General features: G+C 37.1%; 1 protein-coding gene across 1 annotated transcript; it reads left to right on the top strand.

Annotated features, from left to right (window-relative positions):
* Positions 1 to 33,468: 33,468 nt before the first annotated feature.
* Positions 33,469 to 136,963, top strand: LOC132548912 (potassium channel subfamily K member 12-like). The gene is made up of 2 exons (XM_060212813.1): positions 33,469 to 33,829; positions 136,086 to 136,963. The coding sequence occupies exons 1-2, from the start codon at positions 33,469 to 33,471 to the stop codon at positions 136,961 to 136,963; spliced, it is 1,239 nt and encodes a 412-aa protein (XP_060068796.1).
* The last annotated feature ends 7,216 nt before the right edge of the window (positions 136,964 to 144,179 follow it).

Below are 144,179 nucleotides of genomic sequence, written 5' to 3'. Positions count from 1 at the left end.
ACTTTATAAAAGTTTTTTATTTATATATTATCTATTAGTATAAAACAACATTTCCAGTCAATAAAATATGAAAAAATATCTATAACGGAGTGGTTCTGGCTCTTTAACATGTGCGCAAGTGTTGTATGGAAGCATTAGTTTTCGGTATTATTATTCTTTAATCTCCATGTGACAGCCACAACAACTCCAGTTACCTCAGCCAGGGTCATCTCGGTTACTACTAAGTGACGTCACCAGGACCTCTGGGCAGTAAAATCAGCCAACTCACTGAAACACCAGGACAGGTCTTGAGGTGGACATTACAAGCCAGGATCATCTCGGTTACTACTAAGTGACGTCACCAGGACCTCTGGACAGTAAGGTCAGCCAACTCACTGAAACACCAGGACGGGTTTTGAGGAGGACATTGCAAGCAGTGCGAATAGAGAGTCTGCGATGTTGAGTACAGTGCAGATTTGGAGACCGCGACCATTTGAAGCACAGCAGTGTGTGTGTAGGTCGACATGAGTGACATACTCTTTTGAGTTTGGCACATGTAGTGCCAGGTTGCTACTGAGGTGGTAACTCAGCATTGGTGGAACTGCGTGTTCTTAGACGTTTTCCTCTGTGGAAACCAATGAACGTGTGTTCGTCTGTGGATTGGAACTTTGTGTATGTTTGCGAGAGACTGACATAGTTAGTTCGAGTACAGCGGACACTGTAATCATCATAGTGTATTACATTATTTGTGTGAAACTCGGTGAATGAGTGTGTATGTTTTGTTTGTGTTGCAAATAAATTGTAGATTGGATATATGCATTGTTTTCATTTTTCCGATAACTACTCGAAACTCGTCCTACGTTACACTGCTGACACATGCTGACACATGCTAATGACACATGCTACTTAAAGCTTACAATAATTCCTTTCCCAACACCTTGTCCAGTAGACCAAAGAAGTGCTTACTTGTAGAACCTATTTTACAAAGATATTCGTAGCGTATACCATGTTGGTACGAGGACCACTCAATTATATCATTGATGTCGTAAATCAATTGTATAATTTATAGTGTTGAATTTGTCTTAATGATTCTTTGATTGTCGCGAAAAATCTGTATAGGACTCAGTCCTCCTTGACATGGTATCTCAACTACTGGTTAACAAGAATTAAAAAATGCAAATTTCGCAAAAAAACGGAATTTATTTCGTGCTTTACATAAATTCGGTTGTCACTGACCTTATTAGATTTTTCAACGCCCATCATTCATGGTTTCGGTGTCGTTGGGGTCGAATTGAGTACATCCATGTGTCATTCACATGCATCCGTGCATTCGTGCGTCCGTCTGTTCGTCCTTGGTTTTTCCGGGTTACAACTTCAAAACCACTCCACTCAACTCATCAAAACTTCCTGTATATATTAGATTAGTCAACACACAGGATGTACATGAAAGTATAAACTCTTACTATAAAGTTGATATATAAGATATAGGTATATAAAATATTGGAGTTGGGGGTTAAGGGGATGCAAGGAAATTTAATTGATGATTGGCAAAAGAAGATGTTACATTTTGCACTAGTGCATTCACTGTATTAGATCTTCAGGTGACAGTAGTGGTACATATATGAGTGACGTCACAAATTGTTATAACGGTATATATATATTGTAATGCTAGTGTAATTAGCTCACTGACCTATTTAGTACGCAGTGCATGTCCCACTCAGTGACGATTTAGACGGTATCGTGTGTGTTAGGGCGTGATGAGAGCACGTGGACAGGTGAACAGTTGTCTCTCTCTCTCTAGCTGTGTCTAGTGGCCGGGAAGAACGTAATCGTACACAGGTACTCCAGCTTATGTTGTTTTCCATATAATTGATAGTAAGGAGTTGTGTACCATGGGGAACCTATGTTTTAGTTTCCTTTATATTTAGTATTACGAGTATTAAATACCTCAATTGACGCTACCACGTCTTACATTGTTTATTCTGTTAACACTTCACTCGGCATTACATTGGTGGCAGCGGTGGCTTATATCAATCTATACCCATAAGTTCGTTGTATTTTGTGATATATCACGCTGTGTTATGGATGATGCAAACGTAACACGACGGAAAAAACTACACTCGTACCCAGATAGTGACCGACAGTTGAAATCTCCAGCGGGGCAGCGTATGGGACATGCACTGGCCCAGGAACGACGTACCGTTTTGAACATGCCGTCATCAGAATCAATGACTGGTGTCCAAAGCCGTATAAGCGAGGAGATCTGTAAACTCCGGGAAGAGCTAGCCATGGAAACACAAAGGGCACACGAGGATTTACGCCGGCACAATCCGGATATGCACAGCTGGATAACAGATCAACTTACGGATCAGGAAGAAAGTAGAGTGGTTGAGGAAGGTGAAGACGTCAATCACGAATCCGCCGACGATTGTATCAAGTCAACAGATTTTTCACAACCTACACCACGGCAGAAGATCAAACGAGAGAAGGTATCTCAAGATCGGTACAGATCCGCGCCGGATTACGGACTATGGCGGGATGGACAACTGAAGAGGACGGGTAAAGATAATGGAACCATTCCCAAGATCAGATCGCCGAAAGGTCATATGAACCAACCCACCGGATTTCGAACAAGCTGTCGGAGATAAGCAGAGTGGAAGGATGAAATCCATACCATATTCGAGGGGTGAAAACTATGGAGGGAACAAACGTGAGCTGGATCAGGAGGATCTTCGAAATGCGCTGCGGATTAAATCCGAGCCGGATTTTAAGGATCAAAACACAGAAATATATTCCAACAGGTGTAGAGGGAGAACCACTTTCCCTGGAGAGGACACATTTCGGATCAGACGCCACGATACGGAGAGTTTGAACAGATCAGACCCACAGCTGGAACGGTCAAGGGGGGCTGAGACCGGATCGGATCATAACAGCGGAGCCGGATCGGATCACAATGATGATCCCGGATCGGATCACGGGATCAAATCCAGACATAGTCATAGAAGACCAAAAGTGACGCCCGAAACCTACAACGGATCGACTCCGTTACCGGATTACCTGAAATATTTTGAGATGTGTTCCCGTATCAACGAATGGAACAATCTACAGAAGGCGGAATATTTGTGCGTCAGTCTCCGTGGACAAGCTCAACAGACAATTGGAATCTTGTCTGCAGAAGAGATGCAAAACTATGAGAAAGTCGTCGCGGCACTGAACAGGAGATTTCATCCGCAGAAAAGGAGTGAGTTGTACAGAGCTCAGCTCAAGGCGAGAAGACAAACAGAGGGAGAATCGGTAATGGAGCTGAGCCAGTCCATAAAGAGATTGGCGTTAGAGGCTTATCCGGGAATAGATCACAACATTCTCGACGTCCTAGCAAGAGACCATTTCATTGACGCGCTAACAGATCCTAGCATTCGCCTCTACGTTTTACAAGCCGATTGCAAGAGTCTAGAAGATGTCACGCAAAGAGCAATACAGTTTGATTCTATAAAAAAGGCAGAAACACAGCGAAATTCTTCTAAGGCTGATAGAGTGATTCGACCTGCAAATCTGGATGTTGAAACGAGATCCGGGACGCAAAGAGATCACGTAGATCGGCGTTTAGAGGAAGAAATTCAAGAGCTTCGGACTCAGTTCCAGGAACTAAAGACGTTATTAAAGGAGCGACGTGAGGACAAGGCTAAATTTGCCGGGAGGAGATGCTTTAATTGTAATAAAAGAGGGCATATCAGCAGAGATTGCAAGGAGGAAAGAAGGGAACGTAAACAGAAGAAAGAATCGGAAAACTTCTAGGTGTGATCGGGAAGGGTCAACCAATCGCACCTTATTTAGGACCCAATTCGTGGGAAGAGTATTATGACGGGTGTTTTGTTCCATGCACGGTTCACGGTTTGGGAGTGGATTTCTTAGTGGACACGGGAGCTAGTGTGTCTATCTTATCTACAAAGATTTACGAGCAGATCCGTCATAAGATCCCCAATCCGGGAAGTGTTCCGTGGAATACGAAGGGAGTCACAGGGCATAAACTCAGAACGGAAGGAATCGTTAATCTAGAAATCATCATGGGCGGAAACAGCTATGCGCACCCATTCTTAGTTGCGGAGATCAATTACGACGGATTGTTGGGATTTGATTTCCTCAAATCTCATAGATGCACTGTTGATGTTCATTCCTCCGTTTTGCGTCTACCACCTGAATCTAATGCGTGTGGAGAGGGTCCCAACTACCCGGAGACAAGGGTAGATTTGGAAACCCGAAAGGTCAAAGTCAGGGTCGTCGAAGATGTTCTAGTTCAACCAGGTCATGAGATGATACTACCTGTTCAGCCTGAGGAGTCGTCGAGGCAATCAATGATTGTTGAACCGATAAGCACTTTCGTCCAGAAACATAATCTTATGGTTTGTAAGGTTATCATTGACGGAACGTCGGAACGAAGTCCGCTAAGAGTTATGAATCTTGGCTCTGAGTCCAAACTGATTCGAAAAGGAACTGTTGCGGCCGAAGCAGAACCTATCGTAGATGTTTGGAACGCCGAGACCGCGAAGCTGAAACGCGAACCGGATTTGGTAGCATCAGTAGCTAGTACTTCGGCTGATATTCCGATATCCCCGCACTTAGGACCAATGATAAAAGGTTGCAGAAATAAGCTGTCCGTAGACCAGTTAACAGAGGTTAAGAAGCTCTTGAGTGAGTACGATGACGTGTTCTCGAAATCTAACACAGATATAGGTAAAACCGGAGTTGTCAAACATCGTATTGAAACGGGTAACCAGAATCCAATAAAGCAATCGCTGAGACGAGCGCCGATGCACTTACAAGCAGAAGCTGACCGGCAAGTAGAGTCGATGCTACAAAATAAAATCATAGAACCATCAGACGGTCCATGGGCCTCCCCAATTGTACTAGTGCAAAAGAAAGACGGAACGATGAGGTTCTGCGTCGATTACCGCAAGCTAAACGCCGCTACTATTAAAGACGCATACCCACTGCCGAGAATTGATCAAACTCTGGACAGCCTCTCAGGAGCTAAATGGTTTTCGACTCTCGACCTTACAAGCGGATATTGGCAAGTGCAGATGGAGGACGCAGATAAAAGTAAAACCGCTTTCGTAACCAGAAAGGGCCTTTTTCATTTTAATGTGATGCCGTTCGGTTTGTCCAATAGCGGTAACACCTTTGAGAGACTAATGGAAAGAGTACTCGCAGGTTTACACTGGGAAATATGCCTAGTATACTTGGATGATGTTATCATTTTCGGTAAAACATTTGAGGATCACATCCACCGGCTCCGGCAGGTATTCGATCGACTCCGAGGAGCAAATCTTAAATTGAAACAAAAAAAATGCAACCTGCTGTCGAGTTCCGTCAAGTATTTGGGTCACGTGGTGTCCGAAGCCGGCGTTAGCACTGATCCCGAAAAGACAAAAGCGATATCGGAATGGCCTACGCCAGCAACGGTCAAAGAACTGCGCAGTTTCCTCGGGTTCTGTTCGTACTATCGGCGGTTTGTCAAGGGGTTTTCGACTATGGCCCGACCTCTGTTCGAACTGACAGAGAAAAATCGACCGTTCATATGGAGGGATGAACACGATGAGGTTTTTTTGAAATTGAAACAAAAACTGACAGATTCAGAGGTCCTTGGTTATCCAGATCCAGATCGCACATTTATATTGGATACCGACGCTAGTAATACCGGAATTGGAGCAGTTCTGTCGCAAGTTCAGATTCAAGATGGCACTCCCGTCGAACGCCCGTTAGCGTACGCCAGTAGAACGCTCACTAAAACTGAACGGAGATATTGCGTGACGAGAAGAGAGATGCTTGCGGTGGTTTTTTTCATAAAGCATTTTCGCCATTATCTTTATGGACGGAAGTTCAAGCTTCGCGTTGACCATGCCGCTCTTAGATGGCTGCTATCGACCCGTGAACCTGAGGGCCAAATAGCCCGTTGGATCGAGACATTGGACACATATCAGTTTTCAATAGAACATAGACCCGGAAAGAGGCACGCTAATGCAGATGCATTGTCAAGACGTCCGTGTAAGCAGTGCGGGCTTGAAGAAAGCAACTACAATGAAGTTTTGGGGAGCGATATGACGTCAGAGCCAGATTGTAGAGCAGTGTTGAATAACATCGTAGACGGCGATATCAGGAAAGCTCAATCAGAAGATCGTGAGCTAAGTTTTCTCCTGGAGCACAAAACGAACGATAGGAAACCATCGCCTGAAGATTTCCCAGCGGCGTCCGCGGACCTAAAAAGCTATATCGCCCAATGGGAGCAATTACGCGTAATAGATGGGGTACTTTGCAGGAGATGGGAGAATGAATCCGGTTCCGGTTATAAGGATCTTTATTTGGTCCCCTATACACTCCGGCAAACGATTCTTCAGGAACTGCACGACGCGAAAACCGCTGGACATCTGGGTTATAAGAAGACCGTCCGTAAAGTGAGGGATCGATTCTTCTGGAGGGGTCTCGCCTCCGACGTCGCAAAGTGGATCGCATCATGCCCTGTTTGCGCTTCCAAGAAAAACCCTATTCCCAAGAGGAAATCTCCTATGAATATCTACCTTAGCGGAGGGCCGATGGAAAGAGTCGCTGCAGATATTCTGGGCCCATTGCCGTTAACAGCAACCGGAAGTAGATACATCCTGGTAGTAACGGATTGTTTCACGAAGTGGGTTGAAGCGTTCCCCATCCAAAATCAGGAAGCAAATACGGTAGCCAGTGTTTTGGTAGAAAAGTTCTTTTGTCGTTTTGGTCTTCCGCTTGAGTTTCATTCTGACCAGGGCAGGAACTTCGACTCAAAAGTCATGAAGGAGGTTTGCAGTGTTTTGGGTATCGCAAAGACGAGGACGACGCCTTTCCATCCTGAGTCAGATGGTCTCGTGGAGAGGTTTAATAGGACTCTGGTGCAGATGCTGAGTGCGTATATTGAGAACCACAATCAAGATACTTGGGACGAATATTTACCCTATGTGTTGATGGCGTACAGGTCGAGCGTTCAGGAAAGTTCTGGTTTTACACCAAATTTTCTCACCTTGGGAAGGGAAATTTACCTGCCTGTCGACGTAATGTTTCCACCTCCCTCTAAGGCTCAGACAACGACCGAATTCGCTAGGAGAATCCAATCAAGGTACAACGAAGCGTACGGATTTGCAAGGGATTATCTTCGTAGATCAGCTTCCGTCCAGAAGAGACACTATGATAAAAACACAATAAATAAACCATTCCAACCCGGGGATCGTGTTTATCTTTTCACTCCGAATAAGAAAAAAGGCATATGCCCAAAGTTTCAGAAATTTTGGAAACCCCATGTTGTCTTGAATCGTTTGTCTGAAGTCACTTATCGTGTGAGGGCAGATCCAGGTCCTGGAAAGCCCAAAGTTGTCCATTTCAATCGGCTTAAGCCTTTCCCTCTCGAAGCCTGTCGGCACGCATCCAGCCGAAATTCAGATCGTCTCCATGATTGGAATAGGGTCCCGGTGACCGACGCGAACAATCCTGACCACGTCGATGTCAATGATAGTGTTAACGTTTCCGCGAAAACATCTGAATCTCTGTTGGATGCGGGCAGGAAAAGCCGTCCTCGTCAAAGACCGGCACATCTGAAGGATTACTACGTTTACTGTTACTGTCCCTTTTGCTTGCAGGATGGGTAGGTCTCGATCAAGGTCCCCTGTGAAGCTAGCGAAGAGGAGGAACTCGGATGGCGTGGTAAGGTGCAGAGAATGTGGTGAAGATTTCTCCACGATGTCCAACCTCAGACGACACGAGCGGACCAAACACCAGAAGGAGGGGTCTAGGAAAGCGTGTCCACTCTGTGACAATACCTTTTCTCGTGCCGACGATCTCCTGCGGCATATCAGCAGGGAGCATGGGAAAAGTTCCTCGCCTCCTAGGGACAAATCGTCGAGGGAAAGCGAACGGCAACGGGAGATGGTTCCTGTCCCGGATAGACTGTCTATTCGTCCAGGGTCTAAGGAACGAATTGGTCGCGATGAAAATGAAAAGGCGGAGTATTCGAGCAGCTCGGACGAGGAGCAGCCGACGAATCCTATAATACCAGATACACCTGTGGGTCCGATCATCCCCATTGATGTGTCGCACTATCGCATCTCCTTGACGAGGGAGTATACAACCTATAGGAGGGACGGAAGGACGGTCAAGTCAAAGACTGTGGATACCTGGCAGTTCAATCCGGAAATAAGACTATGAGAACTTTTCATTTTGTTAAATATTTTTTTTTCTAAGAGAAATTCGAGACGAATTTTTTTAAGAGAGGGGAATAGTGTAATGCTAGTGTAATTAGCTCACTGACCTATTTAGTACGCAGTGCATGTCCCACTCAGTGACGATTTAGACGGTATCGTGTGTGTTAGGGCGTGATGAGAGCACGTGGACAGGTGAACAGTTGTCTCTCTCTCTCTAGCTGTGTCTAGTGGCCGGGAAGAACGTAATCGTACACAGGTACTCCAGCTTATGTTGTTTTCCATATAAATGATAGTAAGGAGTTGTGTACCATGGGGAACCTATGTTTTAGTTTCCTTTATATTTAGTATTACGAGTATTAAATACCTCAATTGACGCTACCACGTCTTACATTGTTTATTCTGTTAACACTTCACTCGGCATTACAATATATATCATATTTACGCCAACGGCTTGATGCGATGGATAATGCCACGCTTTGCTGCCCCTTGTAAACTATCCCGATATCCTTGTGCTAGGAGTCAGTGGGCTTTTTCATTGGGAATCATCGAGATGTTCTTTGTACCTGATAACCGTTTAGTTTCGTTTCTGTTCATGGATACAACCTGTAACCTTTCTCCACTTTCTGTATAATTCTTTTATTTGACATCCAAACCTGACTGATTTGTCGAGATCTATTGTCCGCAGTGCTCTCGGCGTCGGCCCTTGGGAATGATAGTGACTTGTGTTGGTGGTTTCAGATTGTCTATACGATGAAAGTAAGATATTCTGTTTATTTGTGTTAATTTACAACGCTTAGCAAAATCACATTTTCTCTTACATACCGATACCTAAAGCGGTGTAATTAAACTGCCCACTTGTAGACTTTGTTAAAGACTTAAATGCCAGGCAATCACGTCTTCTCCTTGATGGCGCATCGATATGTGTCTATGTAAGATCGGACAGGCAGTCATTTGAGTCGGAATTAGAGCCAACTAGGAAATTCTACCATCGAAAATCAATAGGTTTATACCTTCTTCATGCAATCATCAACTGTTCTGTAGCTCCTACAAATCAACATGTCACAATCCACTTTATACACGTGGAGAACAGATACTTGGAATACTTTTATTTACTATACTGTATATACTTTATACACGTACCGTATCTACTTTATACACGTACTGTATATACTTTATATACGTACTGTATATACTGTATACATGTACTGTATCTACTTTATATACGTACTGTATCTACTTTATACACGTACGGTATCTACTTTATACACGTACACGTAATGTATATACTTTATACACGTACTGTATGTACTTTATACACGTACTGTATATACTTGATACACGTACTGTATATACTTTATACACGTACTGTATCTACTTTATATACGTACTGTATATACTTGATACACGTACTGTATCTACTTGATATACGTACTGTATATACTTTATATACGTACTGTATATACTTTATACACGTACTGTATATACTACTTTATACACGTACTGTATATACTTTATATACTTATACACGTACTGTATATACTTTATACATGTACTGTATCTACTTTATATACGTACTGTATATACTTTATACACGTACTGTATATACTGTATACACGTAATGCATATACTTTATACACGTACTCTATCTACTGTATACACGTACTGTATCTACTTGATATACGTACTGTATATACTTTATATACGTACTGTATATACTTTATACACGTACTGTATCTTCTTTATACACGTACTGTATACACGTACTGTATCTACTTTATACACGTACTGTATATACTTGATATACGTACTGTATCTACTTTATACACGTACTGTATATACTTTATACACGTACTGTATATACTTTATATACGTACTGTATACTTTATATACGTACTGTATATACTTTATACACGTACTGTATATACTTTATACACGTACTGTATATACTTTATACACGTACTGTATATACTTTATACACGTACTGTTTCTACTTTATATACGTACTGTATATACTTTATACACGTACTGTATATACTTTATACACGTACTGTATATACTTTATATACGTACTGTATATACTTTATACACGTACTGTATATACTTTATACACGTAATGTATCTACGTACTGTATATACTTGATATACGTGCTGTATCTACTTTATACACGTACTGTATCTACTTTATACACGTACGGTATCTACTTTATACACGTACTGTATATACTTGATACACGTACTGTATATACATTATACACGTACTGTATCTACTTTATATACGTACTGTATATACTTGATACAAGTACTGTATATACTTTATACACGTACTGTAACTACTTTATACACGTACTGTATATACTTTATACACGTACTGTATATACTTTATACACGTACTGTAACTACTTTATACACGTACTGTATCTACTTTATATAAGTACTGTATATACTTTATATACGTGCTGTATATACTTTATACATGTACTGTATATACTTGATACACGTACTGTATCTACTTTATATACGTACTGTATATACTTTACACGTTTATATACGTACTGTATATACTTTATACACGTACTGTATATGCTTTATATACGTACTGTATCTACTTTATACACTGTATATACTTTATATATACTACTTATACACGTACTGTATCTACTTCATACACGTAATATATATATACTTTATACACATACTGTATCTACTTGTATCTACTTCATACACGTACTGTATATACTTAATACACGTACTGTATCTACTTTATACACGTACTGTATCTACTTTATATACGTACTATATCTACTTTATACACGTACTGTATCTACTTTATACACGTACTGTATCTACTTTATATACGTACTGTATATACTTTATACTGTATATACTTTATACTACTGTATATACTTTATACATGTACTGTATATACTTTATACACATATTGTATGTACTTTATATACGTACTGTATATACTTTATACACGTACTGTATGTACTTTATACACCTGGTGTATTTACTTTATACACGTACTGTATATACTTTATACACGTACTGTATATACGTACTGTATATACTTATATACACGTACTGTATATACTTATATATACGTATATATATACTTTTTATACACGTACTGTATATACTTGATATACGTACGGTATATACTTTATATACGTACTGTATATACTTTATACACGTACTGTATATACTTTATACACGTACTGTATATATTTTATATATGTAATGTATATACTTTATACATGTACTGTATCTACTTTATACACGTACTGTATCTACGTACTGTACATCCTTTATACAGGTACTGTATATACGTACTGTATATACTGTTTACACGTAATGTATCTACTTTATATACGTTCTTTATATACTTTATACACGTACTGTATCTACTTTATACACGTACTGTATATACTTTATACACCTACTGTATATACTTTATACACGTACTGTATATACTTTATACACGTACTGTATCTACTTTATACACGTACTGTATATACTTGATACACGTACTGTATATACTTTATACACGTACTGTATCTACTTTATACACGTACTGTATCTACTTGATATAGGTACTGTATATACTTTATATACGTACAGTATATACTTTATACACGTACTGTATATACTTTATACACATATTGTATGTACTTTATATACGTACTGTATATACTTTCTATACGTACTGTATATACTTTATACACGTATTGTATATACTTTATACACCTACTGTATCTACTTAATACACGTACTGTATATACTGTATACACGTAATGTATATACTTTATATACGTACTGTATGTACTTCATACACGTACTGTATATACTTTATACACGTACTGTATGTACTTTATACACCTGGTGTATATACTTTATACACGTACTGTATATACTTTATATACGTACTGTATATACTTTATACACGTAATGTATCTACGTACTGTATATACTTTATATACGTGCTGTATCTACTTTATACACGTACTGTATCTACTTTATATACGTACTGTATATACTTTATACACGTACTGTATCTATTTTATACACGTACTGTAACTACTTTATACACGTACTGTATATACTTTATACACGTACTGTATATACTTTATACACGTACTGTATATACTTTATATACGTACTGTATATACTTTATACACGTACTGTATATACTTTATATACGTACTGTATATACTTTATACATGTACTGTATATACTTTATACACGTACTGTATCTACTTTATATACGTACTGTATATACTTTATACACGTACTGTATATACTTTATATACGTACTGTATATACTTTATACACGTACTGTATCTTCTTTATACACGTAATGTATCTACTTTATACAGGTACTGTATATACTTTATACACGTACTGTATATACTTTATACACGTAATGTATATACTTTATACACGTACTGTATATACTTTATACACGTACTGTATATACTTTATACACGTACTGTATATACTTTATACACGTACTGTATCTACGTACTTTATATACTTTATACACGTACTGTATATACTTTATATACGTACGGTATCTTCTTTATACACGTACTGTATCTACTTTATACACGTACTGTATGTACTTTATACACCTGGTGTATATACTTTATACACCTACTGTATATACTTTATACACCTACTGTATATACTTTATACACGTACTGGATCTACTTTATACACGTAATGTATATACTTTATACACGTACTGTATCTACTTTATACACGTACTGTATATACTTTATACACGTACTGTATATACTTTATATACGTACTGTATATACTTTATACACGTACTGTATCTACTTTATACACGTACTGTATCTACTTTATACACGTACTGTATATACTTTATACCCGTACTGTATATACTTTATACACGTACTGTATCTTCTTTATACACGTACTTTATATACTTTATATACGTACTGTATATACTTTATACACGTACTGTATATACTTTATACACGTAATGTATCTACTTTATACACGTACTGTATATACTTATACACGTACTGTATATACTTTATATACGTACTGTATATACTTTATACATTTACTGTATATACTTTATACACGTACTGTATATACTTTATACACGTACTGTATCTACTTTATATACGTACTGTATATACTTTATACACGTAATGTATCTACGTACTGTATATACTTTATACACGTACTGTATATACTTTATATACGTACTGTATATACTTTATATACGTACTGTATATACTTTATACACGTACTGTATATACTTTATACACGTACTGTATATACTTTATATACGTACTGTATATACTTTATACACGTACTGTATATACTTTATACACGTACTGTATATACTTTATATACGTACTGTATATACTTTATACACGTACTGTATCTACTTTATATACGTACTGTATATACTTTATATACGTACTGTATATACTTTATACACGTACTGTATCTACTTTATACACGTACTGTATATACTTTATACACCTACTGTATATACTTTATATACATTTACTGTATCTACTTTATACACGTACTGTTATACATGTACTGTATATACTTTATACACGTACTGTATATACTTTATGTACGTACTGTATGCACTTCATACACGTACTGTATATACTTTATACACGTACTGTATGTACTTTATACACCTGGTGTATTTACTTTATACACGTACTGTATATACTTTATACATGTACTGTAGATACTTTATACTGTATCTACTTGATACACGTACTCTATCTACTTTATACACGTACTGTATATACTGTATACACGTAATGTATATACTTTATATACGTACTGGATCTACTTGATACTTTATACACGTACTGGATCTACTTTATACATGTACTGTATATACTTTATACACGTACTGTATATACTTTATACACGTACTGTATCTATTTTATACACGTACTGTAACTACTTTATACACGTACTGTATATACTTTATACACGTACTGTATATACTTTATACACGTACTGTATACACTGCATACACGTTCTGTATCTACTTTATTTACGTACTGTATCTACTTTATATACGTACTGTATATACTTTATATACGTACTGTATTTACTTTATACACGTACTGTATCTACTTTATACACGTACTGTATATACTTTACATACGTACTCTATCTACTTTATACACGTACTGTATCTACTTTATACACGTACTGTATATACTTGATACACGTACTGTATATACTTTATACACGTACTGTATCTACTTTATATACGTACTGTATATACTTTATACACGTACTGTATCTACTTTATACACGTACTGTATATACTTTATACACGTACTGTATCTACTTTATACACGTACTGTATATACTTTATACACCTACTGTATATACTTTATACACGTACTGGATCTACTTTATACACGTACTGTATATACTTTATACACCTACTGTATATACTTTATACACGTACTGTATCTACTTTATACACGTACTGTATATACTTTATACACGTACTGTATCTTTATACACGTTTATATACGTACTGTATATACTTTATACACGTACTGTATATACTTTATATACGTACTGTATATACTTTATACACGTACTGTATATACTTTATACACGTACTGTATATACTTTATACACGTACTGTATATACTTTATATACGTATACTATACTGTATATACTTTATACACGTACTGTATATACTTTATACGTACTGTATCTATATACGTACTGTATATACTTTATACACGTACTGTATATACTTTATATACGTACTGTATATACTTTATACACGTACTGTATATACTTTATACACGTACTTTATACACGTACTGTATATACTTTATATACGTACGGTATCTTCTTTATACACGTACTGTATCTACTTTATATACGTACTGTATCTACTTTATATACGTACTGTATATACTTTATACACGTACTGTATATGCTTTATATACGTACTGTATCTACTTTATACCCGTACTGTATATACTTTATATACATGTACTGTATATACTTTATATACGTACTGTATATACTTTATATACGTACTGTATAGTACTTCATATACTACTGTATATACCTTATATACGTACTGTATATACTTTATATACGTACTGTATATACTTTATACATTCACTGTATCTACTTTATACACGTGCTGTATCTACTTTATATGCGTACTGTATATACTTTATACACGTACTGTATATACTTTATACACACTGTATATACATATACTGCTGTATAGTCATCATATACTTGTACATCATATACGTACTGTATATATCATACTATACTGTATATATCTTTATATACGTACTGTATATACTTTATATACGTACTGTATATACTTTATATACATATACGTACTGTATATACTTTATATACTACTGTATATACTTTATACACGTACTGTATATACTTTATATATCGTATACTGTATATACTTTATATACGTACTGTATATACTTTATACACGTACTGTATATACTTTATATACGTACTGTATATACTTTATATACTGCTGTATATACTTTATATACTGTACTGTATATACTTATATATACTACTGTATAGTACTTTATATACGTACTGTATATACATATACTACTGTATGTATATACTTTATATACTACTGTATATACTTTATATACGTACTGTATAGTACTTTATACACGTACTGTATATACTTTATATACTGTATGTATACTGTATATACATATACTGTATATACTTTATATACTGCTGTATATACTTTATATACTGTATACTAGTATCATATACTTGTATATACGTATACTGTATATACTTTATATATATATAATGCTGTATAGTCATCTTATACTACTGTATAGTCATCATGTACTGCTTAAAAATTATAATATGCCACTGTATAGTCATCATATACTACTGTATAGTCATCATATACTGCTGTATAGTCATCATATGCCACGGTATAGTCATCATATACTGCTGTATAGTCATCATATACTGCTGTATAGTCATCATATACTGCTGTATAGTCATCATATACTGCTGTATAGTCATCATATACTGTATATAGTCATCATATACTGTGCTGTATAGTATCATATACTGCTGTATAGTCATATACTGCTGTATAGTCATCATATACTGCTGTATAGTCATCAGATGCCACTGTATAGTCATCATATACTGCTGTATAGTCATCAGATGCCACAGTATAATCATCATATACTGCTGTATAGTCATCATATACTGCTGTATAGTCATCATATACTAGTCATCATATACTGCTGTATAGTCATCATATACTGCTCTATATACTGCTGTATAGTCATCATATACTGCTGTATAGTCATCAGATGCCACTGTATAATCATCATATACTGCTATATAGTCATCATATACTGCTGTATAGTCATCATATACTGCTGTATAATCATTTACTACTGTATAGTCATCATATACTGCTGTATAGTCATCATATACTGCTGTATAGTCATCATATACTGCTGTATAGTCATCATATACTGCTGTATAGCCGCTGTATAGTCATCATATACTATTGTATAGTCATCATATACCACTGTATAGTCATCATATACTGCTATATAGTCATCATATACTGCTGTATAGTCATCATATACTGCTGTATAGTCATCATATACTGCTGTATAGTCATCATATACTGCTGTATAGTCATCATATACTGCTGTATAGTCATCATATACTGCTGTATAGTCATCATATACTGCTGTATAGTCATCATATACTGCTGTATAGTCATCATATACTGCTGTATAGTCATCATATACTGCTGTATAGTCATCATATACTGCTGTATAGTCATCATATACTGCTGTATAGTCATCATATTCTGCTGTATAGCAATCATATACTGGCGTTTAATTATCATACACTGCCGTATAGTCATCATATACTGCTGTATTGTCATCATATACTGTTGTATAATTATAGTATCCTGCCTTAGTCATCAAATACTGCTGTATAGTCATCATATACTGCTATATAGCCATCATATACTGCTGTATCATCATCATATACTGCAGTATAGTCATCATATACTGCTGTATAGTCATCATATACTGCTGTATAGTCATCATATACTGCTGTATAGTCATCATATACTGCTGTATAGTCATCATATACTGCTGTATAGTCATCATATACTGCTGTATAGCCATCATATACTGGTGTATAGTCATCAAATACTGCTGTATAGTCATCATATACTGTTGTATAATTATAGCATACCGCTGTATAGTCATCATATACTGCTATATAGTCATCATATACTGCTGTATAGTCATCATATACTGCAGTATAGTCATCATATACTGCTGTATAGTCATCATATACTGCTGTATAGTCATCATATATTGCTGTATAGTCATCATATACTGCTGTATAGTCATCATATACTGCTGTATAGTCATCATATACTGCTGTATAGTCATCATATACTGCTGTATAGTCATCATATACTGCTGTATAGTCATCATATACTGCTGTATAGTCATCATATACTGCTGTATAGTCATCATATGCCACTGTATAGTCATCATATACTGCTGTATAGTCATCATATACTGCTGTATAGTCATCATATACTGCTGTATAGTCATATACTGCTGTATAGTCATCATATACTGCTGTATAGTCATATACTGCTGTATAGTCATCAAATACTGCTGTATAGTCATCATATACTGCTGTATAGTCATCACTTACCACTGTATACTCATCGTATACTGCTGTATAGTCATATACTGCTGTATACTAATCATATACTGCTGTATAGTCATCATATTCTGCTATATATAGTCATATATACTGCTGTATATATCATATACTGCTGTATATATATACTGCTATACATGTACTAGTCATCATATACTGTATATCATATATACTGTGTATAGTCATCATATACTGCTGTATATCATATACTATGTATATATGCACATACATATACATCATATACTGCTATATAATATACTTTATATACGTACTGTATATACTTTATACACGTACTGTATATACTTTATACACGTACTGTATATACTTTATACACGTACTGTATGTACTTTATACACCTGGTGTATTTACTTTATACACGTACTGTATATACTTCATACACGTACTGTAGATACTTTATACCCGTACTGTATATAGTTTATATATGTACTGTATAAACTTTATATACTTACTGCATATACTTAATATATGTACTGTATATACTTTATACACGTACTGTATATACTTTATACACGTAATGTATATACTTTATACACGTGCTGTATCTACTTTATACACGTACTGTATATACTTGATACACGTACTGTATCTACTTTATATACGTACTGTATATACTTTATACACATACTGTATATACTTTATACACGTATATATACTTTATATACGTACTGTATATACTTTATATATACGTACTGTATATACTTTATATACGTACTGTATATACTTTATACACGTGCTGTATCTATTTTATACACGTACTGTATCTACTTTATACACGTACCGTATATACTTTATACATGTACTGTATCTACTTTATATACGTACGGTATATACTTTATACACGTACTGTATATACTGTATATACTTTATATACTTACTGTATCTACTTTATATACGTACTGTATCTACTTTTTACACGTATTGTATCTACGTACTGTATATACTTTATATACGTACTGTATCTACTTTATATACGTACTGTATATACTTTATACACGTACTGTATATACTTTATACACGTACTGTATATACTTTATATAGATACTGTATCTACTTTATACACGTACTGTATATACTTTATACACCTACTGTATATACTTTATACACGTACTGGATCTACTTTATACACGTAATGTATATACTTTATACGTACTGTATATACTTTATACACGTACTGTATATACTTTATATACGTACTGTATATACTTTATACACGTACTGTATATACTGTATATACTTTATATACGTACTGTATTTACTTCATACACGTACTGTATATACTTGATATACGTGCTGTATCTACTTTATACACGTACTGTATCTACTTTATACACGTACGGTATCTACTTTATACACGTACACGTAATGTATATACTTTATACACGTACTGTATGTACTTCATACACGTACTGTATATACTTTATACACGTATTGTATATACTTTAAACACGTACTGTATCTACGTAATGCATATACTGTATATACTGTATACACGTAATGTACTGTATATACTTTATATACGTACTGTATATACTGTATACATGTACTGTATCTACTTTATATACGTACTGTATCTACTTTATATACGTACTGTATATACTTTATACACGTACTGTATATATTTTATATACGTACTGTATATACTGTATACATGTAATGTATCTACTTTATATACGTACTGTATATACTTTATACACCTACTGTATATACTTTATACACGTACCGTATCTACTTTATACACGTACTTTATATACTTTATATACGTCTGTATCTATTTATACACGTACTACATCTACTTTATACACGTACTGTATATACTTTATATACGTACTGTATCTACTTTATACACGTACTGTATCTACTTGATATACGTACTGTATCTACTTTATATACGTACTGTATCTACTTTATACACGTACTGTATCTACTGGATATACGTACTGTATCTCCTTGATACACGTACTGTATCTACTTGATACACGTACTGTATATACTTTATATACGTACTGTATCTACTTTATACACGTACTGTATATACTATATACACGTACTGTACTGTATCTACTTTATATACGTACTGTATATACTTTATACACATACTGTATATACCTTATATACGTACTGTATATACTGTATACACGTAATGTATCATGAATTGAATTGAATTGAATTGAATTTCTTTATTTCCTCCAACGCATGAAGATCAATTCAAAACATAAACGATAATATAAATATACATGGACATAATTTAATATGTTGTGATCTGGTCCAGAAGGAAAGTATATCTTCCTCTGACATTTAACTGTTCATTGTTTTAGTCTATGAGGTTAGAAATTTTGCAATTTTGTTAAATATTACTGAATTACACTACAGGCGGTGTAGCCAATGCACTAGCGCTGGTTTCATTTTATAGAAAGTCCGCGCGGATTCCACCATTAGCATCTTCCAGTGTTCGGGACTAACTTCCAACATATCATCATCTCCCCCAAGAAGGAAGTTTATAAGCCTATCATCATCATTCAATATCCAGACACTCTGTACAACCGGAAGTAAATTTACAATACTTGTTTGTAGTCTATCTCTTTCATCAAAATATATACGACAGTCGATTACTAGATGTTTCACAATATCATCCACATTTTGCTTGCACGAGTCACAGATACATTTTGTGATAGGTAGTGCTCCAAGTTTCACAAGAAATCCAAATTCTCTGCACATATCATCTAATTCAAAACACAGCAACCAGAGTTTGTGCGGGGCGATTCTTGGATGTATGGTTTGGAAGCGAGTAAGATCTGTTCGCCTTAACATACGCTGTTTCCATTCAAGTTCAGACGTCTCAGATACTGTTTTGTTCACAATATATTTCCAAGCAATTTTAGTAGGAAAGCAGCCGTATTTGATAAAACTATTCAGATATTCTTCAAGTCCGTATCTATAAACCGTAGTAATCAGTGTTCGAAAGATATCCGTGCATTCGAATAATCCAAAAATAAGCAATATTCCAATGTTAAAATTAAACAACTGTTTGTGTATTTTGGTGAAATCTGTCAAACACAGTCTTCCAAAAAACAATAATCGGTACTTATCTATGTAATGTTTTAGCCTACAAATACCAAGGGTTTCAATGGTACTTTCTGACGGGGAACTTTTGTCAAATCCTTGAAGGATTCGACAGCACTTCCGCTGGGTTACCTCAAGTTTGTCCAAACTTCTCTCTCGTACTTCTCCCCAAGTCTCACACGCATACATGCCAGCGGGTAAGATGACACGTTTCCAGACAAGAGAAGACGCTATCGGATTAATTTCTCCAAACCGAAGACCCATATCTCGAAGAGAATGAAATGATCTTTGTAGTTTGTGACAAACCCTGTCCAGGCATTTATTTACAGGATTAGTATTAGATATGACAGTTCCTGCGTATATCACACTCTCCTTTGTTTCTATTGTATTTCCTCCCATAGAAAAGTCATATTTTGCAGACTGGTTTCGGTTATTGAATACGATGATAGCACTCTTGGACGCGTTATATTTCAATTGCCATTTAAAGGCATACATTCTTGAAATTTCGATTAAGTTTTGTAAGCCGTTCTTACTAGAGGATATCAGACAGGTGTCATCAGCAAGTAAGATACCAGGTATATGTCTATCCACAATGTTTATGCCACAGTTTGTTCCACATATAGCCTTCATCAATCCGTCAATATACAGTTTAAACATAAAAGCGCTGAGAACTTTTCCCTGACCGACACCGCGCGTCACGTGTACGAAGTCGCTTAGTTCTCCCTTTAGTCTAACACATACTTTTGTTTGCATGTAAGAGCTGAAGATAATTTTCCACATCCGGCCGCGTATACCAAGTTCATATATTTTCAAAAAGAGACCATTCAGCCATACCCTGTCAAACGCCTTCTCGTTATCTAAAAAAGCGATGTAGAGCGATGATTTCCTTTCGGTATAAAAGGATACTATTTCTTTTAACGTGAAGATTGCTGGGATCGCCCCCATGTTTTTTCTAAATCCAAACTGTAGAGAATGTGGAAAATCAACTTTGTTGTGTATAATCCATTTCTCTATCCTTTCCAGAAGTACTTTTTCAAATAACTTACCGATGGAAGATGTCAGAGTTATTCCGCGGTAACTTGTTGGGTCTGACGGATTTTTATTCCCACCTTTGAAAATTGGTATTACTATTCCCTCCTTAAACCTTTGTGGAACACATTCCATTGACAATACAATATTGAATATAACGCACAGTGATTTGACAAGGGTTCTTCCGCCATATTTAATATGTTCATTGCAGATTCTATCGAGCCCTGGAGACTTACCAGTTTTCAGTTTTCTTATTTGAAATTGTAGTTCATCTTCTGATATTTCCCCTTCAAGCACATTATCTACACTGTACGAAGAATTGGAACGTAAAAGCTCTTGAATGGTGTCATCAACCTCAGCTTTAAATTGTACGTCAAACAACTCCTCTGTATCCACTGACAATAAATCACCGTAATACTGAGCCCAAAGGTTACACTTTGTCCGATCGTCCGTCGCCACCGTGTCTTTGTAGACGAGAGGTTTATCAATAGGCGTCTTGCCACGTTGTTTCCTAACAGTTTTATAAAACTCCTGAATATCTATTTCAGCCGAATTTATTAGTTCGTCCTGTTTTTTCTTGTTCCATTTCTTTGTCGCATAGCGTTTTTGTTTTCTAAATTCTCGTTTTCTGTCCTTATATATTTGGTACATCACATTTGATTCCGTCCTTGTATATACTTTATGCACATATTGTATATACTTTCTATACGTACTGTATATACAGTATATATATACTGTATCTTCTTTATATAAGTACTCTATATACTTTATATACGTATTGTATCTACTTGATATACGCACTCCATATACTTTATGCACGTACTGTATATACTTTATACACGTACCGTATCTACTTTATACACGTACTTTATATACTGTATACACGTACTGTATATACTTTATACACGTACTGTATCTACTTTATAAACATACTGTATATACCTTATATACGTACTGTATATACTTTATATATGTACTGTATATACTTTATACATGTATTATATATACTTTATATACGTACTGTATCTACGTACTGTATATCCTTTATACAGGTACTGTGTATACGTACTGTATATACTGTATACACGTAATGTATCTACTTTATATACGTACTGTATCTACTTTATACACGTACTGTATATACTTTATACACGTGCTGTATCTACTTTATATGCGTACTGTATATACTTTATACACGTATTGTATATACTTTAAACACGTACTGTATCTACGTAATGCATATACTTGATACACGTACTGTATATACTTTATACACGTACTGTATATACTATGTACATGTACTGTATCTACTTTATATACGTACTGTATATACTATATATATACGTACGGTATCTACTTTATACACGTACTGTATATACTTTATATACGTACTGTATCTACTTGATAAACGTTCTGTATCTACGTTCTGTATATACTTTATACACGTACGGTATATACGTACTGTATATACTTGATACACGTACTGTATATACTTTAAACACGTACTGTTTATACTTTATATACGTACTGTATATACTGTATACATGTAATGTATCTACTTTATATACGTACTGTATATACTTTATATACGTACCGTATCTACTTTATACACGTACTGTATATACTTTATATACGTACTCTATCTACTTTATACACGTACTATATCTACTTGATACACGTACTGTATATACTTGATATACGTACTGTATCTACTTTATATACGTACTGTATCTACTTTATACACGTACTGTATATACTTTATATACGTACTGTATCTACTTTATACACGTATCTACTTTATATACGTACTGTATATACTTTATCCATGTATTGTATATACTTTATACACGTACTGTATATACTGTATACACGTAATGCATATACTTTATACACGTACTCTATCTACTTTATACACGTACTGTATATACTGTATACACGTATATACTATACACGTACTTATATACGTACTGTATATACTTTATACACATACTGTATATACTTTATACACGTTATATACATGTACTGTACTGTATATACTTTATATACGTACTGTATATACTTTATATACGTACTGTATATACTTTATACACGTACTGTATATACTTTATACACGTACTGTATCTACTTTATACACGTACTGTATCTACTTTATATACGTACTGTATATACTTGATATACGTACTGTATCTACTTTATACACGTACTGTATATACTTTATACACGTACTGTATCTACTTGATCAACGTTCTGTATCTACGTTCTGTATATACTTTATACACGTACGGTATATACGTACTGTGTATACTGTATACACGTAATGTATCTACTTGATATACGTACTGTATCTACTTTATACACGTACTGTATACACTGCATACACGTTCTGTATCTACTTTATTTACGTACTGTATATACTTTATATACGTTCTTTATATACTTTATATACGTACGGTATCTACTTTATACACGTACGGTATATACTTTATATACGTACTGTATCTACTTTATACACGTACTGTATATACTTTATACACCTACTGTATATACTTTATACACGTACTGGATCTACTTTATACACGTACTGTATATAATTTATACACATACTGTATGTACTTTATATACGTACTGTATATACTTTGTATACGTACTGTATATACTGTATGCATGTGCTGTATCTACTTTATATGCGTACTGTATATACTATGTACATGTACTGTATCTACTTTATATACGTACTGTATATATTTTATACACGTACTGTATATACTTTATCTACGTACTGTATATACTTTATACACGTACTGTATATACTTTATACACGTACTGTATCTACTTTATACACGTACTGTATATAATTTATAAACATACTGTATCTACTTTATATACGTACTGTATATACTGTACGTACTGTATATACTTTATACACCTACTGTATATACTTTATACACGCACTGGATCTACTTTATACACGTAATGTATATACTTTATACAAATACTGTATATACTTTATACACGTACTGTATATACTTTATACACCTGGTGTATTTACTTTATACACGTACTGTATATACTTTATACACGTACTGTATATACGTACTGTATATACTTTATACACGTACTGTATATACTTTATATACGTACTGTATATAACACGATACACAGTGATACACGATATATTTTATACACGATATTATACACAGTAATACATGATATACTTTATACACAGTGATACATGATATACTTTATACACGTACTGTATATACTTTATACAGTGATACACGATATACTTTATACACGTACTACACAGTATACACGATATACTTTATACACGAGAATACACGATATACTTTATACACGATACACAGTGATACACGATAGACTTTATACATGATACTATACACGGTGATACACGATATACTTTATACACGATACTATATATGGTGATACACGATATAGTTTATACACGATACATAGTGATGCACGATATACTTTATACACGATATTATACACAGTCATACATGATATACTTTATACACGATACACAGTGATATACGACATAATTTATACACGATACACAGTGATAATCGTTATACCTTATACACGATACACAGTGATACACGATATACTTTATACTTATACACGACGATATACATACACTTTATACTTTATACACGATATACAGTGATACACGATATACTTTATACATGATAATATACACAGTGATACACGATATACTTTATACACGATACTATACAAAGTGATACACGATATACTTTATACACGATATACTTTATACACGATACACAGTGATACACGATATACTTTATACACGATACTATACACAGTGATACACGATATACTTTATACACGATATCATACAAAGTGATACACGATATACTTTATACACGATACTATACACAGTGATACACGATATACTTTATACACGATACTATACACGGTGATACACGATATACTTTATACACGATACTATACACGGTGATACACGATATACTTTATACACGATACACAGTGATACACGATATACTTTATACACGATACACAGTGATAATCGTTATACCTTATACACGATACACAGTGATACACGATATACTTTATACACGATACGATACACAATGATACACGATATATTTGATACACGATACACAGTGATATACGATATAATTTATACACGATACACAATGATGCACGATATATACTTTATACACGATACTATACACAGTGATACACGATATACTTTATACACGATACTATACACAGTGATACACGATATACTTTATACACGATACACAGTGATACACGATATACTTTATACACGATATTATACACAGTGATACACGATATACTTTATACACGATACTATACACGGTGATACACGATATACTTTATACACGATACACACTTGATACACGATATACTTTATACACGATACACAGTAATACACGATATACTTTATACATGTAACACAGTGATACACGATATACTTTATACACGATACTATACACATTGATACAAGATATACTTTATACACGATACTATACACATGATACACGATATACTACACGATATACACTTTGATACACGATATACTTGATACACGATATACACTTTATACACGATATACTTTATACACGATATATACACAGTATACACATACTATACACTGATATACTTTATACACGATACTATACACTTGATACACGATATACTTTATACACGATACACACAGTGATATATACTTTATACACGATACTTTGATACACGATATACTTTATAGACGATACAAAGTGATACACGTTATATTTTATACACGATATTATATACAGTGATACATGATATACTTTATACACGATACACAGTGATACACGATATACTTTATATACTTTATATATGATACTATACACAGTGATACACGTTATACTTTATACACGATACTATACACAGTGATACACGATATACTTTATACACGATACACAGTGATACACGATATACTTTATACATGATACTATACACGGTGATACACGATATACTTTATACACAGTGATACACGATATACTTCCAACACGATACTATACAGTGATACACGATATACTTTATACACGATACACAGTGATACACGATATACTTTATACACGATACACAGTGATACATGATAAACTTTATACACGATACACAGTGATACACGATATACTTTATACAGAGTGATACACGATATACTTCCAATACGATACTATGCAGTGATACACGATATACTTTATACACATTGATACAAGATATACTTCATACACAGTGATACACGATATACTTTCAACATGATACTATAAAGTGATACACAATATACTTTATACTCGATACACAGTGATACACGATATACTTTATACACGATAACCAGTGATACACGATATACTTTATACACGATACACAGTGATACACGATATACTTTATACACGATACACAGTGATACACGATATACTTTACACACGATACACAGTGATAATCGTTATACTTTATACACGATACACAGTGATACACGATATACTTTATACACAGTGATACACGATATACTTCCAACACGATACTATACAGTGATACACGATATACTTTATACACGATACACAGTGATACACGATATACTTTATACACGATATCATACACAGCGATACACTATCTACTTTAAACACGATACTATACACAATTACACGGTGATACACGATATACTTTATACACGATACTATACATGGTGATACACGATATACTTTATACACGATACATAGTGATGCACGATATACTTTATACATGATATTATACACAGTCATACACGATATACTTTATACACGATACTATGCAGTAATACACGATATACTTTATACACGATACACAGTGATACACGATATACTTTATACACGATACACAATGATACACGATATACTTTATACACGTTACACTGTGATACACGCTGTACTTTATACACGATACTATACACATTGATACAAGATATACTTTATACACGATACTATACAGAGTGATACACGATATACTTTATACACAGTGATACACGATATATTTCCAACACGATACTATACAGTGATACACGATATACATTATACACGATACACAGTGATACACGATATATTTTATACACGATACACAGTACACGATATACTTTATACACGATATATACTTTATACAGTACTGATACACGTGATACACGATATACTTATATACGATACGTATATACTTTATACACGATACACATACACGATATACTTTATACACGATACTATACACAGTGATACACGATATACTTCATACACGATACTATACACAGTGATACACGATATACTTTATACACGATATTATACACAGTGTGATACACGATATACTTTCATACACGATACTATACACAGTGATACACGATATACTTTATACATGATACATGGTGATACACGATATACTTTATACACGATACTATACATGGTGATACACGATATACTTTATACACGATACACAGTGATAATCGTTATACTTTATACACGATACACAGTGATACACGATATACTTTATACACGATACGATACACAATGATACACGATATACTTTATACACGATACACAGTGATACACGATATACTTTATACACGATACACAGTGATACACGATATACTTTATACACGATACACAGTGATAATCGTTATACGTTACACACGATACACAGTGATACACGATATACTTTATACACGATACACAGTGATACACGATATACTTTATACACGATACACAGTGATACACGATATACTTTATACACGATACACAGTGATACACGATATACTTTATACACGATACACAGTGATACACGCTATACTTTATACACGATACTATACACATTGATACAAGATATACTTTATACACAGTGATACACGATATACTTTATACACGATATCATACACAGCGATACACTATCTACTTTAAACACGATACTATACACAATTATACACGATATACTTTATACACGATATCATACACAGTGATACACGATATACTTTATACACGATACGATACACTATGATACACGATATACTTTATACACGATACACAGTGATACACGATATACTTTCAACACGATACACAGTGATACACGATATACTTTATACACGATACGATACACAATGATACACGATATACTTTATACACGATACACAGTGATATACGATATAATTTATACACGATACACAATGATGATCCTTATACTTTATACATACAGTGATATACTTTATACACGTGATACACGATATACTTTATACACGATATCATACACAATGATACACGATATACTTTATACACGATACACAGTGATACACGATATATTTTATACACGATATTATACACAGTGATATACGATATACTTCCAACACGATACTATACAGTGATACACGATATACTTTATACACGATGATATACTACACAGTGATATACACAATGTGATACACGATATACTTTATACACGACTATACACAGTGATATATATACTTTATACACTTTATACAGTGATACACGATATACTTTCAACACGATACTATACAGTGATACACGATATACTTTATACACGATACTATACACAGTGATACACGATATACTTTCAACACGATACTACATAGTGATACACGATATACTTTATACACGATACACAGTGATACACGATATACTTTATACACGATACTATACACGGTGATATACGATATAATTTATACACGATACACAGTGATAATCATTATACTTTATACACGATACACAGTGATATACGACATAATTTATACACGATACACAGTGATAATCGTTATACCTTATACACGATACACAGTGATACACGATATAATTTATACACGATACGCAATGATGATCCTTATACTTTATACACCATACACAATGATACACGATATACTTTATACACGATACTATACACAGTATACACGTACTGTATATACTTTATACACGTACTGTATCTACTTTATATACGTACTGTATATACTTTATACACATACTGTATATACTTTATACACGTACTGTATCTACTTTATATACGTACTGTATATACTTTATACACATACTGTATATACTTTATACACGTACTGTAACTACTTTATACACGTAGTGTATATACTTTATACACGTACTGTATATACTTTATACACGTACTGTATCTACTTGATATACGTACTGTATATACTTTATACACGTAATGTATCTACGTACTGTATATACTTTATATACATGCTGTATCTATTTTATACACGTACTGTATCTACTTTATACACGTACCGTATATACTTTATACACGTACTGTATATACTTTATACACATACTGTATATACTTTATATATGTACTCTATATACTTTATACATGTACTGTCTACTGTATACACGTACTGTATCTACTTTATATACGTACTGTATATACTTTATACACGTAATGTATCTAAGTACTGTATATACTTTATATACGTGCTGTATATACTGTATACACGTATTGTATCTACTTAATATACGTACTGTATATACTTTATATACGTACTGTATATACTTTATACACGTACTGTATCTACTTGATACACGTACTGTATCTACTTTATATACGTAATGTATATACTTTATACACGTACTGTATCTACGTACTGTATATACTTTATACACGTACTGTATATACTTTATATACGTACTGTATATACTTTATATACGTGCTGTATATACTTTATACACGTACTGTATCTACGTACTGTATCTTCTTTATACACGTACTGTATATAGTGTATATACGTACTGTATATACTTTATACACGTACTGTATATACTTTATACACGTAATGTATCTACGTACTGTATATACTTTATATACGTGCTGTATCTACTTTATATACGTACTGTATATACTGTATACACGTGCTGTATCTACTTAATATACGTACTGTATATACTTTATATACGTACTGTATATACTTTATACACGCACTGTATCTACTTGATACACGTACTGTATCTACTTTATATACGTACTGTATATACTTTATACACGTACTGTATCTACGTACTGTATATACTTTATACACGTACTGTATATACTTTATATACGTACTGTATATACTTTATACACGTACTGTATCTTCTTTATACACGTACTGTATATAGTGTATATACGTACTGTATATACTTTATACACGTACTATATCTACTTTATACACGCACTGTATATACTTTATATACGTACTGTATATACTTTATACACGTAGACAATATGTACTTGGAATGTTTTATTTACTTTTGATACGTAAGCTTTACTTTAAATTGGTATAAAACTTATGATATCAGGAAAAGCGATGATATATTTGTCAAACTCAAATATATCCCAACTCTTGCTTTCCTGGAACTGAAACAAGTTCTCAATTTTACTCTAGATATAGCGAGTATATGTCCACGATCATCGCCATTTTGAGTAGCGTTTGTCTTGTCCGAGACATTCACAAGAGAACATTTAGCATGTAAAGTTGGTTCAAATATGTCAATGGCCCTAACGTCGACCTCAATATTGAACCAACTTTTCAATATCCATGTTCATATGAATGAAATTCAATCCATATATTAAATCAAAAAGTTGAATGTCACTGCATGCGTTCATACAGGCATGGATGCTGGTACCTGTATAGAGGGCACGTGTCAAATCTAATTAGTTTCATTTCAAATTAGAATGAAATTGACGGCATTTTTATGTTACCAAAACCCATCATCTCTGTGATAAGGAATACTGGTGTAAAGGATGTTGACTGTACATTCACAACTATGCCATCATACAGGAAAATTAAATAGGAATCAGATAAACCAAGTGACTATTGATGATACTTTATATAGGCCTGGAAATCTTAGATTCCATGGCCACCACTCGATGTCCTTGCACATCAGAACATCTCTCTATGAATAGTTAAACTATAGTGGGGCCTGCGCAGCAAGTCAAACACGGACTTCACAAAACCAATCGATATAATATAGCAGTTTTCCCGTTATATGTTTAATAACGAATATAATTTTCATTTTGTACACAATGTATATTTTAAAGTAGATTTACATACATATGTGTACTTAATCCCTGCGGCAACGAGTTGTGAGGATGTAATTAACCGGCGTACCGTTACAACAGTACCGCCTGTTTGATATAGACAGTCTAACAGATGTACGGTACTTTACAGAACTCTCCAAAAATCGATTCCCGATCGATCGCTACCTTGATGTTCGCTCGTGCCCTAATGTATTTTGGTTAATATCAGAGAATCGTTGCCCATTTTCAATACCAGAATATACACAGCACCCTAGAAACACATCCGTGTAAACGTGCACTCGGTTAACAGTGTCGATGACAATACCCTATGCCCAATCAATTACCAGGCCGAGCCGCGTCCCTCTATGTAGTAGCCCAAACTCATTCCTTGCAATGTCAAGATGCAATCTGTTGATACTTTAGGTCGTATGACGTTGTTCATATCTACCTGAACACATGGGAAGCTGGTCACTCGCGCGTGCTGTAGCTATTGTTCCTATAGGTAGATATATGTAGATAGTGGCTGCGGTGAAAGTTATACCTGATAGAGCTGTCAACGATACATTGTTCTGCTCGCTGGTGCTTCTATCTGCTGTAGTAAAGCAGGAAGGACAGTTGCTCACAGTAAGACGAAGTGTGAAGGTAAGCCATGTGCGGAATATAGGATACGCAGACCTGCACACACACTGACGGATATTTCACAGGGATGTAACGCTTTCTCTTGATAGTTTCTGAATTTAGTGAATATGTGTTATCAAGTGGCCTCTAGGCATCAAAAGGAGAACTAAATCGTCTCTTGTCGTAATGTCTATTGATTTCCCCTCCTTCACGTGCTCCCATGAAAAGCTTTTGGAGGGAACCTATATTTACGCAAACTGGGAAACTATCAAGAAAGTCAGTATTGGACGACACGGGGAGCGCTCTGGGTTATATCCGAATTATAGTGAATTAATTTCGAAGAAATGAACATATCTCAAGGATTACTATTAAATTTAACGCCGCCATCTCGACAAATTTGACTATAAAAATAATCACATGTCAGTAATTCAAAATGATAAAAGATGCAAATATGTCGTAATAGAATACTCCATAACACAGTGATTCTTTCATAACCGAGTATCTTGGGGGGGAAGAGGAGAGAGAAGAAAATTGGAGTTTTCCCATTTTAATTTCTTTATCCTTTTTTTTCTGGAAGTATAAAATGAGGCATCATTCGTTTTATTGTCAATATTCTTAAAATATGGTTTTAGATGTGTAACAACATAAGTGCTCTGGAGGGGCTGAATGGTGCTCCTTTCTGGAAGCATGGCGCGATCTGGTCACCGGGGGTGTTGCTATGTTCTTCACCTCCGGGAGGATAACGCCAGATTTATTCTGCTGTTCATTGTTTTGGGGATCTATATGATCACTGGAGCTGTAGTGTTTATGATTCTAGAGCAGGATAACGAAGTGCTGGAGAAACAAGTATACCTGGATAGGTTAGACACGTTTCTCAGAGCTTACCCGTCCATCAACAGGACAGATTTCGACGCCATTCTACAGATTCATGCGGAAGCAGATTCCGCAGGGTTTGCTGGTACCAAACGACCACGATGGGATTTCCCGGGCTCATTTTATTTCGTTGGAACAGTCGTATCTACAATAGGTAAGTTTTGAAATCAATGACTACTTTATTCATTGTTTGTTTTTGTATACAATAACGAAGGTTAGGGTTTGGTGAATTCTTACCACTTTGAAAACAGTATTTATCATAGATGAACAAACTCAATTTTGATTCCTTCACCGGATTATATTCTGTGTAAAATGATTCCGGCATCTCGACAGCTATTGAAATAATCCAATATAGAAAGGGCCAATATTTGATACAGCTTTCATTAACACCGTATGGCAATATCAATATTCTATATGAGTGATATTCAAACTATTCGGCGGTCAGTCAGAAACATCACTTCTTATAGTCGAAGGTATTGATTTTGGTGATAATTAACGGCTGGGGTGGTGGTGCTGTTAGACACGACACTGATGCCACTGAATCAGTCCTAAGCTGAAATTGTCGATATCATTCTAAGGTACCCCATCCCCTTCAACCAATGTCATTGGTTACGGCGCTACAGGTCACCTGACGCTGTGTTAATCTCTTTGTTGTAAACTTTTATTAAAATATTTGAAGGCCACAATCGTCCGATATTCAAAAAATTAGATTTTACTTGGTTTTGAATTATAGTATAACGTGTGGTTTGAGGTATTGGTCAGTATATATTGTCTTGCCGGACTAATAAATAGCTGTTGGTATCACTTTCATTGCACTAAATAGCTATTTAAAAACACTCTTTCTATACTGCGTTAGGCGCGTTAGTCAAAATACACAATATACTCAGCTGTGGCGTCTTTGGGAGTCACTTTTATTTTGTTAATTGAATTGCTTTCCAACGTATGCACGGTTCAACCACTGTGACTAGATGGAAGTGCTATGGATCTGGTGTAATCCCCTGTAGCGGATATGACACTCGTGCGAATCAGTGTTCCGTGTACTTGTTCTGCTCCACTGATATCGATTAGTACCACTGTTACAGATTCATCAGATACTCTTTGTTTGTCAGCCACAGAAATTTGCACGTCATGCTGAAAAAAAGCACCGCGGGGCGAATACACAACGATTACCTATATGAACTGTTAGTATCGCTCGTCACTGTTGTATAGGCTACTTGCTGTCATGGTAGCAGACACAAGAGTCACACGAAATCTTTTAACCTTAGATACTAAAACTGTTTTCCCAACTTGTGATGATATCAAGGCGTAGAACTGCTATTTCTGCAGTGGGTGGAGAAACACATCAAAGCTATTTCATGTTAAATGAAATTAGGAGCCGGAAAGTTATCTCGAAGTCGTTTTTAGTGATGACACTTTTATAATTTTGTAGTTATTTCCTGTTTTCTTATTTACGAACTATACTTTCAAATGACAAGTATCTATTACAGGCATCAATAAGGTAAATATTATACCCCTTCAGGAACTCGAGGGAATATATTTTAATTAATCAACGAATCTTCATTGAGGAATGTAGGGAGATTTATTTGGAGTTTGGGAGATATGGGAATTTCGGGAACAAAAAAGGTCAGCCCCCATGATAATCTAATGGAAAAGTGTACAGAACAAAAAAGGTCAGCCCCATGACAATCTAATGGAAAAGTGTACAGAACAAAAAAGGTCATCAGCCCCCATGATAATCTAATGGAAAAGTGTACAGAACAAAAAAGGTCATCAGCCCCCATGACAATCTAATGGAAAAGTGTACAGAACAAAAAAGGTCAGCCCCCATGACAATCTAATGGAAAAGTGTACAGAACAAAAAAGGTCAGCCCCCATGACAATCTAATGGAAAAGTGTACAGAACAAAAAAGGTCAGCCCCCATGATAATCTAATGGAAAAGTGTACAGAACAAAAAAGGTCATCAGCCCCCATGATAATCTAATGGAAAAGTGTACAGAACAAAAAAGGTCAGCCCCCATGATAATCTAATGGAAAAGTGTACAGAACAAAAAAGGTCAGCCCCCATGATAATCTAATGGAAAAGTGTACAGAACAAAAAAGGTCAGCCCCCATGATAATCTAATGGAAAAGTGTACAGAACAAAAAAGGTCAGCCCCCATGATAATCTAATGGAAAAGTGTACAGAACAAAAAAGGTCAGCCCCCATGATAATCTAATGGAAAAGTGTACAGAACAAAAAAGGTCAGCCCCCATGATAATCTAATGGAAAAGTGTACAGAACAAAAAAGGAAAAGTGTACAGAACAAAAAAGGTCAGCCCCCATGATAATCTAATGGAAAAGTGTACAGAACAAAAAAGGTCATCAGCCCCCATGATAATCTAATGGAAAAGTGTACAGAACAAAAAAGGTCAGCCCCCATGATAATCTAATGGAAAAGTGTACAGAACAAAAAAGGTCAGCCCCCATGATAATCTAATGGAAAAGTGTACAGAACAAAAAAGGTCAGCCCCCATGATAATCTAATGGAAAAGTGTACAGAACAAAAAAGGTCAGCCCCCATGACAATCTAATGGAAAAGTGTACAGAACAAAAAAGGTCAGCCCCCATGATAATCTAATGGAAAAGTGTACAGAACAAAAAAGGTCAGCCCCCATGATAATCTAATGGAAAAGTGTACAGAACAAAAAAGGTCAGCCCCCATGATAATCTAATGGAAAAGTGTACAGAACAAAAAAGGTCAGCCCCCATGATAATCTAATGGAAAAGTGTACAGAACAAAAAAGGTCAGCCCCCATGATAATCTAATGGAAAAGTGTACAGAACAAAAAAGGTCAGCCCCATGAGAACAAAAAAGGTCATCAGCCCCCAATCTAATGGAAAAGTGTACAGAACAAAAAAGGTCAGCCCCCATGATAATCTAATGGAAAAGTGTACAGAACAAAAAAGGTCAGCCCCCATGATAATCTAATGGAAAAGTGTACAGAACAAAAAAGGTCAGCCCCCATGATAATCTAATGGAAAAGTGTACAGAACAAAAAAGGTCAGCCCCCATGACAATCTAATGGAAAAGTGTACAGAACAAAAAAGGTCAGCCCCCATGATAATCTAATGGAAAAGTGTACAGAACAAAAAAGGTCAGCCCCCATGATAATCTAATGGAAAAGTGTACAGAACAAAAAAGGTCAGCCCCCATGATAATCTAATGGAAAAGTGTACAGAACAAAAAAGGTCAGCCCCCATGATAATCTAATGGAAAAGTGTACAGAACAAAAAAGGTCAGCCCCCATGATAATCTAATGGAAAAGTGTACAGAACAAAAAAGGTCAGCCCCCATGATAATCTAATGGAAAAGTGTACAGAACAAAAAAGGTCATCAGCCCCCATGATAATCTAATGGAAAAGTGTACAGAACAAAAAAGGTCAGCCCCCATGATAATCTAATGGAAAAGTGTACAGAACAAAAAAGGTCAGCCCCCATGATAATCTAATGGAAAAGTGTACAGAACAAAAAAGGTCAGCCCCCATGATAATCTAATGGAAAAGTGTACAGAACAAAAAAGGTCAGCCCCCATGATAATCTAATGGAAAAGTGTACAGAACAAAAAAGGTCAGCCCCCATGATAATCTAATGGAAAAGTGTACAGAACAAAAAAGGTCAGCCCCCATGATAATCTAATGGAAAAGTGTACAGAACAAAAAAGGTCAGCCCCCATGATAATCTAATGGAAAAGTGTACAGAACAAAAAAGGTCAGCCCCCATGATAATCTAATGGAAAAGTGTACAGAACAAAAAAGGTCAGCCCCCATGATAATCTAATGGAAAAGTGTACAGAACAAAAAAGGTCAGCCCCCAGAAAAAGTGTACAGAACAAAAAAGGTCAGCCCCCATGATAATCTAATGGAAAAGTGTACAGAACAAAAAAGGTCAGCCCCCATGATAATCTAATGGAAAAGTGTACAGAACAAAAAAGGTCAGCCCCCATGATAATCTAATGGAAAAGTGTACAGAACAAAAAAGGTCAGCCCCCATGATAATCTAATGGAAAAGTGTACAGAACAAAAAAGGTCAGCCCCCATGATAATCTAATGGAAAAGTGTACAGAACAAAAAAGGTCAGCCCCCATGATAATCTAATGGAAAAGTGTACAGAACAAAAAAGGTCAGCCCCCATGATAATCTAATGGAAAAGTGTACAGAACAAAAAAGGTCAGCCCCCATGATAATCTAATGGAAAAGTGTACAGAACAAAAAAGGTCAGCCCCCATGATAATCTAATGGAAAAGTGTACAGAACAAAAAAGGTCAGCCCCCATGATAAACGCAAGGAAAACAGTACACAAAAAAAAAGGTCAGCCCCCATGATAATCTAATGGAAAAGTGTACAGAACAAAAAAGGTCAGCCCCCATGATAATCTAATGGAAAAGTGTACAGAACAAAAAAGGTCAGCCCCCATGATAATCTAATGGAAAAGTGTACAGAACAAAAAAGGTCAGCCCCCATGATAATCTAATGGAAAAGTGTACAGAACAAAAAAGGTCAGCCCCCATGATAATCTAATGGAAAAGTGTACAGAACAAAAAAGGTCAGCCCCCATGATAATCTAATGGAAAAGTGTACAGAACAAAAAAGGTCAGCCCCCATGATAATCTAATGAAAAGTGTAATCTAATGGAAAAGTGTACAGAACAAAAAAGGTCAGCCCCCATGATAATCTAATGGAAAAGTGTACAGAACAAAAAAGGTCAGCCCCCATGATAATCTAATGGAAAAGTGTACAGAACAAAAAAGGTCATCAGCCCCCATGATAATCTAATGGAAAAGTGTACAGAACAAAAAAGGTCAGCCCCCATGATAATCTAATGGAAAAGTGTACAGAACAAAAAAGGTCAGCCCCCATGATAATCTAATGGAAAAGTGTACAGAACAAAAAAGGTCAGCCCCCATGATAATCTAATGGAAAAGTGTACAGAACAAAAAAGGTCAGCCCCCATGATAATCTAATGGAAAAGTGTACAGAACAAAAAAGGTGGGAAAAGTGTACAGAACAAAAAAGGTGATAATCTAATCAGCCCCCCTATGATAATCTAATGGAAAAGTGTACAGAACAAAAAAGGTCAGCCCCATGACAATCTAATGGAAAAGTGTACAGAACAAAAAAGGTCAGCCCCCATGATAATCTAATGGAAAAGTGTACAGAACAAAAAAGGTCATCAGCCCCTATGATAATCTAATGGAAAAGTGTACAGAACAAAAAAGGTCAGCCCCCATGATAATCTAATGGAAAAGTGTACAGAACAAAAAAGGTCATCAGCCCCTATGATAATCTAATGGAAAAGTGTACAGAACAAAAAAGGTCATCCCCCATGATAATCTAATGGAAAAGTGTACAGAACAAAAAAGGTCAGCCCCCATGATAATCTAATGGAAAAGTGTACAGAACAAAAAAGGTCAGCCCACATGACAATCTAATGGAAAAGTGTACAGAACAAAAAAGGTCAGCCCCCATGATAATCTAATGGAAAAGTGTACAGAACAAAAAAGGTCATCAGCCCCTATGATAATCTAATGGAAAAGTGTACAGAACAAAAAAGGTCAGCCCCCATGATAATCTAATGGAAAAGTGTACAGAACAAAAAAGGTCATCAGCCCCTATGATAATCTAATGGAAAAGTGTACAGAACAAAAAAGGTCATCAGCCCCCATGATAATCTAATGGAAAAGTGTACAGAACAAAAAAGGTCAGCCCCCATGATAATCTAATGGAAAAGTGTACAGAACAATATTGGTGAACATTTCAAAGGCGAACAGTTGATTATCTGATTAAAATGGATATGTTTAGAACATTTTGAAAAAAAAAGAGAAATAAACGATGTTGGTACACAAACAAATTTCAAGTCTGTTTGAGACCAACACACAACATTTATATTGTTGTGGTACTCTACCTACATGTGTGTTTGATGACCATAACACAACATTTATATTGTTGTGGTACTCTACCTTCATGTGTGTTTGATGACCATAACACAACATTTATATTATTGTGGTACTCTACCTATGTGTGTGTTTGATGACCATAACACAACATTTATATTGTTGTGGTACTCTACCTACATATGTGTTTGATGAGTATCACACAACATGTATATTATTGTGGTACTCTACCTACATGTGTGTTTGATGACCATAACACAACATTTATATTGTTGTGGTACTCTACCTACATGTGTGTTTGATGAGTATCACACAACATGTATATTATTGTGGTACTCTACCTACATGTGTGTTTGATGACCATAACACAACATTTATATTGTTGTGGTACTCTACCTACGTGTGTGTTTGATGACCATAACACAACATTTATATTGTTGTGGTACTCTACCTACATGTGTGTTTGATGAGTATCACACAACATGTATATTATTGTGGTACTCTACCTATATGTGTGTTTGATGACCATAACACAACATGTATATTGTTGTGGTACTCTACCTACGTGTGTGTTTGATGACAATAACACAACATTTATATTGTTGTGGTACTCTACCTACATGTGTGTTTGATGAGTATCACACAACATGTATATTGTTGTGGTACTCTACCTACTTGTGTGTTTGATGACCATAACACAACATTTATATTATTGTGGTACTCTACCTACGTGTGTGTTTGATGACCATCACACAACATTTATATTGTTGTGGTACTCTACCTACGTGTGTGTTTGATGACCATAACACAACATTTATATTGTTGTGGTACTCTACCTACGTGTGTGTTTGATGACCATAACACAACATTTATATTGTTGTGGTACTCTACCTACGTGTGTGTTTGATGACCATAACACAACATGTATATTGTTGTGGTACTCTACCTACGTGTGTGTTTGATGAGTATCACACAACATTTATATTGTTGTGGTACTCCTACCTACATGTGTGTTTGATGAGTATCACAGAACATTTATATTGTTGTGGTACTCTACCTACGTGTGTGTTTGATGAGTATCACACAACATTTATATTATTGTGGTACTCTACCTACATGTGTGTTTGATGACCATAACACAACATTTATATTGTTGTGGTACTCTACCTACGTGTGTGTTTGATGAGTATCACACAACATGTATATTGTTTTGTTACTCCTACCTACGTGTGTGTTTGATGAGTATCACACAACATTTATATTGTTGTGGTACTCTACCTACGTGTGTGTTTGATGAGTATCACACAACATGTATATTGTTGTGGTACTCTACCTACATGTGTGTTTGATGAGTATCACACAACATGTATATTGTTGTGGTACTCTACCTACATGTGTGTTTGATGACCATAACACAACATGTATATTGTTGTGGTACTCTACCTACGTGTGTGTTTGATGACCATCACACAACATTTATATTGTTGTGGTACTCTAAATACTTGTGTGTTTGACGTTTGGGAATGACACCAGACACAGTATCTATAAAAGCGGATATAATCTATATTTGTTGTAGCACTATAACGACTAGACATCTATTACAATACCTGATAAATAAAACGAAAATGAGTTACCATTGTTGAAATTTGATCGATGATGCATTAGATTTGTGAAAATCGATGTCTATCTGGTACGGTTTCCTATCGTTGTAGTACTGTAAACCATTAGGAGTGGTAAACGCCCTTTGATCCATGACGCGGTTTAATGATGGCTGTCACATGTCGCTGAAAACAATCCCCTCTTTCCCTTCTGTTTGTTCTTTAATTCGTTCGTTTAACAACCTTACAGATGGCCAACACGACAAGTTTTTTCCAGAAAACAAGTTATCTTTACATGCATAAATATTGTGTGACGGATACCTGATTGAGAAATTTTACATAGCAGATACATTTACTCTGTGGGTCAAAAGAATTTCCACAACATATACATTCCTGATCGAACCATCTGTTCCAGACTGTATAACATGACTGAATGTCATAGGCGTAGATGGACACTCGCCAACCACTAACATATGACAGGCTTGATTCCTCGATCAAAGAAGTGATTTCAATACCCTTTCACTTTGCGATTTACATTGTTGTGTAATTTGTTTCATAGAGTGTTATTCATGTCGAAGTATAGTGGTCAGTTGGTTTGTTTGACCGACAAAACTACCTGCTATTTTTGTACTATTTATCTACTGGTTTGTGAAATTTGGTTTTATTAAAGATTAATAGGAACAGTTTAATAACACGTCGTGATATAGCGTGATCGTAAACCGTGATTGAATGAGAACCACTGGAAATAAGGGATTTGATTGGTCACCTCACTAAAATACATATGTGATAGACTGGCCTCTTTGATATCCAGCAGAATATATTTTGTTCTCTACTTTGTTTTAGGTTGGTTTCTTTTGTGTGTCCTCATCATCTGTGAATATCATCAATATTGATATATGATCTCAAGTGTTGTGATGCGCCAGATTGCAAAGTAAACAAAGAAATGAGTGTCTGTTACATTCTATCGATCCTCGAGTTTGTCATTAGTACGTAAGGTAAACCCTGCTGTTTACTTACAGATCTAGATAGATCTGAACGACCAACAGAATCTGGCCAAATCATAACGTTCTAACGAACTGATCAGCGCAATGATTACACTTGAAAAGGAATTATTGATAGGTGCAATTGAACTAAATTGGTATAATAAGACTATATAGTGATTTCTTTAATCTAATGGGAACCAAAGCTCCACTTGGTCGTCAATCACTAGTGCCTCCCCTAGCGGCTGTTCTAGGTATCACGTTGTTTTATGGATTGTAATCATGAGTATTTACCTTTGCCTCGCCTTCAAATGTATAGGCTGGACACACGGTCGATACTCGCTTACAGATACAAAAGAAAATTGCCTGCTCGAAGGCCATTGTGGATGCGGAATCATAAAGATTGAGCATTCACTCAACATGTGTGGAGTAAAGCGACTGACCGGCAAATTGGCAATAAGATCGAATCCAACCATTTACAATAACTATTAACGTATTTACAAACATCAACAGGACACTGTCATGGTAATTTCCATATATGGGGCGTCAAGTGCACGAGAGCCAATCATTATAAATTCAAAGCATCAAAGTCTGGTAATTCTATTCATCAGAAAATCATATTAGATATAAAACTTAACGTGCAGTAGAAATATAGAATATCCTCTTACATCCTTCTCATGTCCGTTCGACAAACTGAATTATTTATTTATAATTTCAAAATTAGTGCGGACTATATGTATGTGTGAATAAACTATAAACTCTTACAGACTCTCGTGTCTCTATACACTCAGGTGATAGGTACACACTGGTGGTGGTCCACATCCGTACACGTTTTTCACGAGATTGTCATAGTAATAGGTATGTTAGGTGGAACAAAACGAGATTGTCCTGCTAATGTTTAAAGAGAGAACGCGTATTTGTAAAAATGGCAGGTGGTCGCGTTAATGTCCGTATGACGAAGTCATGAAAGATCGTGTGTTTTGGTACTAGAGATGTTTTTGGGATTCCGGATATCCGTAATGAACGTGTAAATGATTAACAGCGTAATTAGTCGGGAAATTATCCCAACATTTTACCACCAAGCTAAATCACATTCCTGGCGCCACCAGCGACCCTCTCGTAGTAGGTTATCGAGTACGGTAGGTAAAGGATCGGCTATTGTACATTAAATTTGAATGATTCCTTTCCAGGAGTAAAAAGATAACAAATAACAGCATTCACACCTGTACGAGTGTTACCCTGAAGTGTTATGTCTAATGTGAGAAAATCACGTCTCTGTCTATTATATTCGCCTCTCTTTTTATTGTTTTTTTTATTCAACTGTGAATTAGATAATCGAACCTATCCTTAATTTGAAATCACGTGATCTATTTCATCCAATCACTCAAATTAGTTATGGATACATTAGTCACGTGCACGTGACGTGTTTGCCTCGCTTTCACTTTACAATAGTTGCAACTGTTATCAGACTGAAAGAAGTATCATGTTTTGTGTCAGTTTCAACGTATGTACACCTACCGTGAGAACCTAGTCACACCAGGCTTACTTGTCAATGTATTTTCGATACAGTGTAGAAATGAATTGAAATAGTACCAATGTACATGTATATATGCTGGAAAATAAAATATGAAATGGCAAATATTGTTATTTAAGATGGTTGATCAGAAGAATAATTGCGGGTTTTTAATTTGACGAATCATAAGTGGTGATTATCGTTGTTATGTCTAACATGAAAATATTTAAAGAAAGTGTCTCTAAAAGTTAATAACGTAATCGTTTGTACAGGTAGTGTCTCTGAAGGCTTATAACGCGAACGTCTGTATAGGAAGTGTCTCTTAAGGCCTATAACGTGAACATCTGTACAGGTAGTGTGTCTGAAGGCCTATCACGTGAACGTCTGTATAGGAAGTGTCTATTAAGGCCTATAACGTGAACATCTGTACAGAGAGTGTCTCTGAAGGCTTATAACGTGAACGTCTGTACAGGTAGTGTGTCTGAAGGCCTATTACGTGAACGTCTGTATAGGAAGTGTCTCTTAAGGCCTATAATGTGAACATCTGTACAGAGAGTGTCTCTGAAGGCTTATAACGTGAACGTCTGACAGTAAGAGTCTCTTAAAATCTATTATGTTGACGTCTGTAGATGAAGTGTCTATGAAGACCTATAACGTGAACGTCTATACAGAAAGTGTCTCTGAAGGCTTATAACGAGAACGTCTGTACAGGTAGTGTCTCTGAAAGCCTATAACGTGAACGTCTCTACAGGTAGTGTCCGTAAAAGTCTTTAACGTAAACGTCTGTACAGAAAGTGTCTCTGAAGGCCTATAACGTGAACGTCTGTACAGGTAGTGTGTCTGAAGGCCTATAACGTGAACGTCTGTACAGGTAGTGTGTCTGAAGGCCTATCAAATGAACTGCTGTACAGAAAGTGTGTCTGAAGGCCTATAACGTGAACGGTTTTACAGAAAGTGTGTCTGAAGGCCTATAATGTGAACGTCTGTACAGAAATTGTCTCTGGAGTCCTATAACGTGAACGTCTTTACAGGTACTGTGTCTGAAGGCCTTTAACGTGAACGTTTGTACAGGTAGTGTCTCTGGAGTCCTATAACCTGAACGTCTGTACAGGTAGTGTGTCTGAAGGCCTATAACGTGAACGTCTGTACAGGTAATGTGTCTGAAGGCCTATAACGTGAACGTATGTACAGGTAGTGTCTCTAAAAGTCTTTAACGTGAACGTCTGTACAGGAAGTGTCTATAGGTTGTGTCTCTGAAGGCTTATTATGTTGACGTCTGTAGATGAAGTGTCTCTGAAGGCTTATAACGAGAACGTCTGTACAGAAAGTGTCTCTAAAGGCCTATTACGTGAACGTCTGTACAGGTAGTGTGTCTGAAGGCCTATAACATGAACTTCTGTACAGAAAGTGTGTCTGAAGTCCTATAACGTGATTGTTTGTACAGAAAGTGTGTCTGAAGGCCTATAACGTGAACGTCTTTACAGGTAGTGTTTCTGAAGGCCTATAACGTGAACGTTTGTACAGAAAGTGTCTCTGAAGGCCTATAACGTGAACGTTTGTACAGAAAGTGTCTCTTGAGTCCTATAACGTGAATGTCTGTACAGGTAGTGTGTCTGAAGGCCTATAACATGAACTTCTGTACAGAAAGTGTGTCTGAAGGCCTATAACGTGAACGTTTGAACAGAAAGTGTGTCTGAAGGCCTATAACGTAAACGGCTGTACAGAAAGTGTCTCTGGATTCCTATAACATGAACGTCTGTACAGGTAGTGTGTCTGAAGGCCTATAACGTGAACGTCTGTACAGAAATTGTCTCTGGATTCCTATAACATGAACGTCTGTACAGGTAGTGTGTCTGAAGGCCTATAACGTGAACGTCTGTACAGAAAATGTTTCTGGAGACCTATAACGTAAACGTCTGTACAGATAGTGTGTCTGAAGGCCTATAACGTGAACGTCTGTACAGGTAGTGTTTCTGGAGACCTATAACGTAAACGTCTGTACAGGTAGTGTCTCTGAAGGCCTATAACGTGAACGTCTGTACAGGTAGTGTGTCTGAAGGCCTATAACGTGAACGTCTGTACAGGTAGTGTGTCTGAAGGCCTATAACGTGAACGTCTGTACAGGTAGTGTTTCTGAAGGCCTATAACGTGAGCGTCTGTACAAGAAGTGTGTCTGAAGGCCTATAACGTGAACGTCTGTACAGAAATTGTCTCTGGATTCCTATAACGTGAACGTCTGTACAGGTAGTGTGTCTGAAGGCCTATAACGTGAACGTCTGTACAGAAAGTGTGTCTGAAGGCTTATAACGTTAACGTTTCTACAGAAATTGTGTCTGAAGGCCTATAACCTGAACGTCTGTACAGGTAGTGTGTCTGAAGGCCTATAACGTGAACGTCTGTACAGGTAGTGTGTCTAAAGGCCTAAAACGTGAACGTCTGTACAGGTAGTGTGTCTGAAGGCCTATTACGTGAACGTCTGTACAGGTAGTGTGTCTGAAGGCCTATAACGTGAACGTCTGTACAGGTAGTGTGTCTGAAGGCCTATAACGTGAACGTCTGTACAGGTAGTGTGTCTGAAGGCCTATAACGTGAACGTCTGTATAGAAAATGTTTCTGGAGACCTATAACGTAAACGTCTGTACAGGTAGTGTGTCTGAAGGCCTATAACGTGAACGTCTGTACAGGTAGTGTGTCTGAAGGCCTATAACGTGAACGTCTGTACAGGTAGTGTGTCTGAAGGCCTATAACGTGAACGTCTGTATAGAAAATGTTTCTGGAGACCTATAACGTAAACGTCTGTACAGGTAGTGTGTCTGAAGGCCTATAACGTGAACGTCTGTACAGGTAGTGTGTCTGAAGGCCTATAACGTGAACGTCTGTACAGGTAGTGTGTCTGAAGGCCTATAACATGAACCTCTTTACGTTTGTGTATAAAATGATCATGATGTTTGTCGAATATTGACATTTACAGAACGGAGAACATTTATTGGCTGATATGAATACTATTATAAGGAGCATTTTTAGATACCGATAACGATTTCTTTGGAAGAATTGTTTAATCCTACAATACCTTCATTGTTTATATCAAGAGTAACCTCCTCATTGTGTTCCAATCCAGCTATATGTCGTTCTCTGTCAGTCATGCTCCCCCAGAACGGAGAATATCTATATGGTAGTACTACGTCATCACAATAACATCATTTATCAGTTTTTTTTCCAAAGACTGTTAATACTGTTCTCTACCTTTTATTAATGATGCGATCATTTCATTGACACACTCCAATCTCCGCAAGTAAACTGATAACTGCCGGTCACTCGATCCAATTACACGGACGAACTGATCGCGGTTGTATGTACGTACCTCTACTGCCGAGGGTTCTCGAAGACAAATATGGCGCAAGGAATAATGGACTTAATTGGGTAATATCTTCTCAATGAAAGACAAATTATTGTCAGGAAGTTGACGTTATTACGTTACACTCTGGCACCGACAACGGCTTACGGGCACTGGTCTTTTAGTGGTCATTTGGTACAGAGAAAATCTAATTACAAGCAATCTGATGAAGAGTGAGGAAGGCCATGTTTACCGTGACAGTATCACGATGTAGATTAATGATTTACAATACTTGCTACCGCACGCGTTGTGCTGTAAATGATTCTTTGTTGAAGTGTTGCTCTATATACTCTCTGGCAGGTCAGTCATAAAGAAAAACATGTTTACACAAACTATATACATTCTATGACTTCCTAAATCCACTGTTACTTGTCAACATTTCACATTGCTGACAATGTACAAACACTTCATCAGTATCTTTTACCATAACGTGTGACTGTATTAAATATTTATCATGTTTCTCCGCGCGTCGGATATGGCGAATGAATGGCCTTCCCGGGTGGTATTGAAGAAACGTTGAAGTCACTCACTAAAACCGGAAATAAGAAACTACATTCAATTGTAAAATTTTATTTTTGTTGCTAGGAAACATGACATCAGTAAATCTTAATGTTCTGGTTTTAATCCAAAGTCACGTTATCATTCTATAAGCTTCTGGATGTGTTTTCAAATGGCTGACATTAAGACAAAAGTCGAGGTATATCAATAAATCAATTTCCTTAATTTCTACAGCTTAACGGAATTATAATGTTACACATAAATCATATCTACAGTGCAATATACATACTGCATGTATCATTATTATCATTGTCCGAATCATTAAGTTTGCAGACAATAATCATCCACGATCACGTGTATTATCCGATTATCCACGATCACGTGTAGTATCCGATTATCCACATTCACGTTTAGTATTCGATAATCCTTATTTACGTGTGGTATTCAATAATCCACATTCATGTGTATCATCCGATTATCCACGATCACGTGATGTATCCGATAATCCACATTCACGTGTATTATTCGATAATCCTTATTTACGTATGGTATTCAATAATCCACATTCATGTGTATCATCCGATTATCCACGATCACGTGATGTATCCGATAATCCACATTCACGTTTAGTATTCGATAATCCACTATCTCGCAAGTCCCGCCTGCGATCGTAGCTCCATCCATCATCCGATCGATTAGATCGTTGATTCTGATAATTGTACCTGTCACGTGGCATAAAGGAGGCCAAATTTCATGATTGAGTGCGCATGTCACTTGTGCACGTATCATCGTCACGCTGGAATGATTGTGTAATATTACAATTACTACTGCAGGTTACGTCACAGTAAGACAATTGCGTTTTCACATCCATGCACTTCCTCATGGGTAAATATGCTGATAGATTGAGGTACCTACGTCTAGGAATAAATCATTACACGGATGATCTGGTATCAGTTTCAATTAAAACTATATTCAAACATAAAAAGCAAGCCTATCAGTGTAAAGTTTCTCAGAGGCTTCACGAATCGCGTATGAAATGAGAATACGTGTTCTGATTGATGACATTCTAAATATTCTTGTACAAATATTTTCAGGACGACTTTTTAAAAAATCACCGTGTCTGCCTAGACTGGGTTACCTGCCTTAGTTACTCCTTTTCCCCACTAGGCTATGCTCGTTAAAACTATTTTCGAAGTAGACTGGATTGTCTGCTTTAGTAACAACTTTTCTCCGCTAGACTATGCTCGCTGAAACTAAGACAAAATTTTTACCAAAACGACATTGATTGATAAATTCAGTGAACGAATCGTTGACTGGATTTAGACCTCGGAATTATCTCTTGTTAACAATGGCAGTCGGTGTCAGATGAAATGTCGGCAAGAATTAGTGAGAAATCGCCATGGTAAAAGTCGGTCGGTGAGATTTTAAAAATAACGGACATTTCGAGCGTCTGCTTAAGACAATATCATTCGATTTGAATAGTAGATGTAAAAGCAACGGCAAGTGGAAATGTTCCTATATATATACCAGTGACATCGTATAGACTATCCAAATATATATTTGACTGCATTTTCGTGATCGTTGAACTGAGGCATTTTCTGCTAAAAAAATTCCAAAAATCGCCATCTTGGGAAGGAATACCCCATGCTTAATATAGATATCTGTCAATGAATAAGGATTGTAAGCCCTTATCTTTCGTTGTAATTTCGAAGCGAAGTCTAGCGGAGAGTAGAAAAACCATGGCAGTATATGTGTCTGCCAATCTCATTTCATAAATCCGTGACGTCATGAAGTTATGACGTCAGTTGTTATAAATGTTATGTTTGTTCAAAATTGATGTAACGGTTATCCTGAGCCATGATATTAAGCTGAGTAGATACAAGTTCATGCATGTTAAAGTAACGCGGTGCTGTGAATTTAAATATGGTTTGTCGGACACACAGACACACTTATTTCATGAATTGCATTCCATACATGATGAACTCTACGACGATGGTGTGAAAGATGACGAACATTATAGGGGTGGGGCGAGACCAAGGCCCAATCAAAATAGCTGCTTTATGGCAGTGAGGAACTTTAACTTATATCATTGAAATAGATTTTCGATACTTAACAGAACAAGTGGAAATGGACAAATTTCTTAAGTTAATACCGTTTATATTCTCCGAAAGTATGATGACGTCACAAGTTATCGTTATATACTTTAAAGTGTGGTTCATGCTAGACCTTACGTACAACTTTATAATATAACCTTTATTTATTTTACAACAATTACGGAACAAAGGTTATATCAATCACTATTACTTAGCCCGGATGGAAGCACGCGTCATGTGGTCGGGCAGGTGACCCCATCACTTTTATCATTTCTGATTTTCATGACAGAACCAGGAGTACACACGATGACAGAACCAGGAGTACACACCATGACAGAACCAGAAGTACACACGATGACAGAACCATGAGTACACACCATGACAGAACCATGAGTACACACGATGACAGAACCATGAGTACACACCATGACAGAACCAGGAGTACACACTATGACAGAACCAGAAGTACACACGATGACAGAACATGAGTACACACCATGACAGAACCATGAGTATACACCATGACAGAACCAGGAGTACACACCATAACAGAACCATGAGTACACACCATGACAGAACCATGAGTTCACATGATGACAGAACTATGAGTACACACCATGAGAGAACCTGGAGTACACGCCATGACATAACCATGAGAACACGTCAAGACAGAACCAGGAGTACACACCATGACAGAACGAGAAGTACACACCATGACAGAACCATGAGTACACACCATGACAGAACCATGTGTACACGCCATGACAGAACCATGAGTACACATGATGACAGAACTATGAGTACACACCATGAGAGAACCTGGAGTACACGCCATGACATAACCATGAGTACACGTCATGACAGAACCAGGAGTACACACCATGATAGAACGAGAAGTACACACGATGACAGAACCATGAGTACACACGATGACAGAACCATGAGTACACGTCATGACAGAACCATGTGTACACACGATGACAGAACCATGAGTATACACCATGACAGAACCAGGAGTACACACCATAACAGAACCATGAGTACACACCATGACAGAACCATGAGTTCACATGATGACAGAACTATGAGTACACACCATGAGAGAACCTGGAGTACACGCCATGACATAACCATGAGAACACGTCAAGACAGAACCAGGAGTACACACCATGACAGAACGAGAAGTACACACCATGACAGAACCATGAGTACACACCATGACAGAACCATGTGTACACGCCATGACAGAACCATGAGTACACATGATGACAGAACTATGAGTACACACCATGAGAGAACCTGGAGTACACGCCATGACATAACCATGAGTACACGTCATGACAGAACCAGGAGTACACACCATGATAGAACGAGAAGTACACACGATGACAGAACCATGAGTACACACGATGACAGAACCATGAGTACACGTCATGACAGAACCATGTGTACACACGATGACAGAACCAGAAGTACACACGATGACAGAAACAGAAGTACACACGATGACAGAACCATGAGTACACGCCATGACAGAACGAGAAGTACACACGATGACAGAACCAGGAGTACACAGCATGCTTCAGCCGTGCCGAGATTTGGTTCTGCTTTTCCGCAAGCATACTGTCCCTCGGGACACGGCGGAATAGTTGAGCACCACACACTGATTGTCAGACCGGGACCTAGTTGTCCCTCCTAATAGCGCATCATCACCCTAATCACCCGTGTGTGTATTGTTCCGGCAAAAATCATAGTACATATCTTTGTCAGTTTTCATAATTTACGTCGAGATCAATAGAAGTCCAGGCTGCGACTGACAACCACGCAAGCACGCCGCTAGAGAATATGGATGGGCATTTGTGATCTGTACTGAAAGAGGGCCGATCTTGGGTTTAATACTCAAATATGAATATGATTGATAAATATAAGTCACATTCATAGTTCCGGCCAAAATCACTGAACACATGAAGATTGTCTTCCAGCCGAGTTGACGCCGAGAGCATCTCTTGGGTTTGGACAAGCTGCCATGATCTTCTGCTACTGACTTTTGAACATATACAACATATTACGTCATGGTTCTGTGCATTGGAAACAGTAGCGTTAAATCTCTGTATTTAAAAAAGAAGAGACTTATTTTAAGTTAAGAAAAAAAACCTAATATTTCATAGAATAGTTATTCAATAGTCCTTAAAGGAAATTGTATCTCTCGTTTTCTTAAATCTTACTCTTTTACCATTTCGAGAAAAAGCATAGCGCCATGCTGAAATTCCCAAATATAAAATGGCAAAGCTAAGGCTTGTTCAAGTTTAGCTAAATAATAGTTTCATCCGCTGTTCTGAGATCTGGTATTACGCCCGTAAATAATGGAACATACATTACCCGTCTCAACCTCCGGGTGTAGGTGGTGCCGCGGGTGAATAGCTTGTGCGGGGATTGGGGAGGATCTCTAAAGGGTGGTGCAGAGCGTGTTTGAAAACGTGGATATTTTTGCTGACATTACCTTGTAATATAGCCAAAACATTTCAAGCTAAGGTCCAGTAGTTATTCACGCTAGACTCGGAGACGATGTAGGGATTACTGTTGTCCATTTCTATCACCTAGACTCGGAGACGAGGTGTAGCTAAGGTCAATTTCTGTCACATAGACTAGGAGACAAGGTGTAAATATGGCCAATCTCTTTCACCTTGACTCGGAGACGAGGTGTAAACAATGTCAATTTCCTTCACATAGACTCGGAGACGAGGTATAACTAAGGCCCATTTCTATCACCTTGACTCGGAGACGAGGTGTAAACAATGTTCATTTCTATCACCTAGACTCGGAGACGATGTGTAAACAATGTTCATTTCTATGACCTTGACTCGGAGACGAGGTGTAACTAAGGTCCATTTCTATCGCCTAGATGCGGAGATAAATGTAACAAAGGCCCATTTCTATCACCTAGACTCTGAGATCAGGTGTAAACAATGTTCATTTCTATCACCTAGACTCGGAGACGAGGTGTAACTAAGGCCCATTTCTACCACCTAGATTCGGAGACGAGGTATAACTAAGGCCCATTTCTATCACCTAGACTGGGAGACGAGGTGTAAACAATGTTCATTTCTATCACCTAGACTCGGAGACGAGGTATAACTAAGGCCCATTTCTATCACCTAGACTCGGAGACGAGGTATAACTAAGGCCCATTTCTATCACCTAGACTCGGAGACGAGGTATAACTAAGGCCCATTTCTATCACCTAGACTCGGAGACGAGGTATAACTAAGGCCCATTTCTATCACCTAGACTCGGAGACGAGGTGAAACTTAGGCCCATTTCTATCACCTAGACTCGGAGACGAGGTGTAACTAAGGCCCATTTCTATCACCTAGACTCGGAGACGAGGTGTAACTAAGGCCCATTTCTATCACCTTGACTCGGAGACGAGGTGTAAATAAGGCCCATTTCTATCACCTAGACTCGGAGACGAGGTGTAACTAAGGCCCATTTCTATCACCTAGACTCGGAGACGAGGTGTAACTAAGGCCCATTTCTATCACCTAGACTCGGAGACGAGGTGTAACTAAGGCCCATTTCTATCACCTTGACTCGGAGACGAGGTGTAACTAAGGCCCATTTCTATCACCTTGACTCGGAGACGAGGTGTAACTAAGGCCCATTTCTATCACCTAGACTTTCTTATCATAGGTATGAAGCGGCTACACAGGTATGTTCTTTGGTAGGATGTCGTTTTTATCGAATATCAGTTAAAATAGTTCACAAATAGAAGTTGTAAAAATATCAACGATTTCAGTTTTTAAAAAACCCAGATGATATACCCATGGCATTACTTATACCTATTATAAAATGATATACCCATGGCATTACATAACAGGATAAATCAAAAATACAAAATAGTCATTACGTTGTGATTTCCTTCTAGATATACCATGTATTACATAACTTTTTTTGCTTTCTACAGTCAAACATTTCAGTATATTTTCCTACAACCCCGAATAAGTTTTAAAAGTTGAAAGGCGAAAATAATATATTGATAAGTTACCAGACGATTAAAAGTTTAAGAACTATATAACTGCGGAATGAAAAAGACATAGTTGAAATATCTCAATGTGGTACATACAAGAAAAAGCTACAGCCAATATATCCTGTGTAAAGGACGCCATCGGTTAGAAATATATTTCTGTTTGCAACATTTTATCACTGCATTCCAGAGTATTAGCAATCTCATCTGCTGCGTTTTTCATTGATATCAGTTATGAAATTATTCATTTTTTCAATTGATATCTATATATTTGAATGAAGTTTTTCTTGATTCCATTTAGGATAGCTTGCAGCGCAGTATTTTTCTAGTCCATTCGGGGCCGCGTCAACTCCGTCAGTTAGGGTGCTAGTCCACGTAACCTTAAGTATAGATCTGAAATGTGTGGTTCGACGCTCCCTACTCGTTGCGTTTTATAACGCTGTGATGACGTGGATGGTATGGGACGTGCATTCCGTATTGTGTTCAGTGAGGTAGTCACGCTGACTACTCAGAGTAGTGAATCTCGTTGTCCACATGGCGATAAACCAAACAAATCCAGGTTATCCTAAATCCATCCTTCCTGAAAGACATCACCTACACATGCGACACCTGTCACTGTTGTCACTATACTGACACCAACCATTGGGAATATTGTTGTGACTGTGTGACAAAGAACTTCAGGATGGCCTTGGCACATAAGCTGTAAGATATATTTGGTATATTGATCGTTTTGTAACGTGCGAAGCACATTCTTTGTGAAAAGTTGTGTTGAGTAGGGAAAGTAATATAAATTGTAATGTGAACCATTCATACGTTTGACTTCAGCACTGGATTCAAATCGTTCAAAGCATTACAAATATTTCCTTGTTTTTATGTCGTGTTTCAACGTTAGATGATTTTAGAAGTTCTATTTCTAAAACATCCGATTTGGGAGTTAAAGCGTCTCTCGCTCTAATTGCCGATGCATAATTAACACATGTAATTAGTGTTTCATTGGATTCCTACTCAAACACGACTAAAGCCTTAATCGCAGTGAATGTCGGTGCCGTCGCGGTGACGGTATAGGTTTGACAACTATATCTACAATCCCTTTTGTGATTATAAAAATTGTATAGCTGTCTTTCTGAGATGCAGATACATGTGCATATGTCTCGCTTTTCTGTCTTAATGACGGCAGATGTCTCGCATTGGAGTATGTCGTGATAGCGGTAAATGTCTGAAAGTTATGTCGTGATTCCGATAGATGTCTCTCTGTTGATTATGTCGTGATAGCGGTAAATGTCTGACAATTATGTTTCGATTCCGATAGATCTCTCACTGTTGATTATGTCGTGATAGCGGTAAATGTCGGACAGTTATGTCGTGATTCTGATAGATGTCTCTCTGTTGATTATGTCGTGATAGCGGTAAATGTCGGACAGTTATGTCGTGATTCCGATAGATCTCTCACTGTTGATTATGTCGTGATAGCGGTAAATGTCTGAAAGTTATGTCGTGATTCTGATAGATGTCTCGCTGTTGATTATGTCGTGATAGCGGTAAATGTCTGACAATTATGTCGTGATTCTGATAGATGTCTCGCTGTTGATTATGTGGTGATAGCGGTAAATGTCGGACAGTTATGTCGTGATTCTGATAGATGTCTCGCTGTTGATTATGGCGTGATAGCGGTAAATGTCTGACAATTATGTCATGATTCCGATAGATGTCTCGCTCTTTACCCAGAGTTTTCATTCAGGTGGTAGATGTATGCTGTGTTATAGTTTTGTTTTTCGTTTCGGTTGATGTCTCACTCCGGATATCGTTCTTTATAAACGATGGTCCGAAACGCAATATTTCATTAACTGCCTATGATATATTAAGCTATGTCATCGTGATTTTTTGTAACTAACTTACTGATAGCGGTACTTATATGACTACTTTATCGTGATTATGTCGTCATTGTCACCTGATATCAAAGATATGTCGTCATTGTCACCTGATATCAAAGGTATGTCGTCATTATCACCTAAAATCACAGATATGTCGTAATTGTTTCTTAATATCACAGATAAGTCGTCATTGTTTCTTAATATCACAGATGTGTCATCATTGTCACCTGATATTACAGATAAGTCGTCATTGTCATCTGATATCACGGAAATGTCGTCATTGTTTCCTAATATCAAAGATATGTCGTCATTGTCACCTGATATCACAGATATGTCGTCATTGTCACCTAATATCACAGAAGTGTCGTCATTGTCACCTGATATCACAGATATGTCGTCATTGTCACCTAATATCACAGAAGTGTCGTCATTGTCACCTGATATCACGGAAATGTCGTCATTGTTATCTGATATTACAGATATATCGTCATTTTTTCCTAATAACAAAGATATGTCGTCATTGTCACCTGATATTACAGATATATCGTCATTTTTTCCTAATAGCAAAGATATGTCGACATTGTCACGTGATATCACAGATATGTCGTCATTATCATCTGATATTACAGATATATCGTCATTGTTTCCTAATATCAAAGATATGTCGTCATTATCACCTAATATCAAAGACATGTCGTCATTGTCACCTGATATCATAGATATGTCGTCATTATTACCGGATATCAAAGATGTCGACATTGTCACGTGATATCACAGATATGTCGTCATTATTGCCGGATATCAAATATATGTCGACATTGTCCCGTGATATCAAAGATATGTCGTCAGTGTCACCTGATATCACAGATCTGTCGTCATTGTCACCTAATATCACAGATATGTCGTCATTATCACCTAAATCACAGATATGTCGTCATTGTTTCTTAATATCACAGAAGTGTCGTCATTGTCACCTGATATCACAGATATGTCGTCATTGTCATCTGATATCACGTAAAATGTCGTCATTGTCACCTGATATCACAGATATGTCGTCATTGTCATCTGATATCACAGATATGTCGTCATTGTTTCCTAATAGCAAAGATATGTCGTCATTGTCACCTGATATCACAGATATATCGTCATTGTTTCCTAATAGCAAAGATATGTCGTCATTGTCACCTGATATCACAGATATATCGTCATTGTTTCCTAATAGCAAAGATATGTCGTCATTGTCACCTGATATCACAGATATATCGTAATTGTTTCCTAATAGCAAAGATATGTCGTCATTGTCACCTGATATCAAAGATATGTCGTCATTGTCATCTGATATCACAGAGATGTCGTCATTGTCATCTGATATCACAGATATATCGTCATCATTACCGCATATCAAAGATATGTCGACATTGTCACCTGATATCACAGATATGTCGTCATTGTCACCTAATATTACAGATATATCGTCATTGTTTCCTAATAGCAAAGATATGTCGTCATTATTACCTAATTTCAACGACATGTCGTCATTGTCACCTGATATCACAGATATGTCGTCATTATTACCGGATATCAAAGATATGTCGACATTATCACGTGATATCAAAGATATGCCGTCATTGTCACCTGATATCACAAATATGTCGTCATTGTCACCTAATATCAAAGATATGTCGACATTATCACGTGATATCAAAGATATGCCGTCATTGTCACCTGATATCTAAGAGATGTCGTCATTATCACCTAATATCACAGATATGTCGTCATCGGTTCCTAATATCAAAGATTTGTCGTCATTGTTTCGTAATATAAAAGAGATGTCGTCATTGTCACCTGATATCAAAGATATGTTGTCATTGTCACCTGATATCAAAGATTTGTCGTCATTGTTTCCTAATATCGATATGTCGTCATTATCACCTAATATCACATGTATGTCGTCATTGTCATCTAATATCAAAGAGATGTCGTCATTATCACCTAATATCACAGATATGTCGTCATTGTTTCCTAATATCACAGATATGTCGTCACTGTCATCTGATATCACAGATATATCGTCATTGTTTCCTAATATCGAAGATATGTCGTCATTATCACCTGATATCAAAGGTATGTCGTCATTATTACCGGATATCAAAAATATGTCGACATTGTCACCTGATATCAAAGATATGTCTCCACTATCACCTGATATCACAGATATATCGTCGTTGTTTCCTAATAACGAAGATATGTCGTCATTATCACCTAATATCACATATATTTCGTCATTGTCATCTAATATCAAAGAGATGTCGTCATTATCACTTGATATCAAAGATATGTCATCTTTGTTTCGTAATATCAAAGATTTGTCGTCATAGTCACATAATAACACAGAGATGTCGTCATTGTCACCTGATATCAAAGAAATGTCGTCATTATTGCCGGATATCAAAGATATGTCGACATTGTCACGTGATATCACAGATATGTCGTCATTATTACCGGATATCAAAGATATTTTGACATTGTCACGTGATATCAAAGATATGCCGTCATTGTCACCTGATATCAAAGAGATGTCGTCGTTCGTCATTATCACCTAATATCACAGATATGTCGTCATCGTTTTGTAATATAAAAGATATGTCGTCATTGTCACTTAATATCAAAGATATGTTGTCATTGTCACCTGATATCAAAGATTTGTCGTCATTGTTTTCTTATATCGATATGTCGTCATTATCACCTAATATCACATGTATGTCGTCATTGTGATCTAATATCAAAGAGATGTCGTCATTATCACCTTATATCACAGATATATCGTCATTGTTTCCTAATATCGAAGATATGTCTTCATTGTCACCTAATATCACATATATGTCGTCATTGTCATCTAATATCAAAGAGATGTCGTCATTATCACTTGATATCAAAGATATGTCATCTTTGTTTCGTAATATCAAAGATTTGTCGTCATTGTCACATAATATCACAGATATGTCGTCATTGTCATCTGATATCACAGATATATCGTCATTGTTTCCTAATATCAAAGATATGTCGACATTGTCACGTGATATCAAAGATATGTCGTCATTGTCACCTGATATCAAAGAGATGTCGTCATTTCAATAAAATGTACTAATCACCTGGTATTTAGATAAATCTTCATCAAAACGGGTGCTGTTTACCTATCGTCTGGTGTCACAAAATTAATATATATGCACACATAGTATCGGTAAGTATGCGCCAAACTTATCAAAATGACCAAGAAATAATTCATCAACCTTATTTAGGTACATCGAACACTCAACAGAACCATCGTTAAAATTGACCTAGGTAAGTAATATGCGTGGGGATATTAATTAACAACGCGCCTTCTCATTACCTAGGTAAGTAATATGTGTGGGGATATTAATTAACAACGCGCCTACTAATTACCGAGGTAAGTAATATGTGTGGGGATATTAAGTAACAACGCGCCTACTCATTACCCAGGTAAGTAATATGAGTGGGGATATTAATTAACACGCGCCTACTCATTACCTAGGTAAGTAATATGTGTGGGGATTTTAATTAACAACGCGCCTACTCATTACCTAGGTAAGTAATATGCGTGGGGATATTAATTAACAACGCGCCTACTCATTACCTAGGTAAGTAATATGTGTGGGGATATTGATTAACAACGCGCCTACTCATTACCTAGGTAAGTAATATGCGTGGGGATATTAATTAACAACGCGCCTACTCATTACCTAGGTGAGTAATATGTGTGGGGATATTAAGTAACAACGCGCCTACTCATTACCTAGGTGAGTAATATGTGTGGGGATATTGATTAACAACGCGCCTACTCATTACCTAGGTAAGTAATATGCGTGGGGATATTAATTAACAACGCGCCTACTCATTACCTAGGTAAGTAATATGCGTGGGGATATTAATTAACAACGCGCCTACTCATTACCTAGGTAAGTAATATGCGTGGGGATATTAATTAACAACGCGCCTACTCATTACCTAGGTGAGTAATATGTGTGGGGATATTAAGTAACAACGCGCCTACTCATTACCTAGGTGAGTAATATGTGTGGGGATATTAATTAACAACGCGCCTTCTCATTACCGTTATTTGGTTGATTAGTCTTCCAACGTCTGAATAAGCATACCTGGATAACGGAACCATCATCCACTCCGTTGCTTTAAACAAACTGTAGCTAAGCAGGTTGTTAGGGTTACATAGGAAACACGATTTTTCCATAGCCAATCCTTATATCATGTCTCCGATCAAAAGCTTTCCTGTGTTAGATTTTAACCGTCTGCACTTTCTTCTTGTACTTTTTCAAGAGTTTACATGTAAATCTTTCTTTTGTTCATATGTTGCCGTAGTTTTATTGAAATTAATTCTGAATGAAGATTATGATGACATTGTCATTGTTACATTGTTACATTCAACATGACACATACCTGGGTTGATATATAAAGCATTGTTACAATCAACATGACACATACCTTGATGTCCGGGTTGATATATAAAGTATTGTTATAATCAACATGACAAATACCTTGATGTCCAGGTTGATATATAAAGTATTGTTGTAATCAACATGACACATACCCGGATGTCCGGGCTGATATTAAAGTACTGTTATAATCAACCTGACACATACCTTGATGTCCGGGTTGATATATAAAGTATGGTTACAATCAACATGACACATACCTAGATGTCCGGGTTGATATCTAAAGTATGGTTATGATCAACATGACATATACCTTGATGTCCGGGTTGATATATAAAGTATGGTTACAATCAACATGACAGATACCTAGATGTCCGGGTTGATATATAAAGTATGGTTACAATCAACATGACAGATACCTAGATGTCCGGTTGATATATAAAGTATTGTTACAATCAACATGACACATACCTAGATGTCCGGGTTGATATATAAAGTATTGTTACAATCAACATGACACATACCTAGATGTCTGGGTTGATATATAAAGTATTGTTATAATCAACATGACACATTCCTTGATGTCCGGGTTGATATATAAAGTATTGTTATAATCAACATGACACATACTTAGATGTCCGGGTTGATATATAAAGTATTGTTATAATCAACATGACACTTGCCTAGATGTCCGTGTTGATAAATAAAGTATTGTTACAATCAACACGACACATACCTTGATGTCCGGGTTGATATATAAAGTATTGTTATAATCAACATGACACATAACTTGATGTCCGAGTTGATATATTAAGTATGGTTACAATCAACATGACAGATACCTAGATGTCCGGGTTGATATATAAAGTATGGTTACAATCAACATGACAGATACCTATATGTCCGGATTGATATATAAAGTATGGTTATGATCAACATGAAACATACCTTGATGTCCGGGTTGATATATAAAGTATTGTTAGAATCAACATGACACATGCCTTGATTGCCGAGTTGATATATAAAGTATTGTTACAATCAACATGACACATACCTAGATGTCCGGGTTGATATATAAAGTATGGTTACAATCAACATGACACATACCTAGATGTCCGGGTTGATATATAAAGTATTGTTACAATCAACATAACACATACCTAGATGTCCGGGTTGATATATAAAGTATTGTTACAATCAACATGACACATACCTAGATGTCCGGGTTGATATATAAAGTATGGTTACAATCAACATGACACATACCTTGATTGCTGGGTTGATATAATAAAGTATTGTTACAATCAACATGACACATACCTAGATGTCCGGGTTGATATATAAAGTATTGTTACAATCAACATGACACATCCCTAGATGTCCGGGTTGATATATAAAGTATCGTTATAATCAACATGACACATACCTAGATGTCCGGGTTGATATATAAAGTATGGTTACAATCAACATGACACATACCTAGATGTCCGGGTTGATATATAAAGTATTGTTACAATCAACATGACACATACCTAGATGTCCGGGTTGATATATAAACTATTGTTACAATCAACATGACACATACCTAGATGTCCGAGTTGATATATAAAGTATTGTTATAATCAACATGACACATACCTTGATGTCCGGGTTGATATATAAAGTATTGTTATAATCAACATGACACATACCTAGATGTCCGGGTTGATATATAAAGTATGTTTACAATCAACATGCCAGATACCTAGATGTCCGGGTTGATATATAAAGTATTGTTACAATCAACATGGCACATACCTAGATGTCCGGGTTGATATATAAAGTATTGTTACAATTAACATGACACATACCTAGATGTCCGGGTTGATATATAAAGTATTGTTACAATCAACATGACATATACCTAGATGTCCGGGTTGATATATAAAGTATTGTTATAATCAACAAGACACATACCTAGATGTCCGGGTTGATATATAAAGTATGGTTATGATCAACATGAAACATACCTTGATGTCCGGGTTGATATATAAAGTATTGTTAGAATCAACATGACACATACCTTGATTGTCGGGTTGATATATAAAGTATTGTTACAATCAACATGACACATACTTAGATGTCTGGGTTGATATATAAAGTATGGTTACAATCAACATGAAACATACCTTGATATCCGGGTTGATATATAAAGTATTGTTACAATCAACATGACACATACCTAGATGTCCGGGTTGATATATAAAGTATGGTTACAATCAACATGACACATACCTAGATGTCCGGGTTGATATATAAAGTATTGTTACAATCAACATGACACATACCTTGAAGTCCGGGTTGATATATAAAGTATGGTTACAATCAACATGACACATACCTAGATGTCCGGGTTGATATATAATGTATGGTTATGATCAACATGACACATACCTTGATGTCCGGGTTGATATATAAAGTATTGTTATAATCAACATGACACATACCTTGATGTCCGGGTTGATATATAAAGTATGGTTATGATCAACATGAAACATACCTAGATGTCCGGGTTGATATATAAAGTATTGTTACAATCAACATGACACATACCTAGATCTATGGGTTGATATATAAAGTATTGTTATAATCAACATGACACATACCTTGAAGTCCGGGTTGATATATAAAGTATGGTTACAATCAACATGACACATACCTAGATGTCCGGGTTGATATATAAAGTATGGTTACAATCAACATGACACATACCTAGATTTCCGGGTTGATATATAAAGTATGGTTACAATCAACATGACACATACCTAGATGTCCGGGTTGATATATAAAGTATGGTTACAATCAACATGACACATACCTAGATGTCCGGGTTGATATATAAAGTATGGTTACAATCAACATGACACTTACCTTGATGTCCGGGTTGATATATAAAGTATGGTTACATTCAACATGACACATACCTAGATGTATGGGTTGATATATAAAGTATTGTTATAATCAACATGACACATACCTTGAAGTCCGGGTTGATATATAAAGTATGGTTACAATCAACATGACACATACCTAGATGTCCGGGTTGATATATAATGTATGGTTACAATCAACATGACACATACCTAGATGTCCGGGTTGATATATAAAGTATGGTTACAATCAACATGACACATACCTAGATGTCCGGGTTGATATATAAAGTATGGTTACAATCAACATGACACATACCTAGATGTCCGGGTTGATATATAAAGTATGGTTACAATCAACATGACACATACCTTGATGTCCGGGTTGATATATAAAGTATTGTTACATTCAACATGACACATATCTAGATGTCTGGGTTGATATATAAAGTATGGTTACAATCAACATGAAACATACCTTGATGTCCGGGTTGATATATAAAGTATTGTTACAATCAACATGACACATACCTAGATGTCCGGGTTGATATATAAAGTATGGTTACAATCAACATGACACATACCTTGATGTCCGGGTTGATATATAAAGTATTGTTACAATCAACATGACACATACCTAGATTTATGGGTTGATATATAAAGTATTGTTATAATCAACATGACACATACCTTGAAGTCCGGGTTGATATATAAAGTATGGTTACAATCAACATGACACATACCTAGATGTCCGGGTTGATATATAATGTATGGTTATGATCAACATGACACATACCTTGATGTCCGGGTTGATATATAAAGTATTGTTATAATCAACATGACACATACCTTGATGTCCGGGTTGATATATAAAGTATGGTTATGATCAACATGAAACATACCTAGATGTCCGGGTTGATATACCAAGTATTGTTATAATCAACATGACACATACCTAGATGTCCGGGTTGATATATAAAGTATTGTTATGATCAATATGACACATACCTTGATGTCCGGGTTGATATATAAAGTATGGTTACAATCAACATGACACATATCTAGATGTCCGGGTTGATATATAAAGTATTGCTACAATCAACATGACACATACCTAGATGTATGGGTTGATATATAAAGTATTGTTATAATCAACATGACACATACTTTGAAGTCCGGGTTGATATATAAAGTATGGTTACAATCAACATGACACATACCTAGATGTCCGGGTTGATATATAAAGTATGGTTACAATCAACATGACACATACCTAGATGTCCGGGTTGATATATAAAGTATGGTTACAATCAACATGACACATACCTAGATGTCCGGGTTGATATATAAAGTATGGTTACAATCAACATGACACATACCTAGATGTCCGGGTTTATATATAAAGTATGGTTACAATCAACATGACACATACCTTGATGTCCGGGTTGATATATAAAGTATGGTTACATTCAACATGACACATACCTAGATGTCTGGGTTGATATATAAAGTATGGTTACAATCAACATGAAACATACCTTGATATCCGGGTTGATATATAAAGTATTGTTACAATCAACATGACACATACCTAGATGTCCGGGTTGATATATAAAGTATGGTTACAATCAACATGACACATACCTTGATGTCCGGGTTGATATATAAAGTATTGTTACAATCAACATGACACATACCTAGATGTCTGGGTTGATATATAAAGTATGGTTACAATCAACATGACACATACCTAGATGTCCGGGTTGATATATAAAGTATGGTTACAATCAATATGACACATACCTTGATGTCCAGGTTGATATATAAAGTATGGTTACAATCAACATGACAGATACCTAGATGTCCGGGTTGATATATAAAGTATGGTTACAATCAACATGAAACATACCTTGATATCCGGGTTGATATATAAAGTATTGTTACAATCAACATGACACATACCTAGATGTCCGGGTTGATATATAAAGTATGGTTACAATCAACATGAAACATACCTTGATATCCGGGTTGATATATAAAGTATTGTTACAATCAACATGACACATACCTAAAGTATTGTTACAATCAACATGACACATACCTAGATGTCTGGGTTGATATATAAAGTATGGTTACAATCAACATGACACATACCTAGATGTCCGGGTTGATATATAAAGTATGGTTACAATCAATATGACACATACCTTGATGTCCAGGTTGATATATAAAGTATGGTTACAATCAACATAACAGATACCTAGATGTCCGGGTTGATATATAATGTATGGTTACGATCAACATGAAACATACCTTGATATCCGGGTTGATATATAAAGTATTGTTACAATCAGCATGACATATACCTAGATGTCCGGGTTGATATATAAAGTATTGTTACAATCAACATGACACATACCTTGATATCCGGGTTGATATATAAAGTATTGTTGTAATCAACATGACATTTACTTTGATGTCCGGGTTGATATATAAAGTATAGTTATAATCAACATGACACATACCTTGATGTCCGGGTTTATATATAAAGTATGGTTACAATCAACACGACACTTACCTAGATATCCGGGTTGATATATAAAGTATTGTTATAATCGACATGACACATACCTTGATGTAAATGTCAGAAGAAACAGTGTGTCAACAGAGTGTGGACTTTGTATTCCCGTGGAAGATGTTTTTATAGAGGTCGATTCCCGCTATTTATAGATAGACATACATGTAGTATATAATCTGTAAGTATTTGATTGACCTAGAAAATACCCTAACCCGTACAACACGGCGATACAGATACAGATAGATTATGATGATATTCTTCAAGAGACTGTCCTTGATGATAAATCAATTCACTCTTAGTGGGATTACAAACGACCTTGACGATGGTCAAAACATCAACTGTGACTGACCAAAATTAACACTGATGGTATTCAAAAGGTCAACTGTGTGACTGACCAAAATTGAAGAGTTAACATTGAATAATGACACCACTGGGTAGTGTGTGTGGTAGTTTACACGACAACTTCGGTCGTCACATCAGGAGTTAATACCGAACTCGTGTTAGATAATTCTGTGATGGACAGGGCGAACGGATCAGCAAGAGGTTGGGCTCCCTAGCCGTTACATATTGTCTACTACACGAATTGTAGGTAATATACGTACAAATACATATGTCAGTATCTCATACCAATCGGGGAAGGACAGGTCAACATCGCATGACTAAAGCACGTGGACGCACGTGTAATTACTTTATCAGATTTTGTTGAGGTGTCTTCCGTTATAGACTGCAGTCATCTCTATACAGACACATACATTCACGAGCGAAAGCACGTACAAAACGTGATATCCGCGTGCTTTTCTCTCTTGTATTTCCTCTTGGAAGATTGGAAGGCGAATTCTCATAAAAATGTAAATTCACTGTCAAACAGAAGTGTGATTCAATCTGGTGAACATTTGTTAAGGCAGAAGGAAGATGGCAATGACGTTACATAGTAGATAACTATGATTTTGTCTACGCCTTTGGTATATGGTACTGACTGCACCAGCCTACTAAAGGGCAGCTTGATATATCGTACTGATTGTACTAGATATGGGTACAAGATAGTATTCGGATGAATACGGGATAGTAGTGTTTATATCAGGCTACAAACCGACAGGTGGGTACACATAAGTGCCTGTATCAGCCTAAATTCATGTGTACAAACCAACGACTGACACACGATAGTGTTTACTAGCCTACAAACCGACGGTTGGATACACGACAGCGCTTTTACTAGCCTACAAACCGACGACTGGATACACGAGAGCGCTTTTACTACTCTACAAACCGACGACTGGATACACTGCGCTTTTACTGGCCTACAAACCGACGACTGGATACACTGCACTTTTACTGGCCTACAAACCGACGGGTGGATACACTGCGCTTTTACTGGCCTACAAACCGACGACTGGATACACGACAGCGCTTTTACTGGCCTACAAACCGACGACTGGATACACGACAGCGCTTTTACTAGCCTACAAACCGACGGCTGGATACACTGCGCTTTTACTAGCCTACAAACCGACGGCTGGATACACGACAGCGCTTTTACTAGCCTAAAAACCGACGGCTGGATACACTGCGCTTTTACTAGCCTACAAACCGACGACTGGATACACTGCGCTTTTACTGGCCTACAAACCGACGACTGGATACACGACAGCGCTTTTACTGGCCTACAAACCGACGACTGGATACACGACAGCGCTTTTACTAGCCTACAAACCGACGGCTGGATACACTGCGCTTTTACTAGCCTGCAAACCGACGGCTGGATACACTGCGCTTTTACTAGCCTACAAACCGACGGCTGGATACACTGCGCTTTTACTAGCCTACAAACCGACGGCTGGATACACGACAGCGCTTTTACTAGCCTACAAACCGACGGCTGGATACACGACAGCGCTTTTACTAGCCTACAAACCGACGACTGGATACACGACAGCGCTTTTACTAGCCTACAAACCGACGGCTGGATACACTGCGCTTTTACTGGCCTACAAACCGACGACTGGATACACTGCGCTTTTACTGGCCTACAAACCGACGGCTGGATACACTGCGCTTTTACTAGCCTACAAACCGACGGCTGGATACACTTCGCTTTTACTGGCCTACAAACCGACGGCTGGATACACTGCGCTTTTACTAGCCTACAAACCGACGGCTGGATACACGACAGCGCTATTACTAGCCTACAAACCGACGGCTGGATACACGACAGCGCTTTTACTAGCCTACAAACCGACGGCTGGATACACGACAGCGCTATTACTAGCCTACAAACCGACGGCTGGATACACGACAGCGCTATTACTAGCCTACAAACCGACGGCTGGATACACGACGGTGCTTTTACTAGCCTACAAAATGTACACGTTCCTTAATGTCTGACGAATGAAATATGTCTAGTAACTGTCATGATTTTCATAAATAAATAAATATACTTTATTTGTGGATACTTAACGCCATTTTTAGGTCCTATTAGCGATTAAGGATATTGGTTTGACCGTGATATTTTCCATTCGGTCTGATTAATTCACGAAAACAAAATATTTCACATTGTTCACTAATACCAGGCAGACTATACATCGGATCCTACACCGTAGATCCCTAACCGCTATCGACGACATGACAAATTCTTTGGGATTGTTTTAAAACAAGATGATACTTAATATGTTCCTGACGCATCTTATATTTCGTAATATTTGGTGAGTGTTTTATTTGGTATGGTAAAAAAAAGAAGCCAATAGAGTCACTACGATAAAACAGATTTTCTGCAGGACATGGCTCGGCCAATAAGATCGTGGAATGTGGACATAGCTGGAACCACGTTGTATCTTTAATGTACACCATTGATCTCTGTGATCTCTGACTTGTTTAAAATTGTTTTATCATAACACCGACATTCGGATCATTGTAAGAAAGGGACACAGTAAAGCTAATTCTACCGTGTGTAAGATTGATACAGTGATATACGTGAAATTTTTAATCAAATATTTATATTGAAAAGATACCAATCAAACGTCATACCAGTTGATACCAACGAAAAGCACTATCGTTTATTGCATTACCAAGCTTGCTTGTAATGACCTAATAGCTACGACCTAGCCAATGTTTTCGTGACTTTAAATGTTCTGTCAATGACAGTGGCGTAGCGAGGCCTTCATTCAATTGCATGCTTGGGGGTGCAGGGGCGGCAGCTGAAGGTATTTTGATTACAGCATTGTAATCATTCGAAATTATTAAAAAGACCAGCATATATAAAGATTATAAAGATTTTAATCTCACTTTTCACATTTGTCAAAAACAACTTTACGATACAAAAGATGAGATAAAGAAATATACAACACAATACCAATCTAAAACGTAGATTTAAGGGAAGATTGTACCATGAAACATCAAAAAGTTACGAAAAATTTTAAAGTGGTTATCTACCACAAAAAGACATCATTCTGATCCTCCGGTATTGGTTTAAACGAATTGCAACTTTCGAGACTTTGCTGCCGCGAAGTCATCAATGACAGTATCTATGTCAACCTGAGTGTCCCGATGGGTATGGAGGACAGCAAGAGCAGACAGCCGTTCTGTCGTCATTGTTGTCCGGAGGTAGGTCTTAATTCGTCTCATCGAGCTGAAAGATCGTTCGGCTGATGCAGTCGATGTCGGCATTGAGAGAAGTACACTAAAGATATTTCTAATGTTTGGGTATAGATCTCGACTTGTCCGATCCAGGATTTCGCAGAGACCTCTTGGTCGGTCCTTTAGTGGAATGGCTACCCATCTGGTTCTCCATCGCCGAACTTCCGTCAGGTAAGACGCCTTGTCGGACAGGTCTACTTCAAAGGCATCAAACACTGCGTTGACAATATCGTCAGTGAGTTGCTGAAGATTACGTGGGAAGAGCGTCTCTGCTTTGAATCTACCCTCGCTATCCAATAGCCGTGTCTCCAGCTCTGTGATCAAATGGTCAAGAAAAACCAAGAACAGACTAACTTTCCAATATTGCCTTGGGTCGGGTATCTGGTAGTTTGCACGTTGCTGCTGTCGTCCAGTTTGTCTCGGGACGCAAGGTTGAATACCGTATTCTGCGGCTACGCCGACAGCCTGGTCAAACAGCTCATTCCAAACATCATCATCCGCTCGTTCATTTCTGAGCATACTTATTACAGTCCTGCATTCAGTGGCGGCTTCCATAAGGTCGCAGTCTACTGACTGTAGATGGTTGGAAAGCGCAACAGTGCCGCTGAGGATGTGTTCAGTAACGACCAGCCCAATGATAAACTCGAACCTCAAAATTGCTGCCAATCTTCCACCCGCTTTGTCATCTCCGTCGTTCTTCAACGCCTCCAAACTACTAACGATGACACTGAATGAAGCCTTGAACGTGTGTAAGGCATCAGCACGACTAGACCATCTCGTTTCGCACAGTGTTCTCAGTTTGGTCCTAGACTCCATTTGATCTTTGGCGTTTTGGTCACCGAGGAGCTCATTTTTGAAGTACTGCAAGCGCTTTGCTGAATAATCGAAAGCAAAAGCGATATCCTGCACCGTTCCCATGATGGTCCGTACACAGGCTTGGGAAGAGGAATGAACAAGGGCAAGATTTAACTGGTGCGACTTGCAATGCACATAGGTGGCATGCGGAGCTGTTTGTCTTATAATTGCCTGTACACCGCGAAATTTTCCAGACATGTTCGATGCCCCATCATACCCCTGAGCCCTTAATTTTGCAATGTCCAGGCCAAAGTTCCGAAGAGCTTGTATGATTTCAGGAGCCAAGTCCTCCCCCTTAATGCTCTTAACATGTATGAAACACAAAAAGTCTTCTTTAACACATATTTCACCGTTTTCTGTCGTATCAAGGTAACGCACACAGACAGACAATTGCTCTTTGGTAGATTTGTCTGTACATTCGTCTGCAAGAACGGCGATGTACGGTGACTCCTTAATTCGAAGTGTAATTGCTTTGGTGACATGAGACGCCAGTATTTCAATTAATTCGTTCTGGATATCTGGAGATGTGTACTTTAACTGCGCGTTAGGGTTGGAGATGTGATCTTGGACCACAAGATCATCTGCACACAGAACATTCAAAATTGCCCAAAAATTGCTCTTTTCTTCAGTGTGCCCCCTAATTGCAATGTTTTGCCGACCACACAGCAGCAACACCTCGATTATCTTTTTCAATATGTGTCTGTTTTTGTTGACATCTGCTTTGTGAGAAGAGTCGAGTTTTGATACAATTGAGTCATCCTTTCCAGTCATAATATCAATAAAATGATCCGCCGAAATCTGACAGCCATGGTGAGGTGAGTTCTCTGCTTCATGACGCTTGACGTAAGTGGAAAGGTTGATCCAGTCATCTACTGGAGATCTGAATGGCCTCTCCTTTCCAGACTTATCTCCAAATATGAAGCAGTGCACGCAATAAACTGAATCCTTGGAGACGGAATAGCGCATCCATGGATGTTCTTTCAACCAGGTGTAGTTGAATCTTCTCTCGCGGCCATGTACTTTTCTGAAATAGAAAGACACTGGTATGTAAGTACATGTAAACACAAAAGTACCGAGCATAAGTCAAAAGGGACATTCCGAATACGACATCATCAATATGAAATCACATTCACTGAGAATTAGCTTATATTCTCATTAATACCTAGTATGTGATAAATAGAATCTTACACTAGTGACTATGTAGCATGCAATATGAAACTTATCAAACTAGTTGATTAACTCGATATGCTCACAAATCTTTATGCAAGTGGCATGTAGAATTATTGAGCGATTTTCATGTACAAATACATGATGTAACAACGTAAAATCATCTATTTGAAAAACGCTTTTAAAATTGCATATATAGTACGGAAGTAGCATGTATTATATCATGAACCATATATGTTTCATCAGACGGGTTCTATATACGTTAACTCACTTTTCTGCTGAATTTTAGTTTCAACTCGTACGTAAAGCCCTTTTCAAAATCCTTAAAGCCCTTTTCAAAATCCTTACAGCCCTTTTCAAAATCCATATAGTTTAGACATGTTTTTTCCTGAATTTAAAATCTAAATTCACCCTTTCTATTTATCTATTGAAATCATATTTTCAAAAAGCTACACAAAAAGAGCATTGATTTTTTTATCGATAAGCGTCCATAAGTATGAGGAAACTGTATTGTTACAATACATGTAGTTTAGACACATATTTTGTTGTACTTTATGATCCTTAATGAATGCAAAAGCTCATAAAATCATCGTTACCTTTTATTATGCATAGGGTAGTGGAAAAAGAGCTAACAATACCCTTGAATAACAGAAACAATATGTCTTAGGGTAATGGTAACGAAACTGTCAATGAACTGGGATTGCCGGTGACCAGACGGCTTAATCGCTTAAACTGACGGTCTAGTGTTCAGAAGATCCTGAGTTCAATGCTGCATATTTTTGTTCTCTTAATTCCAAGAAGTATTCTTATATGACCCAAATTGTTCATAAGACGAAAAAGAAACAAGTTGGCATATTTAACAAATGGCGAATGCTGTTAAATTGATTATTTGAAACAAAATGTAGAAAACAGCCGTATATTACATTTCAACCACAAACATACCGATATGAGGCACAGAACACTAATACAAACACGCATAAGATTATGTGTTTTTAGTGTAACGTGTGTATGCGCATTTTGCCTCCTATCTGTAATATCTCTAATATAGATGTTATAGTATAGACACTTGTAACACAATTCTATTAGTTGACGATTTATTTCTTTGTGATGATATTAGATATATCTAGGCCATTATTTACAGTAATTGTGAAATACTATAGGAATGGGGAAAGACCGGGCTCGAACCCGGAACCTTCTGAACTCTAAAACTCTCATTTGCGAATAACCAATACCTTTGTGGAAAGGGAAAACCGAGCCACTGATCCCAGGACTCTAACAAAACTTTCTTCTTTATTTGATCTGTTAACTGTTCGCAAGCTAGGTCAACACAACATGGTCCTTCTTTTAGTTCTTGCTGAAGTTTGACTGGGTCTGATTTGTCATCGGGAAGCGATTCGGCTATATTTGACGAAGACTCTTCAACATCAGACTTTGGAACCTTTTTGAAAAAATCTTCTATCTTTTTCGACATGATCTCGAAAATGTAAGCGCTTGTTAACTTGGTTACGGAAGTGTGTCTGGTATTATAAAAGTAAACTTGAAACCTGGAAAGTTTCCGGAATATATCGTCGCAACGGTATATAAAACAAATCGCGAGAAAAGAATCATGCACATTATGGAAATAGATTAATAAACAAGAAAAAGAAAACATGTTTTCTCGAATTTTATTCTTGCATGCTTGAGCATGCAAGCATGCACGGACGCTACGCCACTGAATGAAGAAATAGATTTCTTTCACCAGAGTCTCTCTTCTTGACGTGTCGCCAGCTGTAGACACCATATCAACTAGAAAGTCACCTACAATTAATTCGTAGAGTTCTGGTCATGTATTGAAAACTGTCTTGTTGAATAAACCTGAAATCTCAAAAACAGACATTGCATACAGATAAGAAAACTTGATTGGATGTAGAATACGAAGAGTACAAATCAAGAAAGTCTATTTTTTTTAATTGGAGTATTGTTGTATAATGTCCCTCACAGTGGAAGTATTGTTGTATAATGTCCCGTACAGTGGAAGTATTGTTGTTGTATGATGTCCCGCACAGTGAAAGTATTGTTTGGGTATGATGCTCCGCACAGTGAAAGTATTGTTTGGGTATGATGCTCCGCACTGTGGGAGTATTGTTGCTGCATGATGTCCCGCACAGTGGGAGTAGTGTTGCTGTATGATGTCCCGCACAGATGAAGTATTGTTGTATGATGTCCCGCACAGTGAGAGTATTGTTGCTGTATGATGTCCCGCACACTGAAAGTATTGTTGTATGGTGTCCCGTACAGTGGGAGTATTGTTGTATGGTGTCCCGTACGGTGGGAGTATTGTTGTATGGTGTCCCGTACAGTGGAAGTATTGTTGCTGTATGATGTCCAGTACAGTGGGAGTATTATTGTTGTGTGATGTCCCGCACAGTGGAAGTATTGTTGTTGTATGATGTCCCGCACAGCGTATTGTTTCGGTATGATGCCCCGCACAGTGGGAGTATTGTTGTATGGTGTCCCGTACAGTAGGAGTATTGTTGTATGGTGTCCCGTGCAGTAGGAGTATTTTTGTATGGTGTCCCGTACAGTGGGAGTATTGTTGTATGGTGTCCCGTACAGTTGGAGTATTGTTGTATGGTGTCCCGTACAGTGGAAGTATTGTTGCTGTATGATGTCCAGTACAGTGGGAGTATTGTTGCTGTATGATGTACCGCATAGTGAAAGTATTGTTGTATGGTGTCCCGTACTGTAGGAGTATTGTTTTATGGTGTCCCTTACAGTAGGAGTATTTTTGTATGGTGTCCCGTACAGTGGGAGTATTGTTGTATGGTGTCCCGTACGGTGGGAGTATTGTTGTATGGTGTCCCGTACAGTGGAAGTATTGTTGCCGTATGATGCCCCGCACAGTGAAAGTATTGTTGATGTATGATGCCCCGCACAGTGGGAGTATTGTTGCTGTACGGTGTCCCGTACAGTGGGAGCATTTTTGTATGGTGTCCCGTACAGTGGGACTATTGTTGTATGGTGTCCCGTACAGTAGGAATATTGTTGTATGGTGTCCCGTACAGTAGGAGTATTTTTGTATGGTGTCCCGTACAGTGGGAGTATTGTTGTATGGTGTCCCGTACAGTGGGAGTATTGTTGTGTGGTGTTCCGTACAGTGGGAGTATTATTGTTGTGTGATGTCCCGCACAGTTGGAGTATTGTTGTTGTATGATGTCCCGCACAGCGAAAGTATTGTTGCGGTATGATGCCTCGCACAGTGGGAGTATTGTTGCTGTATGATGTCCCGCACAGTAGGATTAGTGTTGCGGTATGATGTCCGGCACAGTGAGAGTATTGTTGCTGTATGATGTACCGCATAGTGAAAGTATTGTTGTATGGTGTCCCGTACAGTGGGAGTATTGTTGTATGGTGTCCCGTACGGTTGGAGTATTGTTGTATGATGTCCCATACAGTGGGAGTATTTTAACTGTATGATGTCACGTACAGTGGAAGTATTGTTGCTGTATGATGTCCCGCACAGTGAAAGTATTGTTGCGGTATGATGCCTCGCACAGTGGGAGTATTGTTGTTGTATGATGTCCCGCACAGTAGGAGCAGTGTTGCTGTATGATGTCCCGCACATTGAGAGTATTTTAACTATATGATGTCCCGTACAGTGGGAGTATTGTTGCTGTATGATGTCCCGCACAGTGAAAGTATTGTTGCGGTATGATGCCCCGCACAGTGGGAGTATTGTTGTATGGTGTCCCTTACAGTAGGAGTATTGTTGTATGGTGTCCCGTACAGTAGGAGTATTGTTGTATGGTGTTCTGTACAGTGGGAGTATTATTGTTGTGTGATGTCCCGCACAGTGGAAGTATTGTTGTTGTATAATGTCCCGCACAGCGAAAGTATTTTTTCGGTATGATGAACCGCATAGTGAAAGTATTGCTGCTGTATGATGCCCCGCACAGTGAAAGTATTGTTGATGTATGATGCCCCGCACAGTGGGAGTATTGTTGCTGTACGGTGTCCCGTACAGTGGGAGTATTGTTGTATGGTGTCCCGTACAGTAGGAGTATTGTTGTATGATGTCCCGTACAGTAGGAGTATTTTTGTATGGTGTCCCGTACAGTGGTAGTATTGTTGTATGGTGTCCCGTACAGTTGGAGTATTGTTGTATGGTGTCCCGTACAGTAGGAGTATTTTTGTATGATGTCTCGTACAGTGGAAGTATTGTTGCTGTATGATGTCCCGTACAGTGGAAGTATTGTTGCTGTGTGATGTACCGTATAGTGAAAATATTGTTTCGGTATGATGCCCCGCACAGTGAAAGTATTGTTGATGTTTGATGCTCCGCACAGTGGGAGTATTGTTGCTGTACGGTGTCCCGTACAGTAGGAGTATTTTTGTATGGTGTCCCGTACAGTGGGAGTATTGTTGTATGGTGTCCCGTACAGTAGGAGTATTTTTGTATGATGTCCCGTACAGTGGGAGTATTTTAACTGTATGATGTGCCGTACTGTGAAAGTATCGTTGATGTATGATGCCCCGCACAGTGGGAGTATTGTTGCTGTATGATTTCCCGCACAGTGGGAGTAGTGTTGCGGTATGATGTCCCGCACAGTGGGAGTATTGTTGCTGTATAATGTCCCGCACAGTGGGAATAGTGTTACAGTGTGATGTTCCGCATAGTGAAAGTATTGTTGCGGTATGATGCCCCGTACAGTGGGAGTATTGTTGCCGTCTGATGCCCAGCACAGTGGGAATAGTGTTGCAGTGTGATGTTCCGCATAGTGAAAGTATTGTTGCGGTATGATGCCCCGTACAGTGGGAGTATTGTTGCCGTATGATGCCCACCACAGTGGGAGTATTGTTGCTGTTTGAGGTCCCGCACAGTGGGAGTAGTGTTGCTGTATGATGTCCCGCACAGTGGGAGTATTGTTGCTGTATGATGTCCCGCACTGTGAAAGTATTGTTGTGTTAAGTCCCAGACAGTGGGAAATTTTTTGTGTAATTTTCATGACAATAGGAGAATTGGTGGTTTAATGTGGAAATGATCGTGTTACGTCTAGGTGTTAGGGTGGGAAATGTGTGATGTTCTGAACAGCAGGAGAATTATTGCCACATTAAGACATATACGACCTGTATGGTGATGGTTGTCGTTAAATCTGAAAACACATGTTACCGTTTTTTAAACGGCTTCCCCAATCAATCTATGTCGCTAACATCATGTATCAAATATCAACAGTTAAACTGGCAGCTGTTACACTCCAAATAAACTGTACTGTAAATAACAAATCATCCCTGTCTACATAATACACGACTGTTTACGGTGAGTTTGTGTGTAATTACCTATAATTATTGTCACAGTTTTTGACGGTGAGTCTGCCTGTATTCATTGTTACTGAGGATGTGTGATACTACGGATACTATTTGTAATTGGGAAAATTGTTTGTTACTATTGATAAATGTCTGTGAGAAAAGATAATGTCTGTTACTCGGTACACTGTATATTACTGGGGATGGTGTCTCTTACTTGGATTACTGTATGTTACTAGGGATGGTGTTTGTCAGTTGCTACACTGTATGTTACTAGGGATGGTGTATGCTAGTTGGTACACTGTATGTTACTAGGGATGGTGTATATCAGTTGCTACACTGTATGTTACTAGGGATGGTATTTGTTACTTGCTACACTGTATGTTACTAGGGATAATGTTTGTTACCTGGTACATTGTATGTTACTAGGGATGGTGTATGCTAGTTGGTACACTGTATGTTACTAGAGATGGTGTTTGTTACCTGGTACACTGTATGTTACTAGGGATGGTGTTTGTTAGTTAGTACACTGTATGTTACTAGGGATGGTGTTTGTTACTTGGTACACTGTATGTTACTAGGGATGGTGTTTGTTACTTGGTACACTGTATGTTACTGGGATGGTGTTTGTTACTTGGTACACTGTATGTTACTAGGGACGGTGTTTGTTACTGGTACACTGTATGTTACTAGGGATGGTGTTTGTTACTTGGTATACTGTATGATACTAGGGATTGTGTTTGTTAATTGATACACTGTTTGTTACTAGGGATGGTGTTTGTTACTTGGTACACTGTATGTTACTGGGATGGTGTTTGTTACTTGATACACTATATGTTACTAGGGATGGTGTTTGTTAACTGGTACACTGTATGTTACTAGGGATGGTGTCTCTTACTTTGTACACTGTTTGTTACTAGGGATGGTGTTTGTTACTTGGTATAATGTGAGATACTTGGTACCCTGTATGTTACAAGAGATGATGTTTGTTACTTGTTATACTGTATGTTACTAGGGACGGTGTCTCTTACTTTGTACACTGTTTGTTACTATCAATAATGTATGATACTTGGTACACTGTATGTTACAAGGGATGATGTTTGTTACTTGTTACACTGTATGTTACTAGGGATGGTGTTTGCTACTTGTTACACTGTATGTTACTAGGGATGGTGTTTGCTACTTAGTATAATGTATGTTACTAGGGATGGTGTTTGCTACTTAGTATAATGTATGTTACTAGTGATGGTGTTTGTTACTTGGTACACTGTATGTTACTAGGGATGGTGTTTGTTACTGGTACACTGTATGTTACTGGGATGGTGTTTGCTACTTAGTATAATGTATGTTACTAGGGATGGTGTTTGCTACTTAGTATACTGTATGTTACTAGGGATGGTGTCTTTTACTTGGTGCAATATATGTTACGAGGGATGGTATCTAAATTTGTATACTGTATGTTATGTAGTTATGTAGACCTTGGCTCGTGTAAAGTAATATAGGCCTTATCTCGTGTAAAGTAATGTAGACTTTGGCTCTTGTAAAATTATGCAGACCTTTGTTTGTGTAAAGTAATGTATATGTTGGCTCGTGTAAAGTAATGTAGGCCTTGGCTCGTGTAAAGTAATGAAGACCTTGGCTCGTGTAAAGTAATGTAGACATTGCCCCTTGTAAAGTAATGTATATCTTGGCTCTTGTACAGTAATGTAGACTTTGGCTCATGTAAAGTTATGTAGACCTTATCACGCGTAAAGTAATGGAGACCTTGGCTCTTGTACAGTAATGTAGACCTTGGCTCATGTTAAGTAATGTAGACCTTGCGCCTTGTAAAGTAATGTATATCTTGGCTCGTGTAAAGTTATGTAGACCTTATCACGTGTAAAGTAATGGAGACCTTGGCTCTTGTACAGTAATGTAATGCTTGGCTCTTGTAAAGTTATGTAGACCTTGGCTCTTGTAAAGTAATGTAGGCCTTGACTTGTGTAAAGTAAAGTAGACATTGGCTCTTGTAAAATTATGTAGACCTTGGCTCTTGTAAAGTTATGTAGAATTTGGTTTTTGTAAAATAGTGTAGATGTTGGCTCGTGTAAAGTAATGTACGCCTTGTCTCGTGTAAAGTAATGTAGACATTGGCTCGTGTTAAGTAATGTAGACCTTTGTTTTTGTAAAGTAACACAAAATTTGACTGGTGTAAAGTAATGCAGACATTGGCTCGGGTAAAGTAATGGAAACCTTCGCTCGTGTTAAGTAATGCAGACCTTGGCTCTTGTAAAGTAATGTAGACGTTTGTTTTTGTAAAGTAATGTAGACCTTGGCTCTTGCACAGTAATGTAGACCTTGGCTTTTGTACAGTAATGTAGATCTTGGCTCGTGTAAAGTTATGTAGATCTTTGCTCTTGTACAGTAATGTAGACCTTGACTCTTGTAAAGTTATGTAGGCCACGGCTTGTGTAAAGCAGTGTAGATGTTGGCTCGTGTAAAGTAATGTAGACCTTGGCTCTTGTAAAGTAATGTAGGCCACGGCTTGTGTAAAGTAAAGTAGACCTTTGGTTTTGTAAAGTAACACACAAAACTTGACTGGTGTAAAGTAATGAAGACCTTGTCTCTTGTAAAGTAATGTAGACCTTGTCTCTTGTAAAGTAATGTAGACCTTGGCTCTTGTACAGTAATGTAGACCTTGTCTCTTGTAAAGTAATGTAGACCTTGGCTCTTGTACTGTAATGTAGACCTTGGCTCATGTAAAGTAACACAAAAAATTTGACTGGTGTAAAGTAATGTAGACCTTGGCTCTTGTACAGTAATGTAGACCTTGGCTCATGTAAAGTTATGTAGACCTATGCTCTTGTACAGTAATGTAGATCCTGGCTCATGTAAAGTAATGTAGAACTTTACTCGTGTAAAGTAATGTAGACCTTGGCTCTTGTACAGTAATTTAGAACTTGGTTCTTGTACAGTAATTTAGACCTTGGCTCTTGTACAGTAATTTAGAACTTGGCTCTTGTACAGTTATTTAGAACTTGGCTCTTGTACAGTAATTTAGACCTTGGCTCTTGTACAGTAATTTAGAACTTGGCTCTTGTACAGTAATTTAGAACTTGGCTTGTTTAAAACAATATAGAACATGGCTCGTGTAAAGTAATGTTGAATAAAACTTTTGTCAAGAAGATTCAGCGTGGTCGTTACATAGTTAGTGTATAATAGAAAATTATCTGATTAGACATTGCCCCCCTCGAAGCTTTATCATGTGACATCTATCATCGTTAAGCACAGTCAGGGCGACACGGCGGCCATCAACTAGCATTCTAAAAATCCTACAAAAAGAATGAAGGTACATGAAAGTGCAATCCATATATGTTGTATTGGCATGTGAATGTTCTGTTAAGGCCATTAGCTGCGACAAAACGAGCTCTGCAGGTAAGCAACTGATGTATAATCGATACAAATTCTCAACACTACATTTACTGTGGCGAGTAAAACATGATGCTTATATTGGTAACAGAATTGTTTTGCCAATTAATTCATCTTTACCCGTGGTCTTACGGTGGTTTCATTTTATATTGTGTTTGACGAAATACCACAGAGTCTTACTATATTTACACAGTCCATCTCTATGCTTTATCTGACCGAGCGAGTAGACTTTGGAGAATGCATTTAATTCATCTCAGGATGTCATTCCAAGATGGTCCAACAATAGATAATTTTCATCTGTTAATCTGAGCAGTTCCTATACTCTTATACTCCTGTACTAAAAACGTTTAAGCAGTTGTTTTCTCTCCTGACCATTGTACCAATCCAACAATGCTTGAGTGTCGTCAGTCACATAATATAAAATTATGGTATGTTGATGAGTTTAATCCGTTATTTCATCGCATCAAACGAACTTCGTCCTCGGTCAATATTGTTCTCGGCTAGTGGGATAAAATCATGGATTGACCTCATCAACATGTTAGAATTGCTTTATTATTTTACCAAAAGTGAAGAAAAAACTGCTGATTGTAAACAAAACTTTCAATAGTTTCTTGATATCCGAACATTATCAACAACCACAATAAAATGGCGATTCTTATTTTGGGGGATATCACAATAAAGTTTGTGAAGTTTGAAAAAAGTAGGCAGACTATGATTTTTAAGTGGAAATCGTTCCTCAATCTTGAGGTAGAAATTTGGTAGCTCCCCATCTAAATTTCATCTCGAGGGTGGAATTAGGATATCAAATTCTGTAAATCCTTCCTTGGGAAAATATTTTTAATGTAAAGTACATCTGTATTGTAAACTTTCTTCCTGCTGTCGTTGACGGAGTCAACCTTGTCCATCAGTGCATCATACATAGACGAAAACGCAAATCATTTAGAAGCAGCCATTGCTGCTTAATAAGCAAACAGCGTTGAAGCGGATAAAGTTGGCGGTTTCCCGAAATTTTAAAAGAAGATGTACTAAATAATCTATTTATGGAAACAAGAAGTTAATTATGTCCTTGTAGCATGCCACTTTGTCAAACGTGTCCTGTCCTGTCGTTCTGTGTGTTATACAGTGTCTGTGTATCGTCTGTCACACATTGTGTGTTATACAGTGTCTATGTATTGTTTGTCACACATTGTGTATGTTATACAGTGTCTATGTATTGTTTGTCACACATTGTGTTTGTTATACAGTGTTTGTGTGTCATCTGTCACACATTGTGTTTGTTATACAGTGTTTGTGTATCGTCTGTCACACGTGTTGTATTTTATACAGTGTTTATGTGTCGTCTGTCACACATTGTGTATGTTATACGTTTTTTGTGTGTCGTCTGTCACACATTGTGTATGTTATACATTTTTTGTGTGTCATCTGTCACACATTGTGTGTGTTATACAGTGTCTGTGTATCGTCTGTCACAAATTGTGTATGTTATACATTTTTTGTGTGTCGTCTGTCACACATTGTTGTGTATGTTATACAGTGTCTGTGTGTCGTCTGTCACACATTGTGTATGTTATACAGCGTTTGTGTGTCGTCTGTCACACATTGTGTATGTTATACAGTGTTTGTGTATCGTCTTTCACACATTGTTTATGTTATACAGTGTTTGTGTGTCGTCTTTCACACATTGTATATGTTATACAGTGTTTGTGTGTCGTCTTTCACACATTGTGTATTTTATACAGTGTTTGTGTGTCGTCTTTCACACATTGTATATGTTATACAGTGTTTGTGTGTCGTCTTTCACACATTGTATATGTTATACAGTGTTTGTGTATCGTCTTTCACACATTGTATATGTTATACAGTGTTTGTGTGTCGTCTTTCACACATTGTATATGTTATACAGTGTTTGTGCATCGTCTTTCACACATTGTATATGTTATACAGTGTTTGTGTGTCGTCTTTCACACATTGTATATGTTATACAGTGTTTGTGTATCGTCTTTCACACATTGTATATGTTATACGGTGTTTGTGTGTCGTCTTTCACACATTGTATATGTTATACAGTGTTTGTGTGTCGTCTTTCACACATTGTATATGTTATACAGTGTTTGTGCATCGTCTTTCACACATTGTATATGTTATACAGTGTTTGTGTGTCGTCTTTCACACATTGTATATGTTATACAGTGTTTGTGTATCGTCTTTCACACATTGTATATGTTATACAGTGTTTGTGCATCGTCTTTCACACATTGTATATGTTATACAGTGTTTGTGTGTCGTCTTTCACACATTGTATATGTTATACAGTGTTTGTGTATCGTCTTTCACACATTGTATATGTTATACGGTGTTTGTGTGTCGTCTTTCACACATTGTATATGTTATACAGTGTTTGTGTATCGTCTTTCACACATTGTATATGTTATACAGTGTTTGTGTGTCGTCTTTCACACATTGTATATGTTATACAGTGTTTGTGTGTCTTCCGTCACACATTGTGTATTTTATACAGTGTTTGTGTATCGTCTTTCACACATTGTATATGTTATACAGTGTTTGTGTGTCGTCTGTCACACGTGTTGTGTGTAAAACAGTGTTTTTGTGTCGTCTGTCACACATATGTTATACAATCCTTGTGCGTCGTCTCTTGTATGTAGTCTGTCACGAGAATTCAGAAAATGTGTCTGCTCACATTGTCAATACCTTCCCTAGGGATCTGGTGCGAGTAATTGTGAAATAGAGAACCAGGTTGGAGCGAGCTTCGTATACATTAATATTAATAGATCGACGTCATTTAAAGTTTAATGAAAATGCAAGAATTTTATTTTATTTTTCAATTATTCTTTCTTTTATGGGCAGATGGATACAGTCGCTCTGCAAGTATCAAATGCACAATGTAACAATCCGCCGATACGGTAACAACGAAAAAATAAAAATCAAATCAAGCTGCTCGTCACGTGTATTGTGCATGTTTGTTAGGAAACAGTGTACTGTATTGTCTCATTATAAAGTATACACGAAGTGTTCATTCTGTTTTATAATGTTGTAGCTATCGCGGTGTATATGTATTGTCCATTTTAGTAGAAAACGTATACATATTGGTAAACAAGCTTCAGTAAACAATTAAAAACAACTATGTGCCAATTAAACAGGCCAGGCCTCCTCAGGTCACATGACTACGTTGTTAAAGTACATTTACATAAATATTTAGAATATATTCTATAGAACAGTATCGTATGTTCAAATCCGCCAAAATATGTTCCTCAATATTGCTGTGGATTTACAAGCCCTTAGAGACCGTTACATGAGTTCTCGAAACTGCTCCTGCTATCGCAAATGCTAATTGAAGTAAGAAATAATTCTATTCAATAGCTCAGGATATATATACTAGATGCTCTAGACCAGAGTGGAGTGAACAGTGAGCAGACTCTAGCTAATGACACTGGAAAATAGATAGCACCTATAACACCATCTAGGCAATGGTTGGATGTGCCTTGACATACACCGTTAACAATATTGAAGTTTCAAAGTCTAAACATTTTGGTGGTCATGTCTGTTGTTCGATAGAAAATTGATTGTGCCGTTGTGTTCCTTATATTAGACCACAACTTTGTCGTAATTTTCATCAAATTTCGACTACATGTAAATTTCATTGCTTGCGACAGTTTTCGAGAAATCTCGAGAAATCGAGAAAAAAGCGCGACGGAAGAAAAAAATGATTATAATCAAATAAGTATTATTATGATAATACTAAATCTTATGTTAATGACCTTCTTGACTATACAATAATCGATCCAATTTGAAAGTGTCAGTATTGCAAAACTTCTAAACGACTAGGAAGTTACTCAAGAAATTATTGGTTACTTTTCCCTTGAGTAGCACGCTACTATTGATGTACTGTGGAGACAATACATTTACGATACTGTCGGTATCTCAGTGATGATTCAAAGCTCTGCCAGGATACTATTTTTCATTTAATTTTCGTGTTCCATTTTTATTACTTATTTTTTCCTCGAGTATAATATCTTTTACTGTGAAACTGGTTAATACCAAACCATTTACCAATATCGTTTCCCAGCACACAGTTTTTTTTTTGGTTTTTTTTTTCACCGCGACACGACCGCTGTATCATGTGTCACCAGACTCTTTGGCCAACATTAGGAGACTTCAAAGGAAAAAAAATCTCTTTTCGTAAACACATTTCTTGAAAAAAGGTCTTACAAGGCCTTACAACACATCCTCTTTACTCCCGGATTTTGGATAATTTTATATTCAGCAGAACGATACCAAATACAGCTTTGTTATCTCAGGATCTACCACTGCTGGATACATCATGATGACGTCACGGCAATTCCTCGAGTGAGTGTCTTTCACGGACAATAAATATGAGTCACATTTAAAGGAACGTGCTATATCAGTGGATAAATTAACGAGTCCCGCAAATAATTTTCGTAGAACCAGTTCGGACAATTACTGGTAGCCTAATGAATTCCCTAAAAACGACTTCCTGAAATATGAAATATAATTCAGCCAAACCTGGAAAACAGTATTCCTTTTAAGGTCATTGACTGGCGTGGTCCTTACACTGTTAATGAGGTCATGTGTACTTGGTCAATCTAATATCGTGATTACCAAATCCCTACAAAATGCAGGTCTCTGCGAAGAAATGTTTGGTCGATAACAATGTCCTCATTTCTTATCATACTTTTTTGAAATATAAAGAACGGGAAAAATGGAAAAAAAAATGAAAAACTAACAAAAAGAGGTTTCACTCGACATATTTAGCCTTCGGTCTTCTATAACGCTTTGCACATTGCACATGTAACGATGAAAACAACATTGTCGAAATTAAACATTTTCGAAAGAAACTACTACGGAATCTGCCAGGAACTCACTGTCTACTGTCTACCCTTCATTTTGACACACTCTTCGTTTTGTTGATGTAGTCTCGTTTTCAACACTCATCGTCACTGTTCTAAATAAAGCTTGAGATAGCACTTTAGGGACAGTATTCTCCTGATCAAGCTGTACACTTCATCGTCCAATACGGTTAGAAAACAGGAAAAGACGTGTAAGAGCAATGCCTATTTGTATTGAAACATAAACAAATTCGCCTACATTTCATTTGTTGGTGACCACATCTAATGGAATATGCGACACATTTACATACCGAACATTTCTCTCCGTTAGCACATTAAAGCAACAAAGTGTATTAAGGGTTTGTTGTAGTCTGCAAATCTTGTACAGTCGCCAACCTTTCCTTAATACTATCCTTGCAATATTTGCTGAATAAACTTCGCCAAATTGTATTATTATTTTTTTTTTCTTTATAAGGTGATCTTTTTAAATATCGAAGTAGAGAATGTCACAGGGTCTTAGTTCATGTATTGATGGCTTATAATTAATCCTGCAATACAGCTTTTTCTCGCTGTTAAGGCGATGGATATTTCAAATCTGAACTTGAGTTTTGAAAACGAGGAAGTCCTGTATAATTTCCTACAATGACTGAACACGTCTCAGACTTAAATAATGTCTGATTTTCTATCCTCTGGTAGCGGATGGTTTATACATCTTTTTGAGCTGGGATTTCAGTAATTTTAACCCCTTCACTGATACTCGTGGCTTGTTCATGAATTGCTGAATTTTATTTCTGTACCATTGTCCTTTCTCAGAAGTGTTTTTTATCTAATTCATCTTCAACTAAGTGGAATGTGCGAATGACAGGCAAAGCGTTGCTGAATCAACAATAGTGCATTGTTACCTTCTTGTGTATTTTTTTCTGTTATCATTTTACCATTACGTCAGACTATTTTCTACCTTATTACAACACAGCCGAAAAACTAGGTCGATTCCTTACTAGCTCAAACACTACGTACGTCAGTGTTAATACGTTTCAAGCAGGTCTTTTGTATGATGAAAGTGAAAGTGTTGTCATCGAAACGCAACATTTAAATCTTCTGTTGGTTGTGTTACTAGAAATACAACACCAACATGAAGAAATTGTTCCGTAATACGCTACAGGAAGCACGCATGCATGCACGGAATGTTAACGGTGTGATTGTGACTAAATGATGTGTTGGTGAGTCTGTAGGTGCCCTGGTCTGTCCAGAAGTACTACTCTGGACACTGGTCAAACTTAAAGTGCTGCTTCTTAACCACACTTTCCGGAAGAGTCTTATATACATTATTGAATAAATCATTTTGATTTATATGAAAAATACTTAATTCGGGTCTTCATCGTCTTTGGTCTGGACGGATTTCATATTTATTGGAAAGTTCATCAAGAAGTACGTTTTCTGTTTGCGTGAGTCAAAGACATGTGGCCGATTAGAAAGCTTTATCTGCGGTAACGTAATGGTGATATCGAGGATCGATTTGTCTCGTGTTGCGAATATCACTAATTGGTGTGACCTTGTTGGGCAACTCTGATCTATAAACAGCAGTCGCCTTTTGATGGCCAGGGCTTGTCTAAGAACTGTGCGATGATTGCATAGATAAGTGACATGGATTAATGTATTTTTTCATTTTTTCATTTTCTTAAAGTTTCACATGGTAGTCATTCCAGTACCCTACCCCCTTTCCAACGCTTTCCATTAACATAGCCATTTAGTATGTCCGACTCCTTGAACGAAGCATTTAAATATACTGACCATAGTGTTGTTAATTTTCACGTTGCTTTAGGAAGAGACGTGAATAAGTTACCTGTCCTCTGAGTTGATTGGTGTATTTTCAATTGTGTTATTTATTTAAAGGGGCTATTTAGTCAAAATTTTTTCTAGTCACAAATTCATCCGTAAAAATGTAGTTCTATAATCCTTATGAAGTATCCTAAACTAAACAAAAATGGCTTCCTAGCGAAGCGTGTCCGTGGCAAACGGGTCACGTCATCGCACACAAAACGTAGAAAAGGCCAGTGGCAGAAAACTCACCCTCGAATAACGATAGGAGAGCAGTACGAGAGGTGGGAAAATTTCAAGAAAGAAAACTTTTTCCAGAGTAATGAAGAACTTGTGAAGACTTTTGTAGACTGTTGGTAAGTAAGAAGTCATCATCGCTGGTGATATTTTTTGTATTTCAGACCGTGTTTGGTAGATTTAAACCATCAAATAACAATTCACCGTGGACTTTAGTAACTTTTATAAGTTTCCTAAAGGTTTACCACGCAATTTCTTTCATGATTTCCTTACGAAAGGAGTTAACGTGAAATCAGACTCACCGTTTTGTCACTTGATGCCTCCATATCGCGTGCATTTGTTTACAAACAGTCAGAGGGCGCAGCGTTTCGCGCTATATTTGGATTATCGCTAATTTTGATGGGGGCTTCCCTAGATTTTAAACTGACCACAATGGACATTGGCTACATAGGAGAAAACTATTATGTACAGATTTGTTAGTCTGGACACATATATTTCCTTTTCCAGCTGAATAGAAAAAAAACCTTGCTAGACTAAATAACCCCTTTAAAGCTTTTCTTACGAATGATAAGCTCCATTCCATCGGCACACATTTTAATGACACTGAGGAGATCACTGTTATATACCAAAAACTTTCATTGCAAAACTTTTTACTCTCATGGTCTGCACATCAACAATTCTTACTCCTAACGACCTGTTTACGTCTTAACACGGCTCCGCTGATACGTCACAATCGCTTCAGATCTTCAATCAAATATCGAACGCTGAGATTTGAAAAGTTATGTCGCTACACCATCTTTTCATGTATCAAAATTGAAATAATGGTAAACCTGTTCTGAATCTTTAAACAGTTGTTTTACATGATATGGGATAGTGGAAGAGCCCACTGTTTCTCTGTGGTTTATCAAGTTATTGGTGCCAGGGAGCTCGTTTTTCCAATTATAGCATTGTTGTGTTTCAATAATTAATTTGATAGGCTTAAAGGTAGATAAGCTCAATTAGGATATGCAGCGGAAGTGGTAGCACGTGACAATTAAGCTAAAATAGGTCACACGACGTTCATACAAACAGCTTTGATCATATTTCGAATACCACAGTTTCTGGGAGTGACATCACGCTCATCGACTGCAGATGTTAAGTTGGCGTTGTCAGTATACAATGAACTTAAAACTCAGCGTATCAATATCTAGATACACAGAAAAAATGTGCGTAAAAATAGTAAAACAATGTAACAACATTCGGTATAAGGGTGATGACGCTGTCACCGTCAACTCCCCGAATTTAGGACTGGCTGATGATGTTAGTTAGATTGGACAGAAATACAGTGCAATTTTCAATTAAAAACTCTCATCGATTTTTTTTCTTTCGCCAGAGTTGAGAAATGAGAGTACGAGATCTTTAAATGTCAGTTTGCAGGATACACCTGGTTAATGATAGACCTCAATCTAACTAAGAAAACCCTAGGGAGATTCGACCAGAGAAAATCTTCCATAGGTCTATATATATAGCACCACAGAATATACAATTAGCTTTGGGAGATAATACAAATATCTAGATGTTGGAGAGACAACTCTAACTCTTCGCTGAGGATGGACTAATACTGCCTACTAATGGTCTTTGTGTATGGAATAGGTTCCTATAACATCATCGTTTTTGGGATGATATTATCACCCTCACTGTTGGAAGGCGATACTGTTAAACTCGCTATTGGGAGTTTTTAGAAGCCGATATTTATACTTTCGTTGTTGGCAGACGGTACCAAATCACTCGCCCCTGCTGGATGATACTAACTTGAGGGAGACGATGCTGATACCTGTGCTGCCTAACTGGAGGGAGACGATGCTGATACCCGTGCTGTCTAACTGGAGGGAGACGATGCTGATACCCGTGCTGCCTAACTGGAGGGAGACTATGCTGATACCTTGTGCTGCCTAACTGTAGGGAGACGATGCTGATACCTTGTGCTGTCTAACTGTAGGGAGAGGATGCTGATACCCGTGCTGCCTAACTGTAGGGAGACGATGCTGATACCCGTGCTGTCTAACTGTAGGGAGACGATGCTGATACCCGTGCTGTCTAACTGGAGGGAGAAGATGGTGATACCCGTGCTGCCTAACTGGAGGGAGACGATGCTGATACCCGTGCTGTCTAACTGTAGGGAGACGATGCTGATACCCGTGCTGCCTAACTGTAGGGAGACGATGCTGATACCCGTGCTGCCTAACTGTAGGGAGACGATGCTGATACCCGTGCTGTCAAACTGGAGGGAGACGATGCTGATACACCTGCTGCCTAACTGTAGGGAGACGATGCTGATACCCGTGCTGTCTAACTGTCTATTTATAGGGAGACGATGCTGATACCCGTGCTGAACTGAGGGAGACGATGCTGATACCCGTGCTGCCTAACTGTAGGGAGACGATGCTGATACCCGTGCTGCCTAACTGTAGGGAGACGATGCTTATACCCGTGCTGTCTAACTTGAGGGAGACGATGCTGATACTCGTGCTGCCTAACTGTAGGGAGACGATGCTGATACCTGTGCTGTCTAACTTGAGGGAGAAAATGCTGATACCCGAGCTGCCTAACTGTAGGGAGACGATGCTGATACCCGTGCTGCCTAACTGTAGGGAGACGACGATGCTGATACCCCGTGCTGTCTAACTGTAGGGAGAAGATGCTGATCCCCGTGCTGCCTAACTAGATGGAGACTTTGCTGATACCCGTGCTGCCTAACTGGAGGGAGACGATGCTGATACCTGTGCTAACTGTAGGGAGACGATGCTGATACCCGTGCTGTCTAACTGTAGGGAGACGATGTTGATACCCGTGCTGTCTAACTGTAGGGAGACGATGCTGATACCCGTGCTGTCTAACTTGAGGGAGACGATGCTGATACCCGTGCTGCCTAACTGTAGGGAGACGATGCTGATACCTGTGCTAACTGGAGGGAAACGATGCTGATACCCGTGCTGTCTAACTGTAGGGAGAGGATGCTGATACCCGTGCTGCCTAACTGTAGGGAGACGATGCTGATACCCGTGCTGTCTAACTGGAGGGAGACGATGCTGATACTCGTGCTGCCTAACTGTAGGGAGACGATGCTGATACCCGTGCTGCCTAACTGTAGGGAGACGATGCTGATACCCGTGCTGCCTAACTGCTGATACCCGTGCTGTCTAACTGTAGGGAGACGATGCTGATACCCGTGCTGCCTAACTGTAGGGAGACTATGCTGATACCCGTGCTGCCTAACTGGAGGGAGACGATGCTGATACCCCGTGCTGTCTAAGTGTAGGGAGACTATGCTGATACCCGTGCTGCCTAACTGTAGGGAGACGATGCTGATACCCGTGCTGTCTAACTGTAGGGAGACGATGCTGATACCCGTGCTGTCTAACTGGACGGAGACGATGCTGATACCCGTGCTGCCTAACTGTAGGGAGACGATGCTGATACTCGTGCTGCCTAACTGTAGGGAGACGATGCTGATACCCGTGCTGCCTAACTGTAGGGAGAAGATGCTGATCCCCGTGCTGCCTAAATAGATGGAGACTTTGCTGATACCCGTGCTGCCTAACTGTAGGGAGACGATGCTGATACCCTGTGCTGCTGATACCCGTGCTGTCTAACTGTAGGGAGACGATGTTGATACCCGTGCTGTCTAACTGTAGGGAGACGATGCTGATACCCGTGCTGTCTAACTGTAGGGAGACGATGCTGATACCCGTGCTGTCTAACTGTAGGGAGACGATGCTGATACCCCGTGCTGCCCAACTGTAGGGAGACGATGCTTATACCCGTGCTGCCTAACTGTAGGGAGACGATGTTGATACCCGTGCTGCATAACTGTAGGGAGACGATGCTGATACCCGTGCTGTCTAACTGGAGGGAGACGATGCTGATACCCGTGCTGTCTAACTGTAGGGAGACGATGCTGATACCCGTGCTGCCTAACTGTAGGGAGACGATGCTGATACCCGTGCTGTCTAACTGTAGGGAGACGATGCTGATACCCGTGCTGTCTAACTGCTGCTGATACCCGTGCTGCCTAACTGTAGGGAGACGATGCTGATACCCGTGCTGCCTAACTGTAGGGAGACTATGCTGATACCCGTGCTGCCTAACTGTAGGGAGACGATGCTGATACCCGTGCTGGCTAACTGTAGGGAGACGATGCTGATATCCGTGCTGTCTAACTGTAGGGAGACGATGCTGATACCCGTGCTGTCTAACTGTAGGGAGACTATGCTGATACCCGTGCTGTCTAACTGGGGAGACGAGACTGATACCCGTGCTGCCTAACTGTACCCTGTGCTGTCTAACTGGACGGAGACGATGCTGATACCCGTGCTGCCTAACTGTAGGGAGACAATGCTGATACCCGTGCTGCCTAACTGTAGGGAGACGATGCTGATACCCGTGCTGCCTAACTGTAGGGAGACGATGCTGATACCCGTGCTGTCTAACTGTAGGGAGACGACGATGCTGATACCCCGTGCTGTCTTACTGTAGGGAGACGATGCTGTAACCCCGTGCTGTCTATTTATAGGGAGACTATGCTGATACCCGTGCTGTCTAACTGGACGGAGACGATGCTGATACCCGTGCTGCCTAACTGTAGGGAGACGATGCTGATACCCGTGCTGTCTAACTGTAGGGAGACGATGCTGATACCCGTGCTGTCTAACTGGAGGGAGACGATGCTGATACCCGTGCTGTCTAACTGGACGGAGACGATGCTGATACCCGTGCTGCCTAACTGTGGGGAGACGATGCTGATACTCGTGCTGCCTAACTGTAGGGAGACGATGCTGATACCCGTGCTGTCTAACTGTAGGGAGAAGATGCTGATCCCCGTGCTGCCTAACTGGATGGAGACTTTGCTGATACCCGTGCTGCCTAACTGTAGGGAGACGATGCTGATACCCGTGCTGTCTAACTGTAGGGAGACGATGTTGATACCCGTGCTGTCTAACTGTAGGGAGACGATGCTGATACCCGTGCTGTCTAACTGTAGGGAGACGATGCTGATACCCGTGCTGTCTAACTGTAGGGAGACGATGCTTATACCCGTGCTGCCTAACTGTAGGGAGACGATGTTGATACCCGTGCTGCATAACTGTAGGGAGACGATGCTGATACCCGTGCTGTCTAACTGGAGGGAAAAGATGCTGATACCCCGTGCTGTCTAAGTGTAGGGAGACTATGCTGATACCCGTGCTGCCTAACTGTAGGGAGACGATGCTGATACCCGTGCTGTCTAACTGGAGGGAGACGATGCTGATACCCGTGCTGTCTAACTGGACGGAGACGATGCTGATACCCGTGCTGCCTAACTGTAGGGAGACGATGCTGATACCCGTGCTGCCTAACTGTAGGGAGACGATGCTGATACCCGTGCTGTCTAACTGTAGGGAGACGATTTTGCTATGTTCGTCATATTATCTGACGCCTCCTTCTATTCCATTTGGTGTGTGTATGTGTTTTTCAATAAGAATTCTCTGCCTAGAGCTGCTCTCACGCTTGGGACACGGTACCAACACCCTCAATATTTGTTGAGAATGCTAACTTCAAAACTGGAGGGAGACGAGGTCTGATACCATCGCTGGTTTGGTCCCAATAAATTCACTGTGATGACAACTCCAACACCGGAGGTAGACGATAGTGAAATATTTGTAGAGACAGTGTCAATACCCTTACTCGAGGGAGACGATAGTGATATATAAAGATGGTCTTTAAAAAGTCTGAACTCTATCTATTTGTATGTTTTTAGTTATCATGTCCTCTTTTTGTTACACTTTAAAGTATATAATGTAATACCATGAAAGTCTTGATAATAATCATCACGCTTAATAAGAATATGAGAAACCGTCTGTATGGCGATGGCGCCTAACCTTTATTGATGGCGACAATGAACATGTCCTCAATCACGGAGTAAATCAAAATTCCTACAAGGGGTGACATTCATAGATTCCCGTATTACGTTTCGCGACAGTCGGCCAACAAATGAAGTTTGTTTACCAATCGTGTCAACGGGAATAATATTGTCGATGCAAATCCTTTTGTAAGTAGCGGAAGGAAGGTGGAGGAGGGACGTGGCACCGGTCTGTGTTTACCTATCAGTTTTCCACAGTTTGCAACTCTAGGTGGATTTTGACAACACGAACCCACCAGGGAAATAATTATTTAACACGTCCCCACGTTTATCGCCCCCTCCCCACTTTTGTTAGTAGATGGCAGCTGCCAACATCACATCAATAATTTACAATTCTAGAGCAGAGTAAGTGGAAATCCTGAATAGCTTTCTTTTCTATGTGAGCGCCTTGTTTTATCATTTGTTTTGTAGGATACACACTCACCATCTTATCAATAATAATAGTCCTGTAGAAATAGCCAATTCTATTAGCGCTGATTTAGGTGAATTTTTATAAGTTATCTTGAATCGTTACGAATAAAGGTTTGCATACGTGGTGATAGGGAGCAAAGGGGTACGTAACTTATACACTTCGTTGCACGAGAGCGTGATGAATATACAGAGATCTATATTAATTCATATTACGCGCGCGTTCAAAATAAAGCGTAAAATCGTTATTTTTTTCTTAAGTACACGCACTACTCTTCTAGCCTCCCGCAATAATGTGAAGGAGTGTTACGATAAAAACCATTGGTTGGTTGACAGATTTTCGGTCTCCGCGACTCCTCTCCTCACCAACGAACATCAGTGTTCTGATAGTAATCATGGTGATCAACGAAGTAACCTTCACAAACGTCACGGTACGAACTTCTATGTGCTGTATAATGTTATACCAGTAGAATAACTCTGGCTTGGAAAAGCATTTCTATTAAAAATATGCTTTCATCCCGTAAACCCATAAACCATCAGAGAAAGCAAACGTCTATGTGAACAACAGTTACCAACTAAACCATCATATAGAACAAACGTCTAGGTGAACAACAGTTACCAGCTAAACCATCATATAGAACAAACGTCTAGATGAATAACAGTTACCAACTAAACCATCATATAGAACAAACGTCTAAGTGAACAACAGTTACCAGCTAAACGATCATATAGAACAAACGTCTAGGTGAACGAGTTACTAGCTAAACTCATCATATAGAACAAACGTGTAGGTGAACGAGTTACTAGCTAAAACCATCATATAGAACAAACGTCTAGGTGAACAACAGTTACCAGCTAAACCATCATATAGAACAAACGTCTAGGTGAACAACAGTTACCAGCTAAACCATCATATAGAACAAACGTCTAGATGAACAACAGTTACCAGCTAAACCATCATATTGAACAAACGTCTACGTGGACAACAGTTACCAGCTAAACCATCATATTGAACAAACGTCTACGTGGACAACAGTTACCAGCTAAACCATCATATAGAACAAACGTCTAGATGAACAACAGTTACCAGCTAAACCATCATATTGAACAAACGTCTACGTGGACAACAGTTACCAGCTAAACCATCATATAGAACAAACGTCTAGATGAACAACAGTTACCAGCTAAACCATCATATTGAACAAACGTCTACGTGGACAACAGTTACCAGCTAAACCATCATATAGAACAAACGTCTAGGTGAACAACAGTTACCAGCTAAACCATCATATAGAACAAACGTCTACGTGGACAACAGTTACCAGCTAAACCATCATATTGAACAAACGTCTACGTGGACAACAGTTACCAGCTAAACCATCATATAGAACAAACGTCTAGGTGAACAACAGTTACCAGCTAAACCATCATATAGAACAAACGTCTACGTGGACAACAGTTACCAGCTAAACCATCATATAGAACAAACGTCTAGGTGAACAACAGTTACCAGCTAAATCATCATATAGAACAAACGTCTAGGTGAACAACAGTTACTAGTTAACTATTATAAAGAACAAACGTGTAGGTGAACGAGTAACTAGCTAAAACCATCATATAGAGCAAACGTCTAGGTGAACAACAGTTACCAGCTAAACCGTCATATAGAACAAACGTCTAGGTGAACAACAGTTACCAGCTAAACCATCATATAGAACAAACTTCTAGGTGAACAACAATTACCAACTAAAATCATCATATAGAACAAACGTCTAGGTGAACGAGTTACTGGCTAAATTCATCACTTAGAATAAACGTGTAGGTGAACGAGTTACTAGCTAAAACAATACAGATAGCAAGCATCTAGATGACAGTTTGGTATTCAAAGAATGAATCACTTTCATTACAATGCATGTTGTACAGTGTTAGGTACCCTATAACTACAAACCAATAATGTTAATAGAAAAAAAAATACAAAATGTAAACTTGGCCCATTAAAAATAAACCCAAATTGTTTTCTATAGAAATGCGAGTTTTCACTTCCAAGTCGTTATTTATTTCTATCCTCTCTCTTCATCTTATGTTAGTGTGATTATCAAATTATTAGATTATTTCGAAAAGCAATTGTACGAAACAGTTCATCAAATAATTATCAAATGTTTTCACCTCAAAATGCTGAAATCGATAGCATTCCAGTGCTGATTTGCGGCTATAATAGACTTACCTGTGTACCTGTTTACAAGGCAATGTCTGCCATGTTGATTGGTGCAAATGCACACAGTGACTTAAGCTACATGTAACGATATATAATAATCAATTTGGAAACTCTGCGTCCAGTAACGACTAGTTTGTATCTATGTGAACATCTGTACGTAGGTTTGCTTCCGAAACACAAAATTACCAATTAACTCGTTTCCCGCTTGAAACAATCTGGACAGCTGAAGACATATTTACACACGGAATAGACGTAACCAAATCGATTTATCTCGCCTTAAAAACGTCATTGTATTCGTCTTTTGTCGCTGATAGAAGTTCCATCTCGCCTTTAAAACGTCATTGTGTTCGTCTTTTGTTGCTGATACAAGTTTCATCTCGCCTTAAAATGTCATTGTGTTCGTCTTTTGTCGCTGATAGAAGTTCCATCTCGCCTTAAAATGCCATCGTTTTCGTCTTTTGTCGCTGATAGAAGTTCCATCTCGCCTTTAAAATGTCATTATGTTCGTTTTTTGTCGCTGATACAAGTTTCATCTCGCCTTTAAAACGTCATTGTGTTCGTCTTTTGTCGTTGACAGAAGTTCCATCTCGCCTTAAAATGTCATTGTGTTCGTCTTTTGTCGCTGATAGAAGTTCCATCTCGCCTTAAAATGTCATTGTGTTCGTCTTTTGTCGCTGATAGAAGTTCCATCTCGCCTTTAAAACGTCATTGTGTTCCTCTTTTGTCGGTGATACAAGTTCCATCTCGCCTTAAAATGTCATTGTGTTCGTCTTTTGTCGCTGACAGAAGTTCCATCTCGCCTTAATATGTCATTGTGTTCGTCTTTTGTCGCTGACAGAAGTTCCATCTCGCCATTAAAATGTCATTGTGTTCGTCTTTTGTCGGTGATAGAAGTTCCATCTCGCCTTAAAATGTCATTGTGTTCGTCTTTTGTCGCTGATAGAAGTTCCATCTCGCCTTTAAAATGTCATTGTGTTCGTTTTTTGTCGCTGATAGAAGTTCCATCTCGCCATTAAAATGTCATTGTGTTTGTCGTTTGTCGCTGATAGAAGTTCCATCTCGCCTTTAAAACGTCATTGTGTTCCTCTTTTGTCGGTGATACAAGTTCCATCTCGCCTTAAAATGTCATTGTGTTCGTCTTTTGTCGCTGACAGAAGTTCCATCTCGCCTTAAAATGTCATTGTGTTCGTCTTTTGTCGCTGACAGAAGTTCCATCTCGCCATTAAAATGTCATTGTGTTCGTCTTTTGTCGCTGATAGAAGTTCCATCTCGACATTAAAATGTCATTGTGTTTGTCTTTTGTCGCTGATAGAAGTTCCATCTCGCCTTTAAAACGTCATTGTGTTCGTCTTTTGTCGGTGATACAAGTTCCATCTCGCCTTAAAATGTCATTGTGTTCATCTTTTGTCGCTGATAGAAGTTCCATCTCGCCTTTAAAACGTCATTGTGTTCGTCTTTTGTCGCTGATACAAGTTCCATCTCGCCTTAAAATGTCATTGTGTTCGTCTTTTGTCGCTGACAGAAGTTCCATCTCGCCTTAAAATGTCATTGTGTTCGTCTTTTGTCGCTGATACAAGTTCCATCTCGCCTTTAAAATGTCATCGTGTTCGTCTTTTGTCGCTGACAGAAGTTCCATCTCGCCTTAAAATGTCATTGTGTTCGTCTTTTGTCGCTGATAGAAGTTCCATCTCGCCTTAAAATGCCATTGTTTTCGTCTTTTGTCGCTGATAGAAGTTCCATCTCGCCTTTAAAATGTCATTGTGTTCGTCTTTTGTCGCTGATAGAAGTTCCATCTCGCCTTGAAATGTCATTGTGTTCGTCTTTTGTCGCTGATAGAAGTTCCATCTCGCCTTAAAATGTCATTGTGTTCGTCTTTTGTCGCTGATAGAAGTTCCATCTCGCCTTAAAATGGCATTGTGTTCGTCTTTTGTCGCTGATAGAAGTTTCATAATCTTGAGTTACCAGAGAATTTATCAATTTTGATAATTCATTTTGTTTTGGCTTTGTCGTGCGAGAATTATCTATGTCAATCGCGGGCGCTAATCTAGTGGGGCCCCAAAGAGGGTAAATACAATCGGAAAAGGAAAAAACTCATTGTGCAGAAATGTACAGGAATTTATACTTTGTTTGTACACATTAATAGATATTGCACTATTTACTATGAAGACTATATGTATCACCACGGTTGTATTCTTACAGTAATACCAGTGCCGTCATATTTTTACACTTAGAACAAAAAAACCGAATTGGGCCCCACCTTGCAGTCAACAACAAACACACGTCAACGATAGTAAATTCAAGCGAATAACACAACACTTGCCTGTCCTCTTCTCTGGTCAGACTCCTTCCTCTCACGCTTTCTGGCACTTTTTGTAAGGTAACTTTTAGGTCCGCGTCGCCTTTTCGTATTTGCGTCCGCCATATTCCTTCTTTCTAGGCTCTTACGCATGCGCAGCATCAGGTGACGAGCAGTAATGTATGGATTAGATCAGACCGCAATGTTTACTTTTGATTTTAGTAATAAACAGAAAGTCTTAGTTTTGTAACATACTATTGGAAAATAGAACGTTTTATATCTTTTTCTTGTAGTGTTTTTAAAAAATGGGAAAAACAACAAAACTGAAAAATACTTAAATAATTTTGTACGTTTTTTAAGAATCTTGAAATGGCGTTAGCCATTTAAACAGGTATTTTTAGTGTACCGCAATGCACTCTGGGAGAGATTGCAATGGTATCACGTGATACTGGGTATGGTAACAGGAGAGTTACAACAATGGTATCACGTGATAATGGGTATGGTAACAGGAGGGTTACAACAATGGTATCACGTGATAATGGGTATGGTAACAGGAGGGTTACAACAATGGTATCACGTGATAATGGGTATGGTAACAGGAGGGTTAAAAATGGTATCACGTGATAATGGGTATGGTAACAGGAGGGTTACAACAATGGTATCACGTGATTCTGGGTATGGTAACAGGAGGGTTACAACAATGGTATCACGTGATACTGGGTATGGTAACATACTGATTTAGAACTTGAAAAGTTATGCATAATAATTAAGCTTTAGTCTTTATTACCTCATTCCATCGTGATGAAATCTTGTCTATTCCACTTGTGCTCTCTTTTTGTTTACATCTAACTGTAGGTGTACACGAACCCGTCCGACGGGCCCATTACTTACAGGTAAATCAGCTTGTTGCTCGAATTACTTAAGATGTTTATACTTTTCCCCCAAATATTACTTACTCAACTATCAGGTCATTTCATTTGAATGATATTTATTTCTAAGAAGCAATCAGAAACAATAGTCATGCAGTAACATGTTACGCTATCGTACGTGTAGCTATGAGCACAGTCGGTGACCTACCTTATTGCCTGTTTTGATTTTTCTTTCTTCCGAATCGTTGCAATTCATGAATAATTGATCTTGGAAGTCATATGTGTCAAGTAGTTTTATTAATTGACAGACTGTAAAATCAGTACTTACTGATGAGAATGGTTCACGCACTTTCACCAAAACAATATTCTCCTATCTTGCACTGACCAGCCTAATGAGATCGGAAACGCCAACGAAGTCAAAGTTACTCAATTATGACTATTATTTACTTTTGTATTTGATCCGCACGGGGTATTGACCCTACGGAAACAAGTGAAAACCATATACTTAAATATGTGTATTTGACATCCACAAACCACAGCTAAAAATGTACGTGGTATATTTTTCTCACTAAATCACCTTTAAATACTTTAATACGTCTTCTAAACGTATTGTTAGGTGTGATAAAGATTATTGTGACGAGAGTCTCGCCCATAATGAAATGACGCCAAGTTGTATCAAGACATCCCAAGTTCATGTGGAGATTGAAAACGTTAAACCAAATTGGCTCCAATCTGCATGCACCAAATGAACTTTTGTTTTGTTCTCTATTTCACAGTTAGGAGAGTGTAAATGATTCGGTGCCGGTGCAAACTTTCGGTTTTTGTACCATCACCATTCATATCCTTACCATTGATTTTATTTTATCTACACTTGTGACTCTTTGGACCCTACATTTATCATATAAATACTATGATATCTGACAAATATGCCATTGATTTTTTTTTTTTTTTTTAGTGCAATCTTTGCCAGGCTATACGTGTGCGTTATGATATACAGGTAATTGCGTCTGTATGTATATCGACGTATTTAGTTATATGGTGTATATATGTAATTGTATGATGTCATAGTTATGATATCCTCTGGTACCTTCCGAGTTATTAATTCAATCTAAATGTACCCATTTTTGTTCCTGTACTACCTTTTTTTCTGTTCCGCCTTCTTTCTATCTCTTTTCCTCCCTTATTTTCATCAACACCGACACTTGGTACCCGTATTGTGAAGAGATCTTACGACATACAATATACTTTGTTGACTTTTTTATCCAAGCACGCGTTTATTTTCTTTGCATATCTACTGGTATAACTTAATAAATACCCTGTTGTACTGAATTTTACCGTGCTCGGATTGGCTACTTTTATTGTCGTAACTTGCCTTGTATAAATTGTTGTTATCATCTAAGTGATTCACTGCTCATTGACGTATTATATGTTATAACCGTGGTTACTTAAATTAACAGCTTTGCCCATACTTTTAGCCGTGCTAAAGAATTTAAGAGTCGTGTTCCCCTCGAATCTCAGAGTATTTGCACATTCTCTCTGGATATGCTATTCATACTTGTGTTAGCTCATTTGTTCCTATTACTATCAGGTGATGTAGAAATCAATCCTGGTCCCTCATCGGACTCAGAATTGTCATCTGAATCTTCTTGCTCATCTAACTTAAGTGAATTAATTGATAATTCAAAGTATTCCTTTGTTCATACAAATGTTCAGAGTCTTAAACATAAGGTGGATGACCTTTTTAGTGAACTGCATAAAGTTAGTATCCTTTCTTTTACAGAAACTTGGTTAAATGCTAACGAAAGTACAGACAACCTTCTTTTTCCTGGTTTCTCCGATCCGTTCTCTTACTTTAGACCCAATCGACTTGGTGGCGGGATATCAGTTTATATTAAAGATGATATATATGCTCAGCGTCGTCATGATTTAGAAGTACCGACTGTCGAATGTGTTTGGGTTCAGATAGTACTTAACAATCGCAACATACTATATGGAACCTTTTACAGACCCCCAAACTCACCTGTATTTACATGGGACCATATCGATCACTCCATTGACCTGGCTTTTAATACTGGTATCAGTGATATTATAATTACAGGTGATTTTAACGCTAATCTTCTAAGTAACAGTAACAGTAGTACGCGGCTGCGTTCTACGATCAGTAATTACAGTTTGTCCCAGTTAGTTAACGAGCCAACTTATTTTACAGAATCAACTTCTTCTCTTCTCGACATTGTATGTACTAGTAATGATTCCATTGTTCAAAATTGTCATGTAGGTGAAAGTTTCTTAGATCAGCCATTAAGGTATCATTGTCCAGTTTATGGTATTCCTAATATTAGTAGAAATAATAACGTTTGTTTCAAACGAAGTATCTGGTTTCTTGAGTATGGAGATTATAATCTTTACCGACAGAAACTGAGTGATATAAATTGGAATGAAGTATTCACCATGAACAACATTTATCAGTCTGTTGAAAATTTTAATAATATAGTCGTTGATATTGCTTAGCAATATATTCCAAATAAAACCATTACTGTCAGAACACATGATCCCCCTTGGCTAAAAAATGACGTTCGTAAATTATTAAGGAAAAGGAAAAAGTTGTACAAAATAGCAAAACAATCAGGTTCAGTTACTACCTGGTCTAACTTCAGAAGAATTAGAAATAAGTGTGTGAGTGCTGTCAGGCGCGCGAAATCTAGGTAGTTCGACAAACTCTGTAAAAGTCTTCGTAACGGCAATTTACACCGTCCCAAACAGTGGTGGAAAATAGTTAACAGCTTTATGTCCAAATCGAACAAAAAGTCAGATATCCCCCCATTAGTTGTTAACGACATCATTATTTCTGATGATCATAGAAAGGCAAATGTATTTAATACATTCTTTAGTTCCCAGTCCAACATAGACGATTCCAACACAGACGTACCCCCTTCTAGTAAGAGACACAATTTTAGTTTATCCCATATAACAATATCCCAGCAAGATGTTATTGATGTCATATCCACTCTTAATTGTTCCAAGGCCGTAGGTCCTGATCTTATAAATCCACGTTTGCTAAAAGCGGCTTCTTACGTCCTTAGTGTCCCCCTTCAGAAATTATTTAATCTATCTTTATCCACTGGTATTTTTCCTCAGGCATGGAAATGTGCAAATGTCACGCCAGTTCATAAAAAAGAAGATCGCAAGGATCCTACTAACTATCGTCCTATTTCCCTGTTATCTATTGTTGGGAAAGTAATGGAAAGATGTGTTTTCAAGTATGTTTATAATTTTATTGTTGATCACTCACTGTTAACCCCATCTCAGTCTGGCTTTCGCTCTGGTGATTCCACTGTAAGTCAACTTCTTTCCATAACGAACGACATCTTTTCGGCACTATAAATGATATTGTTGATAATGTAAATGCACCCATTAAATTATTTGCCGATGATACGTCATTATACGTCATCGTTGATACTCCTGATGTCTGTGCTGATATTTTAAATATAAATCTTGAAGAAATTCACCGTTGGTCAAATCGTTGGCTTGTAAAATTTAATCCTACTAAAACTGTTACACTAACTGTAAGTAAAAAAAGAACTAAGCCAAATCACCCTCCTCTACTTATGAATAACATTCCCTTGCTTCAAGTCACTTGTCACAAACATCTTGGGGTCTTTCTATCTGAAGACGGTGGCTGGGGTAAACATATAGCATCTATATTGAGTAAAGCTAATACTAAACTGCGAATGCTAAGATCATTAAAGTTTAAAATAGACAGAAAAACACTACAAAAGTTGTATTTTTCCTTTATTAGACCTGTTCTAGAATATGCTAACATAGTATGGGCTAACTTAACAGATAATCAGTCTAAAATGCTAGAAAATATTCAATTAGAAGCTGCTAGGATAGTTACTGGGGGAAATAAACTTACTAACATTGATAATTTATACAAAGAAACTGGTTGGGTAAGCCTTTCTTTTCGAAGGAAAAATAACAAAATAATCCAGTTCCACAAAATAGTGCACGGTGCAGCCCCTTCCTACTTAACCGATTTACTTCCTGTATGTCATTCTGACATACACCGCCACAATACTAGAATTGCAGATAACGTTTTACCGCCAAATTATAGAACTATCCTTTATATGAATTCTTTTCTTCCTTCTGCTGTTAACCTTTGGAATTCTCTCCCTTCCGATGTTAAAAACAATCTTTCTATTCGTAACCTCAAAAAAACACCTAAACAGTAAAATTATTGATGTTCCCGAGTATTACAACTACGGTAGTAGATTAGGTCAAATTCATCATTCCCGATTAAGAATGCAGTGTACCTCTCTTAAGGCTCACTTACATAACAGGAACTTAGTTAATAGTCCGGTATGCGATTGTAAAGAAGCAAACAAAACAACTGAACATTTTCTGTTATCATGTCCTAATTTTGTTAATCTATGTGTCCGTCATCTTGGAAATCCACCTGACATTGAACCACTACAGACTCTTCTCTTTGGTGACCCTCAGTAAGCGTTTTTAAAATCGTTAACAGAGAGTCTGTGCATATGCTTGTTTATATTCGATATGCTTTTGTAATTATCCAATGTGTTCAATTACTATAGATATTAACACTATACGCAAACGCGTACCAAGGTCACTGTTTAATCATGCCGCCAACAGTCCTTTTGCTCTTCTCTAATCTTATTTCTCTCTGTTCCCTTCATTTTCAAAGCCAGACTAGATCTTGCTGCCAGCTGGTTGATTTTTTAGGAAACAGTTTACATAAGTTTTTACAAAACTTTTTTACTGGATCCTTTTGCATATTAATCTTTGTACCATGATTGTATTTTGCAAATAAAATAAAGTTTAAACTAACAGGAGGGTTACAACAATGGTATCACGTGATACTGGATATGGTAACAGGAAGGTTACAACAATAGTATCACCTGATACTGGGTATGGTAACAGGAGGGTTACAACAATGGTATCACGTGATACTGGGTATGGTAACAGGAGGGTTACAACAATGGTATCACGTGATAATGGGTATGGTAATAAGAGTATCATATGATACTAAGGACATTATCATCAAAATAATAGAATATTTTAGATGCCGATGTACGATTAAAACACTAACTAGCTGCTGTCCTGGTTGGATTAATGACGAATCAATGAAAAAGGCTGTGCACCCTCGCCTACCCGCGGCATTTGCCGGTATATTTATTTGATGATACCATATCAAATGAATCTTTGATTGCGCCAGAATATATATGTCTTGTTTACGTAAAAATACAAAATATAGCCGTCGATCACCTTGTCTGACTCAAAGCAATCTTATCCTTTGATCTCCAGATCAGAACATCTCATGCCTGTATTTGCATTTGCACTAAAGTTTCAAGGATTGACAACTAAATGTACCTTCGTGACCATTTTTCATCATGAATCACGTTAAACTCCCAGCGTGATTGTTGTGTGGGCTCCTCAACATATAGCGTTTATTCGTTTTGAATCTTTTGAATTATAAAGGAATTGTTCCCAAGGATCACAATGGAATCACGTGATGAGTTTACACCGCCACAGCCCCTTTACAACGGTACTAGATGTTGTGTTGTGGCGTTTTGTCGACCATTTTATCTTTCTTCTGTTCCCATGACTGGTTTACTCCATCGGATAAGATGATGAATTTTACTCAATATCACCGGATGCCTAAATGATTTTGTCCAAAATTCTGTTTGTCATGTAAATATAGATACTATCTTTTTGTCAAATTTTCCTTGAAACATTGGATTTGCCAAGCACCATTATATCGACTAAAGTAACCGTCAAAAACGCGTTCTTGTCATATTGAAAGGTAGTCAAAATATACACAGATAACACCATTCATTATTCATATCATATGCGCCATTTATGATGATTTGTTGCGTGTTGAACTCAAAAATAAGCTCTATGTATTTTACTGTCAGGAACGTGTTGAAAAATAAGCTCGAATTAATATAGATATTGATGGCAATTCCATTTTTATTAGATCAAGAATCACGCGCACGATAATTTTTTTTACCTGTTTGACTGTAAAAACATGCTTACCTGGATAGGATTCATCCGCACGAGGACATACTTACCTGGTTAGGATTCCCCTCCACGTGCACATGCTTATCTGGATAGGATTCACCCGCACAAGGACATGCTTACCTGGATAGGATTCACAGGCACGATAACAAGCTTACCTTATCTGAATTCAACCGCACTAGACAATGTTTACCTGGTCAGAATTCACTCGCATGAGAACATGCTTTCTTTACGTGAAACGTACACGGGTAAGCTCTTACGTGACGCATAACCACGGTCCGAATGAAAGTCGTTATCGATTTTAATAACGCATAAGAGAAAATGCTTATTCGAACTGGATTCTTACAGTTTGTAATCCTCGCGAAATCACGTGCTTTCTTAATTAAGCATGATTAGCGGGAACACGTGCGTACTGGAAGAATATCACCCTGTTTACTGCTCTGTCCATAAGTTTTAATTCCCGACTACAATCGTTCCCTATATCAGTAAATAGCGATTTGTTTATAACCTTATAATACATATCGATAAGACAAGGATAACTTTGGGCCTTTGTTGTTTAATCAGGACAATTATTTAAGCCTTTGATCATCCTGACGGTTACAAAACAAAAAACATTTACGAATACACACAATCGATAGCTTCACCATGGCGTCTGCATATCCGGCGCATCACACACTGATGATACGCGGTGGCACTCGTCCTTTTGTACAATAACTGGTCTAGCAATGGTTAAGCAACGCATCTTAGAAATCGTCATGACAACAATAGCTCCTGCTCAGACAAGAGGATATGTCTGTAGATATTGAGTTATCCTTAATTGTATCTGTACTTTATCACACCTATGCTCAGTTTCGATGTTGACTCTCTGATATAAGGCCGTTTTAACTTGCTGAATCCGCTTTTACTACGCCTCATTGATTTGCAAGGACAAACATAAAAGTGTTGTGTGTAAACAACAGTTTAAAGCATTGATCGGAGCAGACACGGAGAATTAAGATTTTACAGGTAACTAACGGATTCCACAACATCTATGGGACAGATTCCTGTAACTATTTTGTCGTGTATTTCATGTTGTCTGCTTCTTATTGACCGACCAGGACCGGTGAACATCACTATTTAAAACGGAGTCACGAACACTGAAATGTTTGAAAAGCACACCTAAATTAGCAGTAAGGGGATGAATATGGTTACACGTTTGTATCTATGTGAATGGAAATCATTGTGATTATGAACGAAATGAAGATCTTCTCGTTATATGAATAAGGTCATCGTGAATAAGACGATTTTGTCCGAGTTTTAACCGTATGGTTTTTCTGTAAGAGACTTATCTTAGAGTATCTCCAACATTTATTGCGAAGCAAATGCATTTTATCGGCACTTTGTAAGGATTGACAAAAAAGTGAATTTCCATTAGATATTGCAACGCAAAGTTGCGGCATTTTGTAAACCAATTCATGGTTTTGCCCAGGTGTTCAATTCATTCGGTAGTTAATTAAACTTGCTCACTTAATGTGCATATCCGCCATATTTTCATTTGATAATAATATAAAGGTATAGAAGGAGAATACAGAACGGGTTCATTCTTACAATGAACGGGGCCAGGCACATTTTTTTGTTCACTTTTTACACATTACACCGTTCCGTATGCATTTGATTAAAACAAAAATCATTATGTTATTTTGTTGAGGTTTCCATGAGAACCACAAAGCTGAAGCGGCAAGCGCTTTATCATACAAAATGGCATGGTATTACCGTTTTCAATGACTTTGGATGACATAACTGGATTGTATTCTAAGGGAACGGCAATTTTCACGGTATGTAATATACAGAACCGACTCGATTTTTTCAAATTCTGGAAAAAATGCCGAACAAGCAGCAGATTTAAACTTTCATGAGACCTCGGAAATTGTTAATAACGTATTCGTGCTCAAAAAGGAGCCAACAACAGGTTAACCAGGCTTATAACTTGCAGGAAGGGTATGATGGAAAAAAATCGTCATCAAGGTATTCCGAATCCGATGTGACCGTTTAACCATTTTCGATAATGATTAGATTGCTACTCTATATAAGAGGCCATCAGAGGGGCTATCACAGTGAGCGCTGGTAAAGTTATAGAAAGTCTAACACAGTTCAAATGTAAATGTGATTGATGAAATCATTTTTAATACAATTGAACAAGTGCAATTGTCGAATAAAAAACATAGAATGACAATGACAAAGGAATTGAGTTTTGTTTTTCTTCTACAATTAATATTGCATACAGAGTCAACAAGAGAAATCTTTTTGTGCCCCTTCCTACCTCATGCTTTCATGCTTGCTGCCTTTCAAGTTTTGATGACGTCATTATCTCATGAATATTAATGAGTGTAGCGAACCCATTTTTCCACATGTTTCACCACCGGATATTATGCAACCATCACCCCAACCACTCGAGATCATTTTCGTTTTTGAGGGTAAATTCCGTTCTTCCACACCAAAATATTTCGCGTGTTAAATTATACTTAAGCATAAACGTGCAAAGGCAGAATATTTATATAAGCAAAAATAATCACCAGGTCTGAATACCTAGTGCCTGCACACCATGACAGTAAACAACAAGAAAATACCAAAAATACCACCATAAACTGAAGTAAAGTAAAACCCGTACTTACTTTCATTGACCAAGGTTTACATGGCGGGTGTTGTCGATAAAGCAAAAGAAGCTTAAACTTCCGGAACACCTGGTCTTATTCTCCTTGTAATTTTTCAGGAGTATCCGTGTAAATCTCTTTTTGTTCATATTTTGCCTTAGTTTTATGGAATTTGAGTTTGTATTATGATTATATTGATATGTTGGTTTTTTCATAGTGTTTTTTATTCACAAAGATTAAAAATCAAGAGACATCAAATAAGATACACGATAAACCATGGCATTAATCGACCATGAGACTAAACTCTGTTTAAAAACAACTGCACATAAAAAAATTAATGTTTTTATGATAATTGTTAGTAACTTAACAAGTAATAAGGTATGAAGGGATGTAGCAATGATGAGTTGATATCTTAGGGAAGTATGTATTTATAGGCAGTGTTTATTGAATACCCCGAATCCTTGTATGTTGTTTACACTGTGATATACTATGTTGTACAAGAAGACAAGTGTATCCAAACATGATGATGTTATAATTTTCAACAAGAAATGCCCCACCTCCTCTATTGTATGATGTATTTTTTATGATAAATTCGATTAGATAATGTGGGAAGAACTCATTTTCTCTCAAACTGATATAAGACAAAGATATCCGCCTTTTGTGTTTTCCTTCATGTCCCCATTAGATTCATATAAACGGTCGGAAATTCATGCTCAACCCACATTTACAATTATTTCTTAAAATCAAAATGACATAAAAGTCAATGATCTTCGTTACTTAGGAAGGCCATTAAGAAGTATGAACTCAGTTCCAATCTCACTTAACTGTCAGTCATGTGTGCAAGCATGGTTGTCTTCACGAACCACTCCTTCCTCTGTTTTTCATTACCTCTACTGAAACCTACTGGTAGTTATGCTATCCCGCTGAATCTTTCTGCTTAGATGTAAGATACCTCTATATAGACCTAAACACGTGTTTCAAACTTTTGTAGATAATATAGATACTGAATACTCTATGAGGTGAACTTACAGACTCGTTCATTTTCTCTGCTTGGAGTAACCAGCACGTGTGAATTTGTGGACAATGTATTTGACTGACATCCAGTAAATATCTGGATAGATGACTGATAAATTTGATGACAATTTTGTTTATACATATTATCAGGTCTTTACAATAACATTTACATTATTATATCACATTTAAACGAGTAGCGCATAAAAAATTCGTGGTTATTTTAATTCGTAGTTTAACCGACACTGTCATATCAAGGGTAACACATTTATGAATACTACACCACTGTATTTATGATTCGCTGCATTTTCAAGGTTTGTGCACATCCAACAAATTTGATGTTAAAAACAAAAGAAAATCTTATTATATAGTATAACTATACATCGTTCATATCAACATGAAAACATGCAGTGCTCATGACAAGGGAAGAGTGTGTTACTTAGCTCATTTTGCAGCAAGACACTTTTTGTACAAAACATCAGAAAATCGATAGAAAACATCAAGAAAATATCAACGAGGAAACATAATCATAATTCAAAACAAATTCTATAAACCTAGGGCATAATATGAACAAAAGAGAGATTTACACGGAGACTCATGAAAAAGTGCAAGGAGAATAAGACCAGGTGTTCCGGAAGAGTAATCGTCTATTAATAGCAAATGACCTTGTTTTTGGTCTTTCCGATGAATAAGGTTGTGTTTGACGTGACCTATTATTAGTTTTGAGGTCTTGCTGACTGTTGGGAATTAGTAACACCCCAGCGAAGTCAAACGGGTTTTTCACCTGTACTCAACCAGTTTATTTAGTTAATTAGTTAGAAAGAGTTGGTTGTCGAGAGGGAGGTCTTGTTGTCCAACATATATTGCACAGTGGTGTCCCCTTTTTTTATTATACATTGAAACATGTGTCACTCCAGTGTTTTTTGTCTTTAAATATAGGTGACACTAATATAATTGAAAATACGTAAAAAGGCAATTTCCATATTTTTAACGCAGACAAATGACAATGAATTTCCTGTAAAAAATGGTCCAAATATTGGATTTTCTTTTTCCTGTCGACATTTTTATATTGTTATTACTACTTGTGACACATTAATGAATCACAGTCGACGAATAAGAGGAACGTGTGTATTCCTCTTGTTTCATTCCTTTTGCTATTTTGTTTATCTATTGCGCTATGAACTGGCTAGGTCACAGTCCTGATAAAAACACTATTTACTTCAACTCGAGGGACCACCACATCCTTTAATGTTAGTTACAATTTTTGAGTAAAGGTTAAACTTCATTCCCAGACCTCGTATAATTTGGACAAAAATTACACATTTAACTGTAAATTGAATACAGCACTTGTTTTGCTCTGTTTGTAACTTGCCGACAACAGGGCGTGAAAGCCCGCATGTTGTGTAATTCGAACTTCTTCTTCATTATTACTTTGTCGTTTTAAATAATGTAGATTTCTGCTAAATTTGACCTTACATCGTAAATATTATTTGTTGATTTTAACGTTTCCACTGTTTGAAATTTGACCAGAATTGCCATCAAGCTCAAATTTTAAAAAATGATGCTGTAATTTAACCAATTCTCTGGCAATTGTGATTCTTTATCGTTTGAAAATGAATAAAAATTCCATTTCATTCGTATCGTCCATGCAGTCTTTCCATGCAGTGAAAAATTAAAACATAAATTTATAGAAAGACATTTTAAACTTTTTATAAAATCCTTAATTCGGTTGGGTGACGTGGTATGATAGGATTGTACAAAAGACTTCCGAATAAATAATGCCAAACTAGAATTAGATATAACAAAATAATTAATTTTACTGCGTTATACTGCTGGTTTGCCCTTCTAGGGTTCGTCTGTGATGTAAAGGATCATCATCATCATCATCATCATCATCATCATCATCATCGGCATCGTCATCATTGTCGTCGCTATACATTATTTAAATGTTTGCTCTCCATCGGAAAATAACAGTTTATTTCAAATGCATATTTAGAAAAATTGATGGAATGTCTCTCGTTCCTACAAACATGCTTTTCTGTCCTTGCTACAAATGCAATCTTCCAATCGATCAAGACTCCGATAATGTCCAAGACTTAATGAATAATGCAAAAACTGCAGTGTCAAATTTTAAATTGTTAAAATTTTCAAAAATCTGTTATCAACGTCTTGTTTTCATATTGAATACTTCCTTGTCCTTGAGTAAAAGGTTTCATGCACATGAAATAATCTAATTTTTTGTCTGTGTAAAGGACATGAACATTCTCATCATGTGTGAATATCCCCTACGGACTTTTTCATCTACATTTACTGGCACTACTACATCAATAACTTTAATGTCGTCCTTTGTTGACAAGCTAGCTGTTTGACAAATACACTTGTCATGTAACGTTTTGTAGTAGTAAAGTATACATCGACTGTCGTTAATGGATTACATTGTTAACAAGAAACTGTTCTCTCTCCACAAAGGACGACGATTCAGTTGATCGACTGTTGACAAGCATTGATTCAATAACTTCATGTCCAACTTGTTTTATGTATAGACGAAGATACCGCATGAAATGAAGAAATACAATGTTGCAGGGTCGGAAAGATAATCGGAGAAACCGTTATAGCTAATATACCTTGAATATAACGAAATACAATAATAATTACAATGTAGAATTCGTCAACTAACATTGCTATAAAACTCAGTTTGACCTAAAAATTCGATAAATGAGGCAATTTATTTCAGTTTCAATTATTAGATATTTCATTGACATTAACACATAAAGCAGCTGGCAAAATCTACATAAGTTCTGTCCTAAATAGTATCTTACACAATGAAGCCGACGTAAACATAAACCATTACACGTAACAATTGTTAATGAGGAACAGGGAAGCGATAGATTGTCTTCTCCCCCACTTTTAAAAAATCTTAAGCAATTAGTAAGTTAATGAAAAAAACTAGAATGTGTTATGTTTCAAGTTTCCTTGTACTTTTTCAGGAGTCTCCGTGACTTTGGATTATGATTATATATTGACATGTTGATATTTTCTTGATGGTTTTATAAGCTTGTATGCTTATTATATGCTTAAAATCATGATGATACTAAATTTCCTCGCCCAAACAGATATAGACAAAGACCATATCGTCATCACAGGCAATTCACTGATGGAGAGATTTATTCTCTCCAGATAGTGTATATTACGTAAGTGGAAGGTTAATCATAAGTTTTGGAATATTAGTGTTGCTGAAATTCATAACAAAGGAGCTGATCCACAATATTAACATGCAGCTAGAAATTGTTTAACTGTGCCTTCCTAAGCACGCTACCTATTGTAAACACTTATTTGCTTTTGAATTAAATAAGAATATAAAAACTATACAATATTACATCACGTATGATTGGTCTGAACTCTGACCCTAAGTTATAAAGCAATAGTATGTGTGACTTGATCACACAATATTTTTTCGGAATAATTCTGAGTTGAACTTGATGGTAAGAGGAATCATGTCAATTTTCACTGAATGATTTAAATCTTTTCAAATACGAAATGCTAGCTTAGAATATTTTATGATAACAATTTTTACGAGTAATAGGCGAATGGAAAAGATACTACTTTCCTCGTTTTTACTTCAAGTATCCATATCAACAACGATTTATTCCTAGCTTTGCTAATTGTACAACCAAACTTCTCGAAAAAATATTTTGTAGAATTCAATCAGGATTACAGATAAAGTGGAATCCTCACTTATACATATTTCTTCGGAAATGCATCAAAGTCAAAGAACAAAATGTAAGACGAAATCTTAACAGACATTCGATTTCTCCTTGACAATATTTTCGTCACGTTGTTTCGTAGTGAGATCATCCTACAGACAATTGACATGCCTTAAGGACCAATTTTTTTCTCTCCCTTGGCTGACTTGTATTTGTTTTCACACGAGACTGAATTTGTCAGCTTATTAAACCATATGACCTGCGAAGTCCTTCAAGTTTAGTTTAAGATATCTATTTATGTAACAAGAAATTCATTGGCATCCTTTTTCAGTCGCTTACCTCGATATTTCCTTTCAACAAAACATAAAAAGGGCAGATTTCCAACAAGTAACATCCGCGTATCCCCAGCCTATGGTGTTCACATTAACCTTCGACAGACATATTCACAAAGAAAAGTTTATAGAGATGCTAGTTGATGAAAATGACGGGAACTTTACATTCGTCTTAATGATCTCATCGGCAAATATTTAATATCCTCCTTCAATATGACGCTGGTTAGTATATCTGCTGGTTCTGTTGTTGTTTGCCTTGTTCTTATTTGAGAAGCATAAGACGCTTATTCTTCCGATACATCTGGTCTTAATATTTGTGTATTTTTCAGAAGTTACCATGTAAATCCTTCTTTTGTTCATATTTTGACCTAGTTTTGATAAATTTAAGTATGGATTCTGATTCTGTTGACATGTTGGTATTTACTATATTGTTTTTACCAAAGTATCTGCGTAAGCTTTCATTTTGTCTTATCGATTTTTAATTGCGATGTTACTGAAATGGTTATCTTGCCATGTCTTCAAAATAAGTTCATTTCAGTGTATTTAAATAATCCTGGTGACATGGATCGAACATCAGATAAGAATGCTGACGACTGGAATTAATCATTTTCACATATATAATGTACGGTATTATTCCACTACCGTGTCAACCCTTAAGACTTATAGAGGTGTTTAATGGAGAGTCGTAATTTCTCCTCAGTTTATTTCTAGGCAATTTTGATAAGTAATACATTACAATTTTATGATGTGGTTTTCTTTTTAACTGTACTTTAGAGAACAACAATAAAGAAAACCAATTGTCTGTCCATACAAGATGTTCTGTAATCAAATTACCCGACGTACTTTTTATTACTGCAGTACTCGATATACGCTGTTTTTGGTTTTATTGGTTAGTTACAGGTACACACTACTTACATCCTTTAATCTTACATCAGGGACCACCTTTCATCGCAGCAACACTGAAGTGATGCGACGTGTTTAATTAAGAGATATCTGATCTTTATAAGGCCTGCTCCAGTGGTAGCGTTCTGTAGTGCGAAAATAAACTTAATACACGCTTCTTATCGATTGTTTTTAATTGCAATCTCCTTTAGCTACGTTGAAGATTCTCTAAGCGTTTCTAGTTTTCGATATTTTGTTTAAAGCAGACATCCGATAACTCTGGACGGCTTTTTTCCTAATATCATAACTGCTATAATTAAACATGCTTTTATTATTCATATAAATTTCGCACGACATATTTTTGAAGTCCAGTAGAATGTGACGCATTTATTACATACACTTACAGTTGTTCTCATTTTTAAACCATTCATGCCAGAAGAGTAGTTTTACTAGTCGTCCTACAATTTATAGTCAGACTTATCAATTTAGTACTGTACACTACAATGTGTGTCAGACTTATCAATTTAGTACTGTACACTACAATTTATAGTCAGACGTATCAATTTAGTACTGTACACTACAATGTGTGTCAGACTTATCAATTTAGTACTGTACACTACAATGTGTGTCAGACTTATCAATTTAGTACTGTACACTACAATGTGTGTCAGACTTATCAATTTAGTACTGTACACTACAATGTGTGTCAGACTTATCAATTTAGTACTGTACACTACAATGTGTGTCAGACTTATCAATTTAGTACTGTACACTACAATGTGTGTCAGACTTATCAATTTAGTACTGTACACTACAATGTGTGTCAGACTTATCAATTTAGTACTGTACACTACAATGTATAGTCAGACTTATCAATTTAGTACTGTACACTACAATGTGTGTCAGACTTATCAATTTAGTACTGTTTCTAGCCTATCTGTATGTATAGTCAGACTTATCAATATAGTACTGTTTCTAGCCTATCTGTATGTATATTCAGACTTATCAATTTAGTACTGTATACTGTTTCTAGCCTATCTGTATGTATAGTCAGACTTATCATTTTAGTACTGTATACTGTTTCTAGCCTATCTGTATGTATAGTCAGACTTATCAATTTAGTACTGTATACTGTTTCTAGCCTATCTGAATGTACAATCTTAGTATGCCAAGGTTATAACGTGTTTCCGCTTTATCAAACTTCCTGTATCAGATTTTACAAATCAGAGATATGTTTCCCTCTCTTATACCATAATGTATTTTCTGAATGTCGTTTGCCCATGGAGAACGAGACATTAGATAAGATGTGTCTTCTCGGAGTCTAAATAAATTTTCAACCAGATGACTAAATGCTTCAGTGTACGATGATAGAGAAGCGATACAGGTTACAATAAAGGCTTATTATCCTTATGTTACTTTGTCATCGTGTTGATTACATGTAAAAACGTGGCAGCAGTAGGCATCTAGTTGGCGGAAATAATTACAGGACCAATTTTACCTCGTAGGGAAGATATTTTTATGACAGAAATGTAAATTTGGTTTCTTTTAAAAAAACTTGTTCAGGGCACCCTTGTTGGCTGTTTCTGAAATATTCACCAATTTTTTGTAATAAATTATTAACGGTGTATTATCTGCTCGTGAGTAGACAGAGTGTATAGATACTGTGTAATAAATGGGTCTTACTGGGATATAAACGCCAGCTCTGGAGAGACTAAGCCAACACAGATAAATCAATTTCGTAAATTAGTTTCTGTACAATCATCTGCCGAGCAAACCTGGTGATCAACAGACACACCGGTCGTCTTTCGATAAATATAGAATTTGTTATTTGATGAAGTCAACAGAATTGCAATGATTAATGAGTGGAGTAAAGAAACATGTTGTTAAAATCCTCGCTAGGTGATTATCTACTGCGGCAGCTGTGTGGAGTAATTGCACCTGAAAGCAATGACACCTGTAACATAATGAATTCTAGTGATCAAGGACAGATTACTCCAGATAGAGCCACAATTATTTTGTACGTTTGTTTATTTCCAAATCCAGTTTCTTCACTTGAATGAACTCTGTAACATACATTTTCAATGACACTCATCTCTATCCCACGAAATCTGAAAACGAATGGGGTCTTGGGCGACCGTTATTACTACGACAGTTAGCTGGCGAACGGTGTGTAACTTCTCAACAAGTCGGTTCTGTGACAGACGCCTTTCGTCTTCACCTTGGTTACGGGACATCTTTAACAATTAATTTCGATGAAGGTTGCAATATTGATGTTTCTTTTGTTTTTTGTTGTTCTTTTTTTCATGACACACATCTATTTTCTGAAGCTCTATACCTAGTTGTGTGCTAAATGGCAGCAATATATTTTGTTTAATGGTTAAACTTTTTGATTGAGATATTTACGGTTATCGACGTGTTGGTGCAGGCTTTTTATTGTTGATATTCGTTCTTTTCAGTTTATCAAAGTTCATTTAGATGATAATAAGAATAACTAGAGAATTCTTGTTATTCTATGGCGTTATCAATCGGTGTAATGAGGGTCCAAGCCACTGTTCATGACCGCCACTACGCCTCGTTATCACACCATTAGAAGTAATGGTCTTAATCAGCCCTTGTTTTGGATAGGCAGTGTATCTTCCTATTGATTGGTGTCTGTAACATTAAAGCTAGCTTTATCTCATTTATATAATAGATTTATCCTTCGTTCCTTGAAATAACGTTTAGCCAATCAAACAGGTACCTCACCGTGTATAGATCGGCAGGCGTGTGTGTAAGTGGTGAAAATCGGCAAACAAAACGACAGGTATTCACCGTCCAGATGGCCCACACAACGTCAGTTATTGACATGCACTTAACCTAGAATTTAGAGCGTTTTATTAAGTTCAACTAATGCCGTTTTATCCCATCTGGCGCGTGATTAGTGGTAGTGTGTCTCAGGAATGTCTTACCACATTCTCTGGGTCGCTAGGAGCAACGCCAACAGTAAGAGCAGGCTGACAGAAGGCATACCAAGACGGGAGAGTGCCTCACGTCACCCTGTACATACGATATCCGTTATTTGAACTGTGGTAAATCACAAAATTAAATCTCGTGTGTTTCATCTTAAATCACCCTACGTGTTTCAACCGGAATGAGATCACTGGCCTCGTCACTTGTTGTAGAAATGTAGCATACGGTAACAAAGCATTGACAATGTCAGAAATCAGAAACCAACCAGTATCACTGTCACCAGCTTTGTTCAAGATATTTAAACATCAGGTTTGTTAAGACCTTGTAAAGGAAATCGTTCTTGTGGTATCAGATGTTGACTTTTATTCGAATCAATCATAGTAGGTATTTACGTAAATGTAATCGTAAGTGTAGAAACTACCAGGGAATGTTAGAACAATAGATAGTGACCTAGACAAGGAGGAAACATGGTGAATGAAGCAGTATAACAATTGACAATATTACACACAAATTCAGATGTCATTGCATTAGATTCTGTTTCGCTTTATGACCTTTCTAAACTAGAGGAATAGGAATTTATATCATGGTAGTTGAATTCCATAAGGTTTTGATACAATTTGTTTACCACTTCCTGCTTCCATAAATACAGCTCTGCTTGTTATGTAGGTGTAACATGCAGTAACCCTGAATATGATTATAAAAAAGACAATATTGTACATATTTTGCCTAGTTACATTGAATTTGAGCTTGAATTATGATCCTGTTGACATGTCGGTATTTTCTTTTTTATTATTTTTGTGCCAAATGGGCATACTTTATCAAAGAGTGCAGCAGCTGTCGTCAAAATTTAGCAGTATTCCGCTCTATATCAGGTTTTAATTTTGGAAAAATTATCAAAACCAACAAACAAAATACAAAAACAAAATAAACAAAACAAAAAAAGAAAAAAAGGACGATTTAACAGTCAGTTTTGAAGCTACACCATCGTGTGAACATGAAATAGGTGTATTAATAGTTCCATAGATATTGACAATGAAAAAAATTACTAGAATGATTTGCTTGCCTGATAATTTGCTTATTGATAAATAGAGCTGTACTTTATATATGCCAGAGCACGTCGTAAATTCTTAAGCTTGAACTACAATATTGTCATGTCGGGAAAACATATACCAGAAGCCATACATAAAACTTGATTACTACTGGTGTCCCTGGAGATATAGGTCATCTGCCATCTTGATATATAGGTCAAGGTACCGAGAAAATAAAAATTGGCTAAATTCGACCATTACAAAATCTGTCTATAATTGCTATTGAATGACGAGGCGTTTCATCGCGATGACACCTTTACCTGGAACATTCACTTGTCTATAGACAGTAATGTAGCTTCGTTTGTCACGGTGATGTCTGGTGATCGTATTACTGTAAAGATTCATGAACGATTGAATATCCACTGAATGTTCCCACTCTTCAAGTATTTGAAAAAATTTGCAAAAGCTATGTGGTGAAAACAATACAGTGAGCTCTTTGTTCAGTAGCGGATCCGTGGTTTTGGAAAATGGGCAAGGGAGAAGAAAAGGAGACAAAATAAAACCTGTCCCTTACTCCTGAATAAAGTCGTGTTTTACTCACTATATCTTAACAATCAGAAATCAAGATTCAAAAGTTTTCAATTAATTAGGCTTCGTTTTCCCCAAAGTACTCTATTAATCGCATTACTTCCATTTCGCCACCTGGCAGCAGTTTTGTTGACATTTGCAACGTCTCCGTTCTTGCTAAATGCTGTGACCTAGCGTTTGTACTTTAGGGTAACTGAGTATACGGTGGCATACCCAGGTCTTAATATTTATAACCCATTTTTACGAGTTCCATTGTGATATTGATTATTTTATCATTCCGGCATTAACGTCAATTGCGCACTGTTTTTCATTACGTTGTTATTTCCGGTTGTGTGACATGGTGTGATTATGATCACGTGATATGGACAGTACAGTAATGTGTGAACAAACAAACTGTCTAATTCATTGATTACCTGTGTAAACGACACAGCAAGGTCTGCTTCCAGGTACAGATCACTCTTGCTGACTGATTGAGATCGATATGAAAAACAACAGTATACCGATTCGTCTAGATCTCACGTGGAAGAATATTTGAATATATCTAAACATAAAAAATGCACTCGTTTGCCCGAAGTACTGACTTAATTGTCATTTTGTTAGCTGTAGCTGAATAAGGCACTTAATCACTGACAATACGCAACACCGGCAGGGGACAGAACACCAACAGCTATGCTATGTGTTGTCTCCATATCTTATTCTCGTATAGAATTCATCACAAAGCGGTTTAATAAAAAGTTCATTTCAGATAGTGTACCTCTTACATTTTATATATTACACTTGTATTATACATGAAATTATAATTTGAACAAAATGAATGTGTTTTTGTAGTTGGAAGGAAAAATTGAAGATAAGAATATATCAGAAATGAAAATAACGAAAAAACTATTACTGATAACTTTGTGCTGATGATTGAGTGTCAATATTTTGGACGCTAATTGACGACAACATCTAATGATGTAACCATATTGAAGATGTCTAGAGCAATTTCTCGATGACTCAGTTCTATCTTAATTACATTGTCTTTCAGAATGTAAGTACAGATATGTACATCAGAGGTAGAAAACACATCGACAAAAACATCGTGAACATCACACAAAACACACTAGCGTAGTTACGTAGTGGACATTTACTTACACACAATATATATAAAAATAAACAAAACACACGTGGACATTTACTTACACACAATATATATAAAAATAAACAAAACACACGTGGACATTTACTTACACACGACATATACAACAGTAAACAAAACACACCTGGACATTTACTTACACACGACATATACAACAGTAAACAAAACACACGTGGACATTTACTTACACACGACATATACAACAGTAAACAAAACACACATGGACATTTACTTACACACGATATATACAACAGTAAACAAAACACACGTGGACATTTACTTACACACGACATATACAACAGTAAACAAAACACACGTGGACATTTACTTACACACGACATATACAACAGTAAACAAAACCCACGTGGACATTTACTTACACACGATATATTTAACAGTAAACAAAACACACATGGACATTTACTTACACACGACATATATCACAGTAAACAAAACACACGTGGACATTTACTTACACACGATATATATAAAAATAAACAAAACACACGTGGACATTTACTTACACACAATATATATAAAAATAAACAAAACACACGTGGACATTTACTTACACACGACATATACAACAGTAAACAAAACACACGTGGACATTTACTTACACACGACATATACAACAGTAAACAAAACACACGTGGACATTTACTTACACACGACATATACAACAGTAAACAAAACACACGTGGTCATTTACTTACACACGATATATTTAACAGTAAACAAAACACACATGGACATTTACTTACACACGACATATACAACAGTAAACAAAACACACCTGGACATTTACTTACACACGATATATACAACAGTAAACAAAACACACGTGGACATTTACTTACACACGACATATACAACAGTAAACAAAACACACGTGGACATTTACTTACACACGACATATACAACAGTAAACAAAACCCACGTGGACATTTACTTACACACGATATATTTAACAGTAAACAAAACACACATGGACATTTACTTACACACGACATATATCACAGTAAACAAAACCCACCTGGACATTTACTTACACACGACATATACAACAGTAAACAAAACACACCTGGACATTTACTTACACACGACATATACAACAGTAAACAAAACACACATGGACATTTACTTACACACGACATATACAACAGTAAACAAAACACACATGGACATTTACTTACACACGATATATACAACAGTAAACAAAACACACATGGACATTTACTTACACACGACATATACAACAGTAAACAAAACACACGTGGACATTTACTTACACACGATATATACAACAGTAAACAAAACACACGTGGACATTTACTTACACACGACATATACAACAGTAACCAAAACACGTGGACATTTACTTACACACGACATATACAACAGTAAACAAAACCCACGTGGACATTTACTTACACACGATATATTTAACAGTAAACAAAACACACATGGACATTTACTTACACACGACATATATCACAGTAAACAAAAAACTACCTGGACATTTACTTACACACGACATATACAACAGTAAACAAAACACACGTGGACATTTACTTACACACGATATATACAACAGTAAACAAAACACACGTGGACATTTACTTACACACGACATATACAACAGTAAACAAAACACACGTGGACATTTACTTACACACGACATATACAACAGTAAACAAAACACACGTGGACATTAACTTACACACGATATATACAACAGTAAACAAAACACACGTGGACATTTACTTACACACGACATATACAACAGTAAACAAAACACACGTGGACATTTACTTACACACGACATATACAACAGTAAACAAAACCCACGTGGACATTTACTTACACACGATATATTTAACAGTAAACAAAACACACATGGACATTTACTTACACACGACATATATCACAGTAAACAAAACCCACCTGGACATTTACTTACACACGACATATACAACAGTAAACAAAACACACACATGGACATTTACTTACACACGACATATACAACAGTAAACAAAACACACATGGACATTTACTTACACACGACATATATCAGTAAACAAAACACACGACATATACAACAGTAAACAAAACACACATGGACATTTACTTACACACGATATATACAACAGTAAACAAAACACACATGGACATTTACTTACACACGACATATACAACAGTAAACAAAACACACGTGGACATTTACTTACACACGATATATACAACAGTAAACAAAACACACGTGGACATTTACTTACACACGATATATACAACAGTAAACAAAACACACGTGGACATTTACTTACACACGACATATATCACAGTAAACAAAACACACGTGGACATTTACTTACACACGATATATTTAACAGTAAACAAAACACACATGGACATTTACTTACACACGACATATACAACAGTAAACAAAACACACGTGGACATTTACTTACACACGATATATTTAACAGTAAACAAAACACACGTGGACATTTACTTACACACGACATATACAACAGTAAACAAAACACACGTGGACATTTACTTACACACGACATATACAACAGTAAACAAAACACACATGGACATTTACTTACACACGACATATACAACAGTAAACAAAACACACCTGGACATTTACTTACACACGATATATACAACAGTAAACAAAACACACATGGACATTTACTTACACACGACATATACAACAGTAAACAAAACACACATGGACATTTACTTACACACGATATATACAACAGTAAACAAAACACACATGGACATTTACTTACACACGACATATACAACAGTAAACAAAACACACATGGACATTTACTTACACACGATATATACAACAGTAAACAAAACACACGTGGACATTTACTTAAACACGACATATATCACAGTAAACAAAACACACGTGGACATTTACTTACACACGATATATACAACAGTAAACAAAACACACATGGACATTTACTTACACACGATATATATCACAGTAAACAAAACACACGTGGACATTTACTTACACACGACATATATCACAGTAAACAAAACACACATGGACATTTACTTACACACGACATATACAACAGTAAACAAAACACATTTTAACATTTACTTACAGACGACATATACAACAGTAAACAAAACACACATGGACATTTACTTACACACGATATATATAACTCACTACACCGTTACCTTACTATATCACTGTCACGGCATCACTACACCGTTACCTCACTATATCACTGTCACATCACTACACCTTTACCTCACTATATCACTGTCACGGCATCACTACACCTTTACCTCACTATATCACTGTCACGGCATCACTACACCTTTACCTCACTATATCACTGTCACATCACTACACCGTTACCTCACTATATCACTGTCACGGCATCACTACACCTTTACCTCACTATATCACTGTCACATCACTACACCGTTACCTCACTATATCACTGTCACATCACTACACCGTTACCTCACTATATCACTGTCACATCACTACACCGTTACCTCACTATATCACTGCCACATCACTACACCGTTACCTCACTATATCACTGTCACATCACTACACCGTTACCTCACTATATTACTGTCACATCACTACACCTTTACCTCACTATATCACTGTCACGGCATCACTACACCTTTACCTCACTTGATCACTGTCACGGCATCACTACACCGTTACCTCACTATATCACTGTCACGGCATCACTACACCGTTACCTCACTATATCACTGTCACGGCATCACTACACCTTTACCTCACTATATCACTGTCACGGCATCACTACACCGTTACCTCACTATATCACTGTCACATCACTACACCGTTACCTCACTATATCACTGTCACATCACTACACCGTTACCTCACTATATCACTCTCACATCAACACACCTTTACCTCAATATATCACTGTCACATCACTACACCTTTACCTCACTATATCACTATCACATCACTACACCGTTACCTCACTATATCACTGTCACATCACTACACCGTTACCTCACTATATCACTATCACATCACTACACCGTTACCTCACTATATCACTATCACATCACTACACCGTTACCTCACTATATCACTGTCACGGCATCACTACACCTTTACCTCACTATATCACTGTCACATCACTACACCGTTACCTCACTATATCACTGTCACGGCATCACTACACCGTTACCTCAATATATCACTGTCACATCACTACACCATTACCTCACTATATCACTGTCACGGCATCACTACACCGTTACCTCAATATATCACTGTCACGGCATCACTACACCTTTACCTCACTATATCACTGTCACGGCATCATTACACTGTTACCTCACTATATCACTGCCACATCACTACACTGTTACCTCACTATATCACTGCCACATCACTACACCATTACCTCACTATGTCACTGCCACATCACTACACAGTTACCTCACTATATCACTGTTACATCACTACACCGTTACCTCACTATATCACTCTCACATCAACACACCGTTACCTCACTATATCACTGTCACATCACTACACCGTTACCTCACTCTATCACTATCACATCACTACACCGTTACCTCACTCTATCACTATCACATCACTACACCGTAACCTCACTATATCACTGTCACATCACTACACCTTTACCTCACTATATCACTGTTACATCACTACACCGTTACCTCACTATATCACTCTCACATCAACACACCGTAACCTCACTCTATCACTATCACATCACTACACCGTAACCTCACTATATCACTGTCACATCACTACACTGTTACCTCACTTGATCACTGTCACATCACTACACCGTTACCTCACTATATCACTGTCACATCACTACACCTTTACCTCACTATATCACTGTCACATCACTACACCGTTACCTCACTATATCACTCTCACATCAACACACCGTTACCTCACTATATCACTGTCACATCACTACACCTTTACCTCACTATATCACTGTCACATCACTACACCGTTACCTCACTATATCACTCTCACATCAACACACCGTTACCTCACTATATCACTGTCACATCACTACACCTTTACCTCACTATATCACTGTCACATCACTACACCGTTACCTCACTATATCACTATCACATCACTACACCGTAACCTCACTATATCACTGTCACATCACTACACCGTTACCTCACTCTATCACTATCACATCACTACACCGTAACCTCACTATATCACTGTCACATCACTACACCGTTACCTCACTATATCACTGTCACATCACTACACCGTTACCTCACTATATCACTGTCACGGCATCACTACACCGTTACCTCACTATATCACTGCCACATCACTACACCGTTACCTCACTATATCACTGTCACATCACTACACCTTTACCTCACTATATCACTGTCACATCACTACACCGTTACCTCACTATATCACTGTCACATAACTAAACCGTTACCTCACTATATCACTGTTACATCACTACACCGTTACCTCACTCTATCACTATCACATCACTACACCGTTACCTCACTATATCACTGCCACATCACTACACCGTTACCTCACTATATCACTGTTACATCACTACACCGTTACCTCACTATATCACTGTCACATCATTACACTGTTACCTCACTATATCACTGTCACGGCATCACTACACCTTTACCTCACTATATCACTGTTACATCACTACACCGTTACCTCACTATATCACTGTCACGGCATCACTACACCTTTACCTCACTATATCACTGTCACGGCATCACTACACCTTTACCTCACTATATCACTGTCACGGCATCACTACACCGTTACCTCACTCTATCACTGTCACATCACTACACCGTTACCTCACTATATCACTGTCACATCACTACACCTTTACCTCACTATATCACTGTCACATCACTACACCGTTACCTCACTATATCACTGTCACATCACTACACCGTTACCTCACTATATCACTGTCACATCACTACACCGTTACCTCACTCTATCACTATCACATCACTACACCGTTACCTCACTATATCACTGTCACATCACTACACCGTTACCTCACTATATCACTGTCACATCACTACACCGTTACCTCACTATATCAATGTTACATCACTACACAGTTACCTCACTCTATCACTGTCACGGCATCACTACACCGTTACCTCACTATATCACTGTCACATCACTACACCGTTACCTCACTATATCAATGTTACATCACTACACCTTTACCTCACTATATCACTGCCACATCACTACACCGTTACCTCACTATATCACTGCCACATCACTACACCTTTACCTCACTATATCACTGCCACATCACTACACCTTTACCTCACTATATCACTGTCACATCACTACACCGTTACCTCACTATATCACTGTCACGGCATCACTACACCTTTACCTCACTCTATCACTGTCACGGCATCACTACACCGTTACCTCACTATATCACTGTCACATCACTACACCGTTACCTCACTATATCACTGTCACATCACTACACCGTTACCTCAATATATCACTGCCACATCACTACACCGTTACCTCACTATATTACTGTCACATCACTACACCTTTACCTCACTATATCATTCTCACATCAACACACCGTTACCTCACTATATCACTGTCACATCATTACACTGTTACCTCACTATGTCACTGCCACATCACTACACCGTTACCTCACTATATCACTGTCACATCACTACACCTTTACCTCACTATATCATTCTCACATCAACACACCGTTACCTCACTATATCACTGTCACATCACTACACCGTTACCTCACTATATCACTGTCACATCACTACACCGTCACTACCTCACTATATCACTACACCGTTACCTCACTATATCACTGCCACATCACTACACCTTTACCTCACTATATCACTGTCACATCACTACACCGTTACCTCACTATATCACTGTCACATCACTACACCGTTACCTCACTATATCACTGTCACATCACTACACCGTTACCTCACTATATCACTGTCACATCACTACACCGTTACCTCACTATATCACTGTCACATCACTACACCTTTACCTCACTATATCACTGTCACATCACTACACCGTTACCTCACTATATCACTGTCACATCACTACACCGTTACCTCACTATATCACTGTCACATCACTACACCGTTACCTCACTATATCACTGTCACATCACTACACCGTTACCTCACTATATCACTGTCACATCACTACACCGTTACCTCACTATATCACTGTCACATCACTACACCGTTACCTCACTATATCACTGTCACATCACTACACCGTTACCTCACTATATCACTGTCACATCACTACACCTTTACCTCACTATATCACTGTCACATCACTACACCGTTACCTCACTATATCACTGTCACATCACTACACCGTTACCTCACTATATCACTGTCACATCACTACACCGTTACCTCACTATATCACTGTCACATCACTACACCGTTACCTCACTATATCACTGTCACATCACTACACCGTTACCTCACTATATCACTGTCACATCACTACACCGTTACCTCACTATATCACTGTATCACTCACTACACCGTTACACTATATCACTACACACTACACCGTTACCTCACTATATCACTCACATCATACACCGTTACCTCACTATATCACTGTCACATCACTACACCGTTACCTCACTATATCAATGTCACATAACTACACCGTTACCTCACTATATCACTCACTACACCGTTACACATCACTACACCGTTACCTCACTATATCACTATCACATCACTACACCGTTACCTCACTATATCACTGTCACATCACTACACCGTTACCTCACTATATCACTGTCACATCACTACACCGTTACCTCACTATATCACTGTCACATCACTACACCTTTACCTCACTATATCACTGTCACGCCAACACTACACCGTTACCTCACTATATCACTGTCACATCACTACACCGTTACCTCACTATATCACTGTCACATCACTACACCGTTACCTCACTATATCACTGTCACATCACTACACCGTTACCTCACTATATCACTGTCACATCACTACACCGTTACCTCACTATATCACTGTCACATCACTACACCGTTACCTCACTATATCACTGTCACATCACTACACCTTTACCTCACTATATCACTGTCACGGCATCACTACACCGTTACCTCACTATATCACTGTCACATCACTACACCGTTACCTCACTATATCACTGTCACATCACTACACCGTTACCTCACTATATCACTGACACATCACTACACAGTTACCTCACTATATCACTGTCACATCTCTACACCTTTTACTGTATATCTGACTGTCACATCACTACACTGTTACCTCACTATATCACTGACACATCACTACACCGTCACATCACTACACCGTTACCTCACTATATCACTGTCACATCACTACACCGTTACCTCACTATATCACTGTCACATCACTACACCGTTACCTCACTATATCACTGTCACATCACTACACCGTTACCTCACTATATCACTGTCACATCACTACACCGTTACCTCACTCTATCACTATCACATCACTACACCGTTACCTCACTATATCACTGTCACATCACTACACCGTTTCCTCACTCTATCACTATCACATCACTACACCGTTACCTCACTATATCACTGTCACATCACTACACCGTTACCTCACTCTATCACTATCACATCACTACACCGTTACCTCAATATATCACTGTCACATCACTACACCGTTACCTCACTATATCACTGTCACATCACTACACCGTTACCTCACTATATCACTGTCACATCACTACACCGTTACCTCACTATATCACTGTCACGGCATCACTACACCGTTACCTCACTATATCACTGCCACATCACTACACCGTTACCTCACTATATCACTGTCACATCACTACACCGTTACCTCACTATATCACTGTCACATCACTACACCGTTACCTCACTATATCACTGTCACATCACTACACCGTTACCTCACTATATCACTGTCACATCACTACACCGTTACCTCACTATATCACTGTCACATCACTACACTGTTACCTCACTATATCACTGCCACATCACTACACCTTTACCTCACTATATCACTGTCACATCACTACACCGTTACCTCACTATATCACTGTCACATCACTACACCGTTACCTCACTATATCACTGCCACATCACTACACCTTTACCTCACTATATCACTGCCACATCACTACACCTTTACCTCACTATATCACTGTCACATCACTACACCGTTACCTCACTATATCACTGTCACATCACTACACCGTTACCTCATATATCACTGTCACTATATCACTACACCGTTACCTCACTATATCACTGTCACATCACTACACCGTTACCTCACTATATCACTGTCACATCACTACACCGTTACCTCACTATATCAATGTTACATCACTACACAGTTACCTCACTATATCACTGTCACATCACTACACCGTTACCTCACTATATCACTGTCACATCACTACACCGTTACCTCACTATATCACTGTCACGGCATCACTACACCGTTACCTCACTATATCACTGTCACATCACTACACCTTTACCTCACTATATCACTGTCACATCACTACACCTTTACCTCACTATATCACTGTCACATCACTACACCGTTACCTCACTATATCACTATCACATCACTACACCGTTACCTCACTATATCACTGTCACATCACTACACCGTTACCTCACTATATCACTGTCACATCAACACACCTTTACCTCACTATATCACTGTCACATCACTACACCGTTACCTCACTATATCACTGTCACATCACTACACCGTTACCTCACTATATCACTGTCACATCACTACACCGTTACCTCACTATATCACTGTCACATCACTACACCGTTACCTCACTATATCACTGTCACATCACTACACCGTTACCTCACTATATCACTGTCACATCACTACACCTTTACCTCACTATATCACTGTCACATCACTACACCGTTACCTCACTATATCACTGGCACATCACTACACCGTTACCTCACTATATCACTGTCACATCACTACACAGTTACCTCACTATATCACTGTCACATCACTACACAGTTACCTCACTCTATCACTGTCACATCACTACACCTTTACCTCACTTGATCACTGTCACATCACTACACCGTTACCTCACTCTATCACTATCACATCATTACACTGTTACCTCACTATATCACTGCCACATCACTACACCGTTACCTCACTATATCACTGTCACATCACTACACAGTTACCTCACTATATCACTGTCACATCACTACACAGTTACCTCACTCTATCACTGTCACATCACTACACCTTTACCTCACTTGATCACTGTCACATCACTACACCGTTACCTCACTCTATCACTATCACATCATTACACTGTTACCTCACTATATCACTGCCACATCACTACACCGTTACCTCACTCTATCACTATCACATCATTACACTGTTACCTCACTATATCACTGCCACATCACTACACAGTTACCTCACTATATCACTGTCACATCACTACACCGTTACCTCACTTGATCACTGTCACATCACTACACCGTTAACTCGTCATATCACTGTCACGGTATCAGTACTGAAAATGATACATTTTTGTGATGTTTCATTAGCGAAGAATGATACTTTTGCAGGCAAACATCAATGAAAACATAGAAATTAAATCATCCGATAAAATTCTTTAAAATATTGCAAACAAGCACAAAACCATACAAATCAGACATTTGAAAGGACCGGGGTTGTTTACTAGTAACCCGACCTTCAATTCTATTATAAAACTTCATTTCAATGGAAGTCAGCAAACAATTGAATCCAGAAATTCAATTTACCTTATCAAAGGTCTAACGTAATCCCTTATCGAACGTCTTGAAAGTGGAGCTACATAATGGAAGAGGTTCGTATCTTCGACAGCAACTACCAAGGTTGCCGCCATATTTTCAGCCGCGTAGTAACTTGTCACAGACCATTATTGTTAAGTTCTTTCTAAACGTTTGACGATATAAGTGACATAAAAAAATTCAAAAAAATAAAATAAAATAAAATAACATTTCAAAAAACATAGCAAGCTTAGGCGTTTTATTTCTGTCTTAAATATGCTAGTATTTGGCTATTTTGTTTGCCAAGCACGAGTTAAAAATTTAGAGATATTCTGTCATACTCGTAAAATATATATGATTTTAAACGGGAAACCTTTAAGTTCCTTTTAATGACATTTTAAGATCAAAATTAAACGGAAAAGGGGCGATCCAAACCTAAGAAGACAAAGCCATGTTCTGAAAAGTTCGCGTTCTTTGACGTCAGATAATTTGACGTCACGCTTGACAACAAGACGATGACATTTTGAATATGCTGTTTTACACGGAATTCTACCATTTTATGCTGTTGTCTGGCAATAGTCGCTTACAATACTCATTTTATATACCAGCTTAGAGAAAACCAGGAATAAAGACGAATAGTACTTGATGGAAAATCAACCTTCGCTTCAAGTTGTGTTATCATAAGCGATTTATCAAATTGATGAATCCCTATTTTTCAATGACAAGAATGTAATATATATCAAATCATCTGGCGGACAAACATTTTCAATTTTTTACCCTGAAACGCTAATCCCCTGCTACCCTCAAACGTCCTTATATAGTCTAAAACACCAGTTCGGGTTACGATGAAGGTGTTAAAGGATCAATTAACATTCAATTGTCATTGTTTTTAAAGTAAGAACTTTCTCGCAATAAATAAATCCGTGTAATATTGTTTTAAAGTGTCTGTGACCTTGTTTTTTTTCTCTCAAACCAAACTGGATATAAGAAAGATTCCCGAAACTATCGTGAAGAAACAGCTGGCTTTGAAATGAGAAATGGTTCCTGATGATATTACAAGGATTTGTATAATATTTCTCACTTTAATCATCCTGCAATAGTGATTAGTGTGACGGGTCATTATCAGATAATACGATAACTCATCATTTCCCCGATATACGTAATCATTTAAAGTGTTATAATCATAACCTTCTTTGTTGTTTCATCAATATCCTTAACATGTAAATACATCAAAAAGAAACATACACAATTAAATAAACAACACGTTTCAACAGGTTTATTCCTTGTTCCGTTTGCTATCATGATGATATTCCGGAGTATTAAAATCTTATTTCAACAGAGAAAAACGTACATACTCTCCTTTTTTATGAGTAATTTGCCGGAGATAACATATTGTCTACCATTTTATAGTTATATTACTACATTTTTATCTATGTCCTTAAAATTCACGAGTTACAAAAAAAGGCTTTGTAGTAAGATACCTTGAGATGATGGAGAGTATTTCTAGGTTTGGGACCTAAGTTAATCTGTCTTGTAAACTATACTACACCGAACACTCCCCTTACCACACCTACACTTACAGTCCCACGGCCAGATCGAAACAGCCTTACATTTCAGCTAAATGACTAACGAGAGATCGGTCTAATAGTTGTGTTAATGGAATGCTGTTCACGGAGTCGATTATCTGGTGGGTAGTACACATATGGATTTGCACAAAACACGAAATGCTTCGGTATGGTCATGAGGATACATCCGCGTCATTAACATCAAATTAACAGTATGTTGATGGCAGGAAGAGTGGTACCAATAGACTTTTACCTTTTAGAGATAAGCATTTTTAAGTGTATGATAATGTTAAGTTGGTAAAACTAGATCGTATGTATTATGATATATCTGTATAACTTGACATTCGGGGCCATTGTCGGTGCCATCAAAATAACAATCATTTGTTCTCTACCAGATAAAACCGTTACCAACAGAAGGTGTCAAAACAGTGAGTCAGTATTCCTGCTGAAAAGGATAAAGGAATCATTCTAAATCATTCTGATCCCTATATCAGAAAAAGAATGTCTGCGCATCAAATTCAGTTTTTTTTCAACTGTGAAAATATTATTAATAAAAAGTATCGATCTTAGACAAAGAAAGATTTTGCTACGTGAACCATGCACACCTAACAAAACATTGTTATTTTGTCAAGAAAAAAGATGGCAATATATGAAATATATCCGAAACTGGATATTGACTGAGTGGTTTGATATAAATTCTTCAATATCAAGTTACAACTGAACTTCATTAGACTTCTACAATGCCAAGTTACAACTATCCAAACCAATTCTTCAATGTCAGGCTAAAGATAAACAAATCCTTCAATGTCAAGTTACATCTAAACAAACAAATCCTTCAATGTCAAGTTACATCTAAACAAACAAATCCTTCAATGTCAAGTTACATCTAAACAAACAAATCCTTCAACGTCAAGTTACATCTAAACAAACAAATCCTTCAATGTCAAGTTACATCTAAACAAACAAATCCTTCAACGTCAAGTTACATCTAAACAAACAAATCCTTCAATGTCAAGTTACATCTAAACAAACAAATCCTTCAACGTCAAGTTACATCTAAACAAACAAATCCTTCAATGTCAAGTTACATCTAAACAAACAAATCCTTCAACGTCAAGTTACATCTAAACAAACAAATCCTTCAACGTCAAGTTACATCTAAACAAACAAATCCTTCAATGTCAAGTTACATCTAAACAAACAAATCCTTCAATGTCAAGTTACATCTAAACAAACAAATCCTTCAACGTCAAGTTACATCTAAACAAACAAATCCTTCAATGTCAAGTTACATCTAAACAAACAAATCCTTCAATGTCAAGTTACATCTAAACAAACAAATACTTCAATGTCAAGTTACATCTAAACAAACAAATCCTTCAATGTCAAGTTACATCTAAACAAACAAATCCTTCAACGTCAAGTTACATCTAAACAAACAAATCCTTCAATGTCAAGTTACATCTAAACAAACAAATCCTTCAATGTCAAGTTACATCTAAACAAACAAATCCTTCAATGTCAAGTTACATCTAAACAAACAAATCCTTCAATGTCAAGTTACATCTAAACAAACAAATCCTTCAATGTCAAGTTACATCTAAACAAACAAATCCTTCAACGTCAAGTTACATCTAAACAAACAAATCCTTCAATGTCAAGTTACATCTAAACAAACAAATCCTTCAATGTCAAGTTACATCTAAACAAACAAATCCTTCAATGTCAAGTTACAACTAAAAATTGTGATAAAGATCATGAAAATTGATTCAATACAACTTTTCTTCATAAAACCTGTGAAATGGCGGTGACTTGTATCACAGTTTTTAGATGATATTACAGATATGTATATATTCTTCTAAACATATTTTTGAAAGCAAAGAAGATGCGGAAGAACTGCAGAAGACGTACAGTATTCAACAGAATATCTGTATATACTTCGTAGGTTTGTCCTGAAGGAGAGAAAAACAACTATATAAATCACATTTGTACACAACAACAGGAAGCCTATGACAAAATATCTGTAGATGGATTACATACATTTCGGCTGAGTTCGCTTGTTCGTTTCATTAGAATGACTTTCTTGTTAATGTTATACACCCGATATGTGTTTGATCAAACATGCTGTTAGACTTTTCTCATATATCACGTCACATCAGACCATGTGATACGGATTTTCAAGATGTGAAAACATATCGGTATTGTGTAAGAAAATGACGAAGTGTCTATATAAACTGTTGAGATATGTATGTGGGCTGTGTAGCGGGGTCATACACTGTCTCACAGAACGGGTACTTATGTTAGCGTGCAGACGAACATCCATCACGTTCGCCGTCTGCCACAAACCACCATCTCAGAGAAATTCATATCTTGGCACGAACGCCTGGGAATAAGAAAGAATACCATTTTAATGTCCAATCGATGTATAGGGTGGACATTTCTGGCATTCAGTTACTTATAGGAACTGTATATATGGCATATGTGTCACAATGATGAACACAGAAAGAACGAGTTTAATCATAGAAATTCATATTTCATTTAATGTTTTGTTCGCTCTCAAACAGTCCAAAGCATTTTATATGCAATAAACAATGATAGAGGACTTAAACATGTAGCGGTTAGTATAATCCATAAATATATGTTGTTTTTGTATTCTATAACAAGTGTGAGTAAATGATTATGTGGAGAAGCTTTCCCTGTACACCAGTACTGAGTAGGAGCTATGTCTTGTGAGATACAATGAGACGACGTCTGGAACTGATCTCAATGGCATTGGGGTGCAATAGTATTGGTAATGCCACGCTGGGGACCTCACCATACTGTATCTGTCGTAATTAGTTTTATCAGAATATATACGATGTCTAACGATATCGTAAACAAGATATTACTACAATTTACGGTATTGAAACATGACTTAGCAGTGACAGACACGTGAAGACCTGATACATTATGTGGGCTGTGTTGGTCAGTCTGTGGGATTCGCGGATATAACGCTTGTTAGACCTCTCTCATTATAGAACATTACTTATGAGGATCGACCAAGATTTACATGGCGAAAGTCTGTCGTCGATATAGCAGAACAACCATTTGTGAACACCACAGATCTGCTACTGTTAATGGGTCTCCTTGTATGGTTTTTCTTTAGTTGTATTTCCATCGATTTTATGTTTAAGTTACCATTTAGTTAATGCGTCGGTATTTTCTTTTGCTTTTTTTTTAGCCAAATGTATTCTCCATATTTACTGCAGAACAGAAAATGCTGAAAAATATGGTGATTATACTATTTGGTTAAGTGAAAATCGTATGATGACTGTAACATGTTTCCTTTAGTGTTAGAACAGAGGTAGTATGCAGAATGTTTAAGATTAATAACGGTTTATGCAATCTCCTTCGCTGACTATGTTCAATATAGGAAATGTTTCTGAATCTCGTTAATTATAATGCAATATTTGATATATGTCTACCAGCTTTATCGCCACAGATAACCTTTCATGATATAGAAATTAATCATAACGACATGAAAAACGATTTCACAGCATCAGATGAATGATAATCAACGACGTTTCTTTTGCAATACCTGCATTTACTGATTACGCAGATTTCAGAAATCAAACGTATCAGACAAACATCACAAGGTATGTTATAGAGGTGTATCACGTTTTACACAAAATTTATAACATAAAATAGGATTGCTGTGTTTTATATTATTGGTTCAGTAGAAGAAACAGAAAACGTGACAATAATACTAATTTTATTCAAATTCCACCAGGAAGACTATGTTGTGATAAGAATTTCGACAGAATCAGTCAAAGCACCAGAAGAATTAAACTACACGGTGCAACTTCATGCTGTCCCATGGCCTCTGAACACCATATACGTACCGTTTAGGCAATGGGGCTTTGAAAAGAAAATAGGAAAAATTAAAATCAAGTTAACAGTTAATAATCTTTGTCTGGGTATGATTACCTTACCAATGTTTTCATGCCATAACATAAAATGAAACGAGTCGGAGGATTTCATGTAGTGTTGGCAATCTCTTACAAAATAAAGTCCCTGAAAAATGCTGTTTGGTAAAAAAGTAATCGGTTGCAATTTAATGTGAAAACTTTAATCACGGTGACCTGTCTTCTTTCTGGATAACATTTTGCGCTGGAGTTTTATCACAATGCAATGCAATTGAACGTCTTAGAGGCGACATGCGGTTCTAACAACTTAATTGAAACAGTGGGCGTTGTCTTAATCAAACGTGCTGTCTAGCAGAACCATACGTCTTAATAATATCATAATAGTTAATTTTGTCGCGTTAATCTGGCTTCGTGTTATTTATGTAACAACATTCCGATTCATTTATTCACGTTAAAACCGTGGTCGTTCTTCATGGAAATCGAACCTTAATGCTCTTCACATGCCATTACACATAGGTCCGGCTATATTCTGTAACAGACTTGGTATATTCTTCTATCTAATAATAAACTATCAAAAGATTTGTTATCTTCGTGTTTGATATTCGAACAACTCAAAGTGTAGAATTGTCCATAGCGGGGTGAATGAATCTTTTTTTCAGTTGCTCTTAGTTGTATTGTTTTTGAAATACCACAATGCCTACCTTTAACGAATATCTGCAGTTAGTGGCAATATTTCCAAGGACGAACACTGAACTGTGTAAGTTTTCGTTCAATTTACACATATGTAACATCGTTGTTTAATCATGAACCTTCTTCGTCTGTTGCAGGTTTTGGAATGACGACTCCGCGAACTATTGCTGGCAAAATAGTTCTTATTTTCTACGGCTTCTTCGGGTGTGCTGGAACCATTCTCTTTTTCAACCTGTTTCTGGAACGAATCATTACCTTTCTCGCCTATATCCTCCGATCCATCCACGAGAGAGAGTTAAAACGGAAAGGACTGACGAACGGGTCACATGACTCCAGACGTGGTTCTCAAGTATCCGACGACGACCGATTGGACACTTGGAAACCCTCAGTATACTGGGTAATGTTGATATTATTCTTGGGGGCAGTCATAGTAGCTTGTTGTGCCTCCGCGATGTACCACCCAGTGGAAGACTGGACATATTTTGAAGCCATTTATTTTTGTTTTGTGACATTTGCAACGATAGGGTTTGGTGATTATGTTGTTAGTCAAAAAGAGAGTTATCCTAATGTTCATCTTTACCGGTTCGGAAACTTTATATTTATAGTAATAGGCTGTTGTTGTATATACAGTCTGTTTAACGTGGCATCCATCGTTATTAAACAACTCCTTAACTGGATTATCAAAAAGCTTAACTGCAGGTGCCGAAGGAGGAAAAAGTCGAAAGGTCGGCGAAACGCCATTACGCCGGGGCACATTCACAGGGGATCCAAAATGAACAAATCCAAGGCAGTAACCGTTGAGTGTGATAGTGACTCGGACGGTCGGCGAAATTCGGACGAAATGATTTCCATGAGGGATTTCCTTCAAGCAAATAAAATATCTCTCGCCATGATGCAGAAGCAGCTGTGGGAAACATCACAAAGAGGAATGAACTCCTCCAATGGAAGTGGTTTCCAAGGTCCAGTTGGACCGTTGGCGATTCTCAACAGAAAGCTAGGCCAGGAAGAAGTGTGAGTGACCACGGGATTTAAAACCTTGTAAAACTCGATGAGCTTAAAGGGTAATAAAATGTGGACAAGGTCAGGAAATGATAACCCAATGCGGTGATAAACCCATGTGCTGACAAGTTTAGGCCTGCAAACGACGGTGTCATTGTCACTTTATGAAGTTATTTTCTTTAATTGAAAGCTCAACTGCTGTAGGTTGGTAATGTCAGATGCAGAAAGCCCAAGTATGAGGACATCGATTCCAGTGTAGTTGCGATGAATTCACTCCGTGCCCATTTAAACATCAAAACTGTTCAAGCTCCAAGTAAAGCACAACATTACGAATGTGTTTGAGTAAACCACGAGGATATCCTAACGGCCGATATGTTGTAGCATTTCGGTTACAACCAAACGCTTCAATTTTGGTTTGAAGTTACGAATAAAAACATGCTTGCAAAAAAGCTGTTTTAATCAGAATTATCGACTATGCTGCCACAGTAGGACCGTTTCTACCAATTACTTTCTATTATGCCCGTTGTATTTGTTTATAACTGTTAACATATAGAGTTACTGGAACTGATTCGGTACACGACTGATAGTAACAAGACAAGACTGCCTAGACTCGAGGATCAGTACTGACACTAGGGTGATGCTGACTGTTCGAAAAATGGCTAATGATCAAGCCTTATCTTGAGATTTGTACCCAAGCCTTATACCATCATATTTACAACTATATATCGCCCACGCGTTGCCCACACCAAAGTTTGGCGCGGAACGAAGAGATATATACCAAAACGTGCCTATCATCGTCCCTCGTGTATAATACCAATATGGCTAGTCCGAAGATATCTAAATTTGGCTTTTGTGATACAATATCCATGACTATGGCATCTTATAAGCATGTAAATCACTGATATAAATCAAGAGCGCATCGGCAAAACCGTGATTCCAGTCGTTATGTTAATTTTTAAATGGACAGGTCGGAAATAGATATTATCTGTGTATTAGAGAACTGCTTCCATCAACGAATTTTGTTGCTCGTCGGAAACAAGACACGTAACCTTCACATAATGCCTTATACCACAGCGCCCCACATGAGAGCATAAGCTAGCAGTGGGCCAATGATGGAGCGAAGGTATGTGATAAAAAAGGAGAATTTGGTGTCACATCTTAGCAGTGTAAATTTACATTGAAGACAAAACACTGATTTGCCGCGATGTAAGGTAGCTACTGTGTGTATATTCTTAAGCGTTAAAGCTACACCGACTGGTGAACAATCATCAGGGTTACCATGATGTGTAGAACTTTTAAATGTTTACTTCTGTTTGTAGTTTGATTACAACATTTCACGAGAGACGACGTCTATCGTAATTTAACCCGAAGGATTTGACGAAGTAAATGCGATATCACGCTCTTTTCTACGACGAAAATAAATACTGTGTTAACTACTATATGTATTGACCTCTAAAAGCGGTTAAATGTCGTATTCGGACAATGTGTAAATGGACCTAAGCGCTAAGGTTATACCTGTCCTGTGTCACACTGCCTCTAAGTCCTTGCGCGCTATTTATGGCCTACACCCAAAGCATACCTATAAGAAAATGAATTGAATCAAACTACATATATGTTTCCTATTATATGTGATCCCAGGGACAGATGTAGGTAAGCAATTGACACTCTTGTATAGCTCGATTTTCTTTCTATTTTCTTATATTGAACTTGTGTGCATATGCGTGACTGGTTGTATTTGGATAGGTTCCGGTTTAGATAATGATAACTTGCGTGCACATGCGTGACTGGTTGTGTGTGGATAGGTTCCGGTTTACATAATGGTAACTTGTGTGCACATGCGTGAATGGTTGTGTGTGGATAGGTTCCGGTTTACATAATGATAACTTGTGTGCATATGCGTGACTGGTTGTATTTGGATAGGTTCCGGTTTAGATAATGATAACTTGTGTGCACATGCGTGACTGGTTGTGTATGGATAAGTTCCGGTTTAGATAATGATAATTCATTCATGTATTCGTTTGTGTTCTTCATGGCCATTTCACGTAATTCCTGGTTGAACGGAAGTCAATACAACAAAAAACATAATTACTTTGATGCACAGTCATGTCTGCCGTGTCTACTTTCAAACCAAATATGTTAATTCAATTATGGATATCTAAATTTAAAACTAACATAAAACCCAGAAGTTTTACATTGTGCAATAGATATCATTTGACAGAACTCAGAAATCATTATGTAATTCTGTCTTCAAATGATACGTGTTAACACATCAGTCGTTAGAGTCAATGTGATTGGAGCCTTTGCAAAATCAAAATGTTAAAAAAACTGTATTTTAAGTTCTGTATAAACGGTGACGTCATGCACCAGTGATGTCGAAGGAGTACAACAATGTCGCTATAAGTACGTCTCAATGTTATAATCTGTAGTACCATCAAGTTATTGTAAACGGAAATGCTGAAATTCTTCATTATTTTAAGCCGACTCGACGACGATGTTTGGCCGATAGCACTTTATTGGTTTTGACAAGGTCTAGATCGGGGGTCAGCACTGTTCTTGGAATAAATCTAGATTATCATCTAGAATCGAGCAGCTCGCTCTGACACGAACTGTCAAGCGTTTGTAATGTAACTCGCTCTATAATTAGTTTCGACAAAAAATACCCGGCAGTCAATATCCCTGACACAGACACACATATTCACAAATCATGACCGAAGCGACGATCTGACGTGTTTTCGACAATGGGAATAAGTTAGCGAAAGGATCTGTCTAATTTAAGAAGGGGTACTCCCTACGGAATAAAACCGAACTATACATACAATAAAATATCATACGTGGCACTATTCGTTATTATCACAACAGCAGTCGATGTATTTTCCATCACTGCCAACATAAACACATTTGATAAGGATATGCAACATTAACCGAACAACACAATGTATAGGTATATATATAGTACAGTCATAGACATCTATATAGTACTCTCTCTATATATATATGTATATATCGTACAATGTATAGGTATATATATAGTACAGTTATAGACATCTATATAGTACTCTCTCTCTATATATGTATATATCGTACAATATATAGGTATATACATAGTACAGTTATAGACATCTATATAGTACTCTCTCTCTCTCTCTCTCTCTCTCTATATATATATATATATATATATATATATAACGTACAATGTATAGGTATATATATAGTACAATAGTATAATATTTTTTCTGGTATCGGTATATAGTTTTTTGGTGCAAAGTATTTATAGGTTTGATATAATATTCACGGTGAACGATGCAGATACTTGTCTCGCTTTAATCTCAAAAAAGTTTGAATTTTCCTAAAAGATTTTCATGCAAAAGTGCCTGAGGAAATAATGTAAATTGAACGAAATACACACAGAAAGGACTTACAATGGAAATGAATTACTGTCAATGTTTTGAAACGGGAGCCAAAAGGCTTCAGCTCATGAACCATGCTGCCAAGATCTTCAAAATGTGTTCGGGGCGAAACGGGAGTCTCGGTTGTAAGAACTTTTAGCAAGGGGTCACCATTATTTCCTTGTATTGTCATGCGGGTTTGGAGATTTAAGATAAATTGAAATGCCTACTACAGTGATGCTATTTACCCAAATGTCATTAATGGATATGCTCGTGCCAAGCCCGCAGGTATCAAGTGAAGGGTTTCTTTGATCAGGGTCTGGCACTGGGGCCAAAAACAGGTACTCTCGGGCAGACTTTCTACCTATTGTCTCCTCCGAAATTCTTTTTAGTTTATTAAAATGCATACGAAAACCTTGTCGGCTCCGACCTGTCCTTGCTGCTCTCTCAGTAGTGTTGAGCCATCAGCAACACATCAGTTCTCAGTCTATGGTGACGTGAAGTAATGACATGTTCGCCTTAACAATTTTAATACATTCCTGCTTTAAAACAGTCATTACAAATGCATGTTGCTCAAATAATACCCAGTTTTTGGACCAAAGATCACGGGTTCAAAATTTCAATGCGTCAAATGTCGTGTATTCTATGTATGTCTCGGTATGTATGTTTTTGTTTCTATTTGAAAGGGAATTATGGTCATTTTGATTGCGATTGCGCGTGCATGAATTTGTAAGAGACTGTACGTTAGAGTGTGATACATATAGAAATTACGTAAATGTAGCAGAACATTGCATTGTATGGGATTGTGTGTGAGTGTATGACAGATTAATTGAACTTATTGATACAAAACATAAAGTTTATTTGGTAATATAAATATGATTAGAGACACATTATAACACGCTTCTTATTTCATTAGAGTTTGTAGATAGCAACCTTAAGCGGTTGACCTTTGTATGCTGTGTGTGTTGTATACGAAACATAGTCGTACCCTATGTTTTGCCTGGGCTCGCCTACTCAGCATACATTTCTCTTAACGGAGTTACCCGCGAGTAGACTTAATCAATTATACTTAAACATTCTGTATCACAGATCATTCCATGTTTTTCAAACAGTCCCGCATTATTTTTTTATAAGCAATTTCACTTTTGAATTTGATTTTACAGTTTTAACACTTCCAAGTTTAGCCGAAAGGAAAATTTTGGAGAAAAATAAGGATTTCTGACGTGATTTATTTCTGAATATCTCCGTTATAATCAATGATAATGTTTCTGTCTAAGTATAATTATAATCGTTTTATCTCTATAAATACTTGTTCGTTTAGAAATGTTAACTTTTACTCGGTATAATTGTTTATTTATTAAGTATTGTAAATGGCGTCCTGATGAAACACACTTTTCGAGTATCGCATGATTGTTTTAACTAGCACTCGAAGAAAAAGCCAGTGATAACCAAGAGAAAAACAATTGAATATTTTATTTGTAATCATTTTCAAGAAGTTAAATTTCCAGTTTAATGAATTTCAATTGATTGTTCATTTATTAATCATTCTCGGTCAAAGTTCATCGGAGCGATGTGTAAGATTTGTAAATATCATTGTTTAAATATCTTCTTTTCCGTTTATAGAAAAATAATAATTGTTCCAACTCTGACAAGAATACACCATATAAAAATATCACGTTATTCATATAAATATCTATATATATGAATATCTAAAGTTGTTACTTCACTTCTAAATATACTTACATTAAGCAGTAAATCACAACATGGTTATACGACGTCATAAATGACAATATGTAGGTTACTAGGTTTAGAGATGTTTTAATATATATAGCACGTGGTTTCCTGATTTTCTTGAAAGAGGACGTCACATCCCGTAATTTCCTTCATTGTCTTTTGTTGTGACGTCATCTGATAAAGTTTATCTGTTATCTGTTATATAAACTGTTTTCATAAAATTTTACATGCTCAAAAATGGTTGCTTCTTGCACTTTTTCATATGCACTCCGTATCATTTCATTGTCAAATAAATGTATAATTTTTTTATCAAATGGAATTAAAAAATGCACTTCTGTTGTTGATGGTTCTGTTGTTGATGGTTCTGTTGTTGGATACTTCTGTACACCCTGTCACCAACTGGGGCGTAGTAATGGTATATGCTTGTTTGCTTGAGCATACATTTGAATTCCAATCAGATATTTGTCTTACTTTTGTTTTTACTTTTGATATCGTGTTGCTTTGCACAATAAATATGGATATACATGTATGTGTAAAATATCACATCAAACTATCTGTTTAGTATATGGTTTATATTTTATACGAAATATTTAGCAATTTAGATATATTCGCTTCTTGTTATTGTTGTTACCGTTCTATTTCCGGATTATACCCGCAACGCTACCAAAATGGCACAGCGTAAAATAACCGAACATTTTAACGTTAACAGGACATATGGATTTGACTCGGGGTCACAAGACAATTTAGAAAGTGAAAACAAGAGGACCAGCCTTTCTGATACTATGTCTAGTGACACATTTCAAGGCAAATCTTCTGAGTCTGAATATCCTTATTATGGTATTGCGTTCGTCGTTTTCTTTTAGTGACAAAGTGTGATACCGCTAACAAATTCAATTGTCCAGTCAAGTTAACAAGTCGGTGATTTTATTAAACAAATGGATAATATATATTTATTTCTTTGTCTGTAAAACCAATTCCGCCAATGTTCCTAAAATCCTTGTGAATCGCACAATTAAAGTTATGCATACCAGTATACATTCATGAAAAAAAACTTCATTAGTATGAAAATCAGGTAGCAAACCATATAGAAAATACATAGTATAAACATATTTTACTGCCAAAAAAAAAAAAAAAAAAAAACAAGACAAATGGATTGGGCACAAGTCATATCAACATTATCGACGCCCTCTCCAATCAATATATATATAAATTTTAAGGCAATGGCATATATGAACAAAATAATGAGGTATGATCTACATGTAACAATTAATATATCATTATAATTTTATACGAAGCTGGTTTCTTATCTTAAAATGTAAATCTATTGCCGGACCTTATGTAAATTTGCACTAGATTAAAGATATCTTTATTAAGTTTTAACGGTAATTGTCTATCCCCATAAAGTAGTAGTTCTATGTCAGTGTCATGATTAATATTTAATACGTTTAAATTATTTAGCATTGCTAGTCTCTGATTTTAATAATTGTGACAAACAAAAAAGAAATCATGTACATCTTCACAGGCAAATCCACAGGAACACATTGGGCTAGCCACAATGTTAACGCGAAAAAGATCATAGTTTAATGATGCATTGATGTCTTAATTTTGTATGAATAATATTAACTTTCCTTTGATCACAATTAAAATATGGTGGTGAAGTCGACTGTCTTTGACCAGAAAGCAAACATTTTTTAAAAATAAACTAAGGGACGGTAGTAATCTAACTGATAAATCTAATTCATTCCCAGAACAAATTGTAGAGGGGAGAAATGACGAGTTTGTACTAGTTAATCTATAATTAGGTAATGCAAAATTATCTTTATTTCTCAAACTATAGGGTTTAATTTGGTCAAGAGTTGGTGGCAATAATATATTAAGAAAATTTGGTGTTATACCATGTTTCATCTTATACAAAAGTTGTAATTTACGTCTTCTACGTCTTTCTGAAAATCTTTCAAAACCTTTTCATAATATAGTGAGGCATTACTTGTAAAGGAAGGCAAACCAGTAATAATTCTAGCAGCTTCTCTTTGGGCTTTTTCTAACATATTACAGTCATCATTATTACAACCGTCCCACACTTCACACGCATATTCAAAAATAGGTAAAATA

This window comes from Ylistrum balloti, unplaced genomic scaffold (genome assembly GCF_031769215.1).
Source record: "Ylistrum balloti isolate Yb309-2 unplaced genomic scaffold, AGI_CSIRO_Ybal_v1 Utg370034, whole genome shotgun sequence".
Lineage (NCBI taxonomy): Eukaryota > Metazoa > Mollusca > Bivalvia > Pectinida > Pectinidae > Ylistrum > Ylistrum balloti.
Note: the sequence above shows the minus strand (reverse complement) of the source record. Positions and strands in the feature narration are given on the sequence as shown.

Coding starts and splice junctions, on each gene's coding strand:
- LOC132548912 (XM_060212813.1), top strand. CDS start 33,469: ATGGTGCTCCTTTCTGGAAGCATGGCGCGATCTGGTCACCGGGGGTGT. Junction 33,830..136,085: donor AACAGTCGTATCTACAATAG/GTAAGTTTTGAA, acceptor CGTCTGTTGCAG/GTTTTGGAATGACGACTCCG.